The sequence below is a fragment of the Littorina saxatilis genome, linkage group LG9 (genome assembly GCF_037325665.1).
Source record: "Littorina saxatilis isolate snail1 linkage group LG9, US_GU_Lsax_2.0, whole genome shotgun sequence".
Taxonomy (NCBI): domain Eukaryota; kingdom Metazoa; phylum Mollusca; class Gastropoda; order Littorinimorpha; family Littorinidae; genus Littorina; species Littorina saxatilis.
In genome coordinates this window covers 11,775,574-11,919,752 of record NC_090253.1, presented here as the reverse complement: position 1 = coordinate 11,919,752, position 144,179 = coordinate 11,775,574, and the positions used below count along the sequence as shown (strand labels likewise).

The window sequence follows — 144,179 nt, the reverse complement described above, 5'->3', positions numbered from 1 at the left end:
GTCTACTCTTAGCGCTTTACAATACATACATCGACCAAGCATACTATACACGCACAGGCAAAGAAACCGACCAAACATAACCAACAAACTATACATGCACAGGCAAAGAAAGCGACCAAACATACAATACACGCACAGGCAAGATAACGACCAAACACAAACAAACATACTATGACCAAACATAACCAACATACTATACGCGCGCAGGCAAAGAGAACAATCAGCACATGTAATAATTACTGACAACTAATAATGCAGGCATACAGTGACAGTCCAATACACAGCCTAAGCACAAGAACCACAGTAGGCTTCTATATAAAAACGTGTCAACGGTACTATTTACACACACACAAACAGTGCTGACACAAAGCGCAGAAAATATATATACACGTTATTTTAGGCGCTAGGTAGGGGGTGAGGTGGGGCGGGATGGGGTGGGTGGGGAGATGCTGGGGGGGAAATCACTTGCGCTGAAAAGAAAACAAACAGGAAATGTTTTCAATGTACATATATATCCTTATGAGCCCAAATGATACCAATTTTGCTTGACTTTCAGTCATATATCTCACATAGTCTCTGGAAAACGAAGGAAGAATATAAAATGAACTTCTATACTCATCAGTCCTGTAGACACATGTATAGAGAGTGCACACTGTATCTGTGCTGTGGAAAACAAAGTCTGCAAGGTGTGATCGTGTTTCAGCTCCAAACTAAAGCCAGGAAGAAGAACAAGCGGAGGAACAAACAGAGCAGTGTGTTTGCCGTGGGTGAGTGGACATAGTAACATCAACACCTGTCTTCATTTCAGTTTCGGCTCTTGTCAGTAGGATTAGCTCCACTGTCACTGTCGGATGCACTGGGGCAGTAGTGCTTTCATGAGTGTTTCTTTTCTTTGGAACTTTTTTTTTTTAACCTCACCTGTTCGCTGCCATTCAATATTTTGTTGTTGTTTATTGAACGGTTTGTTGCCGGTTAAAGCATGTTACCCAGGACGTCAGCTAACATCCTATGGGCAGCAAGAAGGTTAAAGAAAGATTAATTTGTTCATTTGAGGAGCTGGAGTCAAAAAGAACTACCTTTTTATTTTCCAATAGGTTTCTGAATTATGAATAAAAGCTTCTGTCAAAGAACAACATATAATACATTGAGTTTTTTAGGCAAGGATAACCCAAACTGATTGAAACCCAAGTGAGACGTGTGTGAATGTTGTGTGCAGACAACTCTGAGTGGGTGTCGGACACGCCAAAAACTCTGTGGAAGAAGATTGTGGATGAGGTGGCCGACTACTATGGATACACTCTGGAATGGTAGGGCTGCTGCCGCTATTGTTTCTCTCTCTCTCGCTGTCTCTGGGCATGAGCCTTTAGCACAAACTTCACTCCAATTTTGCTATGCTTTGGTGACAGAGTTTGCTCTTGAAGAGATGTATGTAAATCAGACACCCACCCTTTCTGACTTGTATCACTGAATGCCAAGTTCTTTGACATTGGTGTGTTTGACACATGATTGCAGTCACTCCGTAGAAAGTGCCATGTGAACTTGCGGGCACTAAATCCTAAGTTCTTGCAAAGAATGTTCCCCCTACTGTTGTTACATTGAAGTATTTTTGATACTTGTGTTTGCAGTGACTCCATGGAGAGTGCGACAGAGCGTTACGGCTTGCAGCGAGTGTCGTTGCTGCGAGCGTTTTGCCGTGCAGCGGGCGTGCAGTTACTGCTGCGCGAGGTCAACCTTGAGGTGCGCAACAAACAGCTGTTCTACGAAGACGACATCATCAACACCACGCCCATCGTCAAACACATCAGTCCCAGGGTAGGTAGCCGTGTTGTCTTCTCTCTGAAAAAATAAATCCCTGCGCTTAGAACTGTACCCACGGAATACGCGCGATATAGGCCTAATATTGATTGATTTCATGTTTCTGTCTGTCACTCGTCACTGTTACCACGCCCATCGTCAAACACACCAGTCACAGGGTGGGTGTCAGACAGTGTTGGGTTTAAGACTTCCCTTTGATTTTCTGTTTCTTCTCTAAATTCGACAGGTGATGATGGATTAACAAAATGTTTGTGTTATAGAGAGCTGTTCGAGTAGCATGTAAGCAGTAGTGTTGTGATGTGGAAAGTACAGGGAAAGAAAAAAGAGAAGAGTTAGAGAGAGAGAGATCAGGCAGAGAGAGAGAGGCACAGAAGAAACAAGTCGCGTAAGGCGAAATTACAACATTTAGTCAAGCTGTGGAACTCACAGAATGAAACTGAACGCACGACGGGCGCTATGGCGGGGTGGTAAGACGTCGGCCTCTTAATCGGAAGGTCGAGGGTTCGAATCCCGGCCTCGGCCGCCTGGTGGGTTAAGTGTGGAGATTTTTCCGATCTCCCAGGTACACTTATGTGCAGACCTGCTAGTGGCTTATCCCCCTTCGTGTGTACACGCAAGCACAAGAACAAGTGCGCACGGAAAAGATCCTGCAATCCATGTCAGAGTTCGGTGGGTTATAGAAACACGAAAATACCCAGCATGCTTCCTCCGAAAGCGGCGCATGGCTGCCTTAATGGCGGGGTAAAAACGGTCATACACGTAAAACTCCACTCGTGCAAAAAACACGAGTGTACGTGGGAGTTTCAGCCGACGAACGCAGAAGAAGAAGAAAAACTGAACGCACTGCATTTTTTCACAATGACCGTAGTCCGCCGCTTGTGCAAAACGGAGTGAAACTGACGAGCCTGTTCAGCGCGGAAGTGGTTTCGCTGTGCTACATAGCACGCTTTTCTGTACCTCTATTCGTTTTTACTTTCTGAGCGTGTTTTTAATCCAAACATATCATATCAATATGTTTTTGGAATCAGGAACCGACACGGAATAAGATGAAATTGTTTTTAAATCGATTTCGGAAATTTAATTTTGATCATAATTTTTATATTTTTAATTTTCAGAGCTTGTTTTTAATCCAAATAAAACATATTTATATGTTTTTGGAATCAGGAAATGATGTAGAATAAGATGAACGTACATTTGGATTGTTTTATATAATTATAATTATATAAAAAAAATAATGTTATTACAATTTTCAGATTTTTAATGAGCAAAGTCATTAATTAGTTTTTAAGCCACCAAGCTGAAATGCAATACCGAAGTCCGGCCTTCGTCGAAGATTGCTTTACAAAAATTTCAATCAATTTGATTGAAAAATGAGGGTGTGACAGTGCCGCCTCAACTTTTACAAAAAGGCGGATATGACGTCATCAAAGGTATTTATCGAAAAAATGAAAAAAACGTCCGGGGATATCATTCCCAGGAACTCTCATGTCAAATTTCATAAAGATCGGTCCAGTAGTTTGGTCTGAATCGCTCTACACACACACACGCACAGACAGACAGACACACATACACCACGACCCTCGTCTCGATTCCCCCTCTATGTTAAAACATTTAGTCAAAACTTGACTAAATGTAAAAAGAGAAGAGTTAGAGAGAGAGAGAAGAGTTAGAGAGAGATCAGACACAGAAGAAAAAGAAAATGGAGACCATCAGGCGTGGGCTATAGTCTAGTGGTAAAAACATAATCCGTCCATGTGGAAGGTTTGGGGTTTGAAACCAGGCTGTGCCCGATGGGTTAAGGGTGGAGATTTTCCTGATCTCCCAGGTCAACTTATGAGCAGACCTGCTAGTGCCTTATCCCCCTTTGTGCGTACACTCGATCGATTAAGACCAAATAATACAAAAATTGCAACCTGCGAATGCAAAAGAAGTGACTGTAAGAGAACTCTCAGTAATTGGGGTGGACCTTAACTTGGTGCATGTCTTGTTCCCCAGGCGACGGACGCGTTCCACTTTTTCTCTAGCGGCCAGAGCAAGATCCAGGCTGGGTCGCTGCGGGAGGGTTACGAGCTGATCAGTGAGGCCCTCAACCTGCTCAACAACGTGTACGGTGCCATGCACTCCGAGATCGCCGCCTGTCTGAGACTCCTCGCCAGGCTCAACTACATCATGGGAGACTACCCAGAGGTACAGTGTGTGTGGTTATACTGGGGTGTGTATAGGTGTTACTGTCTCCTGGCTAGACTCAACTACATCATATAATAATATGGTGATCTTAAAAAATGTACCGTGTTGATTCTGAGGTAGTGAACAATGGGTATTAGACTCTCGGGCATAGGTGTATGTTTTGAAACTTTAAGCAATGCATGTTATGAGGTGTAGAAATGGTCAGTTTGAGGTTTGGACATAATGTAGCCCTGGCTCCCCTATATTCACCCTCAAGTCTCACATAATGTACTACCCAGTTTTATGAAGCAAGCTTTTCGTTTGATGCAAGTTAATGTATGTTGTGTGTTATTGTGTGCAGGCCATGTCTTTCCAGCAGCGTGCAGTGTTGATGAGCGAGAGAGTGCTGGGAGTGGACCACCCAAACACCATCACTGAATATGTGAGTCCATCACTACTGTAGGATTCAGTCTTGTGTAGTGTTAGTCTAGTATAGGTGTGGATAAGACCAGCCCAACACCATCACAGAATATGTGCGTCTTGTCTTACCATTTAGGAAGAGCCCCTTTCATTGGGAACAGAATTTTTATTCCTTTTCGTGCATGTGCAACATGCTTGACAAGAAATGTGTGTCCCCGTTCAGTTATTTAGAGAACAGATGAATTTCAGTTGAAAAGTCTGGTGTCAGTGTAATAATGACATGATTACATATTTTGGATGCCACCTCAACATTATTATGCTCTATTTCAGGCCCACCTAGCCCTGTACTGCTTTGCCAACAACCAGGTGCCCAACGCTCTGCGTCTGATGTACCGCGCTCGCTACCTGGCGCTGCTGTGTCACGGGGAGAACCACCCCGAGATCGGCCTCATCGATGTGAGTCCTCCATCACACTGGCACACACTCACAGATGCATGCATGCACTCACACAGATGCACACACTCACAGATGCATGCATGCACTCACACAGATGCACACACTCACAGATGCATGCATGCACTCACACAGATGCACACACTCACAGATGCATGCATGCACTCACACTGGCACACACTCACAGATGCATGCATGCACTCACACAGATGCACACACTCACAGATGCATGCATGCACTCACACAGATGTGAGTCCTCCATCACACTGGCACACACTCACACAGTTGTGAGTCCTCCATCACACTGGCACACACTCATAGATGCATGCATGCACTCACACAGATGTGAGTCCTCCATCACACTGGCACACACTCACACAGATGCACACAGGTTAACCCCCCCAAAAATAGGTTTAATTTTCTTTTGTGTAATTTCAGCTGCATTTAGTCACCACTTTTGTCTTCATTGTAACTGTTGTCTTTAGAACGTAGAGTGTCGTTTTAGAATATATTTTCTCTGTCACTTTCATGTGTGTGTCTCGTTTGTAATAAGGTTAAACCCTCCATTGAAGCGTTCAGTGTTATCAAACGTGAGAAGTTTTAAAGTCACCAATGATTTTTTTTTTGCCCCCTCAAAACATGGTGTTACATGTGTTGTGTTGTGTGTTGCAGTCCAACATCGGTCTGATCCTGCATGCGGTGGAGGAGTACGAGCTGTCTCTGCGCTTCTTGGAACACGCCCTCACTCTCAACATCAGGTGAGATTTCAGTCCAAATGTATCAAGGTTTGTTGACACGCAGAAATACATATGTTGGAAGAGTTGATTTTCACAGTCATGGGTCTTGCATGTTGTACTGGTTTAAACATTGTACTCTTGAAAAGAAACAAATACCTCATTAATCGTACATGTACTTTTAAAATGGAAAGACATCTGTTGCTGTCATTACTTTACCAGGAGATTAGAAACTGCTATGGAGTTGAGCTTGATAACTATGGGCTGTGTGTGTGTTCTGTGCTGACAATGGGCTGTGTGTGTGTTCTGTGCTGACAATGGGCTGTGTGTGTGTTCTGTGCTGACAATGGGCTGTGTGTGTGTTCTGTGCTGACAATGGGCTGTGTGTGTGTTCTGTGCTGACAATGGGCTGTGTGTGTGTTCTGTGCTGACAATGGGCTGTGTGTGTGTTCTGTGCTGACAATGGGCTGTGTGTGTGTATTCTGTGCTGACAATGGGCTGTGTGTGTGTTCTGTGCTGACAATGGGCTGTGTGTGTGTTCTGTGCTGACAATGGGCTGTGTGTGTATTCTGTGCTGACAATGGGCTGTGTGTGTGTGTTCTGTGCTGACAATGGGCTGTGTGTGTGTTCTGTGCTGACAATGGGCTGTGTGTGTGTTCTGTGCTGACAATGGGCTGTGTGTGTGTTCTGTGCTGACAATGGGCTGTGTGTGTGTTCTGTGCTGACAATGGGCTGTGTGTGTGTGTTCTGTGCTGACAATGGGCTGTGTGTGTGTTCTGTGCTGACAATGGGCTGTGTGTGTGTTCTGTGCTGACTATGGGCTGTGTGTGTGTTCTGTGCTGACAATAGGCTGTGTGTGTGTTCTGTGCTGACAATGGGCTGTGTGTGTGTTCTGTGCTGACAATGGGCTGTGTGTGTGTTCTGTGCTGACAATGGGCTGTGTGCTTGACAGGTACTTTGGGCCGGGCAGCTTGAAGGTAGCCATGAACTATCACCTGGTGGCCAGGACTCACTCGTGTCGCGGTGACTTCAGGGCCGCCCTGCACAGCGAGAAGGAGGCTTTCACCATCTACAAACGCACAGTCAGTACCCCCGGCTGTTTTTTCCTCACTTCAGTACCGTCGTACTTCATGACGGCTACTTAAACAAACACCTTAACTCGTGCAGACCCACGTTATTGTAGTTACTTCCCCTGCTACACAAGTATTGCACTGCCATTCTTCCTGCTAGCTCAATGTCTTATCTCCGGCCATCATATGTACAGTTTTAGATGATATATTGATATGTTATTCCCATTTAGACACAAATATCCCACTTGAAATAGATTGGGACCCTCATGGTCCTACCAGGCCACGCTAGATCTGTGTCAAAAAAAGAAGTCGTAATTTGGTCATAAATGCAAATGACATTGGTATTTTCCATGTAGCTTGGCGAGGCTCACGAGCGCACCAAAGAGAGCTCGGAGTGTCTGAAGCACCTGACGCAGCAAGCCGTGGTGCTGCAGAAGAAGATGAACGAGATCTACAAGGGAGACAAGAGCATCAGCTTCCCCCCCATCCAGATCCAGACCCCGTCCCTGCAGAGCGTGCTGGAGACTCTCAACATCATCAATGGCATCGTCTTCGTGCAGATCAGGTAAGATACACCACCCCCTCGCACCTTCCCCTGCCACTCCATCATGCAAAGTAATCATGTAGAACATGCCATCCTGCCTCCATCAACCATTGTAGAAGTGTGGACTACACCACCCCTCCGTGCTTGACAGTCACTGTACCACCCCTCCGTGCTTGACAGTCAACAATTTGTGCTAAATTAGTTTTCATATTTTGCGCCAGTAAAGGTAAAGCACATTGGACACATTTATGTGCAGTGCAATCCCCCTTTTACCAGCTCACTTCCTCCTTTTTAAGGCTCTCCTTTATAAGATGTTCTGTTCAAAGCCTTTATAACATGTACCTACATTTTAAAACTCCCTCCCATTTAAGACCTGATTTTCTCAGATTTTGGAAGGTTGTAAAATGGGTGGTTCCACTGTACCACCACTCAAATACCGTACTTTCCGGGTCATAAGGCGCGACTTTTTTCCTCGAGTTCCTTGACATTGTACGCTAAGTTTTGCTTAGTGCTTGGGTTCTTGGTGTTATGTCTCAGTTAAATGTATGCTTTGTATGCTTGTTGATTTGTGCTAGTTTATTCTATAATGAATTTGTAAAGCGCCTGGAGCCAATTGATGGGACTCGCGCTATAGAAAAGTTATTTATTATTATTATTATTATTACCAGTCAAACAACTTGTGATAATGCATGTTTCAGCTACTAGGTACTGCCCTGCCTTTGATCTGGCCGCACACACAGATTTCCACTCTGTTAAACTCGGTCACTGACCGGTCACTGACCCCGATGCAGGAAGTGTTTCCTCTCTCAGATATGACAGGGGAACCACCTCTCATGGCAAAAACTGGGTCATTGACCCCTGGGAAGAAGGTCGTGTCTTTTAACAAGGCCACCCAGCTATCACAATGCCTTTGGTCACTGACCCCGATGCAGGAAGTGTTTCCTCTCTCAGATATGACAGGGGAACCACCTCTCATGGCAAAAACTGGGTCATTTTGGTGCGCCCTATTGGCCCCCTGCGTCCAATGGGTGACTGGATTACAATTTTTTTTTAAAAAGAAGGGGGTGCGTCTTAGATAACAAAGCGCCTTGTCACCCGGAAAGTACGGTAGATTGAAAAAGAATAGATGCAAATAAGTGGGTATAGCAATAAGAAGGCAGCACATGAAATGTTGCTTTGCTATTGTGCTCACTCATGCATTTTATCTTGCAGCCAAGAGGAGCTGGATAAATTCCGCAATGAGATGGCCAGACGGCAGCCTACAGACAAGGAGGACGACTCCAAGGCGGGCGAGGCGAACGACCTCAAGGAACTGACTGACGGGAGTGAGGAGGGTGTGGTGGTCGAGCGAAAAGAAATGGAGTTTGACGTGGACGATACCGTTCCCACCGTAACCAACGGCAACGTCAAGCTTGAGCAGACACAGGAACTATTGGTGGGAGAGGGACGCTAGTCTGGCTGTCATGGCAACGCAACGTTAGCTGAGTGGATTGTCAGGTTGTGTGGGCATGATGTCTGCTGTCATGGCAACGAAACTGTCTCTGAATGGATTGTCAGGTTGTGTTTGCGTGATGTCTATTGGCGTCGGTAATGTCGGCTTGACATTTTGTTGCATTTTTCTGACTGGTTGGTTCAGATTTGAGAGAAATTGGGAAAGAGGGGGAGAAAGTGTAAGATTGTGTGTGTGTTTGTTCATGCCTGTGTGTGTGTGCACATGTGCGTTGTGCAAGTTGTCCAGTCACCCTGAATAATGCTGCCTGGGCAGCAAATGATGTGATGCCTTAAATATCTGACCATTTTCATTTGGCACGTTGAATGCAAGATGTAGCTGAGGGGTTGATTGATTGACGTGACTGAAATGTCAACCCTGTGTCCCACTGTCCCTTGCCATCTGACAGCAGTCGGTGACAGACGATCAAACGTGTGGGATGACTGATGGAGTTTGAATGAAACACAATGTGTGTGTAAGATGAGTCGTGGAATAGATTTGAATGTCATGATGCATTTTGCATGTGTTGTAACGGAATGTGTATGTTTGAGCGGTCAACGGGCATTATTTGTCTGCACACTCTGGGCACGGTCAGCATTCATTCTCTAAGAAAAAAAAGTAAGGAACTTTAGTGACAGCGATTGGCTGGACTGCACTTTGGTCAGTGACATGCTGTGGTCAGTTATATGCTGTGGTCAGTTATGTGGTCAGGTCAGTTATATGCTGCACAAGAATTCAGCCCAGGAGAGCAATAGTGCCCTTTTCAACACCTTGTGTTAGCTGTGAATAGAATGACATTTCCAGTCTTTCTCCCTGAAAATTAAAGTTGACGGTGCTCAAAGGTTGCTGGCCAGCCAAAGATTCCCAGAACTGGTTGCAAGGAACGCGTGAAAGATGTCTTGATGCTAAACAGATGATAGCTTTCAGTAGAATATTGTATGTATCTGTGATGTTTCCCACCATTGCCAATGAGATGAACACCAAGTATATCTTATAAATCGTATAGCTGTAGTTAGCTGAATGTTGCAGCTAGATAACATTGTATGCATGCTGTTGTTGTTTTGATTTTTTCATTCCACATAGTTGTACTACGTTGCAAGCCCCTGGAGCAATTTTTTGATTAGTGCTTTTGTGAACAAGAAACGATTAACAAGTGGCTCTAGCCCATCTCCCCCCTTTCCCCGTCGCAATATAACCTTGAACGGTTGAAAACGACGTTAAACACCAAATAAAGAAAAATTCCACATAGGTTTTGTTTTTTCATGCACAAATGTTTAGGTTTTTTTCTCATCTTTTTCTTTAATTCTCTTGATTGCTAAAAACTTGTCTGTTTCTCTTTAATTCAGAATGATACTGTTTGTAGTAACAGTCGTGTATTGGGGGTGGGGGGGGGGGGGGGGGTGTACCTGTTGTACTGATCGTCAGGAAGGCATGGTAAACAAGGCTGATATAGCAGTGTTTTGTTAAGCCACTACAGTGGTTTGTGTGATGAAAAAACAGCCTGGGGACCAGCTTTGAGACTGATAGTAGTCTGAGGGGGCAGCAGATATCTCACAAAATGGTTGCACCAAGACTGTGAAGTTTGTCAGGGATTTACCTTCTCTCTCAGTGCTTCTTTATGGACTGTTTCTACTTTCTCTTGTGTAAACAGGATGCATAATGTTTGTGTCGCGTGTACAAAGCTGTGCAGGCCAGTTGAAGTTTACCCGCTAGTACTTCTGATATCTAGTCAAACAAGATCTGATCAAAATATAAATATTTAGCATTTCCAAACTTAACAATTATTTCTTCTTTTAAAAAAATCTAAACACAGTTTTAAAATAGGGAGGTGAACAAGTCCTGGGAATTGTCTGCCTCAATGCTGTTTGTGTTAGTAGATGCCTGCCGTTTATTCCTCGGGTCAGTTGTAATGCCAGAGGTTTTCTGCACTTCCCCCTATAAACTCATTGTGAACATTGGGGTTATGTGCTGACAGTTCTGTGAGGAGATAAAAGGTAAACAGAAACTTGAAGAAAAACACCAGCAACAGGCTAGTTGAACTAGGGTGAACTTGCTAACGAAGAAAAACACCAGCAACAGGCTAGTTGAACAAAGGTGAACTTGCTAACCAAGAAAAACACCAGCAACAGGCTAGTCGAACAAGGGTGAACTTGCTAACGAAATGCACTTTGCAAAGCTTGCCAAGTTGTATGTCAGGGGATTGTATTCTTCCAGCAACAATTGTGTGAAGCCAGAAAATGGGAGATGTGGTGTGATACTGTCATAGTCGGTGGATTTTTGTTTGTTTTGTTTTTGCATGCAGTTGTGATAATGCAGAGCATGCTTTACTGCTGAGTGATAGACTACAGGTATAGACTATAGGTAGACGCTGCCTTAGCTAGGACACATTCCATACCCACTGGTTTTACGTGTGAGTCTTGTTGTTGCTTAGTTATACTCAGAACTGAGTTGTGTGTCCAGAATGTGCATGCAATTGTATTTGGCGTGTGTGTGTGTTGGAAAGCCTCTTTATATTTGCTGATACAGAGAAAAGTAATGTGTAGATGGTGCAAGGATATTTTTTTTATCATCAACCTCATCAAAAACAATACTGCGTTGTTTTAGTATCTAGCCTGAAATAATGTGGAACATGCAGGTGAAAATACTTATCACTTTGATCATAAATTGACTTGCATTCTGACATGTACAATTATCATGATTGCACATTGGTCAGAATTCAAGTATCAGCTGTCTTCCGTTGGAATATTTGTGCTGAACTTGCTTATCAGTTGTTCTTCACTAGAGAAACCAAACCGACTGCATTTTACGGAGAAACCATTGCTGTTGCACTGAATGCCTGTGAGGTGGTGTTTGTATTGCCAAGAAATACAGTGTGTGACTTTTTTGGACTGTCTGTGGTTCAGTCAGGTGTGACAGATGGAAAAAGAGTGTGATGAAATGCTGAATTTTCAATATTTTATTTTCAGGACAAGTGTGCAGAAGCTCATAATACATTGTAGGCCTATGGCTCTTTTTCTTGCCAATGTTGTGTTTGAATATTGACTTGTATGTGTGTGTGATGGACTATTTGTCAGTTTGCTGTGTTACTCTCTGTTTGCTTTCATGTATACGTATGTGATAAAAAGTAGTCACGCTGCAATTCTGCTTCTATGTCTTCACAGTTTAGACTGCGCAGTATTCAATAAGAACTTAATATTCAAAGTTTCAATATTTGTACACAATATTTTTTCTTCACTTTCTCAGACAATTTTCAGATGTTTGCATCTGCAAATCATTTGTTTTCAAACAAGACAGTGAAGTCCCTTTTGAGCAGTCTGTTTCATGCAGTGTATGTGAACGGAGTTTGCTCTGTGTGTATGCATTCTGGACGATGGATCGCTCAAAACTTGCAAGCTTAAGTTGCAAAGGTTTCATTTTTCCAGATCTTGTCCATGCATCATCACAGGATGTGAATGGGTACTGTGGACCTCTGCTCTTAGTGGAACAAATCTAGACTGTATGGTATCTTCTGGTATACAGATGTGGCTGCTATAGACGAGGCCTGGATTTACTACTAGAAAGCTGAAGCTCTATTTGTATCAAGAACATTTTAACAACGGTGGGTCTTGTAAATCTGTTAAGCTTCATGATGCTCTCACGATATTTTTGTCAACATTTATTTTAGTCTCTGGTATAACCAATACCATACACTTGATTTCATACATGGAATGTAAACCCATATCATCAATATTCTCTAACAACAAAAAGACTGTGATGTAAATATCAATGAAATTTGACAATTTCTATGCGAGGTGTGTGATTTGATGTGTAGTCGCGGTGTGTAGATTCCTGTGTAAATGCAGTCAGGCGTGTAATTCGCCGTGACGCGAGTGGTGTGTAGCTGTAGTAAAACCATGTTGACCCCGCCCACAGGTACAGTGGAACCCCCTGTTTAAGACCAACACAAATCTGAGAAAATAAGATCTTACAACCCCCCCGCGGGTTAGGGGGAAGAATTTACCCGATGCTCCCCAGCATGTTGTAAGAGGCGACCGACGGATTAATCTGTTTCTCCTTTTACCCTTGTTAAGTGTTTCTTGTATAGAATATAGTCAATGTTTGTAAAGATTTTAGTCAAGCAGTATGTAAGAAATGTTAAGTCCTTTGTACTGGAAACTTGCATTCTCCCAGTAAGGTCATATATTGTACTACGTTGCAAGCCCCTGAATCAATTTTTTGATTAGTGCTTTTGTGAACAAGAAACAATTAACAAGTGGCTCTATCCCATCTCCCCCCTTTCCCTGTCGCGATATAACCTTGAACGGTTGAAAACGACGTTAAACACCAAATAAAGATCTTACAAAGGGAGTCTTGAAAAGGAGGTAAATTTACAGAGGTTAGGAACAGAACATCTGAAAAAGTAAGGCCTCAGGAGAGGGGAATTCTTAGTTTGGAGGATGGGGGGGCTGCCTGATTGGCAGGGTAGAAAAAAGTCGAACACGAGTGTACATGGGAGTTTCAGCCAATGAGCGCAGAAGAAGAAAATTGGAAGGTGTTAAAAGGGAGGTTCCCCTGTCCAGTTTGACAGGTGTGCCTCTTCAACAAGGTTAGGCATGGCGCAGTGACGGTCAACTGTAGGAGTTTGTGTTGGAGTGAGAATGTTTCGTCTCTTACACACTGTATTCAAGAGGTTTGATATGCAAATAAAACCATGTGGTGATAATACAGGGTTTACCGTGCAGCTCTGTGTTTGTGTGCATGTGTTTGTGTGCGTTTGTGTATGTTTGTGTGCGTGTATGTTTGTGTGTATGAGAGAGGGAAAGAGAGCCCACTCGTTGAGGAGTCAGTCTCCTTGAAAGTAACTCCTGGACTCGGGGCACGAAGACAAAACTGGGTCCCACCTAAGTAGTCACGGGGTCGGATTGGTTGAACCTGAGATTTGTTGTGAATTCAACTGATGAGAACCCGCCGCTGGCTCACACCCAGTCAGGTGTAACCCAGTTTCAGCTTCGTGCATCTCAATCCTGTGGTGCATTAGAAACAAATCCGACCCAGCGCTTTGTTCTCTCAGTTGAGCACTTACTCCTGCATACCAACCCAGGACTCTCTCTCTCTCTCTCTCGGGCACACATACACACACACATAAATATTGTCCAGCATTAAGAGCAGTGCCTCTCTCTTTGTGTGTGTGTACGCGATACAGAGAGACGTCGAGAGACGGAAGGAGTTTTTATATAATTATTCAATTTGTTTTAGTGATTGACATGATGTGTATTGTATACACCTTTTGCTTGATGCGCGTAATTTCGTACGCATTCGTTTCGTGTACGTTTGTATTTGTTCATGGCGTAGCGTCTGGATACTCGTGGTAAACACTCACTCTTCACACAGTAATAGAAAACAAACTCAAAGTTTTAAAAATAGAAACGGGCATATTCCGCCACCCGTCTGGCAATGCCACTGGCAGACAACCCAACATAATACTGTTGCTTTTTGTTTTTGTTGGGGCAGGGTGGGTGGAGAGGGGAGGAGCCTACAAAGAAACAGATCACAGAAGGCTGTTAAACTGAAACAAAAACTAAACAGGTTGTTTTTGTCAGAGCAGGGACTAGTAGCAAAGAAAAGTTAAAGATCTACCAAAGAAGCCATTTTGCAGTAGTTTTTTTTGTGTGAAAGCTTAAGAATACAAACAACAATAATGGTAAGGCACTGGAACGTTTTAAATGTTAACAACAGATGTTCCCGAGTACTTCGACCGAATGGACTCAAGTGCCGGAGGCGTTGCTGTCCAGAGCCGGCCGGACTGGCCTGAGGCAAACGCCCAATGCCCGGCACGCCTTGTCATCCATCACCAATGAGAGGGTGGGGTAATGGGAGGGTGCAGGGGCCCTGCTAAACCCTCCAGCACGATGAATATCTGAAGAGGAAAGTCGAGATGAATGTTAAAAATACCTCTCTCTCTCTCTCTCTCTCTCTCTCTCTCTCTCTCTCTCTCTCTCTCTCTCTCTCTCTCTCTCTCTCTCTCTCTCTCTCTCTCTCTCTCTCTCTCTCTCTCTCTCTCTCTCTCTCTCTCTCTCTCTCTCTCTCTCTCTCTCTCTCTCTCTCTCTCTCTCTCTCTCTCTCTCTCTCTCTCTCTCTCTCTCTCTCTCTCTCTCTCTCTGTCTCTCTCTCTCTCTCTCTCTCTCTCTCTCTCTCTCTCTCTCTCTCTCTCTCTCTCTCTCTCTCTCTCTCTCTCTCTCTCTCATGTCTGTAGAGAATGATCTTATTCTTATATTACTATTATTGCGTGTGTCTGCGTTTCATCATAAAAAGTTTGTTCCTATGTATTCCCATTTCGTTTATAACCATTTTGTTTGCTTAGATATCTTTCCTGTAATAAAGTTCAAAGATCTCTCTCTCTCTCTCGCTCTCTCCCTCTTTCGGATGAAGGGACTTAAAAACCAACCACTATTTAGATGTGTGATGATCTTAGCAATGTCTTGCTTGTTTGATTGATTTTCTTTAAAATGTAATGTATGGGTTAGAGCATGATGTTGAGAAAGTGCAAGCTGCACTATACCACTTAATTCACATCAATTTAATTCGCAATTTACCTCAATGCAATGCATTTTGTGTACATATGTATAATGTGTTTTTACTTTAGTTATCTGTTAAAATGTAGAATTTTAGTTTTCTATTTTCTATTTTTGATCTTTGTAGTTAGTCCCTCTTTAGGGCGAGGGCTGGATGTAAAAAAGCAGACCACTGCTTAATCTACTACCCTCGTTAAATAAAGAATTGTCATTGTCTGTCTGTCTGTCTGTCTGTCTGTCTGTCTGTCTGTCTGTCTGTCTGTCTGTCTGTCTGTCTGTCTGTCTGTCTGTCTCTCTCTCTCTCTCTCTCTCTCTCTCTCTCTCTCTCTCTCTCTCTCTCTCTCTCTCAGAACTTTTTAATTTTTAATTTTTCCATTTTATCATTGTGTGTCTGTGCGTCCCAAGGACAGATTGTAAGAAAAGGCGTAGCCTTAAATCTTAATCCTTGTTGAATAAAGTTCAATTCAATTCTCTCTCTCTCTCTCTCTCTCTCTCTCTCTCTCTCTCTCTCTCTCTCTCTCTCTCTCTGTCTCTCTCTCTCTCACAGGACTTTTTTCTCTCTCTGTCTCTCCCTCTGCCGTGTGTGTGACAGTGTGTGTGTGTGTGTGTGACAGTGTGTGTGTGTGTGTGTGTGTGCGGGCGTGTGTGTGTGTGTGTGGTGCGCTTTGCTTACCAAAATCATCCATATTGTGGTCACTTGGGTTTGCAGGCTGCGCAACTGCATTATCCGTTTGGGGAGGCACCGAGGTATTGTTAGCCATTATCTGAAATAAAATCACAGGGGTCAGCTAGGTTGCCAGCAGAAGTCATTTCTGTGTCATCACCATCACAGCATGTTTGTCAACAGGGGTCAGAGTGATACCACTGCTGGGGCTGGAGCTAGTGTATGAGAGGGAGGGGTACAGTTGCCGGCCAGGTGAGGGGGGGGGGGGGGGAGGGGGGGGGATTCGGCCCCCAGATGGCGAGATGCTGTTGAAATATAGCAACTGGAAGAGTATTTTCGGTCTTTGCTTGGTCAGGGGGGAGGGGGGGGGGGGACTTCCGGAACCCATGGCCTCCTCTAGATCCAACCATGACTGCTTTCACTTTCATTTGCAATCAGAAAGATGCCGAGAAATGTCTCAGTTCCTTCTATGGTTGCCACATTAAATATAAATGTCTTTTACGCGTTCCACCCTATCCTATGGCACTCCAAGGCTGCGCATAATAATATTCACATAAGGACGACAGGTAAAAGCATCATTCCTCACGGTTAGACTGAAACTGAGAAAAACAGTTTAAATGTCTTGCTGGTAGCCAAAACATTGATATAACAAAGTATCATATATTGAATAGCATTGTATTTTAAAACAGATTCATTACTAGAATAACAAGTGCCATTCACTCATGTGAGTGTACTTTGAATCACTATTAGTATTGTCTGTGTTCGGTAATATAATTATTTCCTTTTGTGAGTTTCACGTAAGATAACAGACACAATGTATTTTTTGCTTGTAAAAGTTATAATCTGTCTCATCCACCCACACTGATTAAAGCGAACAAACTTGGATGAAATTCGTTTTATGCTTGTAAATATGTGCATGTTCTTTCTCTTCACAACCATTAGTTGAGGCACTTCTGTTTTCTATTTCTCTCTCTCACCATAAGTAATCGTTTTACCTCTCACCCTCTCGATCTATCTATGTATATGTCGCGGTAGAACCAGCGATCTGGCAGAATCGCCGATTCTACCAGTACTAAAGCCTGATCGGAGTTTCTACCGGTAGAAAGTCCGATCAAAGTTTCTACCAGTAGAATCGCCGATTCTCCTCGTAAAAAGATTGATCGGACTTTCTACCGGTAGAAACTCCGATCGGACTTTCTACTGGTAGAATCGGCGATTCCACCAGTAGAATTGACGATCGGCGATTCTACCGGTTGGCAATGTTTGATGTTTGTTGATTTTTGAGTCACTTGAGAAAAAGTGACTCTATGTAATCGGTCAGTGTTAGTCTGTCCGGCCGGCCGTCCGGCCGGCCGTCCGTAGACACCACCTTAACGTTGGACTTTTCTCGGAAACTATCAAAGCGATCGGGCTCATATTTTGTTTAGTCGTGACCTCCAATGACCTCTACACTTTAACGATGGTTTCGTTGACCTTTGACCTTTTTCAAGGTCACAGGTCAGCGTCAAAGGAAAAATTAGACATTTTATATCTTTGACAAAGTTCATCGGATGTGATTGAAACTTTGTAGGATTATTCTTTACATCAAAGTATTTACATCTGTAGCCTTTTACGAACGTTATCAGAAAAACAAGGGAGATAACTAGCCTTTTCTGTTCGGCAACACACAACTTAACGTTGGGCTTTTCTCGGAAACTATAAAAGTGACCGGGCTCAAATTTTATGTGAACGTGACTCATTGTGTTGTGAATAGCAATTTCTTCCTGTCCATCTGATGCCTCATATAATATTCAGAACTGCGAAAGTGACTCGATCGAGCGTTTGCTCTTCTTGTTTTATTGGTATTGCTGTACTGTTGAGGCACATTCTTGCCATAATCCAAGCATAGTTAGGCCGCACCTCCGTTTACGGTTTGCTTCTTCAAAACAACAAAGATGAGAGAGAAAGAGAAAGAGAGAGAGAGAAAGAGAGAGAGAGAGAGAGATGGAAGATTTTTTGTAGTTTGAAATTTGTGATGCACCATGATTTAAAATGATGGCCAAACTTGCAACGTTCGCCTTTCTCCAAACTGAGAGCGGAGAGGATTTTCTCGTATCTCTCTTGGTGGATGCTGTAGGCATCGCGGTTCTTCTCTGCTAGCCCTGCGACAAGTTTGTCGTAGAGTTCGTAAAATTTGTCCCTCTGCTCTTGACCGTCCATTTTCTTTGCTCGAATTACAAAGAGATCCAAGTTTCAACTGTTTGACAAATTGTATCCCACACGGACAGAAGGTCGATGTTAATTTCAATTCTTGTGAACATTGTGAGCAATTGATAATGCACCACTAACACGAGATTTTCACCAGTGATTTATTACTTTTTAAATCTCGTGAACAGTGTTGACATCTGTAGAAAGTCCGATTCATCTCGTGAAAACATTGATCGGACTTTCTACCGGTAGAAAGTCTGATCAATGTTTTTACGAGAAAAATCAGACTTTCTACCAGTAGAACGACCGATCGTAGTTTCTACTGGTAGAAAGTCCGATCTGAGTTTCTACCGGTAGAATCGCTGATTCTTCTCGTAAAAACATCGATCGGACTTTCTACCGGTAGAAACTCCGATCAGGCTTTCTACTGGTAGAATCGGCGATTCTACCAGATCGCTGGTTCTACTGTGACATATATACGTCTCTCTACTAAATGCTCTCTCCCTCTCTCTCTCTCTCTCGTTTGCTTTTTTGCTCCCTTTCTCTATCCTGCTATCTCTGTCTTTCTCACTCCCTCTCTCTCAAACACACACACACACACGCACGAACGCACACACACACACACACACACACACACACACACACACACATACACACACACACACTCTCTCTCTCTCTAAATGTATCTTTCCTTCAATATTTTGGCCCTACCTATCTAACTATCAATCAATCAATCAATCAATCAATCAATCAATCTATCAATCTATCTATGTATTTATCTATATATCTATCTGTCTGTCTATCTATCGTTCTAACCGGCACGGTTGGCCTAGTGGTAAGGCGTCCGCCCCGTGATCGGGAGGTCGTGGGTTCGAACCCCCGGCCGGGTCATACCTAAGACTTTAAAATTGGCAATCTAGTGGCTGCTCCGCCTGGCGTCTGGCATTATGGGGTTAGTGCTAGGTCCGGTGTCAGAATAGTGTGATTGGGTGAGACATGAAGCCTGTGCTGCGACTTCTGTCTTGTGTGTGGCGCACGTTATAGGCTATGTCAAAGCAGCACCGCCCTGATATGGCCCTTCGTGGTCGGCTGGGCGTTAAACAAACAAACAAATCTATCTTTCTATCTATCTAACTTGTTTTCCTTCCTATGTAATTTGTTCTTAACATTAATTTTGAGTTCATACACTGATTGGGCAAGTTGAATATAAGACAACACACCTCGATGAAATGTGTTTTATACCTTGAACGTTTACTTTCTCTTCACGACCATTAATCAAAGCACTTCTGTTTTCTATTTCTCCCTCTTACAATAAATAACCTAATTATCTCTAACCCTCTATTTATCTATGTTCATATCTACCTCTCTCTCTCTCTCCCTGTTTCTCACCCTCTCTATTGTTTTATCTCATTTTCTCTGTTCTGCTATCTCTCTCTCTCTCACCGTCTCTCTTGTTTTCTCTCCCTTTCTCTGTTCTGTTTTTTCACTCTCCCTTTCTCTCTCTCACCGTCTCTCTTGTTTTCTTTGTTTTTCTCTGTTCTGCTCTCTCTCTCTCTCTCTCTCTCTCTCCCTCCCTCCCCCCCCTCTCTCTTTCTCTCTCTCTCTCTCTCTCTCTCTCTCTCTCTCTCTCTCTCTCTCTCTCTCTCTCTCGCAGCTGATGCATGATGCACGGTCTGCCTTAGATTCTAGTGTTGATACGTCTGTTGAAATATTTTTGAAGGCACTCCATTGTGCGGCTGCGTGTATGTTTAGGACGATTGGCAAGGGAAAAAAAGAGATATAAACGAATGGTTTGACAAAGACTGTCTGCGCAAGAAAGCCGTCGTAAAACGGTTTCTGAAACGGGCTCAGAGAGCTAACGAGCAAAATTATGAGGTATGCATGGAAGAATATTTACAGGAACGCAAAGAGTACAAGGAATTGTTGTATAGAAAGAGACTTGATTTTTATTTAGAAAGACTTGCCAAGTTGAAAAATTCCATAAAAGATCCAAAAGTTTTTTGACAAACTATTCGGTCATTGAACACAAAGGAAGCAATCTTCCATGGCATTTCAAGAGAACAGTGGTACGAAACAGTTGAAAAGGATACCGATGAAGTTGAGGAGGAAGTAGTTGATGAATTATTTAGCGAAAACATCAGTTTCAAAGCAAGAAGTGATTGACATTATCCGTAATTTAAAAGTAGGAAAGAGTGCTGGGCCAGATATGATTGTGAGCCAAATGTTAAAGCATGCCAATGAAACAGTATTGGACTTTCTCGTTGATCTGTTCAGCATGTTGTTTGAGACGGGAACATTTCATGAAGAGTGGTCAAGATCAATTATCATACCAATTCATAAGAAAGGAGACGTGGATGTACCGGATAATTACCGTGGCGTAGCCTTGACCAGTGTTGTAAGCAAGGTTTATACACACGTTCTCAACAAGAGATTGACGAAGTGGGCGAGAACTTGAGTGGCAACAATAATTGAAGAACAAGCCGGCTTATTTCTCACTCGTTCTGTCGCCTGCTATTTCTCTTTTTATTGATGTCTCTGTCTCTCTTGTTTTCCTCTCTCTATTTTCCTCTCTTTATCTCAAATGTCAGCTTCCCTCCCAAAGCAAGTGTGCTTGATAATTCAAAGTGTATATCTTGAAATTCAGAACTAACAGCAAGCAGAACAAGACAGAACTATCTACTCTGCATTCTGAAGGTGGCTTTTTAAGTTGCAGGCGGAGGATAAAATTAATGTGTTGTGCTAAGCGCGAACAGCTAAAGAATGATTGTTGAGATTGGTGCATTAATTTGGCCACACACACACACACACTCACACACACACACACACACACACACACACACACACACACACACACACACACACACACACACACATACACAAACAAACCACAACAACAACACTTTCACTCAGCAAAGGACGCCCCTTCGCGCATGTGGAAGCCTTGCTAAATACCCGATGGTTCTAATGATGTTTGACACGGGAAGGAAAGTACCAAACCGTTTTCCTCCGTCCTGGTGATAATTATCAGCATCATACGGGTCTACATACACTCAGATATTCGTGAATATTTCAATTCTCTTTGCTTGTTAATGAATGTAGTAAGAATCTGACATGTACAGAACTTAACGAGTTGCCTACAGCACAAAGAGAGTATGAAACAATGTCAGACAGATCCAGCCAATAACAGTTCACTTCAACTGAACATGAATATCAAAAGTTGTTGAAGAGAACTTCAGCATGGGACTGCCTTTCTCAGCACCATGACCTATCAAGTATGTCGAGACAGAGTTCGGCACGTTCAAGTAGAATAATAAACAAATGTGTGCGCATCTGAGTGAGAGTGTGACTAGCTTTGATGAGTGAAGAAGATCATCGGAGCACCAAAGAGATATGTATATATGCGATACGTCCCCCACAAAGGGACTGTGCTCTGTAAATCTCGGTCCCCCTTGAGGAGGGTCTGATGCTCCCATGTCTGTGAAGGGATACTTATTTCTCTCTCTATCTCTGCTAAGAGATTTTAACAAATCTCGGAAGAAAGTCTCTGCTGACTTTCAATTGTTTCTTTCACAATTTCTGATGTTTTATATATATATATGTCACAGTGGAAATGAGAATCCAGTGAGATTCCGAATCGCACTAGTGGAGATTGGAATTCCAGTTTGCACTAGGGCAAACTAGAATTCTCATCTCCACTAGATATTTGTTAGTGAAGATTGGAATTCCAGTTTGCCCTAGTGCAAACGGGAATCCAGTTTCAGTGGAGATGGGAATTCCAGTTTTCACTAGGGGAAATAGGAATTGGGGGAAATAATGTGTTCAAAGGTTTATAATTGTTGTTAAAACCATTTCATCTTGAGTCATTTATTTGATTTCTGCCCATGTTTTATCACGTCCGGAATGTCCTACATGTCCATGACATTGGAAAACGATGTCGAAAAGTCTGTCCTGTGTGATGACTGGCTTGTTGGATTTTTTTTTTGCAGTACACAATGTTCCTTGCACCAATTTCTTCCAATTTGAACTGTTTTTGGCTCCAGTGTTTGAATTTTGCTCCATGTTGGGATTTTTGTCCGGGGCTAGAATGCAGACACGCTTCAATCTTGTTGTACTTTTCTTGAGTTATACAAAATGCATCTTTTTTGTTTGTATCCAAAGATTCAAGATGCTGCTCTAAAAGAATATAAAATTTCTCCTTTTGCTCCATGATCCACTCTCTGAGTCAGTTTAGCAGAAATCAAACTGCAGCAAGTCAAAATTTCTAACTGAGTGGAGAAGACCAGTGTTCACTCTTTCTTTAGGACTAAGAGTTCACAAAAGAAGTGAGAAGGCCAGACAGATAGACGACTGAGTGAACGTTCAGTCGTGGTGGTTTTACAATACAATACAATAATACTGTCGGCTCTGATGTTCGAGGCCATCTCTCTCTCTCTCCCTCTCTCTCTCCCCCTCTCTCTCTCTCTCTCTCTCTCTCTCTCTCTCTCTCTCTCTCTCTCTCTCTCTCTCTCTCTCTCTCTCTCTTTATCTCATGCTTCATCTTATATAAACTTTTAACTTTGTGATATGATTTAATGATATTGATAAATAAAACTTAGTGTGCGCAATTACTCTGTGTTGTTCGATTATATCAATTCAATAATATTTATTTTTATTTCTGCATTTCAATACCTGCAATGAGTATAAGCCTTAAAGTCATGAATGACTCAAGATAAAATGGTTTTAACAACAATGATAAACCTTTGAACACATTATTTCCCCCAATTCCTATTTCCCCTAGTGAAAACAGGAATTCCCATCTCCACTGAAACTGGATTCCCGTTTGCACTAGGGCATACTGGAATTCCAATCTTCACTAACAAATATCCAGTGGAGATGAGAATGCTAGTTTGCCCTAGTGCAAACTAGAATTCCAATCTCCACTAGTGCGATTCGGAATCTCACTGGATTCTCATTTCCACTGTGACATATATATATAGACGGTATCCTGGATTTCTGTCATGATCGATCATTGATTATTAGTTTGCCAAGTTTAAACCTCCAGTTTTGACCAGTCTTGACATTAGCAACAGTCCATCACAATTTTTTTGTGTCTAGGATGCAACGTAGTGTTTGTACGAAAACAACAATAATATGCAAAGAAATAAACCCTCTTTGCATTCAATCTATCGTCTGCAGAGACAGCACAACAGAGTAAAAAAAACAACTTTGAAACAAGTTTTCTTTCGCAACTGCCCAATACAAGCCGCATTAGACCTCTCACTTTAGTCTTTCTATTAATTACATATAAAAATACACTCACGCACGAACGTATGAACAAAATTGCGTACCCACTCATCGGTCTAAATCAACAGAAGTGTCCAAATCGACGGAAGTCGAAAGCTCCCGATCCCATAATTCATTGCAATGACATATACGGTATTAATATTTATGATATCATCAGTATTTTTGCAATGACTTATGGGGCACACAAAATGGCGTTTGAAATATTTATGCAAACTGTATTAGGAATGCGTCTCATGTTGCCGGTCCTGATCAAAACGGACCTACACTCATTTACACTGAAATCAAACCCTGATTCCTTTTTGTCGCCCACTGGTTACCCTAAGCTCTACTAAATATTCTTGCCAAATCAAGCCTACATAAAATGACTACTGCTTTTCGTGGTCGTCTCCGCCATAATGTAATGTTGAACTGACTGTGACACCATTATTTCTGCATGGCCTCTTCAACCAGTGTGTTTGCTGCGGTCTTAATATATAATATTTGTGTCCAAATGGGTGAAATGAAATATGTGCTATGCCCATGGAATATATTCACAGTTGCAACATCTCGAAATAGTTGTTGGTGTATCTACTCGATTGAGTTAGACACAACAGCAGCAGTAGGTTGTCTGGGTTTAATTTGTTCATAGGCAATGGTTTATAAAACCAAGCATTTGGGGATATAATAAAAAAAAGGGGGTATGAAAGAACGATAATACAAATATTTGGAAAATAAACTATTACATTATCCATTCTTCCGAGGGCGATTGAAAGGGCTGTTTCAACAAAATGATAGATACGGAAATATGTGCCACTTAGTTTCCCTATCTGTCGTAGTAATTGCTGTCTGCATTACTCACAACTGGGAAATTAAGAAGAATTTCCTTTTACATTAAAATATATGTATAATTAAACAAATAAAAGATAAACAATTAAGCAAATACTCACCATTAATCAAGAGCTGCAGACACGAGTACTCGATGTCCAGCAGTAAGGTAAAGACGACCGAGCAACAAAACAATTCCAAATGAGGAACATTCATACGACGGAACGCCATATTGAAATGTATACGATTCAATCCTGGACTGAAAATGCGGAAAACTAGAGGGTGGAGTTTACGTCCTCTCAGAAACTATTTCTATCTGTCAGCCTGTGCAATATATAAGAGCGTCTCTCCTTGAAATTTGGCTCAGAGCCAATCAGCAAACACCACTTGTGGTATCATATGACAAGCTTTTTTTTATATACCGTAACGTACCTTGTAAACACCCACCCCTCTTACGCACAAATTTTGCCACAACTTGAAGTAAGGGATTGGCGTTTACTTAACTTGGTATCATCCACTGTGCAGGAGTGTTGTTTTTCTCATAGATTTTGTGGAAAGGCGGTATTTGGTCTCTTGGTATTAATCACGACATGGATGTGAGTCTGTAATAAAGGAGATGTTTTGGATATTTATACTGGTGATAAATGTCCATGTCTGATGTTGAGTCACGTACCTCTACATACAGTCCACCCACCCACACGCTTTTACATACTAAAAGCAAACATTGCTCTTCAAGGAATGATATTTAATGAAGCAGTACCAGAGACTATAGAGTAGTCTCTGGCAGTACCGTACCACAAAACTCACGAAAGAGTTTTCCAAACTGGTCGATGCTAAGGATATTACAATTGATATAACCCTTAGGTTCTTTTTCCTTCACATTTTTTTGATACTGCGATTAACACAGACCAAAACGATTTTCTCTGGGAAAAACAGTTAAAGAGATACAAATGTTGCTTTGTGGGTAACATTTTTATAAAACTGAAAAATGTGTATCTTTTTAACTGGTTTAAATCGTTTCGAACAAAACATCAATCAGAATGTCCAAAAACATTCTGCAAAAGTTCAAATCATTCTGATGAATTGTTTTAAAATGATCTTGTCATCCGTGAACTAACATGTTTTGATTCATCGCTTTGCTTTTTTTTCATTTAATATTTTTTACTAAGTCAATCTAAAAGCACAGTTTGTTTTTGATCACATACTACATGTATTACTCTACATACATGGAAGCAAAAGCACACCGAATTTTAACACAAACAGTTCTGTTTCATGAATGCTGTAGTCAAATGACTTGAAGAGAAAAACGGTGTATTTGAAGGTAGCTCCTGCCCTTAATCACATTAAAAATAAACTAATTTTCCATGCTCCAGTGATTCAATGTAGGGGATGGGCGTTTACCAGTTATTGTACCTTATGCACAGTTTTTGACCCAAATAGACGCAAAGACTCAAAGATTTGAATGTCTTTGTAACAACAAGGAAAAGTGTCTCGCAGTGTCTGTTGGTTTAAAACACAGAAAACATCTCATTCACTAACAATTCAAAATGTAGGGACAAATGTTGGCAATGGGCGTAGGTACTGGGCGCTTACAACGTCCTTTACGGTACTTGTCAGCTTGTGTATGTCGATCTTTTATAAATAGCACTGCGCGCACAAAGGCCGCACAATCAATGCTGCACTGCATGCGCCAGGCGGTTCTGTCACGTGATGCATGTCATGTGACAGCCTCGTTTGGTGACAGTTGGCTACTTTACACGGCAGCCTACAGCTCAAGATTCGTTCTACGACGACCCAACATTCTGTCGGCCTTTTCCATGTAAACGATTCAATTCTCCATGGAAACATTCCAAACAGCAACATCTTGCTCACTGTAGTTGTCGTATGTAGCATCACTTCATCCAGTCATCCACCGTGCACACGAAAGGGTCAGGGTGATGGTGTTTTGTTCCGGTCCAAGTTGAGGGACGGTATTATCACATACAGAATATACAGAATACAGAATCTTTAATTGCCCAAGGTTGGGAATTTGTGATGACATTGCGGTTAAGAAACATTTCAATCCAGCCATTTACACCAACACACGCATCATTTATACACACTGATCAACAACATTAATTTAAAAACAACACTAAAACTAGCAGTATACACTCAAAGATTCCTCGCCTCAAGTCACACACACACACACACACACACACACACACACACACACACACACACACACACACACTCACTGACACACACACACACCGTCACACACACACACACACACACGCACGCACGCGGCACACACGCACGCACACACACACAACACTGGCTCATGCAATGTTATAACGTGACTGAAATCGCAGTCGCTGGTAAAAATAAAAGATAACAAGTTAAAACATGAAATGCAATAAACATAGATCTGATGGTCAGCGATTTATATCACACACACACACACACACACACACACACACACACACACACACACACACACACACCTTTTTATAGATAACATTTGGCAGATCTGACTACAAGTTACGGGAAGGACTGTGCCTTTAAAAGCATGATCTTCTCAGGAGGAACAAACACGATCTGACACGATTGCTGTCTCCGTAACCAAGAAGCGGTGTTGGACATGTTTCATACTGATCCATCTTTTGTTTTTCAGCGGGCACTTTTGGAAACCAAAATTAATAAGGAATCAAAATCGAAACTCAATCGAAGGACTAACGAAAGAAAGGCATAAGCTTCGAGTCAAGCACACCTAAGTTGAACATCATTTTTCCCGCACAACACCGCAATCGTCCAGCTTTTACTGCGACATGGTATTGTTCACGAATAGATCCGTGTTATGCTTTCCACAAAGAGCCTTTCTAAATTATGCGCGTCTGTACTAGCTCAAACAGCCCGGCCTATCTTTCATGCATTTCACTTCCTGAAGAAAGTCGTCCATTTGGTTTCGCTCTCTCATAATATTTGCAGGCACATGCTCTTTTCTATTGTGGGTCACGTGACCAAGTACACGTATCACTTCGTGCTAAAGCATTAAAGGCAGGTTTACATTCTCTGGCTGACTCGCTTTTCGAGTACGACAGCGATCAGGCCAAAAATAAAATAAATATTCGATAAGGCCAAAATCAAGTTGCGTAAAACAAACCTACAATACATGATTAGGAATGGAACTGCATGCGCTTATTGTTTTCACCAAGACTACCGTAGTTAATGATAGGCTAGCCGAGACGGCGATGTCGATGATGTATTGTTTTGGTGATAAAATGTCAGCTTTACGCCCTCACGGTAAAACCATTATAAGGGGCATGTTCACAGAGATATAGAATATTCTATATCTCTGTGGGCATGTTACATGGGAAAACCCGGCTTTGTATAAAAGAAATAAAAATAAAAATGCAAGGAGGGGGGGGGGGGGGGGTGTAGACAGCTGGCTGCCGGCTGCTAGAGGAGACCTGAAATGGGATAGGGACCGGGTTGGGTCGTCTTGGGTCAGTGCTGAAATGGTTACTTTATGGGCTGTTGGCATAACGGACACCGGGCTTCATATTTTGGCATGCTTGTATTCGTGTTTCCAAGGGCAAGGCCTGAGACTTTCGCTGTGACCCTGGGATCTTTATCGTGCGCATGCGTGCACACGGGGGTGTTCGGACACCGAGGAGAGTCTGCACAAAGTTGACTCTGGGACACACATCCCGCGCTGAACTTGGGGGTTGAACCCACGCTGATAGTAACAACCAGTTGTACAGCCAGCGCCTCTACCAACTGGGCAAACTCCCCACCCACTATGTTTGGGTCAAGAAGTTCCATGGAGGGCGGGGGGGGGGGGGGGGGTATGGAGTAACCAGGGCTCCCCTTAGTGCGCGTCCCTGCGCCCTATAAGCCGAAACCACGTACTAGAAATGTATGGAGGGGGTCCCGGTGTAACACGAGAAAATTACTCCCACGAGATTTTTACTCGGGAGTAAACATTTCGTACGAAAAAGTTACTCCCTTTACGAAAAAAGCACTCCCCCATTGCACGAGAAAATTACTCCCCAAGGCAGGTGAGTTCCGAGTAAATATTTTGTACAAAAATGTTACTCCCCTGACGAATAAATAACGAATAAATTACTTCACCCCAACACGAGCAATTTAACTTCCCATGCCAGGTGTACGAAATTTTTACTCCCTTGTCCCCTGTTAGTCTTGGTGGTGGAAGGGGTGGAAGGAGGTTAGCGCGACATTCGTGTGCGCGAGATCACTTATTGGCATTATCCCTTCGCCCGCATCCCATTTTTGCGTACGAGATTTTTTGTGGAAGTAAAAAAAATGGGGAGTAAAAATTTCGTGGAGGGAGTAATTTTTTCGTGCCTTGGGGAGTTCTTTTCTCGTACAAAAAGTGTACTCGGAGTAAGAATTTCGTACGAAATATTTACTCCGGAGTAAATTTGTCGTGGAGTAAAAATTTCGTGTTACACCGAGGCGCACTAAACTTTAAAAGAGCGGGTCCTAGGACGGACTCGATTTCTTTTATTGTGCATACCGTAAGATACCATTTTCAGACTGCAATCGTCAGCTATTGCGAACCTGAGGTACATAACGGTTTTTATACTGTATACGTCTCTTGCAAGCACCACTCATACAGGTTGACCCCCCCAAAAATGCTAATAACTTTTACATCTGTTGACCGAATCACTTTAAGTTTGGATGACATACATTTCAGCCGATGCATGACCCTTCCACAAAGTGGCGATTTGGTACTTTAAATGTACCGACTTTTGTGCAAATTTTAAAAAAAAGTTGCCAAATTCAGCGATAGCCTTAACAGAACGAGACTTGACATTGAGCCGCGGTAGCAAGTGATTTTTACCTGATTTAAACCCTCCATGCAGACTTTTTACCTTTTGGATTATCAGGATTTCTGAGTATACACAAGCACCCCCATCACACCCTAGATCATCGGTGACCTGCAAAGAGAAGTTACGGCTAGGTTCAGGGCAATCCCTAGACAGGAAAGCTTTCGTGCCAAGGACAAGTTCGGAGGTGTAATTTGGAACACATTTTGGAGAAAAGGTAAATGTCGGACCATTTTACCTACAGACTCGAAACTTTGTAGAATGGTCGTGGACGAACTGAAGTTCATGCACAACAACTATGAAAATATTTGCTAAACTCAAATGACTGGAAAAATTAACCCCTTCGTTGTAAAGTTATACTTGCGCAATGTCGCGCAAAATTAATCAATGACAAAAACGCATTCATCCATGGGAAATGCCCTCATCATGCCTGTAATTGCTGTATTCAAGCTACTGATTATCTAATGTTGATTAAGGCATACTATGTCATTCGAAATACTCCAAACGTAACAATTTGGAGGGCTTAACTCGGGTTAGTTTGGCTACCGCTCAATTTCAAACCTCGTACTGTTGAGTCGATCCCTAAATCTGGCAACTGTTTTTGAAATTGCACAAAATTCAGACCCTTTGTAATATTTGTTTGTTTGTTTATTTGGTGTTTAACGTCGTTTTCAACCACGAAGGTTATATCGCGACAGGCCTTTGTAATATAAAACTGTCACTTTGTGGAAGGGTCATGCATTGGCTGAGTTTATGTCCCCAAAATATGAAGTGATTCGGTTAACAGATGTAGAAATAATAAGCATTTTTGAGGGTTGCATTTGTTTTGGGTCACCCTGTATTTCAACATTAACATCGTTTATTCCCCCCTCTGCTTCTTTACCTCTGTAAACTTGTAGAGCTAGTTATTTTTCGATAATGACCCAGCAACCAAACAAATAACGAGCCAGCAACAGCCTGAATCCTCGATAGTGCAATGGGTTGAGAAGCTGTTCTGTTTCGGTACTACTTTTGCGACTGAAAAGTTCCGAACGCTCTATACGTACGAAGTATACATCTCTGGAGCAAACAATACAAACATACCGCATTTAAATTAACAACTACAGGCCTGAACACATGAATCTCCATATAAAATCCAAGTTTTAGTCCAAAACAGGGAAACTGACAAGAAGTGTTAACAGAATGGAATGATTTGCACGGAACTATACAACCGCGCATTAATCGATCGCCTGCGCAGGTTGACTGGTTGAGTGATTCGGATTCGATCAAACTTTCGCACAAAAACTCCTGTTTTCTTTGAATAACTGAAGAAAGGAGGAATAAAGAGGTTACACACCTCGTCTCAGTGATTATTAAAAATAATGGTCTCAGTTCGCGGTCATGAAAAAGCTCGCTGAAGCTCGCATTTTTCATGATCCGCTAACTTCGACCATTATTTTTAATAATCACTGAGACTCGGCATGTAACCTCTACGTATTTGGATTTTGAAATCTTATTCTGACGGTGGTGACTTAATGTGGGTCTATGTAAGCAGATGCCAGCGCAAGCCATCTGATGCAGAGTCAGGAGGCGGTTTGGCTCTTTGGGTGGAGGACCCCCTCAAAAATGGCTGCAAAACGTGCCTTTTTGGGCCTCTGAAACGGTTGACACCTACCGCCTTTGACAAAAGGCTACACGAAGACTAGAGAAGTCAGGTGCATAAAACAAAATGTTCTGAACAGGAAATTGAATGGCCTTTCCAATGGTTGTCCGAAATGTTTGGTTTGTGCATATTCTGATTTTTTGCAGATTTTAAAATACGGGGCTATGGTTTTTGTCAGGTAGATTTTAGGGGTGACCTTGTTTGACAGGCTGTCACGGGATGCCTATACAAAGTACCATCAATCGGACAAATGATATGTAAAGCTGACATAATTACCTTTTGGGGCATATAACGTTTAACTCAAATAAATTGCGTTTTAATGCTTTTCGTAGCGTGCGAAAATTGTTGCAATAAGTTTTTGGCCAAGTTTATGTATGCATAGGTCATTGTAAATATCATGAGGCATTGCCAGGAGATTGGAGTCAAAGCACTTTCAGAACGCCCCTCGCACACACACACACACACACACACACGTACTTTGCACTATAAAGAAGAAGGATTAATTTGTTATTCTTCACGACACAACAAATGTAAACAGAATTTTAAGAAAATGAAAATCGTTTGAACTTTTTAAATATTTTATTTCAAATGTAAACTGGACGGAATTGTTGAAGAAAATCAAACACAAAACTGCTGACAGTTTGCACAACAATGAGTGCGATAAATAAATAAGACACAACATGACATTGAAAATATGACATTTAATGTCATTCTTATGCATATCACAGCCAACGATGCATTTTTGAGTCACTTGAGAAAAAGTGACTCTATGTAATCGGTCAGTGTTAGTCTGTCCGGCCGGCCGTCCGGCCGGCCGGCCGTCCGTCCGGCCGGCCGTCCGGCCGTCCGTCCGTCCGTCCGGCCGGCCGTCCGGCCGGCCGTCCGTAGACACCACCTTAACGTTGGACTTTTCTCGGAAACTATCAAAGCGATCCGGCTCATATTTTGTTTAGTCGTGACCTCCAATGACCTCTACACTTTAACGATGGTTTCGTTGACCTTTGACCTTTTTCAAGGTCACAGGTCAGCGTCAAAGGAAAAATTAGACATTTTATATCTTTGACAAAGTTCATCGGATGTGATTGAAACTTTGTAGGATTATTCTTTACATCAAAGTATTTACATCTGTAGCCTTTTACGAACGTTATCAGAAAAACAAGGGAGATAACTAGCCTTTTCTGTTCGGCAACACACAACTTAACGTTGGGCTTTTCTCGGAAACTATAAAAGTGACCGGGCTCAAATTTTATGTGAACGTGACTCCCAGTGACCTCTACACTTTGACGTCTGCTTTGGTGACCTTTGACCTTTTTCAAGGTCACAGGTATGTCTTGAAGGAAAAAAATTGAAATATCATATCTCTGAAACTATTCATCGGATTTGATTCAAACTTTATAGGATTATTCTTTACATCAAATTATTTACATCTGTATTGTGTTGTGAATAGCAATTTCTTCCTGTCCATCTGATGCCTCATATAATATTCAGAACTGCGAAAGTGACTCGATCGAGCGTTTGCTCTTCTTGTTAAAAATGAAGTTCCTGCCTCTCTTAACACACCCAACTGCAAGTCTACCACCTTTAACACACACACACACGAGACATACATACACAAACACACATTCTATCTATGTCTGCACACACACACACACACACACGCACACACACACACACACACACACACGAGACATACATACACACATTCTATCTATGTCTGCACACACACACACACACACACACTCAATCTCTCTCTCACTCACACACAAACCAGAAACCTAAAACGAATGAAAATACTGGATGCATTCAGTAAAAATCCAAATGTATTCACATATCAGCTTCCTGACCAGCGCCCCCCCCCCCCCCCCCCCCCACCTTGTTCTCACTTGCACATAGTGGTTACTGACATAATTATGCTATAATACCCTGTTTGTGACCATACGAACAATACTACATGTTAATTTGAAAATTGGAAAAATGAGATACAGTATGTCATATGGTGGGTGACATTTAAAAAAAAAGTCACAAAATGTGTATTCAAATGAAACTTGGGTCTTATTTTTAGCTTTTGTTTAAACCGATCTTTACATTTTCTGCATTTTTCATCTTGTGCAGGCAAACACACACACACACACTCTTTCTCTCCCCCTGACCTCTGGTCTTCGTACACTAAATGTAACGCTGCTGCTCTCATCTGTCATTTAAATACAAGTCATGGATAACATCAGACTGGAGTACACACCCACACCTGACCCAGCGACCAAACAAAACTCACATCACAAACATGGACTAAACAACAACATCCAGTCATAAAGACCATCAAACAATTATTTGGCAATATAGGTACATGTATGGACATCATAGACATGATCGGAAATAGCTCTGTCACGTTTTCATGGGTTGTGAAGAGTTGCTTTCCCTTGCTTTTCAATGAAAACACCGAGTCAAGCTACACGTGAAATTATATGCCAATCACTAGCGAACCGTGTCTCTACACCCGCGATAATCTGTGCAAGTGAAATCACGCGAACAACTGTCATCCCAGTGAGGATTAGCTTCGATCTGTGCTCACTGCAATTCCTGCCTAATATAACGCTATTTTTGTTCGCAAGTACGCACATCAGAGCTGACAATGGCCATTGCGGATGTGATCGCGTCCCCCGGTGCACAGATCACGCGACCACGTGTGGAGATGCTAATGTTACGCAAAGCTAAATTGGCTCACTGTTTGCAAGGAAAAGCAACTCCACCACAGCCCATGGTTATTTCCGAATTCGTCTATTCTATCGACACATTATACAAAGCTATACAATGTACTTTTCTCTGACTACACAAAACATCTTTGGCAAATTCTAAATTTCCCAGGAACACTATATAAAACAAATATGACCCTCCACCACGGGATGAGTCGCATGTCACCTTTGCATGATTTTCATATTTTTACATTTTCCTAAAGAGTTTTTTATGCTCTATCCAGTGGTGAAAACCGTTTTAGAAAAGAGCGACAAATGTTTGAGTTATAAGCCTGTGACTAAGGTGACCCTCACACTGTTACCAGACACTCTCCGGACTTCTACCAAGCCTAGCGCAGAACCGCGCGAGGTGACATGCGACTCATTTCGTGGTGGAGGGTCACAAATTGACTGCTAGCTGTTGAGACAAACAAATGTTGAACACTAAATAAAATCCAAACTCATAATAACCAAAACAAGACAGCTATCAAATGTTTGTCTTTGAAACGCTTTGACTTCTCAACGACAACAACGATGTGACAACTGTGTTGTTTTTGTCGTGCTGATGAGGATCTTGTTTGTTTTTACAGTGAAAGCCTCTGATTAAGACTCCCTCCCTTTTAAGGCCCTGTTTTCTCACATTTTGCTGTTGATAACCTCTGTAAATTTACCCCCATTTTAAGACTCCTTCCGTTTTAAAACGCGATTTTCACAGATTGTTTGAGGTCTAAATAAGGGGGTTCCACTGTAACCTACCCAGCACTATTTGAAACCTCCACCAACAACCAACATAGTCTTTCTTTCTTTCTTTATTTGGTGTTTAACGTCGTTTTCAACCACGAAGGGTTATATCGCGACAGGGGAAGGGGGGAGATGGGATAGAGCCACTTGTCAATTGTTTCTTGTTCACAAAAGCACCAATCAAAAATTTGCTCCAGGGGCTTGCAACGTAGTACAATGTATTACCTTACTGGGAGAATGCAAGTTTCCAGTACAAAGGAAACCAACATAGTGGAACATTGACTACAGTACATGTTTTTGAAGCCTCTACTAACATCCAACATAGCGCTACATGGACTCAAGCTGAAGCCTGTGCTTGTTACCTGTCAAACAGATCATTTACCTTGTTTTACAAATGAGTCTGTGAAGTTTTAAGTCATCCTTGTCCATAATATGACAAGACTGCATAAGTTACATACCACTGGAATGCAAAATATTTATTTGTTTATTTATTGTGTGTGATAAGGAAAAAGAATTGTTTTGTTTTTTTGTGTGCTCACAATCAGACAATAAAGTATTGTGTATTGTGATGTATGGTTTGTTGTGTATTGTGATGTATGGTTTGTTGTGTATTGTTCTGCGGTGTTTTGTTTGCAGAAAAAAACCTGTTCAGAAAGTAATCCAAAACACAGCTTAATTCCAAACGTATATGACTGCCTTTTTGTTGTTGTTGTTGTTGTTGTATTACATACTTACTGACAAAAAATGGGCTAAATATTTAAGAAATCGGCTATATTACTAGCTTAAAGATTAGAACAAACCACAACTGATGTGCTAATACTCAGAACATTAACTTCTGACACTTCAATTATTTAAAGGACTCAATGCATGTGTATAGCATAGCAGCTTTAACAAATTACTTCAAAAATAAAATTTCAAACAGCTTTAATGAGACAGCATTTCCCTGAAAAAAGTCAACAGGATATGTATCAGATCAACAAACATGGACCATATCATTGTGATATGTGTATGTACTACAGGTGTACAAATAATAACCAGAGAGCAACATCCTGAGACAGTAGCCAACCATACAAGTTGGCACGTAAAGACTTTTGGAAAATAACATGTTTATCATCATCACAGTGAGCGCCAGCCATGGCTGAAAGGCAAACCGATGAAACTATGCGAAAATGTATCCGCAAAACTATCCACATTCTCATGCGTATAATGAAAATCATTTTACTCTCTTACAAATATTGCATCAGCATCTTTCACACAGTGGCGGATTGGAGTAATTGTTTTTACCCGATGTCCTCGCCACAGAGGACAGAATTTAGCACAGACATTTTTCACGCAGTAGCACTGCCATTAGTAACTTCAGTACAATAACAGACGCTTTTGGGAAATAACTCTGTCAGGATTTTCTAGTGTTGTGGAAGAGTTGTGCCCCTGACAGTTAGGCAAACAACAACACGCTGTTGAAAAACGTCTATTCTCCAAGACATTGTCAGAATTGTTTTCCTACCCCTGGCAATCTGCACACAAAACATTCCTGACACTAAGCCAAAGTCTATGGAACCTTCATCTGGCAGTCAGCACACAAAATATTCCTTACACCAAGCCACGCCAAAGTCTATGGAACCTTCATCTGGCAGTCAGCACACAAAATGTTCCTTACACCAAGCCACGCCAAAGTCTATGGAACCTTCATCTGGCAGTCAGCACACAAAATGTTCCTTACACCAAGCCACGCCAAAAAGTCTATGGAACCTTCATCAGGGAAACAGATTGTGTCTCTGCTATCTTGTGCACCTTTTTTACCTAAACCTTTGGCACACCATCAGTTACCAGGCCAACCCTGACTGGTTGGACGGTTATGTCTGAATCAGAGGGACAGAAAACACACAAAGGTACAGTCACGGTACCTCTGTTCAACGACTTTAACTTGTGTTTATTGTACAAAATAAAAATTGTGACTCCAACTTTTATAAAATGTGAATACTTTGCATTCTTGTTCTCAACAACTTTTATTTTTTAAAGAACAAAACAACTGAAACACCTTTACAAAACAAAAAAAAGTTAACAGCACATGCAACCAAAAATTAAAGTCATATTTACTAATATAGTTGCAAAAAAATAAACGTAACTTTTGATCTGCATGTGCACTGAAGCAGATCTAAAACCGATCCAACCACAAGGCAACTGCAGCAGTTCATAAAGCCCTCTAGGAAAAGGACACCTGTGAAAAAGGACACTTTCATCAGTGCCATTGTCTTGTTAAGTAACCCAAGTTTCCTTCTCACACAGGCCACCTGCTATGAAGGGACACTGTTGGCTGCTCTCCAGGGTGTCCTCTCTCCCATGCAGAGCAAAACAAAAGAAACCAGTCGCTCTAAAGAATCCCGTTGTTTCTCTCTACACGGAGTAGTGCCATCATTCACACAGTCACCACTCATTCCTTTCTCGCAACCCCCATCACAGCAGATCTGGATCGTCCCACAGAATAACCGATTCCCCCGAAACCCTGTCACAGCAGATCCGGGTCGACCCACAGAGGTTGTGGCTCTCTCTGTGAATACCTCCGAGCGATGGGCCTGATATTGGTCGTCAGTGACCTCTGGCGACTGGGTGACCTGCTCCTACGTGACCTGCTGCGTCTTCGTGACGACGATCGGCGCGGCGGTGGCCATGGGCCGGACTGTCGCTTGGCGATGACGCGCCCCGCAGAGTGCACGCCCGGTCGGATGAACAGCTGGCTCTGGCCCTGGTGGAAGCGGGGGGTGGAGGAGGGGATGAAGTCACCCGACGTCTCCGAGCGGTTGGTGGTGAGGGGGTGCGTGGAGATGGGGAAGGGGGCAGAGTGGAAGTAGCCCAGGTCTAGCTGCAGGTCGGGGTGGGGGTCCCTCCCCTTCCGCCCCCCGGCCTGGTCCGGCAAGGCTGGGATGGTGCGGAAGTTGTGGCTGTGCTCGCTCCAAGCGTTCCTGGCCGCCTTGCCACCCGGGGTGGGAGCGGGAAGCTTTAGGTCGCCAGGGTCCTTGTCTCGAGGCGAGCGCATGCGGATCTCCAGACATAGACAGTTACAGACTGTGTCATCCTGACTGCCTTTACAGCACTGCCACACAGAAAGGGAGGTAAGTTTAACACCAGACACTTACAGACAACACATAGATTCGAGAGAATTATACGTATAGGGCTTTGAACAAAAGAATCAAACACAATAGACAATGTTTGATCATAACTCTGGCTGAATAGAATAATAATAGCGGTTTAACACACACACACACACACACACACACACACACACACACACACACACACACACACACACACACACACACACACACACAATCACACACAGAGAATAGTAAAACTTGAATTCACACACTAAATCTCTGATAGTCTTAAATCTAAATTAACCAGGCAATAAGGCTGCAATCTTTCGCAAATGATTTAATTACTGTATTTATTATAACTACATTGTAATACTAATCATTATGTGGAATTAATCACCTGAAATTTTCATAACATCAAAATTTGGATCCACCGCATATGCAATAAATAAACTCTCCTTTTTACATTTAGTCAAGATTTGTTTTATATCACTGACCATTGGTCACTCAGACATCATTTAACTCGAGCGAGATGAACTCAAGACAAACGTTTCTTGGCTGTGTCACAAATCACTGGACCATTGACTGACCCTGCCACTTAGTTTCAATGCACACACTAGCAATTCTTTATGTAGTATGTACTGTGATTTTCTAACCCTATTCTATATCAATCACTTATATGTACAGTATTTGAATCCCATTTTTCCAACTCTTACTATGGACAATGAATGACTTATTCACTTCAATGTACACTTTTATGTGAGTGCAATATTCAGACCATAATTATACTGTGTAAATAAAAACATAAATATAATACAAAGATATTGAAATAATACTAATCACTGTACATGACCCAATCACCACACCTCCACCTAAAATGAGATTGAAAAAGAAAAAAAAGAAATGTCTTCTTTGACACTGTCAATAAACCAATTGAATGATATGATAAATAGGATTTAATGACTGAGATCTGAAAACCCCCATGCCTTCTGACTTGATTAATCAGCAGACATTGATTCTGAGTTACTTGCATACAATGCTTTTTTTCTTCTAATGAACATGAAACTTTCTTTTTAGAACAAAAATCACAGAATCATTGAGCCCACAATGAAACGAGAGGCTATCCCCCCCCCCCCCCCCCCCCCCCATCTGCCAGTTGTGCATTGTGGCCCCTGTGAGTCTTCAATACAGTACGTATTACTATAAAGCAATTGTAAGTTTAATGCACCACAAAACTGTTACACCGGTGTATGTGAAGGTAATGAGGTTAGTTAGTGGTTAGTTAAAAAATACGAACATTCAACCAAAGAAGAGGGCAAGAAAAAATTCTGTTTAGAAAATAAAGAAAAAAAACACAAGAGTTGAAAACTTGCTTCTATCTTCCCCACCATAATATTATTGGGTCTATTAACTAAAACTAATAAGGAACAATTGAATTTGAAATGCACTAGCCTAAAACTGCGTAACTACAATCAAAAGAAATAATAAATCTCTATCCATATCCTGTAAACAATGTTAACAGTTAAGCCCTATCATTAATTCTACAATAGATGTGCCAGTGTTTATTAATGTCAACAAAATCTTATGGGGGCTAAATCCACTCGAACTCTTCTAATCTTTACGTGCGTAGTAGACGAATTCCGGGAATACCTCGGCCAGGTTTGTATGTGTTGTGAGAGAGGAAATATTCTTGAAAACTATGAGGCATACTTTTTCGTGTGACGTTATCGGCAAATCACAGACACAGTCTGCTGTCGCGAGTAATTGGCCTATACCGTATAATCCCTAGCAAACGCCCACCCTCCCTCCGCACAGATTTTGGGTACAAGTTGGGGGTGGGCGTTTGCTGGGTATACACCCCTTTGCAAGATAAAGTGTCATCACATTTTCAAGAGAGAGAAAAAGTGATACAACATGTGATTTATGCAATTTTAATGAAAAATAAACACACCCGTTTACCCAAAGAAAGATCAACGTTCTGTGATAGAAAAAAAAGAAGAAGAAAAAACCGGCGAACCATCGAACAGTGTGCACAAATCGTAGATAAAGGAGGCCGACTGTCTTAAAACAAATGTTTTTAAAAGCAAAATAAGGGGTGGACGTTTGCTAGGTAGTAACCCCTCTGCACAACTTTTGGCCAAAAGTGGGGGGTGGGCGTTTGCTAGATACTGGGCGTTTGCTAGGGATTTTACGGTAATGTAACACAGGACAGCCTCTTATTTTCCAAGAGTATTCACTCTTTCACAACACATACAAACCTAGCAGAGCTATTTCCAAGCATCGTTTATTATCTATGGATGAAACCTAAAAATATATACAGTACAAGTGTAATTGAAGATAAAAGTGAGAGTAAAGGAGAATAAGATGAGATAAAAAGTGCGACGTACACCCAGACGGCTCTGACATGTACACTTGGCCCACAGTCGGCCCGGACTGCCGCAGCAACTCCCACAGCACCCCTGAACCAATCAAAACGTTGCACACACAATGCTCAAATTGATGATATCATGAACATAATAAAATAGTTCTTGTCTTCGCCGCTCAATGTCAATTTTCCTTATACCTGTAGTTGGGTTAAATAAACTATTTGCTGCAATCTTTAAACTCATGGTGCCCATTGTATTTTCAAGTACGTATTCCTTGAAACATTCAACTAGAACTAGCTCAACTAACTGACTCAGCTCTAACAGAACGTTGAAAAGCATGAATAAAAAAATACTACAATTAGTGCAAATTAAATAAAAGTTGAAAAAACCCAGAAGACAATGAATGGTGCAAGATATTCCAGAGCTGAGAAGAAGAAGAAGTTTGATGATGTTCGGAATAAATGTCTGCAGGTTTTCATTGGCTGTGGAACATGTGCCGCAATGCCAAACAATGAGACAACCATCGCCGCTGATATGTGGACTCAAGCAATGGTGCCCTGGTCTCTTCAAAGGACAGTGAACCAAACACTATCGTTACAACAAACGCATGGAAGCATTGAATAGTTGGCTGATGTACATGTTGTCGACGTGCCATCCTTGTCTGACATGACGCCATTTTCTTTCCAAAATACAGAATGCTCATCGGAGCTCAATATCAGCAGTGGATTGAGGCGTGATCACTAATGTGTCCACGAGTTTGCTGTAACGGCTTGACTCACTGCTTAGAAGGGGCACAACTCTTGTACAGCTAGTAAAGACTGGACAGAGTTAATTCCAATTACACACACTTTGACTCACACATCTTACCACATGGTGTGTCTCACAACGCTTTGGGCTTCAATCAAAATTAATTAAGAATGTGATTGCCATCTAAGAAAAGAAACATTTAAGAGACACAATGAACTCGAACTTATAACTTAAATGAAGGGCAGAAAGTGGTTTTGGTAAACATTAAGAATGACATGAAATGTGAACCTCAAATGGCCATTTCCTAATTAATATTTACAGGAAACACTACAGACAAGCATTCATTGGGTAAAACCTTTGCTTCCTCAGTCTCATTTACATCAAATGTAAAGATCCATACAATATACCATACAGATTATGAATCAACATGTCATCCACCCTGAACACAAATCTGAATTATATATCTGAGCTCCCATAAATACAATAATGTACAGGAACAAATGTTTTGATTAGGGTCAAAATACATTGTTATACCATGCTGTTATTGGTCACTGCAAACAGTATTGGTTTGGTCAGTCGATTACACGCAGCTGTAGAAAACGGGGACCGGGAAGGATAGGATTTACAGTGATCCTGTTGTCGTAGGAGGCTGCTATCTTGTTAGAGGGAAAACATGCAACAATACACTGCCCCCCCTCCCATGTCAGACCCCCCCCCCCCCCCCTGAGCAATTTCAGACCTCCCCCCTTTCAATACCTTGCTTTCCCCCGACTGTTAGATTGTTTGTTTGTTCATGGGCTGAAACTCCCACGGCTTTTACGTGTATGACCGTTTTTACCCCGCCATTTAGGCAGCCATATGCCGCTTTCGGAGGAAGCATGCTGGGTATTTTCGTGTTTCTATAACCCACCGAACTCTGACAATTGGATTACAGGATCTTTTTCGTGCGCACTTGGTCTTGTGCTTGCGTGTACACACGGGGGTGTTCGGACACCGAGGAGAGTCTGCACACAAAGTTGACTCTGAGAAATAAATCTCTCGCCGAACGTGGGGACGAACTCACGCTGACAGCGGCCAACTGGATACAAATCCAGCGCGCTACTGACTGAGCTACATCTCCGCCCTACTGTTAGATTAATACCTCCATTTTGGCATTTCAAAAGCCACATTTTGAGACTTGATTTGTGTAGACTGTAGGGTGTTCAAAACGTTTTGAGACTTGATTTGTGTAGACTGTAGGGTGTTCAAAACGTTTTGAGACTTGATTTGTGTAGACTGTAGGGTGTTCAAAACGTTTTGAGACTTGATTTGTGTAGACTGTAGGGTGTTCAAAACGTTTTGAGACTTGATTTGTGTAGACTGTTGGGTGTTCAAAACGTTTTGAGACTTGATTTGTGTAGACTGTAGGGTGTTCAAAACGTTTTGAGACTTGATTTGTGTAGACTGTAGGGTGTTCAAAACGTTTTGAGACTTGATTTGTGTAGACTGTAGGGTGTTCAAAACGTTTTGAGACTAGATTTGTGTAGACTGTAGGGTGTTCAAAACGTTTTGAGACTAGATTTGTGTAGACTGTGGGGTGTTGAAAACGTTTTGAGACTAGATTTGTGTAGACTGTAGGGTGTTCAAAACGTTTTGAGACTTGATTTGTGTAGACTGTAGGGTGTTCAAAACGTTTTGAGACTTGATTTGTGTAGACTGTAGGGTGTTCAAAACGTTTTGAGACTTGATTAGTGTAGACTGTAGGGTGTTCAAAACGTTTTGAGACTTGATTTGTGTAGACTGTAGGGTGTTCAAAACGTTTTGAGACTTGATTTGTGTAGACTGTAGGGTGTTCAAAACGTTTTGAGACTTGATTTGTGTAGACTGTAGGGTGTTCAAAACGTTTTGAGACTTGATTTGTGTAGACTGTAGGGTGTTCAAAACGGGGCTCCACTGTCTGTCTTTCACAGAATTAACCAAACCTGCTAATACGGTGGAACTCCCTTTTTAAGGCCTAAACCAATCTAAGAAAATCAGGTCTTCAAGAGGAAGGAGTCTTTACATATGGGGGTAAATCTACACAACAGAAAGTCTAAGAAAACCAGGTCTTAAAAGGGTGGGAGTCTTAAATTGGGCGGCCTTAAGACAGGGGTTCCACTGTACTTGAAGTCAGTTGATGGGCAATCATGATTTGTTTGTTTGTTTGTTTGCTTAACGCCCAGCCGACCACGAAGGGCCATATCAGGGCGGTGCTGCTTTGACATTTAACGTGCGCCACACACAAGACAGAAGTCGCAGCACAGGCTTCATGTCTCACCCAGTCACATTATTCTGACACCGGACCAACCAGTCCTAGCACTAACCCCATAATGCCAGACGCCAGGCGGAGCAGCCACTAGATTGCCAATTTTAAAGTCTTAGGTATGACCCGGCCGGGGTTCGAACCCACGACCTCCCGATCACGGGGCGGACGCATGGGCAATCATGAACCGTGGAGCAAATACTGCAGGGTAATTTAGCAAAGTGACGGGAGGGGGGAGGTAAGATATGGCCGACACAGTGGGATGGGCATGGAAGAACCGGGGAGTTAACTGGAAGCACTGTCAGAGACAAAGGGAGATAACTTAATTAACACAAGAAGAGCAAACGCTCGATCGAGTCACTTTCGCAGTTCTGAATATTATATGAGGCATCAGATGGACAGGAAGAAATTGCTATTCACAACACAATACAGATGTAAATAATTTGATGTAAAGAATAATCCTATAAAGTTTGAATCAAATCCGATGAATAGTTTCAGAGATATGATATTTCAATTTTTTTCCTTCAAGACATACCTGTGACCTTGAAAAAGGTCAAAGGTCACCAAAGCAGACGTCAAAGTGTAGAGGTCACTGGGAGTCACGTTCACATAAAATTTGAGCCCGGTCACTTTTATAGTTTCCGAGAAAAGCCCAACGTTAAGTTGTGTGTTGCCGAACAGAAAAGGCTAGTTATCTCCCTTGTTTTTCTGATAACGTTCGTAAAAGGCTACAGATGTAAATACTTTGATGTAAAGAATAATCCTACAAAGTTTCAATCACATCCGATGAACTTTGTCAAAGATATAAAATGTCTAATTTTTCCTTTGACGCTGACCTGTGACCTTCTTCTTCTTCTGCGTTCGACGGTTGTGTCTAGGGTCGTAGTTCCGCTGCTGTCGTGAACTGGAACGTCGCTTTCAGGTCTTCTGACGTTCCCCAGAGCTTGGTCTCCAGTGTAGCTCCTTCTGGCCAGATCTGGTTCCGCAGCAGAGTGAAGTTTGTGCATGTATTCAATACATGTTCTACTGTCTGGTCGGCCGCCCCACAATCGCACAATGCCGACTCTGCTACGCCGATCCTTTTCAGGTGCGCTTTAAAGCCCTGTACGCAGCCGGAAGATGGCAGTCTGCTCTGCACGGCTGAGGCGGTGGATGGGGTCTTGGTCTGGCTTGTAGCCTCCGTTTCTTTCTTTGAATGCTGTCTTCCAGCGATGCTTGATGAGGGTTTTGGTCTCTCGGAAGGACAGGCTGGTTTCTGGTTGTTCCTGTCTTCCTGCATCTTTGGCCAGACCATCCGCCTTCTCATTTCCAGCGATGCCGCAGTGCGCTGGAATCCACTGCAGAACTACGGAGGCTTTCTGGGACAAGTCGTTCAGGGACTTCTTCAGCTCTTCCACGAGGTGTTCTGCAGGGGCTGTGAGGACTTGTAGTGCGGACAGGCAGTCAGAGAGGAAGACAACCTTGGGTGGGGTTTCCTCAAGAGAGGTGAGGAAGTCTGCAGCTGTATGGAGGGCAACAACTTCTGCTTTGAAGTTGGAGCAGAGAACACCGCATGGTGTGGTCAGTGTCTCTGGGGGTCTTCCTGGAATTTGAATGAAGGGAACCTGTGACCTTGAAAAAGGTCAAAGGTCAACGAAACCATCGTTAAAGTGTAGAGGTCATTGGAGGTCACGACTAAACAAAATATGAGCCCGATCGCTTTGATAGTTTCCGAGAAAAGTCCAACGTTAAGGTGGTGTCTACGGACGGCCGGCCGGACGGCCGGCCGGACAGACTAACACTGACCGATTACATAGTCACATTTTCTCAAGTGACTCAAAAAACCCACGAAAAGCCAGGCCTGTGGGTCTTCTATTATCTATACTTTTCAAAGGATTGCAAAGACTGTGACGGCAAGAGGACCTAACTTCCAGGCAACATGCATACTGTGATCATGCTCATCAGCGGAAGATATGTATACGGGCGGGGAGTCAGGGAGGGGAAAGTAGGGGAATCATTCGCACATTTGTGACCCTCCACCACGAAATGAGTCGCATGTCACCTCGCGGGGTTCTGCGCTAGGCATAATATAAGTCCGGGGAGTGTCTGGTAACAGTGTGAGTGTCACCTTAATCACAGGCTTATAACTCAAACAGTTTTCGCTCTTTTCTAAAACGGTTTTCACCACTGGATAGAGCATACAAAACTCTTTAAGAAAAAGTAAAAATATGAAAATCATGCAAAGGTGACATGCGACTCATTCCGTGGTGGAGGGTCACATATTAAGAATCAAGCAGTATTTAAATATATGTACACAAATGAACATAAACAGTCATCTTAGTATTAGAAAGAAGAAGCGTTTACATAGAGAGTAAGCAAAAAAAAAGAGCACATAAGCAAGTGTAAAGGCAAGCAATAAAGCTTAGATGCCATCAGGTCTGTTCAACAAGCAAAAGTTGAAAGCAGCGCAACACACCAGCACAGCAGAAATATTATCAGTTATATCAAAGCATTTTGCACACCGCAGCTTGGATTGAAAATGACTGTGTCAGAAAAGCCGGCAAAGCAAGCATTGAATGCGCAGAAAGAGCAGAATTAAAACACCCACACAAAGATGTACAAATAATGAGCTATTAAAAACCACCCACTAGCAAAAGCAGAGACTAACATTAAAATATCAAAAAAACTGTTGAGAAAGTGCGACTAAGAGCATTTGGTTGTATATACTTACTTCTCATACTTATTACGAATCAAGGATCGGTAGCTAGAGTGGAGTTTGTGTTTGATTTCCAAACTCATAGCATTTCTGAGAAGACAGAGAGAGTACAACGATCGATCAGACAACATACGACATAAATGAATGTAGCGCTCAACCTGGACTGACGTTACCTCCCTTTTCACATTTATATTTATATAAAAAAAACTCTTTGTTTATGGACATATGCTAACCAGAAAATAAATCATCAAATCCTTAAAATTCACAGGGCAGGTTGATTTTTTTTTAGATGAAACATAAATAAATCAATAATAGCAAGCATGCTGATCCTTCCCAAACTCTACCTGCAAACAAAGCTAGGCCCTGGGACAACAGCTGGTGTCCTTATTAGACAGGTGTAACTCACGAGAGGTGTCCTAGCTTGAAGGTAACACAGTGATTCATGTGTGTACATGCTGGTTTCCTAGTATGGGCTTTCCACTTGGAGAAAGTGACCCGAATTTCCGAACAATGAGATATTTAATAAAGTCATGGAAGTGGAAATGTGAGTTTATGGCCATGGACGGTGCAAGCCTGTTATACATCCCTGTTCTCTTCATGGCGATATAACTGACATGATTGCAACATTTGATATTACAGTTGAAAAATCAACTTGGCTCCACTTCCCAAAATGAATTCATTTAAAACACTCAAATCACTGAAGTATTTAGGGATCTCCCAACATAAAGGCCAAAAAGGAGGTAACACGTCGAGCGATTTGCACAGAAATAGCAGCAGCCAAACAGTGTACGTGTTGTATTAACCACAGGAATCCCAGCTGGCAGACCCAGCAAGCACACCCAATAAAAACCAGCCGTGTGGTCATGTGACCAAGCCCAGAGTAGCCTAAATAGCGCCCTCTACTGGTCAGAGGTATACATGTACAATGATGAACCGAGATGCCAGATTACATTCTGAAGTCTCTGTAATTCACGACACCTTCTTGCAATCAGAATATGCCATGCATAGGTGCAAGAGTATGTGACTCAAAAGGAGAAAAGACACATTTGCAAAGAATTATTGTAAAATAAAAAAATAAAACTCCTCCACTATTTACATACTTACAAAAACTTCAAATGTCTAGCCTTGTGAAATATCTACAGTGCATTTCATACAAAACTGCACGTAGACCCCGTACTGCACCAGAAGGGCAAGAAATCAACACATGATCATGTCAATCAATTGTGATGCAGAGCCCTTCAAGTCAAATCAGCCAACACACAGATGTAACATTCACATCACAGAAACAAAACAAAACAAACACACACACACACAAAGTTGTTCTTGCTGTTTATATTAGCAGGTCAGTTGCTTGTGCTTTGAACAATAATTTCAATGCAAAGCATGCAGGTGAATTTCTATTCCCTCAGTGAACCCAGCATTTCTGGAAAAAAACCTAGCTCTCCCACCCTTCCAAATCCTATCTTCTTCTGAAAGCAGTAAATACAACATGGGTACAATTGGAGAATTATTTATCTTTTGAATTTGTTTTGTTTAAACAAGAGTTTATTCAGAACAATAGTTAGCAACACCACATTATTTTTCTTAGGTCCAGTAGAACGCAACACGTAGTATACCCATAAGTGACCCGCTGAATTTGAAAGCTACAACATAACAGAATAAAAGACAGTACTGTAGGCACTAACATACCAAGAACCACAGCATAAAATGTCTACACAATACCAAATACTTTACCAAAAGCAAAACAGTGCTCTTTACTACATAAGCAGCTGAGAAAATCCACTCTTCGTTCTTCTAACAAAGAGAAATCTATTTTGAAAACATAATGAAAAATGCTTGAGTTTTATAAACCGCAAATGACAACAAAGTCATCACTTCTCATTCAATGAATCCCGCAACCTGTCACTACCCCACACTTCAGTCGATGATCTCATCCCAAACCAAAGATACAATAACCTGTTTCTATGTGCATAAAATCTAAAACAAACAAATGCAAAAACACAATCAAAAACATAGTTGAAAAATAAAACCAGTCCTCAAATAACGCTCTTTTTTTTAATGTAAATTCATTTTTACACTCTGTGGCATTTCGAAAAAATAAGACAAATCGTCTTTCGTAGAATACTTTCAAAATGACAAATCGTCTTTCGTAGAATACTGTCTCCTTTCTTCGATTCAGCTCTTAGATCCCACTTCACCCATCCCTGGACCTCCCCCCACCCCTCTTTTTTTTCTCTACACTCTCTCCCTCAACCCTCACCAGTGTAAAGTCAATTCAGTGAATCGCACCAAACGTGAAAGTTTGAACAGATGTTATACACAGGCAAGCACACAGGGGTATGTTCAGCAAAGGAAGGCAGAGAATTAACTGTGACTCCAAGTGTTGGCATCAATCCTTCACAGCTCATTCTTCAAACAGCATCAACAAAACATAGCGGTAATACATGTGGGTAATACCTAATGGCAGATATTTTAGGGAGATAGCTTTGTGGGTTTTGTTTGCAGAAAGTTCTACCATATATATATCTGTGTGGCTTAGAACAGGGTAATCGGGGATCACATTCACCTTTTCATCATGTTGAATCGTTCAACACAGGGATCGTTCTTTTCATATGTAAGCATAGTATGGGTATTATGCATGTCTAAGCTGTCACAAAAACAAAAAATGTTTCGAACAGTAAGCATAATAGACCAAGTGAAATTTTCAATGAGTCAATGTTTGAGGGAAATGACAGTACTACCAGACTAAGGCCCCCCAAAAAAGTTGTATGTTTCTGGTCACTCGACCCTACCTAGTTTTTTCCCGCCGACCCTATACTTTTTTTTATTGCATTTAATAAAAAAAAAAAAGCAAAAAAAAGGCGTCAAAACGACAGTAACAGAGGGCAGACGACACAAGGGGGATAACCCCGCATCCCTTTTGTCTCATTTGTTTTGTAATGTGTTGTCTTTCTCTTTGTATAGTAAGTCCAGTCTCTTTGCGTCACTGTATAGTTATTTTCTACCCTGACCAACAACAAAAAAACAAAAAAAACAAAAAAATCCCTACCTACCTACCTTATTTTTTGTAGCCATGTTACCAGAAACATACAACTTTTTTTTGGGGGGCCTAATCTATCCCGTCTATGCCACAGACGTGAGGACTGAAGATAATCAAGTGAAAAGTTGCAGTATGATCCGTGTTACAAGGCCATAGAGGGAAGAAATGTGTTTTGCGAGTCAATTTGAGCTACGATACACTTCTAAGAGAATCAAAGCCGATAGCCTTTACAATTGGGAAGGGTAAAGGGCACATTAATCTTGCGAGTTTCAGTGAACATACACAGCCAACATAGCTGATGACAAACTTGTCATACATACAATGCGCAAAAAGAAAGATAAATGTATGTAAGAAGAGGAAAAAAGGGAAGCAACTTACGTCACACATGGTCCCTCCCTCGGACGCGCAGCACTGACACATGATGATGTCCACGCAGGTGATGCGCTGCGGAGGAACAGAAATACAAACACAAGTAAACACACAAATAAACTGACAGGTAAACATTGAGACGAGCAGCACTGACACATGATGATGTCCACGCAGGTGATGCGCTGGGGAGAGACAGTAATACAAACACAGGTAAAAATTGAGAGAAGAAATAGTCTCTGGTTAATAAAAAGTGTGTGTGTGTGTGTGTGTGTGTGTGTGTGTGTGTGTGTGTGTGTGTGTGTGTGTGTGAGTGTGTATCACTGTTTGTCAATGTGTGTGTGTATATATATTTACAGGGTGGGCCATAAAAAGTGTCCACATTTAATTTGTTAATAGTTTTCCTGTAAAGTGATATTTTCTTTTCTGTTTCAGATAGAATTTGAGACAAGCATCTTAGAATTCTTTTAAAGCCTGAATGGATCGCATTCCAGTACAGGAAAGGACCAAAATCGTTGAACTTTACTTTGCTACCAATTCTGTGGTTCTCGCCCAGCGCTCTTTTCGGAGAGAGTTCCCTGGCACACACTGTCCATGTGCGAGAACTGTGAAGCGCCTCGTGGATAAATTCAGGAACACTGGTAGTCTCGCAGATAACAATACAGGACATAGTGGTCGACCATTTTCTGCCAAAACAGAACTCTATAATCCACAGGTGTTGCTTACACACACACACAAACACACACACACACACACAGAAGCCGTATATATATATATATGTATATCTATAAATATATAGAGATAGGTGACAGTGTATTTTTCGCGTGGCTATAAATTGATTCGACCTTTTCACTTTGACAGTAAGAACAACTTACGGGTGCAAGGGAAGCGTTCTGGACAGCGCAGTGACATTCTAAAAATAGTAACGTAGAAATGGGAATATGGATTGAAGCCACACGAAGGAAGGGAGATAAACGCAAAACACTGGAGAAGATAAGGAAGAGTTACTGGGAATGGTGAAATGAACAGAAAAACCAAAATCGGAGCACGTGTTGAAATATCGACCAGGTTGTGTCCTGTCCCGGGTGTACCTGAATATGCCCACCAAATTTGAAGCAGATCCATCGAGAACTTTGGCCGTGCATCGCGCACACACACACACACACAGACAGACACAAGTCGTATATATATATAGATAGAGATAGATGACAGTGGATTTTTCGATAAATAGATTCGCCCTTTGCACTTTTACAGTGAGGACAACTTACGGGTACATGCAAGGTAAGCGTTCTGGACAGTGCAGTGACCTTCTAAAAATAGTAACGGGAATATGGATTGACGCCACACGAAGGAAGGGAGATAAACGCAAAACACTGGAGAAGATAAGGAAGAGTTACTGGGAATGGATCTGGGAAGATGAGAAGAAAAACCAAAATCGGTTCAGCGCTGCGCGCTGAGAGCACGTGTTGAAAATTCTCATCGACCAGGTTGTGTCCGGGGTCTACCTGAATATGGCCACCAAATTTGAAGCAGATCCATGGAGAACTTTGGCTGTGCATCACGAACACACACACACACACACACACAGACAGAAGTCGTATCTATATATAGATACACACACACACACACACAGACAGAAGTCGTATATATAAATATATAGATATATGTGTATGTGTGTGGGCGTATGCACCACGTGAAATCTCTTCTATGTACACAGGTAACATTGGCTAGACAAGCCTCCTTCCCCTGGCTGTAGACTAGGCTAGGCAAGACGTGAATGAAAGATCTCTGATCTCCCCCGCCCCCCAAAAACCTCTTCTATGTAGAGCTCCTCTCCAAATTTAAACCAATGTAAGTATAACTGGAGAAAAAAAAGGTACGTCGGGGAATCAGAAACATTGAATTTGTACTTGACCTAACATATTTATTGTGTGGGTACAGCACTCTGAAGTCAGTGCCAGACCTAACGCGACATCGGCTACAGAGGATTCCGTCAAGCCAGCACGCTATCGTACACTGACCACTTTTTTTTCTCTTTCACCGACCTTTCTGTTAGGACAGCAGGCGTCGAGGCACGACGTGATTGACGGACTCTTGCAGCAGTTGCACGCCTCCGCCATCGCCAGGCAACACTCGCACGACTGAGCGTCCTCGTCCTTCGCACAGCAATGGGACTCCCCGCAACTCCCTCGACCCTGAAACACGCCAAGGTCAACGTCAAACGTTCTTTGTGCTGAAAATCCACACCTACTTCAAAATAGACGATTTTGAGAAATAACTGGGAAATGAGATGAATACCGGAAATAACTCAGTTGCAGGGTTTGTATGGGCCCTTCTGAGAGTGAATACTCTTGCTTTCAGTGAGGCAAACTTTCCCACGTGACATGATAGGTCAGTCACTAGTGAGGGGTGTTTCTGAAACATGTGGACAAGGAGCATGTGTACAAAGCTTGACTCACTAAAAGCTACAGTATTCACTCTTTCACAACCCTAACAAATATGGCAGAGTAATTTTCGAAGTTTATTTATTGAGTGTAAATCAAACTGCCAAGGATGTTTGTTGGAAAGAAACCAAGAAAATCCCCTCATGTGACCGGCAAATCGTACGGTTTGACGGCGCCATGACTGCATTCTATGTCAGCATTGTGTTACACCTTACCTTGAGCACATAACAGAGCACAATAATGCCGACCAGGACCAGGACGTAGCAGCCGACAGCGATGCAGACTATGGCCGCGATGGGAAGGTCAGCCATCCCTTCAGCACACAGCACTCAAACATCTGAAGTGAAAGTCAAAGCAATTATTTTACCTTTGGCAAACCAAGATGTATCTTCTTGCCCCCCTCTTCAGATTGAAATCTTGAATGTTACAAGCACAACAAAGTTGGAAAGTGAAGACGTCAAAATGCAAATAATCATTAATGGTGTCACATAATAATATTTCTGTCACTTCTTTGCGAGGACTCCTGTATTCTGTCATTTCTTATAGAGGACTCCTGAAGCAACAAAAAAGTGTTTAGAGAATAAAGTTGGTCTCCGTGACTTCTTCATTCAAGCAGTAGAACATTATAATTACTTGTAAGGTCACCGGCAGGCAGGCTGTGCATGCATATGTATCGGTATCGCATGTTTTGTCTTCTTCACAATTAAAGTATACTAACAATAAAAGAAGAAAGAAACCGCAGCTTTGGGGTGACCAGTAAAAATAGTGTAGTGCTTAAAAATCATGAAAGCTAGCTGCTTGCACTTGCAGTGTAAGCACCCGGCAGGGTCTCCAATCTTAAACTGCCTCGTTTTGAGAACACTTTTATCCAAACTCCAGGGTTCCTGGCATAAAACAATAGTACTGCCAGAAAGGGTAATGTTTCAGAATTACTTTTAACTTTAGCGCCAAGCCCCGCAATTTTGTTACGCGTACAGTCAGAACAATGATCAAAGATAAGTAAAACGTGTCAAAGCCTGCACATTCACGGGGGGAGCGATGTTCGTTTTCCTACAAACGCAGACATTGCCTTGCAAATTTGTGTCAGGAGACAACGTGCAAGCAAACAAATTACCTGTTCATAAACACAGTGTAATAACGTGATTTAAGGTCCATTCGGGCAGTGTACGCTCTTCTGCACAGATGAACATCTCTTCTTTTCACAGGATTCCTGCCGCTGGGGAAGTCACGTGATGACAACAAATTCAAAGAGGGACCAAATGCAAATTTTCCAAATAAGAATATTTTAACTTGCCAAAAAATACATGTAACAATTAGAAGACCGAGTAATATTGAGTCTGGGGATTCAGACACTTTGGAACTTGCATGCAGATCACCCTAACAATTCGGCAATTGGATTATAATAAAATCACGGGAGAGAAAAAAGAAGAAACGCATATTGAAAAATTTGCCGGTAACTACTTCCGGTCGTCTGGTATCTCAAAATGGCGTCTGTGAAGCTGTTTTGTGCTCGTGCGAGTGGTAAGAAACTAAAAGAAATACATACTCGTGCATTTTTAATGTAAAATCAAAATGAGGGGATGCGTTCATCGTTAATTCTGTATTTACAATATATTCATAGATAGATTTGTGTTATCTGGTTGTTGCGATTTTGTTAGTTTGTAAGATGAATGTCATATTGCAAGGGTGAAGGTTACAAAACACAGCACTATAATGTGTTGAGTAATTATTTGTCCAATGCCGAACGGATGTAGCTGCGTAATTCAGATAACTGCTCGACAAAGTAAAAAATTAGAAGATATATTGCAACTGTAGGACAATAGCACGAAAGTATTACACACACAGTGACTTGCACACACATCTAATAGCTGTGCCAGATTTTGTTCTGGGTGTAGTTCAATTAGTTGTACTGTTGTTGAGATTACTGACATTTTATGCAACACCATGTTAGATGACTTGATTGCTGGAGGCTCAACAAAGCAATGGTGAAGTGTCTGCCCTGAGATGAAAGTTATTGGGAAATGTATAATAAAATATATATAATATTACGATGTTACATATACTGTATGTAGATCTGATGTAGTGCATTATTATTATTTTGTTGTTGTTGAAATTTGTACTTTTACTTTTAGACAACAAAAATGTGTTATTCTGTTTCAGCTCAGTGTGTTTTGAGGAATGCGGTACGCCCGACCTATGTTGCACAGGAGAGGTCTTGTTACAGTAAGTGTTGAGCTCTGTACATAGAAAAAGTGTTAGGCCAAAAAAAAAATAGGTGTGGGTAAGGTAACATAGCCAAAAAAAATAGGGTAGGAAGGTAGGCAATCACTTTTTTTTTTTAACTTTTTTTTCTAATGCGTACAAATTAAACCTACTTGACAGGGAAATAAGTGTGCGACTCGAGCGCTTTCGTTTTCATTGCGTTTTCTGCACTCGTTTTTTCATATTTTTTTTTTATTTTACAAATTGTAATAAAAAGTTATAGGGTCGGCCCTTAAAAATAGGGTAGGTCGGGTTACCGTAACCACACCTATTTTTTTTTTAGGCCTTATGAACCAAGATATATACATGGAACTGGAAGAGCATATTTCACACTCTAAAATCATGTTGACATTCATAACGACATAAGTGTTCTCTTTGAAATGCAAAACTGTTGTTATTGATATTAGAAATAGTAGTAAGGCCAAAAAAAAAAAAGTCTGTTTACGGTAACATAGGCCCAAAAAATAGGGTCGGTAGGTCGGGATTTCTTTTTTTTTTTTTCCATAAAACCATATTTTTACGTTATTTTGCACAAAAAAAAAACCAAAAGATTTTTTTTTTTCTCCCCCAAATGCCCCAAAAAAGTCTAGGGTTGCGCGAAAAAAATAGGGTCGGTCGGGTTACCGTAAACAGACATATTTTTTTTTGGGGCCTAATACTAATAGTACAGTGGAACCTATTTTCTAAGACCTCAAAATTTGATAGTCTGTGAAGATTAGATCAGTGGGAGTCTCAGAAGAATATCAAATCAGAGGGAGTATTACTATTAGAAATATAATTTAGTTACATTTACAGATTATGAATACAGAAAAGAAGGCCAGAGAAAGCAGGGTCATTAAAGGTATGCGTCTTAAATTGGGATGGGGCGAGTCTTTAATAGGAGGTTCCACTGTATTAGTATAGTCTACCTCTCTGTTTATATATATATATATCTCACTTTATTTAAAAACAAACAAAATCTTCTCAGGTAAAACCTCAGACCTAGCAAGTATGAATTGATTAATTTTGCTGTACATCATTTAATTTTATGAACTGCATAAGTTCCCATGCCCCTCTCCTTTTGTGTGGATCTGTTTGTGTCTTGGTACAGGAAGAAATGTTTACAGTGGAACCCCCTTTTTAAGACCCCCCAATTTAAGACTCCCTCCTTGTTAAGACTCTCCTTTTTAAGACCTTGTTTTCTCAGACTTTTTGAGTCACTTGAGAAAAAGTGACTCTATGTAATCGGTCAGTGTTAGTCTGTCCGGCCGGCCGGCCGGCCGGCCGGCCGTCCGTAGACACCACCTTAACGTTGGACTTTTCTCGGAAACTATCAAAGCGATCCGGCTCATATTTTGTTTAGTCGTGACCTCCAATGACCTCTACACTTTAACGATGGTTTCGTTGACCTTTGACCTTTTTCAAGGTCACAGGTCAGCGTCAAAGGAAAAATTAGACATTTTATATCTTTGACAAAGTTCATCGGATGTGATTGAAACTTTGTAGGATTATTCTTTACATCAAAGTATTTACATCTGTAGCCTTTTACGAACGTTATCAGAAAAACAAGGGAGATAACTAGCCTTTTCTGTTCGGCAACACACAACTTAACGTTGGGCTTTTCTCGGAAACTATAAAAGTGACCGGGCTCAAATTTTATGTGAACGTGACTCCCAGTGACCTCTACACTTTGACGTCTGCTTTGGTGACCTTTGACCTTTTTCAAGGTCACAGGTATGTCTTGAAGGAAAAAAATTGAAATATCATATCTCTGAAACTATTCATCGGATTTGATTCAAACTTTATAGGATTATTCTTTACATCAAATTATTTACATCTGTATTGTGTTGTGAATAGCAATTTCTTCCTGTCCATCTGATGCCTCATATAATATTCAGAACTGCGAAAGTGACTCGATCGAGCGTTTGCTCTTCTTGTTGTTCATAGCCTCTGTAAAATTACCCCCATTTTAAGACTCACTCTTTTTTAAGACCTGATTTTCTCAGATTTTTGGAGGTCTTAAAAGGGGGGTTCCACTGTAATTACAAACCAAAGATATTATGCCGAAGAAGGTGTTGATGTATGGGTGTTGATGTTGTGTGCAGAGCAAGTGGGGAAGCCTGAGCCAGACATGCGATGGAAACCCATCATGGACAGAGCGTCACAGACTGTCTTCTGGACAGAGCTCTTCAGCGGTAACACTTCTCTCCCTTCTCCCCCTGTCTCTGTCTTCTGTGTTTGTTCTTTGAAGATTGGTTGTTTATTCTTTTCCATTTATCTTTTGTACTATGAATTTTGCACACACAAAAAGGAATAGAAGTGCAGTTCTCCCTAGATGTTGAATTTTATCGATGGCTCATGTTTTGAAGATTGCTTTTTACATTTAGTCAAGTTTTGCCTAAATGTTTTAACATAGAGGGGGGAATCGAGACGAGGGTCGTGGTGTGTGTGTGTGTGTGTGTCTGTGTGTGTAGAGCGATTCAGACCAAACTACTGGACCGATCTTTATGAAATTTGACATGAGAGTTCCTGGGTATGATATCCCTGGACGTTTTTTTCATTTTTTCGATAAATACCTTTGATGACGTCATATCTGGCTTTTTGTAAAAGTTGAGGCGGCACTGTCACACCCTCATTTTTCAATTAAATTGATTGAAATTTTGACAAAGCAATCTTCGACGAAGGCCGGGGTTTGGTATTGCATTTCAGCTTGGTGGCTTAAAAACTAATGAGTGAGTTTGGTCATTAAAAATCGGAAACTTGTAATTAAAATTATTTTTTTATTAAACGATCCAAAAACAATTTCATCTTATTCTTCGTCATTTTCTGATTCCAAAAACATATACATATGTTATATTTGGAATAAAAACAATCTCTGAAAATTAAAAATATAAAAATTATGATCAAAATTAAATTTCCGAAATCAATTTAAAAACAATTTCATCTTATTCCTTGTCGGTTCCTGATTCCAAAAACATATAGATATGATATGTTTGGATTAAAAACACGCTCAGAAAGTTAAAACGAAGAGAGGTACAGAAAAGCGTGCCATGCAGCACAGCGAAACCACTACCGCGCTGAACAGGCTCGTCAGTTTCACTCCGTTTTGCACAAGCGGTGGACTATGGTCATTGTAAAAAAATGCAGTGCGTTCAGTTTCATTCTGTGAGTTCCACAGCTTGACTAAATGTAGTAATTTCGCCTTACACGACTTGTTGATTTATCCTTTGAAGATTGTCTCCCATAAATTGATCTTCTGAGGATGATTTTTTCATTTATCTTTTTACAGCAGTACCTGCGATGTATGGACCCTCCGATGAGAGGACACCTCCTCTTGTCCCTTTTTATATTATTTCTACCAAAGTATACCTGTCATCGCAGGCAACACTGTTTCCTAGCAACCCGCACATGGAGAGGTTACGTTGCAAGCTAATGATAACAGCTGATCAACATTTTGAGTGGTTTCTTTTGTGACACACTTAAATGAATGGTATATATATTGTGTTGTGACAGGCCTGGGCATCACCCTTGGTCACATCTTCAAGGAGCCGGCCACCATCAACTACCCCTTTGAGAAAGGCCCGCTGTCCCCCCGCTTCCGTGGCGAGCACGCTCTGCGGCGCTACCCGTCAGGCGAGGAACGATGCATCGCCTGCAAGCTGTGTGAAGCCATCTGCCCCGCTCAGGTGGGTTAGGTCCCCTGTTTCTCAGCCCATTGTTTTTAGTGGGGGGGTAATGTTACTTGGGGAATTCTTGTCGTTAGGATTTGGCGAGGGTAGCCTGCTGTTATTTTCATTTTTTTTCATTTTCATTACTTTATTGTCCCATCGTTGGGAAATTTGGGTCGCTTCCTCCCAGGGAAAGCTAGCAGCAACTGTGTCGCGCTACCCAGGTTTGAGCGTGTTTAGGTGTTATCAGCCACCTGCATGCACTTATGGCAGAATGACCGGGGTCTTTTACGTGCCACTGTGGTGACACGGGGATAGGGCATGGATACTGTCTCTGAGTCTGCACATAAAGTTGACCCGTGCCAGGCCCGGATTCGAACCCGTCGCCCTAGGATCACAAGTCCAGTGCTCTACCAACTGAGCTACCAGGCTATGTCTTGCATAGCGAGAGGCTAGTCGCAAGGAATTCTTAGCCTCCACAAAACCGGCGTGTGTTGTGTTATTGGATCTTTTGATCAGCTTGGTTTGTTGCAGGTTGATGGAAGCAAAATGTCAATGTATTTGTGAATTGATTTATTTTCAAGACTTGTTTAGGTTGTTGCAGTTTATTGTACATGTAGTGTGTGTGTGTTTTTATGATTGAAATTTTGACAAAGCAATCTTCGACGAAGGCCGGGGTTTGGTGTCTGTGATATCAAGACTTTACCACTTTGTTACAGTTTATCAACGTGGTTGATTAATCAATTCTTTTTTGTCATGGTTGTTCCTGTCTGCAGATGGTAAATACCGTTTTGTAGCTTCAGGTAAGTTGTTAGTGGTTGTCAAGATGTGTTGTTCTACTATCAACAGGCAAGAACTTAGCCTTCAGTTTTTAGATGTGTATGTATGCAGCGTGTTTGCAAAACAGTCAGCTATGCATGAATGTTTGTATGGTGTTCCCTGAATAAGCAACACTCGGCCTTGTGATGAAATGACAGCATTGTTTGAAGGAATAATACCAAAGAAATAGCCCTTCGATCACTTCCAAAGTTATATCATAACATTCTGCCATGCATGCTACTGCGCAGGACTGCCTTCACTTTGCCAATGGATATGTAATCAAAGGTTTATGAAATGTCATAGAATAGGCAAAGAAAGTGCACTCATGTGAGGGTTGCGTTGAGTTACTTCCCTTGTGTGTGTATGTGATGTTTGTTTCCAGGCGGACGCGTCAGAAAGGGCGCAGGTCATCTTGCCGCCAGGCGGCGCTTCATAGCTACTTTTTGTTTTTAACACCGGAGACAGGCAGCACTCTGAAACGCAATCACACACTTCGATTTGGATTAATTACCATACTTGCTTACATGGTGTGTTTTTGAGCAAATGGTGCTGTGTGCGTCTAGATTAAGGGACAGTGTATTCCCCACATTCTTCAAATTGGCCAGTAACTCTCCCCACATTCTTCAAATTGGCCAGCAACTCTCCCCACATTCTTCAAATTGGCCAGTAACTCTCTCACATTCTTCAAATTGGCCAGTAACTCTCCCCACATTCTTCAAATTGGCCAGCAACTCTCCCCAAACGGTCAGATGAATTGTCTCCCTTTACTGTGCAGGCCATCACCATAGAAGCTGAGGCTAGAGCTGACGGCAGTCGGCGCACCACTCGCTATGACATCGACATGACCAAGTGCATCTACTGCGGCTTCTGTCAGGAGGCGTGCCCTGTCGACGCCATTGTGGAGGTCAGTAGTACCGGTACTCTTCACCTTGTTTCAGCGGTGGTCTGTCTTTGGGTCCTCTTTTCACTTTGATTGCATCTCTTTGGGTCTAGTTCTTTTTGTCTGTTTGGGTCTAGTTTTCATTTTGTCTCTTAGGGTCTAGTTTTTGAGTCACTTGAGAAAAAGTGACTCTATGTAATCGGTCAGTGTTAGTCTGTCCGGCCGGCCGTCCGGCCGGCCGTCCGTAGACACCACCTTAACGTTGGACTTTTCTCGGAAACTATCAAAGCGATCGGGCTCATATTTTGTTTAGTCGTGACCTCCAATGACCTCTACACTTTAACGATGGTTTCGTTGACCTTTGACCTTTTTCAAGGTCACAGGTCAGCGTCAAAGGAAAAATTAGACATTTTATATCTTTCTCGGAAACTATCAAAGCGATCGGGCTCATATTTTGTTTAGTCGTGACCTCCAATGACCTCTACACTTTAACGATGGTTTCGTTGACCTTTGACCTTTTTCAAGGTCACAGGTCAGCGTCAAAGGAAAAATTAGACATTTTATATCTTTGACAAAGTTCATCGGATGTGATTGAAACTTTGTAGGATTATTCTTTACATCAAAGTATTTACATCTGTAGCCTTTTACGAACGTTATCAGAAAAACAAGGGAGATAACTAGCCTTTTCTGTTCGGCAACACACAACTTAACGTTGGGCTTTTCTCGGAAACTATAAAAGTGACCGGGCTCAAATTTTATGTGAACGTGACTCATTGTGTTGTGAATAGCAATTTCTTCCTGTCCATCTGATGCCTCATATAATATTCAGAACTGCGAAAGTGACTCGATCGAGCGTTTGCTCTTCTTGTCTTCATGTTTGTTTTGGTCAAGTTTTTTACATTTAGTCAAGTTTTGACTAAATGTTTTAACGTAGAGGGGGGAATCGAGACGAAGGTCGTGGTGTATGTGTGTGTGTGTGTGTGTGTGTCTGTCTGTCTGTGTGTGTGTGTGTGTGTGTGTGTGTGTGTGTGTGTGTGTAGAGCGATTCAGACCAAACTACTGGACCGATCTTTATGAAATTTGACATGAGAGTTCCTGGGAATGATATCCCCGGACGTTTTTTTCTTTTTTTTGATAAATACCTTTTATGACGTCATATCCGGCTTTTTGTAAAAGTTGAGGCGGCACTGTCACACCTTCATTTTTCAATCAAATTGATTGAAATTTTGGCCCAGCAATCTTCGACGAAGGCCGGACTTCGGTATTGCATTTCAGCTTGGTGGCTTAAAAATTAATTAATGACTTTGGTCATTAAAAATCTGAAAATTGTAAAAAAAAAAAAAATTGTTTTTAAGACAATCCAAATTTACGTTTATCTTATTCGTTATCCTTTTCTGATTCCAAAAACATATAAATATGTTATATTTGGATTAAAAACAAGCTCTGAAAATTAAAAAATATAAAAATTATTATTAAAATAAAATTTCCGAAATCAATTTAAAACAATTTCATCTTATTTCTTGTGGGTTCCTGATTCCAAAAACTAAACATATAGATGTGATATGTTTGGATTAAAAACACGCTCAGAAAGTTAAAAAGAATAGAGATAAAGAAAAGCGTGCTATCCTTCTCAGCGGAACTACTACCCCGCTCTTCTTGTCAATGTCACTGCCTGTGCATCGAGCGGTGGACTGACGATGCTACGAGTATACGCTCTTGCTGTCTTCTTCTTCTTGGCGTTCGCAGAGGTTACACAATCAGTCCAGCACTGGTGATAAATGTTGTCGTTTTCTCCAACTCCTGTCGACTGCCGTATAGTTTGGTCTGCAAGGGAGTTGGTGACGGCCACACTTCTTTTCGTTCCTCATCTAGTAAGGGACATCGCTGTAAGATGTGTTCCGCTGTTTGGTCCTCTTGACTGCAGGCACAGGTTGGTGATGGCGCCAGCTTGAACTTTCGGTTCATGTGAGCATTGAGCCTGTTGTGGCCAGTACGCAGCCTGATGAGGTTGACTTGCTGCTCTCTGGACATTGTGTGGTAGTCATCTCTGTTTGTCCTTGGCCTCATCAATGCCTTGATGATTGTTTTCTGCTCACTAAAGCTGACACTGTTTTCAGGTTGGTCTTCCACGGCTCCTTCTTTTGCCAGCTCATCTGCCCTTTCATTTCCTGGTATCCCACAGTGTGCTGGTATCCACTGGAGGACAACTCTTCTGGTTTGTCTGACCATCTGTAATGCTTTGGCCAGCTGTGGGAGTTTGTCGTTCTCTAGGGCCTGAAGGACTGAAAGGGCGTCCGAGAGGAAGACAACTTGGTAGCAAGGGTCTGCGGAGTCCTGAACGAAGGAGGCGGCCTGCATGAGAGCTTCTGCTTCTGCTTTATAGTTTGTGCAGTGTTTGCCAGTGGCAACGCTGGATGTAGCTGTATGTCCCCCAGGGAACTGGATGAGAATGCCTGCACCTCCATTGAGCACGGCGTTAGTTGCTGATCCATCGGTGTATACATGGATCCACGCCTCTTTTGGGTACTGTTCGTCGATCAGGGCTAAGGTGAGTGCCTGTCGAGCTGTGTCATTCTGATCTTCTCCTGAGGTAACATGTGGAACACTGGTGCAGATCTGGATGCCTGGTTTCTCTGTTGCCTTGGGGGTTTCCTCTTCTTCTTGAGTCAGAGGTAGAGTGTTCTGTGGAAGGACTTCCCTGTACTGTCGAGAAAGTCTCTTGCTCTCGTGTACAAAACTGCTCCGTTTAAGCCGGTTCTTGGTGAGGTTGCTCAGTCTGTGCTTCATGGGGTGGTCGGGTAGGCACTTGAGCTTCTCGGCCTGTACCATAGTCTTGGCTTCTCTTCTCTGACAGAGGGGTTGGATGGTGGTAAGCTTCTCCATTTCCTTGATGGGCGTGGATTTCATTGCACCGGTGATGAGTCGGAGGGCCTGGTTTTGCACACGGTCAAGGGTCTGCAGGTTTGTCTTGGCTGAGGTTGACCACGCTGTGGAGCCGTACTCGAGGTGGGGTCTGATTGTTCCCTGGTATACTGTCTTCAGTATCTTCTCGTTCGCTCCCCAGGTGGTACCTGCCAGCTTCCTGAGTATGGCTAGCTTGCGCCGGGCCTTCGTCTCTGCCTGTGCAATGTGTGGTTTCCAGGTCTGCCGTCTATCAAAGGTGACACCAAGGTACGTTGCTTCTTCATCCTCTCTCAGAGGAGTTCCACCAAGTCTAATGGTTCTGGCTTTCTGCTTTGGCGACAGTGTGAATAGGGTGGTGGAGGATTTCTCCTTGTTGATGGAGACGCACCAATCTTCTGCCCATGCGTTCAGCCTATCTGCCGCTTGCTGCATTCTGTAGGTGGCAGTACTTGCGTGCTCCTCCTTGCACCAGATCACAAGGTCGTCTGCGTAGAGAGCAGCTTTGATCCCCTTGGGCATCTCAGACACCAGATCGTCGATGAAGAGAAGGAAGAGTGTGGGGGAGAGGACTCCGCCCTGAGGGACGCCATGACGAAGGAGGAACTTCTTGCTTTTGGTCTGGTCGACGTTAACTCTTGCCCTGCGGTTATAGAGGTAAGAGCGAATCCACTGGTACATGTTGCTGGACACGCCTTTCCTCAGCAGTTTTACAAGGAGTCCATCTTTCCAGACCTTGTCAAAGGCCTTCTGAAGATCTATCCAGGTGACGAAGACCAGCTTCTGTTCCTGAAAGGCATCTTCAACTTCTTGCGCCAGGTAAGTGACCTGATCTTCAGTGCTGCGGAACTGTCGGAATCCAGCTTGTTCAGGGGCGAGGAGGTTCCTGGATTCCAGGTACCACCTGAGGCGCTCGTTCACAATTCTCTCCAGGGTCTTCACAACACAGCTGGTGAGGCTGATTGGGCGATAGCTGGTGGCCTTCTTTGGATCCTTCCCTTTTTTTAAGATGGGGATCATGATCGCTTCTCGCCAGAGTTGTGGTAGCGATCCTTCTTGCCAGCTGCTGTTGAAGACCTCGAGTAGCTTGTTCTCTGCTGCACTACCAAGGTGGGTTAGCATCTCGTTGGTGATGCCGTCTGGGCCAGGGGACTTCTTCGCCTTTGACTTTTTCAGAGCTGAGTGCAGCTCGTGGAGTGTGAGTGGTTGACTCATGGCGTCCACTGTCGACTGTCTGGCAGGTCTCTCTCTTTTCTCTCTTCTTGCTTCTCTCTGTTTCTCGGGGCTAACATGGAGGTTGCTCTCAGCTGCATAGCTTTCAGCAAATTGGTTGGCAGCATGCTTTCCAGTTAGCACTTTCCCGTTCTCTTCTAATGTGATCTTTCCTCTGCTGGTGTTCTCATCATTCAACTGCTTGGTGAGCCTCCAGAGCTTTCTGCCATCCTTCTCAAGGTTCAGAGAGCTTGTTTTCTCTTGCCAGCTTCTCCGTCTTGCCTGTAGCTTCTTTTTGAGAAATTTGGCTTTGGCTTCCTGGAGGCGGATGTTGTTGTTTTGTGACGGGTTGACTTCTGCTTCCCTTCTGGCGTCTGCCAGATCATCATCCAGTTCCTGCAATTCATTGCTCCAGTAGGGCTTATAGTCTCTCCTGGCACCCCTGGGAATGGACTCACGCGCTGCTCTGAGGATGCTCATGTTGAAGTCCTTCGCCACCATGTTGATGTCTCGACCCTCGACTCTGATGTCTTTGGTGAGTTCGCTGGTGCGGTGTCTAAAGAGGAACCAGTTCGCTCTTTTGTAGTTCCACCGTGGGAAGGACGCTTCAGTGCAGGACTCCATGCCCAGGGTCAAAAAGACTGGCCGATGGTCACTTCCACCTAGCTGTTCTCCGACCTCTCTGCTGGTTAGCTGGTGCATGTCTTCCGTGCAGAAAGCTAGGTCAGGAGTTGATGTAGTGTGCCATCTTCTGGAGTAGAATGTAGGGCAGTCAAAGGGACTGTTCAAAAGGATGAGACCTTTGTCGTCCTGCCAGTTCTCCACCTCTTCTCCTCTCCGATCCAGGTGGTCATATCCCCAACTCTGTGAATGACTGTTGAAGTCACCCACCACGATGAAGTTGGAGGCCTTTGCGGGGATCGTGTCAAGGGCGAGGTGTCTATCATTGGGGCAGTAGAAGTTGACAAGATGGAATTCTGATGTCTTCGTCTGGATTCGAATCACCTGATATTTGGAGTCCTCCATGTGCGTTTCTATCAAACAGGCATTGATGTTGTTCCTGATGAGGGTCAGGATTCCTCCTTTGCTTCGGTCTGTTCTGTCGGACCTAAGGCATTGGTAGCCTCTCACTTTGAAGGACTTTTGGGGTGTCAGGTGCGTCTCTTGAATACAGCAGATGTTGATGTTCTTCTCATGCAGGATATGCTCCAACTCTGTCTTCTTGTTCAGGATACTTTCTGCGTTCCAGTGCATGACCTGAAAAGGTCGCCGCTGACTGGGTTTCTTCCTGGTTGTGGTGGTGCCAGTCACTTTCCTCCCGCGTCTCCTGGCGTGACAAGACGGATGGGAGGGACCTCCAGTAGTTGGGGCTGGGTCCCTTTGAGGCATGGGACCCGACGCTGCTCCACCCTGGGGGGTCCTCAATGGGCGAGCGCCATTTCCATCTGTGCTGGTTGATTGTGTCATCATTTGCGTAAGTGCGTGTACCCGTGGTTTGTTAGAATGCGCCGTGCGGCCCGGGTCCTCCGTCTTCAGCATTCGGGGTTTTCTGTCGGGGTTACCTCACCCTTAGCTCATGGCCCGTACGTCCTACCCTGAGAGCACAGGGGGGAGGATTTTCCGGGATCCCACCCGGAACCAGTTTGGTCCGCGGCCGCAAGCGGCTGATCTCCATATCTGAAGACCGTTCCCCTATCCGCCACCCGGGGACGCGCTGGGTTGGGGGTGGTCGCCCCACTGAAAATCTCACATTGGGTTAAGAAAGATCAGCCTGTCCCAGACTCTTGCTGTAAAAATGCAGTGAGTTCAGTTTCATTTTGTTAGTTCGACAGCTTGACTAAATGTTGTAATTTCGCCTTACGCGACTTGTTTTTTTCTTCTTGTCTCTTTGGGTCTAGTTTTCTGCTTGTCGCTTAGGGTCTAGTTTTTTTCTTGTCTCTGTGGGTCTAGTTTTCTGCTTGTCGCTTAGGGTCTAGTTTTTTTCTTGTCTCTTTGGGTCTAGTTTTCTGCTTGTCGCTTAGGGTCTAGTTTTTTTCTTGTCTCTTTGGGTCTAGTTTTCTGCTTGTCGCTTAGGGTCTAGTTTTCTTTTTGTTTCTTTGGGTCTAGTTTTCTTCTGCAGTCTCTTTGGGTCTAGTTTTCTGCTTGTCACTTAGGGTTTGCGTAAAGGTAACAGTCTTTCTGTTATTGTGCTTCACCTACTGACTTGTACATCAACATGTGTGTGTGCAGGGCCCCAACTTTGAGTTTTCCACAGAGACGCGTGAAGAGCTGCTGTACAACAAGGAGAAGCTGCTGAATAACGGCGACAAGTGGGAGGCCGAGATCGCCGCCAACCTGCAGGCAGACTACCTCTACAGGTAGAACAAGACATCACCGCCAAGCTGCAGGCAGACTACCTCTGCAGGTAGAACAAGACATCACCGCCAACCTGCAGGCAGACTACCTCTACAGGTAGAACAAGACAAAGGCCGTATACCTAGTGGTAAAGATAGAATGACACAGAGACATTGTCCTAGTGTGGTGTGTAGGACGTCTCAAGACTTTCACTCATACCTATTGAAAGACTGTCACAAAAGATGAAGAGTTGAGTAGGGTGTATGCAGATGCGTAGTGAGTTCTGAGTGAGAAAAGAAAAAGAAAAACAGAACCATACTTAAAGATTTTTGTTAAGGGCAAGTTGTTATTAAAAGGTGTGCCTGGTTGGACCCACTATATTTTCGAAGACAAAATCCAGGGGACTGTTAGCATGGAGTTCATTTTGATATTGGCTTCAGGTGGCTGAATGATTATGTTACGACGTGTTTGTAAATAAAGTGTGTTAAGCGTTGTAACTTTGTCACAAACTTCATAATACGTACAAATGTTTATGGCTGCTTGATGTGTGTGTGTGTGTGTGTGTGTGACATGATAACGAAACTCAAACATACAGATCCACTCACCCTTCACAACTTCTCTTAAAAATCGCAGACACACCAGTTGACTATATTGGTGTTTTATTCAACTCTGAAATGTGAAGAGCAAAAAAAATAAAAAGCCATCAAAAAACCCTAAAAATTGCGTATGAACAAAGTCTACATATATGTAAATCCAATATATCTAATAATTATAAGGGTAAAGATCACAAAAACTCCCTTTACTTGAACTGGGAAAGAAGAAAAAAGTTTCTCAAACAATAAATAGATGGAAGCACACAACTTAACTGCAAATGTCACTGAAACATGTTCAAAGAATAATGCACCCACACTTCTAACAAATCTAGCAACATTACATCTACAACTCAACCACCACCCTCAACCACACATGTATCCTTTCTTTCTTTCTTTCTTTGGTGTTTAACGTCGTTTTCAACCACGAAGGTTATATCGCGACGAGGGAAAGGGGGAGATGGGATAGGGGAAAGGGGGGGGAGATGGGATAGAGCCACTTGTTAAGTGTTTCTTGTTCACAAAAGCACTAATCAAAAAATTGCTCCAGGGGCTTGCAACGTAGTACAATATATGACCTTACTGGGAGAATGCAAGTTTCCAGTACAAAGGACTAAACATTTCTTACATACTGCTTGACTAAAATCTTTACAAACATTGACTATATTCTACAAATGTATCCAAGGAGTAAATGTCACAGACTACATAAAAACAATTAAGTGTAAAGCTATGATGATGCTGATTAAATAAGTCTGAAGCATAATTATAAGCAGTTTCTTCGACCTTAAACAATGATAACACAAATTCATGTACTTGCCTCTTAACAACAAGAGCGCCATCATACCCTAAACAATACACAGTTCATTTCAAAATCTCGAGCGTAAAAATCTTTTTAAATAAAATAAAACAATAAAAAAAGCTGATTACAAAATATAGAGACATTGGACAAGCTGGGAGCAATCATTAAAAAAAATGTGCTTGGCAGTTGGCCTCACAATCCCAACTCAAGTCACATTAATTTTTAGCTTCAATTACCATGATCAGGGATGGCCAAATCTCAATTTTTAACTCGCCAGCCGGGCAAGTAATTTCAAAAAAGTCACCAGCCCGCCAGAAATTTCGCTGGCCCGAAACGTACCACAGTTGCTGTAACTGCAGTGTTTATAAAGCTTTGAAACTCGATATTACAATCAAAAGAAAAGTGTTGCATTTGACCAGAATTTTCACTGACCAGCCGGGCGGTTTCTAATAGCCCGGCGGATTTTTTACTCGCCCCTGGCGATCAGGTGGATGATTTGGCCATCCACAATGATAGATATTTACTGAAAAAGACAGCCCCCAAAAGCAAACAGGAATGCATCTCAAGTTTGTCCCAGCAAACGGGTCAGAATAAAATTGGTACATTGCGCACAGTTAAAATATAAATCAGAAACTTACCATTCTCAAAGAAAAAGCATGTAACTGAAATATTGAATTTATATCGCACGCACGTCATGATTATGTTTCTAAAACTGAACCAAAGCAAATAACTGAATTTCATGTGTAATGTTCTTCAACTGTTTACGACTACACTAACTATTGCCTTATGTAGTAGTAGTACTACTACTACATAAGCTTCAGTTAGTGTAGTCATTATAGTATTTCTACTACTACATAGTGTAGTCATTATAGTATTTCTACTACTACGACTACTTCTACTACATAATCAGTAGTTATAGTAGTCATTGTAGTATTTCTACTACTACTACAACTTCTGCAGTTCAGAAGGAAATAACTGCATGCGTCGGTACTGAACCAACAGATGATTAAACAAGGGGGACAACTCAGCAGATCCCAGTGGAACCTGTTTGAGAGGCCGCCACAGCGGAACAAGCATCCAACTCTCTTACATCGGAGCCAAGCAAACTGTGCGCTGGATTGATTCCAACGTAAGAGAGTTGGATGATTGCTCCGCTGGGGCGGCCTCTCAAACAGGTTCCACTGCATGTGACTGGCCGTTTCCGGGCAGTCATCTGCTGATCACAAGACAGCTTCAAGTCCGGTCATCTTTTTGGTTCGCTCTTCAGTTCTGCAGCCATGACTGGAAAGGGAATGAAGCAATGCCTTGGCCTTCTGAACATAATGCTTTACATGTAAGCATAACCAAACAGGCAGCCCTTTTTTAGTTTGGAGTGAAACATGTTCAACAAAAACTTTTTTTTTATCAATATTTCATAATTTGTTTAGAAGGTGGCATTTCTTCACTCCCCTTCCACGTCCAGACAACAGAACTGCACAGCAAGCGCACAACACAATCTGACTCCTGCTTTTGTCTCGTGAAAGTTACTCCCCCTTGCACCGTGGCTGCTATGCTTTCCAGCATGTCAGCCATGGCGAATCATCCGTCAGACTTACAAGTTACAGTTCACAGGTCTTGCTGCCAGCGCATCGGCAACAATGCAGAGTCACTGGCAACAGCAAGAAAAAAACTCAACAGGTAAAAAGACAAAGTCTGGCTGCTGTAACAAACAGCGCAGTCAAATCAATCACCAGGAAGTGCGTACATGTAAAAATGTCTTCAAGATGCAAAATCCCAAATCACCAAATAAAAGCACACACAAAAAAGCAACAAACAAGCAGAAAACGCACAAACAATCCCGTTGCATGGTTACACATGAATAGGTAGGTACAAGGATTTATATGACAGCAGATCAGTTCTGTCACCTTACTATCAGTTTCTATCAGTTTCAGGACTGAACCATGAATGTCATGTTCACACAAGAGACATCAACTGATCAAGGGCAGATGAATTGTCTTGCAACAAGATAGATTTGTCATCACTCAGCTCCCTTGTTTGTCGGGTGAAAGCAGACTGTCCCACTGAAAAATTTGTCCATGAGTCTGCGACAAAAACGCCAGGATTTCAGACGTGCTTTAAGCTAGTGCTGTTCCCATGCCTGTGCAGCGCAGAGCCTGCGTCCCTGTTGGTTAGAACGAACAGCGCCGCTGCATCCTGGTCTGGCACCGTACCGCCGGCTCCAAGACCCGCTCAGCCGGGGGAGGCAACACAAACTCACCCCCCTCAAACTGCTCAACGCCTTCTTCAAACGCTTCGTCTTCCAGCACTGGGTCTTGAAAGCCGAGAAACCTCAGCTCTCTCTCTTGGGCCGGGAAATGCCCGTCAGATGAAAATCTTCGACGTCTTTGGAATGGCAGCCTATGTGGTTGACCGGCTTCCCCCAATGTCTGTGGTGAAAGTGGCTGCACAACCGATGTCTGTGGTGAAAGTGGCTGCACAACCGATGTCTGTGGTGAAAGTGGCTGCACAACCGATGTCTGTGGTGAAAGTGGCTGCACAACCGATGTCTGTGGTGAAAGTGGCTGCACAACCGATGCAACAACCATGGTTGGTGGTGTCTGTTGTACAAAGCGGGCGGTGCCGAGGAGAAAAGTCTCCTGAGAAGAGAGCTCCTTTGTCTGCACACTTAAGTTGCCTCCCTTGGTGAAAGCAGTATAAGAGCTTCTGGAAGAGGAATATTTCTCTTGCAGAGGGTTGATGGTGTAGGCCTGTTGTGGTTGGCCCAGAATCCCCTCTGCACTGCCAGGAACCAGACTGCTGTCCATGTCAGCCTCTTCTTCTCTACTTCCCCTGGCACCCAGTGAGTCCATGTATTGCGACACGTTCGTCACAATCTCAAAAGTCTCTAGTCCAGGCAAGAACTGGAAAGGCAACGCATCGAGGCCGTACACCTCATCAAAATGTCCGGATCCGTTGAGCATGTCAGCGCTGTCGCTCTGCGGGTCGGTCTCCTCTCCGTGCAACGTGCGCAGGGGTGCGTCTCGGAATCGCACCCTCTGTCGCTCACCGATCAGTTCACACAGTGGAAAATATGACAGCTGTTCCATTCTGTCGTTTGTCATTGTGTCCCCTCCCTGGTTGGAGGGGGTTTCTAGCTTAGGCATTGGACAGCCCCATGCCATGGGTAGCACTTTGGACTTCTGTGGAAACACTGGCCTGTGGAGCTGGGGTCTGGAGTGAAAATGGCACTTGAGTCTGTAGGACCTGAAAAGACAATGAAAAGTCTCATAAGTACACTGGTCCAAATAGAATCTTATACAAGTAGTTATGTATTGTTTTACCAGCAAGGAGAGTTGACCCTTTACACAAGCAAAACATGTCCCTTTACAGCAGGTGCCCTTTCACAACATAACAGGTAATACTGGTTCGCCCACCAAAGAAGAAGTAAAAGTTGATCGGCGCAATGACCTAGTGGATACGACTATGCGCGACCTCCTATGCGGACTGTGAAGTGTTGAAATCCTGGTGGGGTAAGGGTGGAGATTTTTCTGATCTCCAATGTCAAGTTATGTGCAGATCTGTTAGTGCCAAACCCCCCCTTCATTTGTCTGTGCTAGTACCAAGTACGCTGAAGCTCCTGTAAATATAATCCATGTCAAAGTTCCAGGAGCAATACAAACACAACAATATCCATTTGGCATTGTCCAAAAATGGAGGATGACTGCCCAAATGGGGCTGGGCCGCTATTGCGCGGGGCCGCTATTGCGCGAATCTAACCCTAACCCTAAAGATTCGCGCAATAGCGGCCCCGCGCAATAGCGGGCCGACCCCGCCCAAATGGCAAGGAAAAAAAAGAAAAAAATGGTCAAATGCATTTGTGCAAAACCTAAGTGTATGTGACCTGGAGCCTGTGAAACCAGAAGAAGAAATAACATGTACAAGTCTCTTGTTGAATTTTTTTTTAAATTGACTAAGACCATTTATAAATTTATCAGAGGTTGGGTACACATGGGTTATTTTGGGGGGCTGGTAGGGTAAGGATCATAGTGTTCTTCATTCAGGAAGTTGTGCTTGTTAGTTTTTAAAAGCTATTCAAAAGTATGTTTTCTCGTGTTTTGACTGAAATAAATGATTAAATAAATGATGAATGAAACTAGTAACGAGAGAGAGGGAGAAAGATAGATAGATAGAGAGAGAGACACACACACACACACACTCTCTCTCTCTCTCTCTCTCTCTCTCTCTCTCTCTCTCTCTCTCAGGGACAGGTTGTAAGATTAGGCTTTGCCTAAAACCTCTATCCTTTGGTAAGGCCAAAAAAAAAAAATTGTCTGTTTAGGGTAACCCGACCGACCCTATCGATTTGGCGCCGAAAAAAAAAAAAAAAAAAGAGATAAAAATGCTAAACAGAGACATTTGGCGTTTCTTTCTCTCCCTTTCTCTCTGTTTTATTTATACGTTAGTTTTGAAACATGTATTCATCAAATATAAGAAGTGAATGTTCAGCCAACATAGCATTTACACACACACACAAAAAAAAAAAAAAAAAAAAAAAAAAACCTACCTACCTGCCGACCCTACTTTTTTTGGTCATGTTACCCTAAACAGACAATTTTTTTTTTTGGCCTAATAAAGTTCAGTTTCAGTTTCAGTTTCTCTCTCTCACGTACTATAAATAGAACCTTAGTCAAGTGACAAGTCGCGCGATCGCAGGGGAATCCCCTTTTGCCATTTTTTCATAATTCTATTTTTAGACATGGTTGACCAAGCAAGAATTCTGTGGGCAATTGTTGTCGCAATCACAAACAAACTGTGTATAAAAGCACTGCTTGATCGAAGTTTGTTCGTGTGTACAATGTAGAATGATTCTAAGAGCCCTTTGAAGCTTAAAATCGTTCGTAAGAAGTAAAGAGGAAGTCACGGACGGTGTTGGAATGGGTCCACATTTCTGAGAAAAACAGGCCTGAAAACACGTTTTCAGTAAAGTTACAGCCTGTGTTTAGTCAAAATAAGCACAGAATAATCCGTTCGTCGCATATTTTTAACCGAACGACAGACAGTGTGTTATTCATGTTTTCTCAGGCGAAGATTGCGGGACTAAACGGAGAGAGGAAGTAAATTCAGTGACTCAAGTCCCGATCAAAGATCGTCAAAAACACAGAAAATCCAACTCAGACATGTAGATCTACCAAAAGGCAATCAAAACAAACCCAAATCTTACGAAATGCATGAAAAATCGAAAAAAGTCGTGACGTACCTGTGGTTTTAACGTTGGAGCGATATCCAAAGCCAAGATTTGCTGAGCTGCGCGACGTTGCCAGCACTGGTGTTTGCGTCGGAATAACTTACGACTGCTTGTGCAATAGCGGGCACGTGACATGACATGTACGCGACGTCATCGTAAATGTCCAGTATGGAAGGCTTCGTCGCGACAAAGCTGTTCGGAATGCGTCCGTGTTCTTGTTTAACGTAAAACTGTATTGTATTTCGTCCGTGCAGCAGTACCTTGAAGTACAAGTATTAATTAGTTCCTCAGCTAAAGGCTGTGGGTTTCTTTGGGCAATATTCCGAGTTAGCCCCGTACCGGGTGAGGTGATTCGCCGAGCTGTCACTGGTATCCCGGTCTGAATAACTGTCTCATATAATTATTTACCCCAACGTTCTTTCAGTATTGTAATGAGGTCACTTCCACGGGTCGACCTGGGGACTGAATATGTCCACACCTCAGTCAAAGCCGAGTACCAGCTGTACACTCAAGGTAGAACCCAAGATCTCTGGCCTTCCCTGAGAATGTGACAGATGCTGAGCCTAACTGAATGGCAGATGGAAGACTGTGACGAGAAGAAGAGGCTGAAGAGGCAAACAGAACTGCTTCAGTTTTTTCTTCGTCAGTTAAGTTTAAGTTTGTCTTCATTCATCCAGTCTTTAATATCAGAAACGCAGTCTTGTAGGAAAGACACAAGGTCATTGACCTTTTCAGATATTAGTCTCTGAGGGCATCCACGCAGAATCATTATGGGATATAGCTTTGCCGGTGGATGTAGTGTACTTTGACAGTAATGACAAAACTCCATACTGTAGAAACACTTGAAGACTGTCAGTGCATCATGATGAGAAGAGCTCGCATACAATTTCCCTTGGCTGATGACTCGGAGTAAACGTAGTACAGTGTAGTACAGTAGTAGGCCTAGTTGTTGTGGGACTGGCGTTGTTGCCTATAAGCCTCGCGGCCTATAAGGTGCCCGATCAGTAAAAGATATGCTCAGTTTCACTGTCTGACACTGATCCCACTGTCAGTGTGGATCCTTTGATCCCGGTTATTGGTTCCATCACACGGCCACTCAGTGTGACGTCATCATGTACAGGACTGGGTGTCCCATGTTTGCGGCATGTGACTCAATTCATTTTTTCCTGGCACGTGAAGCTGGCACAGCCGATATGATCAAGGCTAATAAAGAAATGGTATACGACAGTGGAGCGAGTTCAGCTGATCGCAGGGTGGCGACTCAGTGACTACCATTATAGGTGTCCACCTGGCAAGACTGAGCCGGTTTACTGTGTACAGCATATCTTTTACTGATCGGGCACCTTATAGGCCGTGAGGCTTATAGGCAGGTCTTCCTTGTGTCTTTTTCCACCTTGACTCTGACCTTTCTATGAGACATCATGTCAGGTAGCCTACCTTGAAATTAGGCGCATCAGCTCCATCCGCCACTTTCTAACTGAAGAAGCCACAAAAACCCTTGTCACTTCCTGCATATTGTCTCGTTTTGACTATTGTAACTTGATGCCCTGTTGATTGGATGTCCTTCGTTAGTTATCCAACCTCTCCAAACTGTTCAAAATGCTGCAGCCCGCATCATCTTTAGGTCAAACTCGGAAAACACAGCATGTCACTCCTCTGCTATACACACTCCACTGGTTGCCGGTCACTGGAACAGCGTATCAAGTACAAAGTCGCTTGTCTGTGTTTCAAGGAAAGTTTTCAACTGTTGTTGGAAAGAGCTGAGAGAGGTGCAGTGTCTGACCATAGATCTATACAGACGTCAAGGGATATCTATGGTCAGACACTGCACCTCTCTCAGCTCTTTCCAACAACAGTTGAAAACTTTCCTTTTCACACAGGGCTACACCAACCCGGCCTAATGTCTTTTCCATTCCGGCATTTCTGCACGTACTCCTCTCCCTTAAAGTTGGTATGATTGTCGAAAGTGTTCGCTGGGTATGTGTGTATATATAGTGTGTATAGCATATATGAAAATGTGTGAACAGTACATGTGGTGATTTTTGTCCGTATGACTAACTTGTTTGTTTTATGTAGGTTGTACATTTAATTGTTCTATTTTGTAATATGTTCTTTTGTATGGAGTCTAGAGCTAAGGTTAGGCACTTAAAAATGTCCAGTTATTATTATTATTATATCTTTCTATGCATGTGGGATGCACTTAGGCGGCCGCCGTGGCCGGGATCGCCGATCGAACCACCCGAGCTGCGGTACGACCGTGACCAGAGCCCTGGAGCCGCGGCGAGAATTATATACGGAAACAGCCCCCGGATGATCATCAGGACAACATTGATTTCAAGGCGGCGCTGTTGAAGGAAAAATACCGTCTGAAAAGATTGTTTTGCTTTGTCAGAGAGTTTGTGACTTCAGATCCTTGCACTCTACCCTACATTTCAGAAACTTTTCCAAAAACTCTCTCCACTATTCCCGGTAAACGGCCCTCGTGATGCCCACATTAAAGTTCCCATTCCCCCCGCCTCCAGGAACGCAGTTTTCGCAAAACGTGTTATGATTTCAAATATAAACAGATAGACATGAACAAAATCAGTTGATTGTGAAAAACACAAGCAAGAAGATTTTGATAGCTATTCTTCAAAGGGAGGCAATGCTACTGTTGAAGTGTATCTCGGCGACATGTAATAGCCTCCCTTGGTCGTGAAGTGAAACTCTTTGCTCAAAGCGGCTTCTCCGTGTTTTTGTTTTGACTGGTTTATCACAATATATTTTGGAGGGATTAAATAAGTGTTGGTGTTTATAAATCTTTTACATCTTTAACGGCATAATTATAGCTCCGATGTGGTAGTTTGTGATTTTTAAACGGAATTGAACAGCTTTTTTTGTGTGTGACTCTTTTACATATCTGTTTTAAATCTTAACAGCGACAGATTTGTATGCAGACAGGTGTTTTAGTTGCGAACAATGTTACTATTAGTACATATATTCAAATATAATATTAATGTTGTAGTCCTTCGTTTGTCTGTATGTTACATGCATCACCGCTGACATTTCTTCATGTGAGATAATAAAGTTAATTTGATCTGATTTGATTTGATTTGCCTTATACATTTTGAGCACACACAAACACACACACACACACACACTGACACACACACACACCGACACACACACCGCACACACACTGTGACACGCACGGACGCACACGCACACACATCTACCACACACGTATATCATTCATCATACAGATCATATTGTTTGTTATGTTTACTAGTATTATTGTAAGCAAAAGTGTTTGACAATTCTTGGGTGCGACTTTTGAGTTCCTACCTATCCAACAGTCCAAAGATGTTTTATTTATCACAAATTAGATAACATAAAACGCCTTAATAATTAAACTGTACATATATTAAAGGCACAGTAAGCCTCCCGTAAACCATCACAGAGCTCCCCGAGCGTCTAAATACAGTACAAGCATACTTCCATTTGAACGCTCACCGAACGGGAACATCCTGGCTGCTTTCTGTCGAGCGTGAGACATTTTCCAAGAATTTATTTTCGTGGACTTGGTCCTCTACAACAATGGCGCCTCGTTTTGGTGCTAGACCTAACTTTTAAAATCTAAATAATACATTGACAGCTTGTTACACAAACATTCTTTAATCATAAAAGAATTCGTTTTTCATCAAGACAAGATCAGAACAATTCGAAGTTGTGAAAGTTTAAAAAAAGAAAAGCCCGGAAGCAGGGTCACGCAAGGGTCGTGGCAGACGACGGTCTTTATCAGTGCAAAACAGTCAAAAGCCATCGCTAGAGTTCTTGTGAACCACAGCCGTTGTTTCGTGCATAAAAAACGTGCTTTTGTAGATAAGCTCACGTCGAGTCGCATTCAAATGACTAACTATGACGACTGCATTGTGAAAAGGGAAAACTGGATCACACGGGTTCACGATGGCTCAGGGGTAAGATAAACCACGCAAAAATAAATTCTTTGAAAATTGTTCGCTCTTTACGGAGGGCACCTAGGATGTTCTCAATTGGTGAGTGTTTAAATGAAAGGGTGTTTGTACTGTGTGTAAAAGCCTGACCGTATCTGTGATGGTTTACGGGAGGCTTACTCTGCCTTTAATATCCTTTTTATTGCTTTTTTCGCTTGATATACCCTTAGCAATACGCTAAGTGAACACAAATTGTGAACACTGAAAAAGTGTGTGTTCAAGAAAGATAATTTGAAGCGATTTTTGGAGTAAAATTGAAAAGTGATATCGTCATTTATGTGATGAAAAAGAAGGAAACTGCAAATAGCCTATACTGACTCCACTTTTTGTTCCATGCTGACAACTTAATTGTTTTGTTTTTTTACCGAAAAGATTAATTGATTTCTGCTTGGTAATTGTTCTCTCCTCAAGTAATCGCGGTAAGAACAAATAACACCCCCACCCTCCCCCACCGGTCAGATCAATAGCATCTCTTAACACCATAAACAAGATACGTTCGAGCTTTTTCAGCGTTTATCCGGCGTGATAATTTGTCTCCCGATATTCGGGAATTTCAGTCTTTCCGCGAGAATTACCTTTTCATACCACCAAATTCCCTCTAGAGAGTCCAAAGACGCATCGATAATTATGCGTAACTCTGCGTCACCACATACACAGTTTACATCTGTGTACAGTTTGAAAACACACTACAGGGACACATTCAAAGCTCAGGTGACACCAAATTGCAACACCCACCTTCTTTGGACATCACACCGACCCCCCACCCCCTAGGTCCACTGGGTAGTCAGCTTGGCGCTTCACTTGCGCATTCGACAATGTCCCGTCAGCAATGAGTTGAGGGGATAAAATGCAACGTAGATTCTTTTACCATCGTTGCTGTTTCAAGTGTTAAAAAGCTCGCTATTCAGCTCGCATTTCAGTATTTAAAGAAGCAACTCAGCGCATAAATCAGATTCGACACAGCAAGCCATGCAGTATTCTGTATATACGGTATGTGTAGCTGAATAATCATGACAAGCGACTAGAAATAGCTTGCCAATTTTCTCCTTGAAGACTGTGGGTGAAAGGCGTAGATACGGTATACGGTGAATTCAAACACAAAATGTTATGTATGACATATCCTGGGCTGAGGTGCACGACAAAGCTACCATCCAAACGAAAGCCACCCGCAGTGTTTGATTGATTGAAAATTAGATGTGTTGTAATTTCAACGAATCAGAACCCGCGGTTTGTTCTCTCCCGTTTGGGTGGCACCCACTTTCGGTTCGTCCACATCAGCCCTATAACTGATTTAATCCCTGTAGTGTGTTTTCAGTCGATGCGTCTTTGAACTCTCCAGAGGGAATTTGGTGGTATGAACAGTTGTGAAAAGGTAATTCTCGCGGAAAGACTGAAATTCCCGAATATCGGGAGACAAATTATACTAACCTCTTGCACCTGAAAAAAACCTACAACTGACCAGCCTAAAAACCTGCCAGTGTCGTCGATCACTACCGAAAAACCAACGCGCAGTGCATTGACTTGCTTGTGCGGGACAACAAGCAAAATGGCGACCGAGTCAAGGTAAGCGCTCGACTTACTTAAGTATAATATGTTCCGATGTCTGTGTACATACGTTTCTTTCTTTCACAACTTGTGTCTTTACTGTACAAGGTTGGTACACACACACACATACACACACACACACACACACACACACACACACACACACACACACTCACATACATCCTGCACGGTATACAAGCAACTTCACACAAAAAAAACCAACCTGTAGAATATTCAGGAACTTTGAAGGAGGTAACTCTTGCTTGCTATCATGACCAACTGGCGAATGCTTGTGTGATTAACCATTCTGACTTGTCAACATTACGTGAGCACTTTTTGTCTTGTATGAGTCATTCTTTCATGAATTTACATTACTCCCATATGATAGTTACTTGAGCAAATGTTGGCTCTTCTAACAACTGGGCGTGGCCGGGTCCTGACTCATAGACAGACAGACAGACAGACAGACAAACACAGGCAGACAAAGACAGACGCAAGGTTGCAAGACACAGACAACAACCCGCGTCAAGATTATTCAGGTCTATGTGCACCTTTGAAAACTGTCTGAAATGAGATACAACAGCCATGTCTCTGACTCTGGTATTACGATTTGTTTCTTCTACACAACTCGTGCGTAACACCTGGGATCCCAAATCACAGCGCGTGCAGTCTCAGCCCCCCCCCCCACCCCCCACCCCCTTTCCTACAGGTAGGCCTAATACGAGACATCTGGGTGGCGTTGTCACTTACCTTTAATCCGACAGCTACTGGCACGCAACGAAAGGTAGTTATAAGTGTATTTTTTTGCAGTAGACAGCTGTTCAATACATGCATAACTCTGTCCATAAGTTGTGGTTAGGAAATATTTCCTTTGGCTAGTAACAAGCAGCATATTTGTGACTTTCAGGGCTGCCTTGGTTTTTTTTTTAAATATAGCACAACTTTACGGTGTGGACAAAAAAAAAAAATATTGTGACAAACACTATACATTTAACAACATGTTGTGAGACAATTAAAAAACTTAGAATCAACATACAGTCAAACCCGTTTATAAGGACCTCGCTTAGTAGAAATTCTCCTATAAGGACACCATAATGCTTGTCCCTGCCAAAGTTGTTCTTTGTGATTACTTAGAAAACCTCTCATATAAGAACCTCTTTTATAAGAAACCTACCTTTTAGGAACAACATTTGTTTGCTCCCCACACGTCTTTCCCTCGGATATAAGAACCGAAAGTAGAAATCATCATTTCCAGGAAGGGTGTTGTAAGAACCTTCGCTTATAGGAACACCACTTGCTGCTCCCACACGACCTTCCCTCTGATATAAGAACAGAAAGTAGAAGTTATCATTTCCAGGAAGTGGGCTTTTTCGTTTCCGTTTGGGTTTTTAATTTTGATGTCATTTTTGTGCATTGGAAATGAATGTTTTGGAGTTGTGTACTCACGTTTTGTCGCACAGCACGGAATTTGGGTCAATCTTGTTGTGTCTCAATGTTATCTCCCCCACTTTTGTGTGTGTGTGTGTGTGTGTGTGTGTGTGTGTGTGTGTGTCATTCAACGAGCCAACGTTCACGCAAAACACAGACCCAGGTTGAAGGATTAAGGCAAGCTGCCATTTTTCCATTCTTGCCCATGCTACCTCCTTGAAAAACCGTATTCATACATAAAGAAAGACGAAATCATAGGCCTTTTTCTTCAAGAAAAAGTCTAGATTTTCTAAGCATTTTGAGCAGTGATACATGTACATGTACATGTACAGACAAAAGACGGGGTCAGGTCGTAAGCAGTCAATCTGCCGTGATTTTTTTCTCGACCCTGGTGCGGGATGGGGCCGCAATTCGGCATGAGATATCCTGACAGACAAGAGTTTTCTGAAAACCAAATATCTCTGAATGCATCCAACAGCTCTACAAAAACAAGCAAGAAATCGCTGCAGAAAGACACACACACACACACACACACACACACACACACACACACACGTGACACAAACACACACACACAAACACACACACACACACACACACACACACACACACACACACACACACACACACACACTCTGACACCATCAGATGCTGATATACAGCCTCTAAAATTATACTGTAGAATACAAATGTATTGAGCTGAGACACCTTTTCCTCGGTTATAAGAACACACACTTCCACAAATGACCTTATAACCGAGTTTTCCCTTACAGTGACCCTCGCTTACAAGGACACAAAAATGCTTGCCCCTGCGATGTTCTTATAAACGAGTTCGACTGTAATTTGATCTTTTAACACCGGAAGAAAACTTCAAATTTGGTTCATATGCCATGAGTTACCTCCCATCCATGAGAAAGTTCTAGATAATTGAGTAGCAAGTTCAACTTCATAATTTTACACCCTTTGAGGATGAGCTTCTCTTTGAAAACAACAGCATTAAAAAAAAACATCAAATACATATCTTCAGCCTCGTTCTGCTTGCAGCTGATTTTAAATATAAATGAGGCACAGCTATGCAACAGTAGCAAGGGGGGAACTTTTAATTTTATGAACTGAAGTTGTCTACCAACTTTTTTCATCTACCACACATTCAGAAAAGTGAGCTTGCCCAGAGTGGCTACTTTTAATTCTTTTTATTTTAAAAACGCACACAAACAGAAAAGCAAATTTGTCATGACAAACAGCAATAAGAAAGTAAGCTCTGAAGTCAGCAATGGTACGTAGCTGTTTTAATAATTATGACTGTAAAACACTTGTATATGTTACAGTAAATTCATCAAACCAGTAAATTTGTAAATTTACTGAAATTTTCAGTAAATTTGTAAATTTCCTGGGTGTCAAACTCAGTAAATTTGTAAATTTCCTGAATTTTTCAGTAAATTGGTAAATTTACGGAGTGAATTTACAAATTGACTGGTTTGATGAATTTACAGTAACATATATATCATTATGTTTAAGCTGCAACTCTCCTTAGAGTTGGCCTGTAGCAGCATTCGTTTTAGAAGGGATTGTAACTGGATGGCACTTTGGGCAACTACTTTGCCAGAAAAGGCAGTCTAGCCAGGAGGCCATATTACATTATCAATGGGCATCATCTTGACCACAGCGATAAACGGTAGTGACGGGAGGGGAGGGGGTGGAGGTGGTCTAGGTAAATTAGAAAGAGGAGGGTGTAGTATGTTGGTATCATCTTAAAGGCCCGGCAGGAGTATATAAGGAGCCTGACCTTCTTCGTTGGCAATAATTTCAAACCGCTTGCAGGCAACGAACAAACACTGCTCCTACATTTTTTTCATTTTTTTATGACATATGTTATATTCTCAAAACCAGGAAATTTGCGAAATCCCTGAAATTTTCAGTAAATTTGTAAATTTCCTGTTCCACTCAGGGATTTCACCAATTTCCTAAAAATTCTAGGAAATTTGCACATTTTCTGATTTCAAGGGGCAGGAAATTTGCAAATTTACTTAAGCACATTTGAAAGGAAACAAGTGCTTTGTTGGTTGCTTGTGAACCATTTAATGACTCTGGTTTCCTTATATGCAAGTTAGACACTCATATTTCTCTCTCTTTTTTTTCTCTCTCTCTCTTATACTGTCATGTTTCATAACATTGTTAACATAAAATCTAAACGAGTTCATTAAAAGGTACATTGTGACAATCATATCTCTCTTATTCTGTCATGTTTCATAGAATTGTTAAACGATGTTCCAGATGTCAGGAAACACCTTTCAAAAGGCTTAGATGAGTAGATTGTACTGCTTTATCTTTGGTTTAAACAGTGTTTTATTTTCAAATACAAATTTACAAAGCCATGAAAAAACTATGTTTTAACGAAGGAGCACAAGAAGATAAACTTATACATGTGCTCTTAGAGACAAAATAATGAATTGGCGGACGATATTGTAAATTCTTAATTCAAACCAATCAAAAAAACAATAACAAGAATAACGAGAACAAGTTTTAATTTGTTGGTTGAAAAATAAGGACATGATTCAGAGAGCAGTAGGCGGAGAAATGTTATTAAGTGATACGTGTTTATGGAACAGCAGTGATATAATCTATTGCGGCCAAACCCTGTTTTTTAGCGACTGGATTAAAGCAGGCGTTTGTCGAGTAAAGGATGTATATGTTGGTAATGAGTTTTTGCCCTTTAATATTATGCAGCAGAAGGTTGGATGTAAGCCCACAAGATTCTTTGAATATAGGGTGATTTGTACAGCAGTTAAAGCAGCAACACTACGCTCTGCAAATGGAAATGTATGTGGATTCAACGATTTAAAGAACCTGAGTAAGCCTTGTCAATTTCGCAAATTAATTATAAAGGAAAAAAAATATGTGGAGCCGATTGTAGTTAAAATTTGGGAACATAAATTTGATTTCAGGCCGGGAAAAGAGCAATGGTTAATGGTAAACAAAGTAACTACTGAAACAAGATTGCGAATGTTGCAATGGAAAATATTGCACAATATTTACCCCACAAATATTTTATTGTACAAAATAGGCATTTCCGCGAGTAATTGCTGTACTTACTGTGAGAACGAAATTGATTATATTGAACATTTTTTTTACTTTTGCCCGAAAATTATGTCTATTTGGAAATGCGTTGAGGATAAAGTGAATTGTAAATATAATATGATTATTAAAATTACCGTAAAGGAAGTTTTTTTGGGCGTATTTGAAAACTCACAAAGTTCCAAGGCACTAATAAGTTATGTGACTTATTTGATTGTGATAGCCAAAATGTGTGTCGGCATTTATAGATATGGTTATATCTAGTCTAGTTTTGACCAAATCTTTTAACATTGACGGGAAATCGAGATGAGTGTGTGGTGTTTGTTTGTGTGCAAGTCTTTTTAAAATCTCTGTACACAGGAAAATGTGTACTTTTCAGCTATTCTAAGAAAAATGATGTTCCACCTACCTTGATTCATCCTGAACTCAGGTCAAAAATGAGTTACTTCCCTTCGGGTCTCATTCTGTCCCTGACAGGATGCCTTGGTTTTCCTTGTCTGGAGAGGAAATCGACTTTTTACATAATTTGTATTTAGATCTTTTCGAAATGTGTTATGGATATAAGCAGATTCGCGATCGTCGATAATGATTTTTCATGGTGTTGTGTAATTTTTAAATTACAAAGGAATTGATATGAAAGACAGTTTCAAGCGAGCTATCTTTCGCGGATGTATATACTGTGCAAACAACTCTAAAGTGTCACGTGATAATCAACTTTGGCTCCGGTGCGCGCCGGTGCAGACGATTTTTTCTGTAACCAGTTGAGAGTGATGCAACCGTATATCACGGTCTCCTTCCGACAGCAGTCTCAAAATTTCGACTTGTTTTGACCTTACAACGATGTTTATCATAACTGTGAAGAACAGAATGGAGATCACTGTCGAAGTCGGCCAATCTGCAATCATTTTCGTCTCGCGAACACTGATCTCAAATTTAGATCAGTGCTCGCGAAAAACATATGGGAGATAACTCTGTATTCTTGTTTTGATAGATTCGCGCAATAATTTAGTATGCTGTCAGAGAGAAACTGGCGATAGCCGTGGAGCGATGATTATCAGAATGACCTTGATCATGCTTCTACTTCATCTTTCGACAAGAATTGGTAAAAACTACACATTTAAAAAAAATAGTCACTTTATTCTGTCTTAGTTTTCTCGAATGTCCCGTGTTGCGCACGGGTTACTGCTGGTCTTGTTATATTCTGACTCTGGGATTAAACTATATGTTTTAATTTTCTCACGTTGTCTGAAAAGTTCTGTGGTGAACTTCAATTCAACATTGGCATTGGCTGCCATCCTGTTGGGCTGCCTATCAGCAAAATGAACTAAATGCGGGCTGAACTGCAAAGGCGTAGTATGGTCTTTCAGCCTTTCATGTGTGAGCTGTTTTCACATGAGTTTTCATGATCCCAACACCATAAACTGTTCTTATGATTTCTCTTCACTTTCCATTCATGTGGCTGGCGTGACGGTTTGGTAGTGTGTCGGACCAAAGAATTGAAGGTGTTCGGTTCAAATCATGCTTAAATCAACTTTTTTCTTGTCATAGTCAATCTATCAAAATCACATTGTAAAATAAAGAAAACGGGCTAATTTTTTTTAATGTGAAGAATTTCACAAATTTACCGAAACGTTTTTTACTGTTCAGTAAATTTGTCAAAAAGTGGCATGCTCATTTCAGGAAATTTGCAAATTTCCTAGAATTTTTAGGAAATTGGTGAAATCTCTGAGTGAAACAGGAAATTTACAAATTTACTGAAATTTTCAGGGATTTCACAAATTTCCTGGTTTTGAGAATTTACTGTAACATATAATTTGAGAGATGATTGAAGAATGTGTTTCGTATGGCTGGTTGCCCCCCGCGGGTTAGGGGGGAGTCCCATATTGGTTGGGACGAGAAAGAATTTACTCGATGCTCCCCAGCATGTCGTAAGAGGCGACTAACGGATTCTGTTTCTCCTTTTACCCTTGTTAAGTGTTTCTTGTATAGAATATAGTCAATGTTTGTAAAGATTTTAGTCAATCAGTATGTAAGAAATGTTAAGTCCTTTGTACTGGAAACTTGCATTCTCCCAGTAAGGTAATATATTGTACTACGTTGCAAGCCCCTGGAGCAAATTTTTGATTAGTGCTTTTGTGAACAAGAAACAATTGACAAGTGGCTCTATCCCATCACCCCCCTTCCCTCCGTCGCGATATAACCTTGAACGGTTGAAAACGACGTTAAACACCAAATAAAGAAAAGAAAGTATGGCTGGTTTAAAACAATGTTTTATTCATGTATTACATATGTTCATGAAGTTTACATTGACATGAAGTGAAAACAACAACAAGCCTACGGCTTAAGGTGGTGTCTTCAACACAAACTTACAATTATAAACTGAGCACAAAAAAATATTGCACCCATTTTCGTACCCCAACTAAAACATTCGATCCCAGCCACTTCACACATCCTACAGAGGTATACAGGGCCGGACTAGGCTAAGAGGAGGGGGGGTTGCCAGTGGTGGTCCAGGGGGATGTTCCCCCTGGCGGGGTCAAGGGGCAGAGCCGATGGGTAGGTCATATTCTGAGATAGGAAAATGGTCGCTCCTTGCATGAAACGGCATAAAATAAACAATAATAAAAAATGTTTTAAATAAGTGAGGTACATGTTTAGGCTAGGGGGGGGGGGGGGGGTGCGCAACCCCCATAACCCCCCCGGTAGTCCGGCCCTGGTTTAAAGGGTGTGTGGTACAACCCGTGCGGGTTGTGTCTTTACTCGCATTTGGCGAGTAGATTTACGTTTTTACCCGCCAGTTAATTGTTTCTACTCGCCACTTTCAGGCCTGCAAGGTTGTGTCTCCATTTTGTGTAAAGCAGATCGTTTGGTAATTATCTAATATTGACGCTTTTGGAGAACATGACCAGGAACACAATAGATATATAACATTAGATCGGGCCTGCTCGTATACTTAGACTTTGCACTGTGGCTCATTGGATCTCCAAATTCGCACAAAGTTACACACTTGTTCCCTGAAGCAATAAACCGTGTTGCTGTCGCTTAACAGGCATTTAACTTGTTGCCTGGTCTGCTTTACACAAAATAGAGACACAACCTTTATGGAGGGCGCTTATATCTGTTTCGTTAGAAGATTACTAAACATTAAAACAACACAATCTTAATCGATTGTCTTTAGCCTTTTTGACGCGACAGCGCACCTGCTTATCTTCGATGACTAGAGAAGTCCTGTCTCTTTCTCTGTTGCCTTCCCAAGAACAAGATTCTTTAAACTTTGTTACAGCGGATACATGTTTTGTAACAAGTTTTAGAGTACCATATGTAAAAACATCTGTAAAAAGTATCAAACACGAAGACTGCCGGTTATTCACGCTGTTATTCTTTATATTGTTCAGGCTAAGCTCATTTGTGCTCTTCTCTCCTTCATACATCTACTTAGCTCTTGACCTAACGATCATACCATTCAACTTTTTCCTCTCAATGCTCCGAGGTCCTCTTTTTTTCTTTCCAAAATATGTACATAATCATCACACAAATTGTCCTCCAAAAACTTTACACTGGACGAAAGTTCTGCTTCCAATTATTTTTCTTCTTTTTTCTTCTCTTAACTTAAATGCTTTATACAAATACAAGGACACATTTCTGACGATAGTTTCTTGTGATGAGGCTAAGAGCAAACTAAGTCGAAAAAGGTTTGGGGTTTTATAATATTTAAATGACGGGCGCAGTGGCCTAGTGGATATAATGGAATCAAACGCCGTCTCAAAATCTATTAAAGCCCCAGTATGCCTCAAATGGTTTACAGAACGATTTAAATCTTCTCACGAAAAAAGCAATTCTTACCTTATGGAACACACTTGCAATAGCATTTAATAGTATTAACTGACAGAGTTCGTTTGAATGGCTATTTAGCTTGCGTAAACCACACACCAGATTTCGTGATTTATTTTATCCATGAGCCATCGTGAACCCGTGTCACACACTTTCCTTTTATTTTTTTTTTAACAATTTCGTGGTCAGTTTGTGATTTGAATGCGACTCGCAGTATCTGCAATAGCACGTAATTGTGTACCTCTGAATCTAAAATGTAACGAACGACTGCGAGTCACACGAAATTATCAGCCGCGGTAGACTTCAAAGAAAGAAGCGACATGCAGAAAGTTCGTCTGCTTGAGAAACACGACCTTGCGTGACCTGCACCGGGCTCCCTTTTTTATATTTAGTCAAGTTTTGACTAAATATTTTAACATCGAGGGGGAATCGAAACGAGGGTCGTGGTGTATGTGTGTGTGTATATGTGTGTGTGTGTGTGTGTGTGTGTGTGCGTGCGTGCGTGTAGAGCGATTCAGACTAAACTACTGGACCGATCTTTATGAAATTTGACATGAGAGTTCCTGGGATTGATATCCCCATACGTTTTTTTCATTTGTTTGATAAATGTCTTTGATGACGTCATATCCGGCTTTTCGTGAAAGTTGAGGCGGCACTGTTACGCCCTCATTTCAACCAAATTGGTTGAAATTTTGGTCAAGTAATCTTCGACGAAGCCCGGACTTCGGTATTGCATTTCAGCTTGGTGGCTTAAAAATTAATTAATGACTTTGGTCATTAAAAATCTGAAAATTGTAAAAAAAAATAAAAATTTATAAAACGATCCAAATTTACGTTTATCTTATTCTCCATCATTTGCTGATTCCAAAAACATATAGATATGTTATATTCGGATTAAAAACAAGCTCTGAAAATTAAATATATAAAAATTATTATCAAAATTAAATTGTCCAAATCAATTTAAAAACACTTTCATCTTATTCCTTGTCGGTTCCTGATTCCACAAACATATAGATATGATATGTTTGGATTAAAAACACGCTCAGAAAGTTAAAACAAAGAGAGGTACAGAAACGCGTGCTATCCTTCTTAGCGCAACTACTACCCCGCTCTTCTTGTCAATTTCACTGCCTTTGCCATGAGCGGTGGACTGACGATGCTACGAGTATACGGTCTTGCTGAAAAATGGCATTGTGTTCAGTTTCATTCTGTGAGTTCGACAGCTACTTGACTAAATATTGTATTTTTGCCTTACGCGACTTGTTAAAACTTTCAAAACTTCGAGTTGTACTGATCTTGTCTTACTGCGGACTTCCTGGCAGCCACTGGTCTGAGGATCTAGCACGGCCACCAACATCGAACGCAGAAGAAGAAGAAGAAGAAACTGATCTTGTCTTGATGAATTTTTTTTTTTTTTAATGATTTAAGAATGTTTGTGTTACAAGCTGTGAATGTATTATTTAGATTTTAAAAGTTAGTTCTAGCGCCAAAACGAGGCGTCCGATTGTGGTATCAGAAAGTCCGTTCTGACTGCACAAAATAAATTCTTTGAAAATGTCGGAAAGTAGCTAGGATGTTCCCGTTCGGAGAGCGTTCAAATGGAATAGAAGTATGTTTGTACTGTATGTAGAGGCTCGGAGAACTCCGTGATCAGAAACGGATGGTTTACGGGGGGCTGCGTGTGCCTTTAAGGCGACATACAGTTTACGATTCAAAGAAAACATTTGTTTCTGTACAAAGGCCAACGGTGTAAATATATTATCAACTTTAAATATATTATCAACTTTGGAATAACTCTTTTTATACTTTCTGGTATGTTTTTTATATTCCCGTCTGCACGCCGTCGATCCAAATATTGTTAGTACGCACCCCGGCATTAAAGTCATAGTCAGCTTCCCATAAACCATCAGTTTTTGGTCACAGACACTGTCAGGCTTTTACACACAGTACAAACACCCTTTCGTTTAAACACTCACCGCTTGAGAACATCATAGGTGCCCTCCGTAAAGAGCGAGCAATTTTCAAAGAATTTATTTTTGCGTGGCCAGCCGGATTGTCTGATACCACAATCGGACGCCTCGTTTTGGTGCTGGACCTAACTTTTAAAATCTCAATAATGAATTGACAGCTTGTTACACAAACATTCTTAAATCATAAAAGAATTCTTTTTTCATCAAGACAAGATCAGTATAATTCGAAGTTTTGAAAGTTTGAAAAAAAGGGACCCTGGAAGCGTGTCACGCAAAACGTGTTTCCTGTAGCAGACGAATGTTCTGCATGGTGCTTGCTTGTTTGAATCCAACCGCTGCCGATAAGTTCGTGTGACTCGCAGCTGTTTATTGCGTTTTAGATTTAGAGGTACACAATAACGTGTTATTGCAGATACAGCGAGTCGCATTGAAATCACAAACTGACGACTAAATTGTGGAAAAAAGGAAAGTGGATCACACGGGTTCACGATGGCTCAGGGGTTAGATAAACCACGCAAAAATAAATTCTTTGAAAACTGCTCGCTCTATACGGAGGGCACCTAAGATGTTCTCAAGTGGTGAGTGTTTAAATGAAAGGATGTTTTTACTGTATGTAAAAGCCTGACAGTGTCTGTGATGGTTTACGGGAAGCTGACTGTGCCTTTAACTTCCAGTTCGACACTGCGATGCCTGTCACAGGTGGTATGTCTATAACAAATTAAATGAAAGGTATCTTAACAAAGTAAGGATGTTTACTTTTTAGTCGCATCTACTGAACAAAGGTTATATTTAAGCCCTGCGTGTTTTCTCATGTCAAAATCACGTTCTATTGAAGTGCAAGTAAACAGTATGTGCATCAAAGTTGTGTTTCCGACGAATATTCCACTTAAAACATAAAATATGGACAAACGAAGCTTCATGTGTGTTCAATTGTGTTTCGACAGGCTAAACTTGTTTACCAACCATTACAGCACTGAAGAGTTGTTCGTGAAGTAAATCACTGTTTTGACTTGCATTTGATACGCTCCCGCGATATTCTGTGTCTGTGCTTAGAACGCTCCCTTCAAAAGCTTTAGTACACTCCCCCGAAGATAAATAAATTAGAATTTGGGAAATTAAGGCGTTATTGAGCAAGCTGCAATTCTGTGAACCTATGCCGTACGTTTATCAAACAACAGACATCTGGTTAGATAGTTAACTTAGCTTTTCTGTGCCTGAATGTGACTGCATCATCATTCAATCATCAAACTGTGTTTGCACTCTAGTACACTTAACCTAGGAGGGGTCACAGAAGTGTTTCACCCCTTTGTTTCTACTTCGAGTCATTCACCCATAATTTGGTATTTGTAATTTGTTTGCGCTTAAACACATTATGTTTAAGGGTTCTGGACGACATTATCATGGTTAATATCGTTTTTCGGACAATGAATCTTTTAAAGACGTTGATATAGACGTTGGTGTGTCACAACACAGAAATCTTAATGAAAAATGCATCACTTTGTTTCTGTTCAAATGTGTGGACTTTACCCGTGTAATGAATGTCCTTTTCAAACACAAATGGAAACAGCGTCAGATCGGCAAGACGGAAAGTTTGCTTCAGTTAAAATACTGCAAGCTCGCATTTTTCATGATCTGCTAACTTCGACCAATATCGTTACTATCGACTGAGACTCGTTGTGTAACCTCGACATACTTATAAATATGTGTGTTTATGTTGAAGTTCGACACGAAATACCCTTCTTTTATGTAGTTAACCAAGCCGACAACTGTACGGAAAGCAAAGGTAAACTGTCGGGGGAACGTACTAAAGACAGAAATCACTTGTAAGGGGAGCGTATCAGAGGAGGTCGAGGGAGTGTATCAATAACATCTACTTAGCGTCGTAATTAATCGTCCAAATATAGGAAGATGGAAAGCTTTGAAATGATCATATTTATTAATTGGGGGTAAAAAGCAAGTGTTTTAGATTAAAGAATATCCCTGGATAAACAAATTGAAGCACAATAATAACTGCTACCTTACCTTCAGTTAAACGTGGTAGGAAAGGTAAAAATAGACTTCCAAAAATACTTGTTTCAGCACAAATAGTGCCAGTGCTCTTCGAAATGCCATCCAAAGTAGACATCTGAAAGCACGTGTTATGTTTAGTATATCAGCAAGCAGCTCTATCAAATTCAAGGGACACAATTGACGAAAAGTATCCTTTTTACATTTAGTCAAGTTTTGACTAAATGTTTTAACGCAGAGGGGGGAATCGAGACGAGGGTCGTGGTGTATGTGTGTGTGTGTGTGCGTGTATGTGTGTGTGTGTGTGTGTGTGTGTGTGTGTAGAGCGATTCAGAGTAAACTACTGGACCGATCTTTATGAAATTTTACATGAGAGCTCCTGGGAATGATATCCCCAGACTTTTTTTCATTTTTTTGATAAATGTCTTTGATGATGTCATATCCGGCTTTTCGTGAAAGTTGAGGCGGCACTGCCACGCTCTCATTTTTCAACCAAATTGGTTGAAATTTTGGTCAAGTAATCTTCGACGAAGCCCAGACTTTGGTATTGCATTTCAGCTTGGAGGCTTAACATTTAATTAATGAGTTTGCTGATTAAAAGTTGTCATTAAAATCGGTTTTTCGCAAACAGATTTAAAATTGATTGCATCGTATTCTTCATCACATTCTGAATCTAAAAATATATACATATGTCATGTTTACTCTTAAAATGTGATCACAATTAACGAAAATAGAATAATTAGTCTTACGATTAAAATGTAAGAAATCGATCCAAATAAGATGTCATCTTTTTTGTGATCATTTCATGATTCCAAAAACATACAGATATGATAGGTTGTATTCAAAACAAGCTCAGAAAGTTAACAAGAATACAGAAAAGCGCGCTTTCCTGCTTAGCACAATACGCTACCGCGCTAATCTGGCGTGTCAATATCACTACGTTTTGCACGTGGAAGGTGAGCGATTTCCTTCACGCGGGGATTGACGAAGCTGTACTGTCTTAATGAATAAATACAGTGCGTTCAGTTTCATCCCGTGAGTTCGACAGCTTGAATAATGTAGTAATTTCGCCTTACGCGACTTGTTTATATTTAGTCAAGTTTTGACTAAATGTTTTAACGTAGAGGGGGGTATCGAGACGAGGGTCGTGGTGTATGTGTGTGTGTGTGTCTCTGTGTGTCTGTGTGTGTGTGTGTGTGTGTGTGTGTAGAGCGATTCAGAGAAAACTACTAGACCGATCTTCATGAAACTTGACATGAGAGATCCTGAGTATAGTATCTCCAGACGTTTTTTCCATTTTTTTGATAAATGTCTTTGATGACGTCATATTCGTCTTTTCGTGAAAGTTGAGGCGGCACTGTCACGCTCTCATGTTTCAACCAAATTGGTTAAAAGTTTGGTCAAGTAATCTTCGACGAAGCCCAGACTTTGGTATTGCATTTCAGCTTGGAGGCTTAAAAATTGATTAATGATTTTGCTCATTAAAGTTGTCATTAAAATCGATTTTTCGCAAACAGATTTTAAATTGATTGCATCGTATTCTTCATCACATTCTGAATCTAAAAATATATACATATGTTATGTTTACTCTTAAAATGTGATCACAATTAACGAAAATAGAATAATTAGTCTTACGATTAAAATTCAAGAAAACGATCCAAAAAGGATTTCATCTTATTCTTTATCATTTCCTGATTCCAAAAACATATAGATATGATAGGTTGTATTCAAAACAAGCTCAGAAAGTTAACAAGAATACAGAAAAGCTCGCTTTCCTGCTTAGGCCAAAAAAAAAAATAGGTCTGTTTACGGTAACCCGACCGACCCTAGTTTTTTCGCGCGACCCTAGACTTTTTTTGGCATTTGGGGGAAAAAAAAAAAAAATCTTGTTTTTTTGGCAAAATAACGTAAAAATATGGTTTTTGGGAAAAAAAAAAAAAAAAAAAAAAAAAAAACAATCCCGACCTACCGACCCTATTTTTTTGGCCTATGTTACCGTAAACAGACCTATTTTTTTTTTTGGCCTTAGCACAATACGCTACCGCGCTTATCTGGCGTGTCAATATCACTACGTTTTGCACGTGGGAGGTGAGCGATTTCCTTCACGCGGGGATTGACGAAGCTGTACTGTCTTGGTGAAAGAATACAGTGCGTTCAGTTGGAGTTGGACAGCTTGACTAAATGCAGTAATTTCGCCTTACGCGACTTGTTTTTAATGTGTTTTAGAATGAGACTCACCATTGTTTCGACAAACAGGAAGTTAAGGGGTGCGTACTAACAATATTTGGATCGACGGCGTGGTCTGGCTAAAAAAAAACAAGTCGCGTAAGGCGAAAATACAACATTTAGTCAAGTAGCTGTCGAACTCACAGAATGAAACTGAACGCAATGCAACGCAGCAAGACCGTATACTCGTAGCATCGTCAGTCCACCGCTCACGGCAAAGGCAGTGAAATTGACAAGAAGAGCGGGGTAGTACTTGCGCTGAGAAGGATAGCACGCTTTTCTGTACCTCTCTTCGTTTTAACTTTCTGAGCGTGTTTTTAATCCAAACATATCATATCTATATGTTTTTGGAATCAGGAACCGACAAGGAATAAGATGAAAGTGTTTTTAAATTGATTTCGAAAATTTAATTTTCATATTTATTTTTATATATTTAATTTTCAGAGCTTGTTTTTAATCCAAATATAACATATTTATATGTTTTTGGAATCAGCAAATGATGGAGAATAAGAGGAATGTAAATTTGGATCGTTTTACAAAAAAAAAATTTTTTTTACAATTCAGTTTTTTAATGACCAAAGTCATTAATTGATTTTTAAGCCACCACGCTGAAATGCAATACCGAAGTCCGGGCTTCGTCGAACATTACTTGACAAAAATTTTAACCAATTTGGTTGAAAAATGAGGGCGTGACAGTGCCGCCTCAACTTTCACGAAAAGCCGGATATGACGTCATCAAAGACATTTATCAAAAAAATTAAAAAAACGTATGGGGATATCATACCCAGGAACTCTCATGTCAAATTTCATAAAGATCGGTCCAGTAGTTTAGTCCGAATCGCTCTACACACACACACAGACAGACACAGACACACAGACACACACACACACAAATACACACACAAACACACACACACACACACACACACACACACACACACACACGCACATACAACACGACCCTCGTCTCGATTCCCCCCTTTACGTTAAAACATTTAGTCAAAACTTGACTAAATGTAAAAACACATTGCGGGCGTTTATGCCCTCAGGCTGATGACATCGACTTAACAATCTCCAAGTGGTTGTTTTTTCTGGCTATTCTACACTCTTTATCGAACCAATTACCCGATTGCTTACTTGACTTCAAATTAAAAAGTATTCTTCATACATTCAGCATTTTCATTAACACAAGTAATTCATGATTCCAAAGCTCCATTCATATCAGATTCAATCATTGTTTGGGCAGACACTAACCCGGCACACGTATTATCTGCACAAATTAAATTCACATACATTTCTTTCTTTCTTTCTTTATTTGGTGTTTAATGGCCCTGTCACACGACCGTTTTAAAGCCTGCGTATGCCGACGTATGGGACATTTGAATAAGTACGCTGGCGTACGTCGAATACGTTATGGGTACGTTTTGTATACGTTAAAAGGACGCTGAAGCACGCTGGCATACGTCGTAGTACGCTGAGCACGCAGCAAAGTTTTGTGCATGCACAAAAATTCTCGACGTATGGTTCATACGCACTGCATACGTTGGCACACGTTCACACACGTTACTTGTACGTTACTCATACGTCGATAAATATCTGTATCTGTAGATAGTGCTGAGACATTCCGAACGCAAGTAACACTTCTGCCGTATAAACAGTTCTTCGTGGACACGACATTCTGCACAGAGAGTACAGAACTTACCACTTGATTTACCGTTACATAACAAGGAAGAACTACTACAGTTTCTACTCACCAAATTTGCAGAATTACTTGCCGATTTCCCGCGATTTATAGAACAAATGACGTGATCGCATGGCGTCATGTCTAATAAAACAAAACTTCCGAAATATATCTAATAAAACAAAACTTCCGAAATACGTTCTATCCATTAGCAGCGGCGACGACATGTGATCGTCAGCGATAAGCTGTTGCGCGCAAGACTATCGTTAGGCATACGTTGTGAACGCCGGCAACACGCTAAGCATTCGTTGGGCATAAGTTGTGAACGCTGGCAACACGCCAAGCATACGTTGGTGTACGCTATCTGTAAGTTATTGAAACGTTCTGCATACGTTACTAATACGTTATGTATACGTCCAACTCGTTATGAATACGCTATGTATACGCCAAAGATTGAAAAAAACATCGATAGTTCAGCGTACGCCAGCGTATGTTCATACGTCGGCATACGCTGGCTTTAAAACGGTCGTGTGACAGGGCCATAACGTCGTTTTCAACCACGAAGGTTATATCGCGACGAGGGAAAGGGGGGAGATGGGATAGGGGAAAGGGGGGAGATGGGATAGAGCCACTTGTTAAGTGTTTCTTGTTCACAAAAGCACTAATCAAAAAATTGCTCCAGGGGCTTGCAACGTTGTACAATATATGACCTTATGGCCCTGTCACACGACCGTTTTAACGCCTGCGTATGCCGACGTATGGGACAGTTGAATAAGTATTTGAATAAGTACGCTGGCGTACGTCGAATACGTTATGGGTACGTTTTGTATACGTTAAATGCACAAAACTTTGCTGCGTGCTCAGCGTACTGCGACGTATGCCAGCGTGCTTCAGCGTCCTCTTAACGTATACAAAACGTACCCATAACGTATTCGACGTACGCCAGCGTACTTATTCAAATACTTATTCAAATGTCCCATACGTCGGCATACGCAGGCGTTAAAACGGTCGTGTGACAGGGCCATGACTGGGAGAATGCAAGTTTCCAGTACAAAGGACTAAACATTTCTTACATACTGCTTGACTAAAATCTTTACAAACATTGACTATATTCTATACAAGAACCACTTAACAAGGGTAATAAGTGAAGAATTGTATGGGTGAGAAAAGGAAAGTAAAAGGACTTTGGGGAGGCAGAAATAGAGAAGAAACAAGAAAAAGATCCTAATTAGGTTCACAGCATCGAGAGTGATGCGACCTTCTCTCAGAAGTTAGTAGAGAAGGCTCCCCCATCCACCACCCGGGGGACGCGCCTCTACGCCAATTAGGGGGCGCGAGGACATACATTTCTGCCTTCCAGCTATCACATACATACTTTTCAATGAAGCAGTCTGCATCCTCACGCACATCACGATAAACATTGTTAGGCCAAAAAAAAGTCTGTTTACGGTAACATAGGCCAAAAAAATAGGGTCGGTAGGTCGGGATTTTTTTTTCTTCCCAAAAACCATTTTTGTACGAATTATTTTGCCAAAAAACAAAGACTTTTTTTTCCTTTTTTTTCTTTCTCCCAAATGCCAAAAAAAAGTCTAGGGTCGCGCGAAAAAAAAGGGTCGGTCGGGAAACCGTAAATAGACTTTTTTTGTGTGTGCCTTACATGGAAACGTAACATGTAATTCAACTTGCAGCGGGTTTAACCAAAAGTGAATAACCATCAAAAACATGTGTCGTGAATCCATCCATAATCGTTTCTACAAGGCAAACAAAATCAAAACTCCGAGGTAATTTACGAATTCTGTGTCAGCTAACTTTGGCAAAGAAACCCGAGAGAGAGTGAGAGAGCGAGAGAGAGAGAGAGAGAGAGAGAGAGAGAACGTGTCAATACTTAAATGTGTTATCAAGTACGTTCTTCGAGGAGATCCATTTATCTTGATTCATGCAGTTACCGTGTTATTTTTCAGCCAGCTGTCCGAGATCGACTATCTGCGTAAGAATTATTTGCTACTCCAAAAAGTGTGTCGGGAGTTTGATGTGGCTGCGCGGCAACTGGACAGCACGAAGGATAAGATTCGTGTGGCTCGCGTTGCTGGCGTGGGCGCCGCTACTGTCGGTGCTGTCACTGCGTTTGCCACAGGAGGAGGTAATTCTACATATGTCAAATGCGAGTTCTTTGCGGACGATTCGTCTATTCATACAAGTAATACTTTTATCCCTTTATTTTTCCCCTCCATCTCTCTTGAAAATAAAGTATGCTCAGCTACGAGAGAGCAAACCGGAAGTTATTCCAGCAAAATCCAAGCGTTGAATGAAGCTGTCAAGGTCATACACGCAGTATTATAGGTGGGGTTTCATGCCAAGTTTGCTGTACAGAATTCTGTATAAGATCCTCAGCCCTATCCATTTAAACTCGTAGCCCCAGATGAATAGACAACAGCTTTTACAGAAAGTTTGAACACAATGATACAAGAATGAATGTTTTGTCCGGATAGAAATTTGTCGGAATAATTGTTTTGCCTTTTTACTTTTAGTCAAGTTTTGACTAAATGTTTTAACATAGAGGGGGAATCGAAACGAGGGTCGTGGTGTATGTGTGTGTGTGTATGTGTGTGTGTGTGTGTGTGTGTGAGTGTGTGTGTGTGTGTGTGTGTGTGTGTGTGTGTGTGCGTGCGTGCGTGTGTGCGTGCGTTTAGAGCGATTCAGACCAAACTACTGGACCGATCTTTATGAAATTTTACATGAGAGTTCCTGGGATTGATACCCCGAATATATTTTTCTTTTTTTTGATAAATGTCTTTGATGACGTCATATCCGGCTTTTCGTGAAAGTTGAGGCGGCACTGTCACGCTCTCATTTTTCAACCAAATTGGTTGAAATTTTGGTCAAGTAATCTTCGACGAAGCCCGGACTTCGGTATTGCATTTCAGCTTGGTGGCTTAAAAATTAATTAATGACTTTGGTCATTAAAAATCTGAAAATTGTAAAAAAAAAAAATTTATAAAACGATTCAAATTTACGTTCATCTTATTCTCCATCATTTTCTGATTCCAAAAACATATAAATATGTTATATTTGGATTAAAAACAAGCTCTGAAAATTAAAAATATAAAAATTATTATCAAAATTAAATTTTCCAAATCAATTTAAAAACACTTTCATTTTATTCCTTGTCGGTTCCTGATTCCAAAAACATATAGATATGATATGTTTGGATTAAACACACGCTCAGAAAGTTAAAACGAAGAGACGTACAGAAAAGCGTGCTATCCTTCTCAGCGCAACTACTACCCCGCTCTTCTTGTCAATTTCACTGCCTTTGCCATGAGCGGTGAACTGACGATGCTACGAGTTTTCGGTCTTGCTGAAAAATTGCATTGCGTTCCGTTTCATTCTGTGAGTTCGACAGCTACTTGACTAAATGTTGTATTTTCGCCTTACGCGAATTGTTTTTGTTGTGTTGCAGCGGGTGCGGTTGCTACTGTGGGTGATGTAGCATCAATGGTGTACGCGCTCTCAGGAATTGTCGAAGATATCCTCAACAGCCAGGAACTTAAGGGCCTGGAACGGAATTGGTCTCAAGTGAAGAAGATGTATACTTCAGAGTTTGACATCCCGCGAAGAAACAAAGATGCCATTGCTGACTGGGCAAGAGGAAATCTGCCACGCGACCAGGCAAGAGCGGTCATACGAGCTATTGAAAAATGCACTTCAGATCTGAGATCACCAGAGCGTCTGAAGCACCTGGATTCCAGGAACCTAAAAGCACTGCTAGAGTCACCGCTTTTGCTGGTTGCTGCCGACTTCAGTGTTTTTGAGATCCTTCTCGCAGCGGCGAAAGAGAAAGATGAACCCGTTGATGTCCAACGTTTTCTGCAACGCTTAAGAAAGTACCAACAGATATTAAAACAAAGGTTTGGTAAGTTCGAAGTGTGAAAGGGTGTACAATATTGTGTGGTTATGCGTGTACTACTCACTTTATAATGATGATGATGATGATGATGATTGTTATTATTTAAGTTATTGAGACATCACAGTGCGCTAAGAGATTTATAGAGCAAATCTAGAAAATGAATTATTGAACGAAGCGCATAGCGGTGAGGTCAATAATTATTTTCGAGATTTGCTCTTTAAAATCTCCGAGCGCACTGTGATTGTTTCAATAACGGGGTTGGCATTAACTACAAGAGATTAGAACGTTTGACAAGGCACATTTTTCTGCAGGCGAATGTATAACTGTGTGGACAGGTCGAGTTAGATCTACTTTTGTGTGTGTGCCGGTGTCACAAACTGAAAACTCTGCCTGTCACCAATCCTTCTCATTGCGGTCAATGCGCATGCGCTAACATGGGGAGATTAATCAGATCGTGAACAACCTAACCCTAACCCTAACCCATGGTTCGTTCGGTCAAAGGTTCGCATTTTGTAAGTCCACGATTGGCGCATGTGCATTGACCGCAATGAGAAGGATTGTTCAGCAGAAGTTTCAGTTCGTGACACCGGTGTTACACGAAATTTTTACTCCACGAAAAATTTACTCCGGAGTAAAAATTTCGTACGAAATTCTTACTCCGAGTACACCTTTCGTACAAGAAAAGAACTCCCCAAGGCACGAAAAAATTACTCCCTCCACGAAATTTTTACTTCCAGTAAAAATCTCGTACGCGAAAATGGGATGCGGGCGAAGGGATAACCGTGCCAATATGTGATCTCGCGCAAACGAATGTCGCGCTTCTCTCCCTCCACCCTGGACTAACAGGGAACAAGGGAGTAAAAATATCGTACACCTGGCATGGGAAGTTAAATTGCTCGTGTTAGGGTGAAGTAATTTATTCGTTATTTATTCGTCAGGGGAGTAACATTTTTGTACGAAATGTTTACTCGGAACTCACCTGTCGTGGCGAGTAATTTTCTCGTGTAATGGGGGAGTACTTTTTTCGTAAAGGGAGTAACATTTTCGTACGAAATTTTTACTCCGGAGTAAAAATCTCGTGGGAGTAATTTTCTCGTGTTACACCGGCTTTCCTATGCGTTGAAAGCCTCTTGCCAGAGTTGCACATTTCGGGGGTATTGCCGACGATGATTTTACGATTTGATGACTCTTTGCACCGATTTATCGATTAGTAGTGCATCGCTCAGCTACCATAGTCAAGGGTCAACCCGACGGGGTTGGGTTACAGATGATGTTTTTCAGAAAGCTTATTCAATTTACAGCCGATGTTCGGCAAACGAAAAATGGCTCCGTTGTACCGTTTTTGAGTGAGGAGCGTCTTTGTAACCTAACCCCCTATTCTGCCAAAAAAGCAGTTTTGGCGCAGGGGGTATGTTACAAATAAATGTCGTATACTTCGTTTCGGCAAACAGACATTTGTAAATTATACACTAAACAAAAGCTAAGGCTTTGTTCTATCAGGCAATATAGGCCTACAAACAACATTCTTCCTTCGCCGCAGTGAGGAGGACGTGGTAACGGTTTGGAATTGTGTGTGGCAGCAGAGAGGACCGCTGGTCGGGGCTCCATTACAGGCGCTCAGGACATCCGTGGCTTATGGCGGATATACCCGACTACGCAAGCAGCCAGAAATGAGTTGCTCATCAAAGGTATGAATGTTCGCAACTGTACATTGCAAGTGTCTCACACTAACCCCTTCATTCTGCGTGATGATTCTGGAACCGAAGAGCCGTCAACAAAACTGTGGGTATCAGATATTCCCATTTCAGTGGCAAACAGTGAAATTGAACACTCTATCGTGAAGACTGGCTGTGAGCTAAGATCGGCCATAAAACTTGAGTGTTACAGGGACAAAGACAACAAGCTAACAAGGTTTCAGACAGGGAGGAGGTTCGTTTTCATAACCGTCCCCAAAACACCCCTTGAGAAAACACTCGCAGAGAAAGGGGGAATGTACGTTCTGGCTCACCGATTCCGACAGACCCTAAATATTAACGCAAAATAGGCTTCTGGACTAAACTTTTACTAAAATGAAACATGCGACAAAATCAGAAAAATACTGCATAAATCCATACAAAAAAAATACAGTAAAGTAAGGTTGTTTTGAACCAATGCCGGGTCTGTCGGAATCAGTAACCCAGAACGTACATTCCCCCTTTCTCTTATACAACATTCTTAAGCTCAATACGCTCTCTCATTTACAAACTTTACTTCATATGTTCTTTCACTGTTAGAATTATATCTGATACATGCAATGTGACTGTCTAAACGAATAGTTAACTCTTTACAAGTGATTCTATTTTTACTTTTTCTTCCCGTCCTATTTGAATCCCCTTTTTTAAAAACTGCTTTTTCAGATCTTCTATATCGATTGGCTTGTTATATTCAGCTCGTGTTTTTGTTTGAATACTTGCTTTCTTACTTTTGTAGTCATCAAAGTCTGTTTGTATCTGTTTGAATTCTTCGTCAGAAACTTTTGAATCTTCAAGTGCTTTACTGATAGACAGTTTTAGGCTAGACAATTTTGATGATGCAAGAGTGGAAATGGATTCGTGTTTTTCAAGCTTTTTCACAATTTTTTTCATTATAGCTGATGCTATAAATGATAAACCACCAACTGCTGCTGCGACACCACCTAGGATTAGAGAAACTGGAGTCCCTACTCCGGTAGCTAACAGAATTGTTCCCGTTACACCTGCAGCTGATGCAAGGATAGTAGAACCAGTGCTGGCATTAGAAAGGCTGTTGTAAGTTGTTGAGTACTTACGTCTAGCGCGAGAATATTTTTCTAATTCATCTTCTAGTTGTTTTTGTATATTACTAATGTGTGCCAGTCTGAATTGTTGACTTTCTGCTGCACTTTCATCAATATTAGGATAAAGCTTCACACTGCTAGTCATCTTTTTAATGCAAAATATAAAATATTTATCTTAATTCTCACTGGCCAGTGTTTCTGCTAAGCTTTGAAGCTGTTCATTGCTTAACACCTTATCTGTATAGTAGAAAGCAATCAAATCAAGATAAGTAAGATTAATACTTCTTATTTCTGTTAAATTATTTATATCTGCGTTAACAACAACATTTTGGTTTGACGTCTGTTTTTTTATTGTGTTAGAATCCTTTTCAACAGCAATAAATACTCTGACTTCTTCAACATTTAATGGTCTCCAGTTGAGATTTATTCCTCTCATTAGAACAGTGTTTGTGGTTTCTTCCCTTTTCCTGACAACTATATCAAATATCATAGTTGCATTCTGCCATATTGGAAGCTTGGGTATAAAATCGACAATGGTGTCAGCGTCCTTTTCAACACTTTGTTTTCTGTGAATGAGATAGTTGTTCTTATGGAAAGGTTTAACTGCAACTTCTCCCCTGCTGTTAATCGCAGGAACAAGGCTAACAATTAGTGGTCCAGCATTGATTGACTTACGGAATGTGTCGTCTTTTCCAACAAGAGTGTATGGACTCACAAGTTCAAACTTCATTTCCCAGTCAATCTTTTTCATAACAGGACTAAGTACCCATTTTTTATTCTGATGTTTCCACATGTAGAATGTGTCATCGACAATTGGATCAGGTACATTAACATCACGGATTTGACCTAGTTTGAGGAATCTTGGTTTCTTTTCATCGTCGATTTCCTTTCTCTTGTAATGACCAGTGTCTGTAAACTCGAATGCATACACTGCACCAACTTCAGCATTGCTCTCAAAGTCGATAGCGTCTGCTAAATCTTTCAACTCTATAGTTGAACATGCAACAGGATAAGCTATTGTAGGTCCACTCGACATTTTAATACTCAATATTTTATGGAACTATTTCCAATGTAATGTTAAACAAACAATCAACTGGTTGTCCACTTTGATTTTTCAGATCAATGTGTAGGAATTCATGACACCCTTCCTCCAAGTCCTTGAACTGAAGTGTCTTAAATGTTGGCACGTGCATTTTACAAAAAGAGGCATCACTCGGTGGAAGAATTCTAAGCAGATCAGAACGCTGATCATTAAACAGATTATAGGATGTGTTAAGCTCTCTCATGTGAACAAACAGTACACTGTTAACATCCATGTCAATGGGACGTGTTCCCTTGTATATTTTTGTAATTCCAAGCATATCAAGGAGTTTGGTTGGAAACTCAATGTTTACTTCTCTAGTTTTGGGCATAGTAAGAGTAGCAATGAGACTTGCATGATTTAAACTCGCTGTAATACCTACTGGAGCAAACAATTCTTTCTCTAAAGTGCAGAAGTCATAGTAACCATCTTCTACAGAATGTGTTTTACCATTAATTCTAACCCAGTTGTTAGCCTTTTTTTTACTGATATTATACCAAGTAACCTTGTACATAATTTCATGCAGTGCAACTTTCATTCCTCCATTTTGATTGTTGATAGGGTTTGCAAGTTTAACTGGCACACTAGTCTTCACATTTGTTAGTGTGATAAACATTTTTTATTCAACAACAAAAATGATTCAGTATAAATTCAACAAAGACATTAAATACAAAACTGGACCATATTACAATCCAAAGACTATTTCTTTCCATGAGTTGGACTTTGCTGTAACAGAAACACAATCCATTCGCGTTAAAGCGCCTGACCCATTCCATTCTTACCTAAATCCCCCAATCAAAAATGATAGTGTTCCAAAGATGTGGAACTCTCACCCAATTCAGTTCTATCAGAATCAGTTAAACTTTGCAATATTCTGTGCAACCACAGGATGTGGAGTGTCCTATGCAGACCACATGAATAATTCAAACTTACTGACAAAGTGTGTGTACACATTTCACGTTTACTATCAGTGCAGGAGAATCTTGTCTGAACTTCAGGCACCAATGCCGCATGAAAAGAGCTGGAACCCATTCAACAATAGGATAAACATGAAAGTGTATGAGCGTCTCTGCAATGAATTCAATATAGATTTTAAGACCGACTTTAGGCAAAAGCAAGACAAAAACCATGGCATGGGAACACTATATTTATGGGGTGTCCACAGGAGGTATAATTTTGATTACTGGCCAGGTCATACATCTTTTTCTTCAAATGTGCAGGTACAGTTAGGATCAATAGAACAAGAGCACCACAATGCATGGACTACTTTTATATTAGACACCGGCAAAGGTTTCACTGGATCAGGTGTTGAAAGGATCAATGAATCTATCCGAACATATACGTGGTGCTTGCTAGGCTCGCAGGCACAGACACGATCAAACATAATGAGAACAAGCACAGGGTTTGATGCACAGAAACAGTTGTTATCAAATTTAGAAGATGTCATAAACTCTGCAGTTGATCTGCCTTCCAGCATCAAAAGGTATCAAGACTCTCTCCGTTATGCAAGATCAAAAGTTGACTTTGCTGTTGGTAACTGCCTTTACATGTTACCTTCTGATCTCCAGCTGCAGATTGGAACAATAACAAATTATAACAATGAAATCATTATTGCTAGCGACACCCAGCCGCTTGGAAAGGGTGAAGAACTGAATTCAGAAATCAGAACGATGTTACAGCCATATCACAATGAACAGAAACAAAGCGTGACAAGTGAAGATCACGCTGCAGGTGAAGATCATTCTGTCACTAGTGATGATCAAGCTGTTAGTATTAGTGATGATCATGAATCGCAGAAGACTGCTCTAGTAATTGGTGGAGTGGGTGTCGGCTTACTTTTGCTTTATTCTCGTTAGCAGAACACCTGCAATTAAAACTATTAGAGTCCAGAGATGTTCAGCCATGAAACCAACAACTTTACCTGCAAAAGATAACAGCCAGCTAACAATTGAACCAATGATTCCTGGAAGTGCATCCAAAGCTTTTGCTGCTAGTTTCTTTAATAGTTCTGCAATGTGTTTGAGTTGTTTCTTTACCCATCCCGGATCAGATGGAGATGAAGGTGGAGGTGGAGGTGGAGGTGTGACAGTGCCACCTGTGAGTGTTAACACTAATGTGCTTATTGCAAATCCTAACGCAGTTAGTATACTAGCTATTGTGATTCCCTGCTCTCTGAAAAGCGTTCTAATTCTTTCAGCAAGAGTTGTGTCTTCGTAAAGGATTCTTTGAATTGTATTTTTTATTCTGCTGACCTGTGTTCTCAGTTGTTCTCTATTATTACTTAGAACTTCTAACCTTATGGCTTTCTCCTCCTGCAAATCTTTTAAACGCTTAGAAATTCTGTTTTTTACTTCTTGTTCTAGGTTCAAATCATCAGCATCAGCAAGTTTTTGTTTCTCTTTGTTTATATCTTCATCCAGCTGACCTAGTTTTGACAGATTATTTGCTATTTCACCTCTGATGGTTTGTAGTGATTGATTAAGGGCTTCTATTTCTCTCATAGGTAATAGTTCATGTGGAGTCTTCAGTGAAGTTTCCTCAGAAAAAGAAGTCTCTATCTCTTGTATAAGTTGATCAGCCTCATCTGCAAGTTTATTAAGATCTTGCAATGGAACAGATTCTATTTGAGTAGCAGTTGGTAGTCCTAGTTCTGCTTTTTGAAGTAAGGAAACAACATGGGAAGGTGATGACCGTGTGCTAGGCACAATATCTAATTGCCTAAGTCGATTAGCAGTAAGTTTTTGTTTTAGTGAAACTTTTGATAGAAACTTAGCAGGATTAGATTTATATGTAAGTTGGACTTTTTCTCCTTTATCGCTAGTTGTATATAAATGATTTGCTTCCATTTTGAACTGGTTTGGATCTAAAACATCAGGTTCTTCTCCTAAACTTTTGTAGAAATCTCTAACTTTACCTTCCAGAAGTTCATGTCGTGCCACCTCATAATGCAGTGAATGATGGTAGGGAACCAAAGGGATTGCTTCGCTCATGTCGTCCGCTGGCTCAAATAAATCTTCAAATCCACCTTCTGCCATTTGCAACTTATTTTTTATTTTGAAAATAAAAAAAGATGGCACAATCGTTCGGTTCTGTTCTTGATCCTTACAGAAGGCTGAAAGAACCTCTCGGGGTAAAAGGAATAAGGCAAACAGTTATAGTTACAAATAATCCTTCTACTATTGATCAGAATGAAATACTTACTGTTAGGTTTCCTAATCTAGGTAAGAACGATGTTATTGTACCAGGCACTGTAAGACTATCATTCAAATTAGAATTAGAATCTGGCTCAGATGCAAATAGGACTTTGGCTTATAATGTAGGAAGAGCAATTGTGAGGAAGATTACTGTCAAACTGGAAGGGCGGGAAGTGATGTCATTGAATAATGCAGATGTTTTTTTAGTTTATGCAGATAACTGGTTGACTGACAATGAAAAGAAAAACAGAGTGTTTCAAGGGATTCAGTCAGACAATGGGATAACAGTTAGAATAGGAGCAGGAGATAAAGCTGACAATAACAAAAAAGATAACGCTGTCAATGTTGCTTTTAGAAACAAATTTTGTATTCCACTTGACTTTGAACTCATAAATTCACATCCTCCCTTCTATCAAGGAGCATTGCGTGACAGGCTGTCATACGACCTGACTTTCAATAGTTATGATCGTGTTATGCTTTCACAAGACCCGGAAGCAAAGTATAAGGTGTCTGGAATTTCTTTAGAGTTTGATGTTGTAAACCATCCTGAACTGGCTAGACTTATAGAAAATCAGTACAGTTCTAAGCTGCCTATCTATTATGAAAGAGTGTTGAATCACAGTACACTTTCAAAAAGCCAGGCTGATCCAATCTGGAACATTAACTTGAATACACCAGCTAGGTCAATGAAGGGAATACTTATGTTGTTTGAGGAACCAAAAGATTCATATGAAAGGCAAATAGAAAAGTTTTACAATCCACTAATCAATAGAGTATATTGCACAATTGAAGGGCAGCCAAACCAAATATTTGCATCTGGAATGCTGCCATACCAACACTATGATGAAGCAAGAAAGTACTTTACTGGAGGAAGATTGAAAGACCCAACATCTGATCTTGTGGCTAAAGATCTACATTTACACGGTGTTGGCGTAGAAGATTTCTTGACAAATAAATATGCGTTATGGCTGGATCTCAGAACAACTGACGACAACAAACTGCATGGAAGTGGAAGGCGAATTGAAAACGGATCAGAAGGAATCACAATACAAATTGAAAAGGAAGTAGGGAGTAGTAGTAAATCAGTTAAGATCTACGTGTTTGTTGTGTCAGATGCGCAGTTAAACATCTCTGAAAGCAGATTACAGGATATTGTTTATTGAACGTGTTAAAATGAAGTATCTAGATTTTCTTCCAAAAGATCCACACTGTTCTTTGATTTGTGGGGCAACAGGTTGCGGCAAAACAAGATATGTTTTGGATTTATTACAGACTGTTTACATAAATCACTTTGAACACATAGTCATATTCTGCCCAACCATAAAGCATAACAGAACATACAAGGAGAGAAAATTCATATGGTCTGATCAAAATATATTTATTGTAAATCCTTCTGATCGTCTAAATGTTTGCTTGGAGCATTATTTCGATCTTTTTCAGAACACGCCAACACTGTTTATTATTGATGACTGTGCAGCAGAACGTGACATTGTTAGAAAGAAAAGTGCACTAGCAAAGCTTGCATTCAGTGGACGACATGCATTAATATCAGTTTGGATATTAACACAAAAATACAATGCAGTTCTGAAAGACTTTAGAGAGCAACTCAAAACAATAACATTGTTCTATTCAAAGGACCGTGACAGTTTTGAAGAGTGTCTTCGAGAAAATGATGTCATTGAAAACAAACAGGAGAGAGAAAGAATAAAGAATAATCTGAAATCTTCTAAGCACTCGAAACTGGTTTTAAAAACTGATCAACCAGTTCAGTATGTATGTTTGTAGAAATCCTTGCTAAGTTCTTGTCAAGTTTTTACTCAAGTTCTTGTCAAGTTCTTGTCAAGTTCTTACTCAAGTTCTTGACAAGTTCTTGTCAAGTTCTTACTAAGTTCTTGTCAAGTTCTTACTCAAGTTCTTGTTAAGTTCCTACCTAAGTTCTTGTTAAGTTCTTACTAAGTTCTTACCCAAGTTCTTGTTAAGTTCCTACCTAAGTTCTTACTCAAGTTTAATTACTAGATTTTAATTTTATTCTGCATCAAAATAAAATGAACTGTGATGAATTGCTGATGCAGACTGCTACAGATATTGAAATCTGTGACAGTAGGACTATACCTGATAAAAAAGAAAGATTGTATTCACTTGCTGTTTGTGGAAAAACAAAACACTACCTTGGGCAGCAGTTAACTGTGGAAGAAGTACAACATCTTTCCTCAGAAGATATAGAAAAGTATCATGGACGGTATGAATCAGTGCTTGGTTCTAAGATGGTTAGAAGTATTGGACAGACTGTTATAGGTTTGTACACAAAGATTTTTGGACATTTTACACCTCTCGACTCGGAGGAAGACTTAACACATGATCTAACTCATGACCCTGTTGTTTCCAAGTCCCTCGAATCTCTTGCCTGTGGCCTGTATTATCGATTTGGTGCTTTATTAGTACCATTTGTTGCTGGATTAATTACTTTCAAACACATTAATTTTCAGAATAAAAAAGATGACAGATCAGTTGAAGCAGACAGTGGAGCAGACGAAAATACCAGAAGTGAACACAGTGACAAAGAAACCTGGTAGAGTAGAAGCAGGAAAAAAACTAGCCGAATGGAACAGACAAAAAAAGTTAAATCAAAAGGCAAAGCAGAACATTATGTCTGAAGTTGAGCAGACACCAAACATTCCTGAAGTGACTAAGGTCACACAAACTGATCAAGAATTAAAATCTTCATTTCTATCATACAGAAAAGTAGCTGTAGCAGCTGTTGTTGGAGGAGGTGGATACTTGCTTTACAAACTTTGGCAAGGCAAATATAAAGTGTCAGAAAGACCAAAATCAGAAACACCAAAATCAGAAACACCAAAACCAACAAACAAAGCAGTACAAACAATAAAAAAGCCCACAGTAGTACCTGCAGTGGATTCATTTCATATGGAATAATTTTAATATTTTAATTTTGATAACATAAAAATGAGTTCTGAAAAGACAATAGTTAATCTAGTTTATCACGCTGCAGTGATTGGAGGCTTGAGTGTAGGTTACACAATGCTGGGTAAAAGTCTCCTCAGAATGAAACCAGCCGACTTGGGAAAGTTAGACTTCGAAGACGGTGCTAAACTAATTGGTGTTGTGACAGCTTCCTTTGCAACAAAAGACTTTTTGGTGAAGCAAGGAATTATTCCAGAAAATATAAACATGTAAGACAATAAAATGGCTAGCTTGGTTATGATGGTGGGAGGTGCGATTGTAAATGCGCTTGCATTTTCTGGCAGCAACTATTTGTTTTCTAAACTGCAAAATGGTGAAGAGAGGGAAAGGCACAACAAAGCCATGGAACAACTGGCGAAAGCACAGGATGAATACGAGAAGAAACGAATTGCGCAGTTAGACTTTATGAATGATAAACTCAGGCAGCAAGGACATGCAAACAAAACCTTTGCCAATGTTGATGCAGCCATTCAAGAATACTATCTTGTAACTGGAAAGAAAATGAAGACAAGTGCTCCTCCAAAACTGGGTGACTTTTATCAGCCTTCAGAAGAGCAGAAGGTGGGCGAGATTGTTTTCATTGTTATTGGTATGGCTGTTGTTTACTTTATTGCGCGTGCTGTCAAATCTTAATATTCTGTCATTTAAAAAACCATGAGTGATGCTTTGTTATCTAAAATATATTATTCCCCAAAAGGATACTGGAAAGGAAGAACTGCTATTGACAAGCTCAGTGACGCAGCAGGTGTTTCTCAAGATATAGCAAAGAAATGGTTGTCAAAGCAGGCAGTTTGGCAGATCTATTTACCTGCACCAAGAAAAATTACACGACCACACTTTGTTAACATTAAACCGAATGACACTCATCAAATAGACCTGCTGTATTTACCGCATGACACAGTCAGAAGGAAGAAATATAAGTATGCACTGACTGTAGTTGATGTTGCAACAAGATACAAAGATGCTGAACCGTTGACAGAGAAAAGTGCTATAGCTACAGCTGTTGCCCTGCAAGAAATTTACAGACGTGGACCACTAAAGTATCCCAGAATGATTCAGTGCGATGATGGTAAGGAGTTTAAAGGAGCTGTCAACCAGCTTCTGTTAAAACATCATGTTACAGTGAAGAGAGGTATTCCAGGAAACCACAGGTCACAGGCTATTGTTGAGAGCTTTAACAAACAGTTGGCAGAAAAACTGTTTTCATATCAGTACCATCAGGAATTTTTGGACACAGAAAGTAAATTGCGTAACACTGAATGGGTCAAAAGATTACCATCAGTACTTAGAGCAATGAATCTGGAGGTATTTAAAGCTACAGGGTTAAGACCAGTTGATGCAATCAAACAGAAAACAATACCTGTTGCTCCAAAGTCAACAACACCAGTGGCATTACTACCTTTCAATCAGAAAGTCAGATATTTATATGCACCCGGTGAAGCTGAGGGTGACAGCAGGAAGCGTGCAACGGATCCAATCTGGAGTATTGACATTCATGAAATCAAGAGAGTAGTAGAGACAAATCCACCTATATATTACTTGAGAGAACCAGCACCGCAAAGAGCCTTTGTAAAAGAGGAATTACAATTAGTTCCACGTGGTACAAATGTTAAATGATTTTTTATTTCAGATTTTATAGTGTTAACAAAAATGGAAGCAACTTCATTTTTTTAATTTATATTTTTATTTTGAGTTATAAAATCAAACTCACAGCGATGGAAGACTCTGTATTAGAATCTTTATCGACAGTATTTGACACCGTTGAATTACAAGTAACGGATCCTCAAAATGTGCAGTCCAGTGTGCAAGACGCCATTGAACAAATTCCAAACAATTTGTTGATTGAACCTCCAGTAAAAGTGCAGATAGTCAGTTTAATAAAATACAAAACAGTCAGTGATGAGGTGCTAGAAGTTCATGTTTCAACCAGACAACTAGCACTTAATTCTATGGCAGAATTGAATGGAAACTGGGCAGATGAAATGATGAAACGGTTTGAGCAAGCTGCAGAGGATGCAAAGATGAAAGGATCCGGATGGTCAGAAGGTGAAATTCTAAAAATAGAATTGAAGCTAAGTAAATTTGCCCCCATCAGAGGTAGAAGTTACATACCTTTACCTCCTGCTCTTGTCAAAAAACGTGCTGTGCTGAACATAAAGAATGATGATGACAAATGTTTTATGTGGTGTGTTCTGGCAAGACTGTACAGTGTAAAGAAAAATGCAGAAAGAGTGTCTAACTATCATGCATACAGAAATAAACTAAACTTTACTGGTATTGAATTTCCTGTCAGCATTACAAGCATTGACAAATTTGAACAGCAAAACAAACCCATCACCGTAAATGTTTACACGTGGGATGAGGAAGATGAACTGAAACCAGTCAGAATATCAAAGAACTCACCAACGATTGGTGATTGTGATACTAACCATGTTGACATGTTACTAATGACTGATGGTGTAAAATATCATTACACTTTGATTCGTACAATGAGTAGACTGATGGCGAGCACAAGCAATCACAATAGTAAACAAGACTTTTGTAGGCGATGTCTCTTGCGTATTCCATCAATTCATGCAGCACTTATACACAAGCAACATTGTAAGAGCGTTGATGATGCGGTTGTGAAGTTAACAACACCGCCGCCAGACAGCAAAGTGTATTTTAAGAATGTATGCAAACTACAGAAAAGTCCTTATGTTGTTTATGCTGACTTTGAATCTATCATTGTGCCATATGAAGGACCTTTACCAAAAGACCTACCTAAAACAGTAACTCTAAGTAATCATCAAGTCTGTTCATATGCATTTATTGTTGTTAGTTCAGATGGTAAACATTCTAAACCGCAATTGTACAGAGGACCTAATGCAGCAAAGAACTTCTTACAGCAAATGAACCAAGTGCGAAATGACTGCTCCAAACAACTGAATCTTTCAGACATTGTTATGAAACCTGAAGACCAAGAACAGTTTAACTCTACCACACAGTGTTGGATATGCGAACAAAGTCTAACACCAAACACAGACAATCCAATAGTAAGAGATCATGATCATGTAAGTGGGCAGTTCCGAGGAGCAGCACACAGCAAATGTAATCTACAATTAAAGTTTGATCCTAAGACTTGGAAGCTTCCAATCTTCTTCCATAACTTGCGCGGTTATGATTCACATCTGATCATGCAGGCAGTAACTGATGAATACAAAGCAAGATGCATTGCGCAGTCTTCAGAAAAGTACATGGCCTTTACTCTGAATAGTTTATACTTCTACGATTCTGCTCAACATCTGATGGGAACACTTGAGTCTTTATCTTCATCACTAACTGCTTTTCCAATCACATGTAAGTACTTTGACAGTGACTTAGTTAGAAAGGGAGTCTATCCATATGAATACATGGATTCGTGGGAGAGGTTTGATGAAGATGAGTTACCACCAAAGGATGCTTACTTCTCACGGCTGAAGGGTAAAGGTATAAGTGACGAAGACTATGAACACGCTAAGACTGCATGGAATAAATTAGGATGTAATACAATGGGTGATTATCATGATCAATATTTGTTGGCTGATGTTTGTTTACTTGCAGATATATTTGAGAATTACAGAAGAACATGTATGAAGCACTACAATCTAGATCCTTCACATTACATATCTGCACCAGGCATGAGCTGGGATGCATTTCTTAGATTTACAGGAGTAAAGATTGACTTGCTATCAGATCTACCTACACTTCAGATGATTGAAAATGGACTACGTGGAGGAATCAGTATGGCTTCACACAATTACTGCAAAGCCAACAACAAATACTTGGACGACTTTGATCCTATGAAACCTTCTAATTACATCATGTATCTAGATGCAAACAATTTGTATGGTTGGGCAATGTGTCAGACGCTTCCACTTCGGAACTTTAAGATCTATTCAGGACCATTTTCACAATGTGTTGTGCTGACAATATTAAAAGCAGGCCCAGACAGTCGAAAGGGATGGATACTAGAAGTTGACTTAGACTATCCACTATCACTTCATGATCTACATAATGATTATCCTTTAGCGGCTGAGAGGTTAAAAGTAAACCCAAGAGAACCTCCAAAGCTGGTGCCCAATCTGTTTCACAAAAAGAAGTATGTGTGTCACTACAGACTGTTACAGTTTTACATTAGACATGGATTAATTTTGAAGGCTGTTCATCGTATAATTTTATTTGATCAAGAACAGTTTATGAAACCTTACATCATGAAAAACACAGAACTGAGAACCAAAGCCGCTGATGCATCAGAGAAAGACTTTTTTAAACTGATGAACAACAGTTGCTTTGGTAAAACAATGGAAAACCCACACAAGAGAAAGGATGTTAGACTTGTTACAAGAGAAAATGAGGCCATCAAGCTGACATCCAAACCACAGTATCAAGACTTTAAATACTTTCATGAACAGCTGTATGGTATCTTAATGAAAAAACTTGTAGTCAAGCTTGACAAACCAGTATTCATAGGCTTTACTGTGCTAGAGTTGTCAAAACTGTTGATGCTTGAGTTTTTGTATGATTATTTGAAACCAAGATATCCCAAATCGAGAGTACTTTACACAGACACAGATTCATTCTTACTTGACATTCCAGCGGATGACATTTACAAAGATCTAGAAGCTGAAAGTCCTGCAGTAAAAGGAAAAGATTCTTTTTATGACACTTGCGACTACCCTAAAGAATCACCATTGCACTCAAATGTTAACAAGAAGGTTATTGGAAAGATGAAAGATGAAATGAATGGGAAGATAATTAAGGAGTATGTTGGATTGCGTGCAAAGATGTACAGTGTTGCAAGTGAGAAAGGGGTGGTTAAAAAAGCAAAGGGTGTAAGCAAACAGGTTGTAAAGTCGAGCATATCGCATGATAACTACAAGGAAGCACTGTTTCAGAAGCGAGTGTTTCACCATGACAACCCTAAGATCAGTTCCGCGCTTCATCAGATCAACACAACTATTGTAAACAAGAAATCTTTAGATGCTAATGACACAAAGCGCGTTTATTCATCACCAGAATATTCTTATGCAATTGGGCACTGGAGGACAAACGCGGCTCCAAATAGTCTGAGTGTGTAATAAGAATTTTTGTCAATCGGGAAAACCCGCTATGACAGCTTTGTTTTGACTGCAGCGGGAAAAAGGACGTTGCTTGCGTTGGGGAAGTGTTTGTGAAAGGGGAGTATGCTTTGTTGAGTTTCAAAGTAGCCACCAAGTGCATTTATCAAAAGCTTGAATCAAATACCCAAGTCAATTGAATAAGTTAACACTCGGCGGCCGCCCGAAGGCGGCCTTTGAAGCGAAGCGAAGCGAAGCAGGGTGTTGACCTATTTTGGCGCAACTGCCAGTTGCGTGACCTGATTGCAGTGTTAGCTCTAACTCTTTTTTCCTACTCTTGTGATTGCTGTTGATGTATATTTGGAACCATTGACGTCACTTTCTCAGCCCAATCGCGAAGCAGGGTGTTGACCTATTTTGGCGCAACTGCCAGTTGCGTGACCTGATTGCAGTGTTAGCTCTAACTCTTTTTTCCTACTCTTGTGATTGCTGTTGATGTATATTTGGAACCATTGACGTCACTTTCTCAGCCCAATAAAGCCTGATATCCTCATTCTTTTCAAACATGGTTTTGAGTTCTTTTCTCATGTTGAAGACTTCATAAAAAGACATCCCAACTGTGCTGAATTTGGCTCTGTATGGAAATAGTAAACGGGCAATCTCCCTCAATCTCCGTGCATACGTAGAAGAAATTTTAACGTTTCTTTCCAACCAGCCATCCCAGGTCTCATTATGAATGCCTTTCCCTTGTTCTGCTTCATAAAACTTAAATGCGATTTCTAGAACCATTCCATATTGCAAATTGAAGCCCATTGAAGTTGCCTCCTGTCTTTGTATGTGTCTATATCCCTCAACTAACTTTTCAATGGCACTTGCTGATGATGTGATATCTTCCGGATTAAAAAAGAACACTTCCTTCCTAACTTTCATGCTTACATCAACAATTTTTGACTTTAAATATTCGTGGAGTTCATTTAACGTCATTGTTGTTTTGGTTTTCTTTGGTTTTCCTCCATACAAATCTGAAAGTTTCCGTTTTGGGCGTGAAGGAAATTTAGGTAGTTTTCCACTCTGAGATGGCCCTTCATTTTTCATTTGCGATAATACTTCAACAAAATTGTTGAGGTAACTGAGGTGCTCTTCAATAGTTAAAAACTGCTCAGAATTCCATTCACTCAATGATTCCGGTATATCCATAGTTGGTGAATGTAAAATTAAAGTTAATGACTGTGTTGAAAAATCTAATAGTTTTTGATGAGCAACTTGTGATTCAAGAATTTCTCTCTCTAATTCTTCAGAAATGCTATCTTGAGACATAAATATTTAGCAAATATAGTGACAGTAAAAACACTTCTCTCACAGAAAACACAACTGCACGGTAGGCGACTCCGGAATGAAATGACAAAATCACTAGGCTATGTTACTATCAACACCAAGTGTTGGGCGGACGTGACGTAACTGTTGCTATCACATGATTTAATCTTGTCTTGCCATTGGAGGAATATAGAAGACAAGCTTGCAGGCCTGGCAAAACACACGCTGGCTGTTTGGGTTTACAAGATCAATACGGTAGTGTTGGCTTGACGACGACGGGCAGATTGGATCAAAACACACGCTGGCTGTTTGGAGAGCGTGTAAAGCTAAAGTGGCTCAACCAGTTAATATTTCAATGGAAACTAAATTTAGCGTTGTATAAGAGAAAGGGGGAATGTACGTTCTGGGTTACTGATTCCGACAGACCCGGCATTGGTTCAAAACAACCTTACTTTACTGTATTTTTTTTGTATGGATTTATGCAGTATTTTTCTGATTTTGTCGCATGTTTCATTTTAGTAAAAGTTTAGTCCAGAAGCCTATTTTGCGTTAATATTTAGGGTCTGTCGGAATCGGTGAGCCAGAACGTACATTCCCCCTTTCTCTCTCGCTGTTGCCGGGTTTCAGGCAAAGATCTACCATAGGGAACAGAAGACAGTGAGAAAAGATATTGTATGTTCAAAATGCCTGCAAACCAACCACCATGTCTCTGTGTGTGAAAATGATGTGGTGTGCCTTGCTTGCAAGTTGGCGGGGCATAAGCGTGGGGACAGTGTCTGTGCTTTCTCCGGAAACAACACAGTGCAGAACATGACAGGACAAGACAGAGACAAACAGACGAACGCACAGACGAACGCACTGATGGTAGTGGAGGCTCAGTCTTCCATTGACACTAGTGCAGCCACACATGACAGCGCGCTGCACGTGCCAAGCGTTAGCAAAACTGACAAAGACGAACATGGTACAGACAAAACAAAGGGGAAGGGAGGTGGAGGTAAACAGGCGTTGTCAAGAGGGAGAAAAGAGCAGAAAACACCAGTCGACAGAAGACAGCTCACCCTATCCATGAGTATGCAACGCGTGGAGCACGGAAGACACCGATCAACAACACCTAAGCGTCGCCTTTCTGGAGAGAAGGACCGCTCACCCGTGGACAAGTTTCCAAGGCGTGATAAAACAGACAGTGACAACGGAGAAGAACAGGGGGAGGGAGAGGGATGGGTAGAAGGTGAAGGAGAGGTACCTGATGAAAGAGAGAGGTGGGGATAACGGGTTGTCAGTGTCAGGACTTGGATTTCGATTTTGGACTGGATTACGGACGAGCCCTTTGATCACGATTTTGGTATTTGGTCTGTGTAGACTTGATATGACTACGTTCACTACCAACGTATCATGCCCTAATGGCGAGTAAACTGCGTATATGTTCGTTGAATTGTAGAGGACTGAGAAACAAATGGAAAAGAACAACGTTGTTTAAATTTTTGAGAGAAAAAAAGTTTGATATTATTTGTTTGCAAGAAACACACATAAGTTGTAAAGATGTAATATTGTGGGAAAAACAATGGGGAGGGGAAGTATTTGCACAAGCTGGAACATGTTACAGTAAGGGTGAGGTCATTTTGACGTCAAAACATTTTGATGGAAAAATTGAATTAGTAAAAAAACAAGAACGGGTTGTTGTTATCTCTGTAGAATACAGAAAACAGTGCATTAATATTATAAATGTGTATGCTCCAAATGAATCAAATGAGAAAATGGCATTTTTTCATTCTATTAGAAATATTGTGGATGAACTTGAAACCGACCAGTTTATCTTATGTGGTGATTTTAACTGTGTGGTCAACAATGAACTTGACATTATATCTGGCCGGCCTCATAGTAACAGAGAAATTGAAGTTTTCACAGATTTAACCAATACCTTAACTGACATATGGAGATACTTTCATGATGATGAAAAAGATTATACCTGGAACAGATTTAACCCCTTTGTTGCCAGGCGACTTGATTATTGTTTTGTATCTAGAGGAGTGTTGTTATCGTGTGTATCAGCAGATCATATTTGTGTCCCAAGTTCAGATCACAAAGCTGTTGTTGTCGAAATGAATGACAAGGATTTTATTAGAGGTCCAGGTTACTGGCGGTTCAACAACAGTTATTTGAAAAATCAACATTTTCTTGAACAAATGAATTCACTTCTGGATGTTTTGGTTGAAGAAGCCGAGAATGATGCCTCATCAATAAACAGATGGGAATTGGCAAAAGTACAGATAAGAAATTTCTGCATTGAATTTGGTAAAAAACAGTCGTGTAATAGGAAAAATGAAGAAATCAGGTTACAAACCCGCCTAAGAGAACTGGAAAGATTATTGATTGATAAGATTGAAAATAATGGGTTGCAAACAGAATTAATAAAATTGAAACAAAAGTTAGAATTATTAGAACTAGAAAAAGCAAGGGGTGCACAGGTTAGAGCTAGGGTGAAGTGGATAGAAGAGGGGGAAAAAAACACAAAATTTTTTTGTAACTTAGAAAAAAGACAAAAGAAGAAAAACATTATGTCACGCCTCAGCACTTTAGCGGGTGAAACAATAACCGACCAGAAATTGATTTTACAAGAACAAAAAGAATATTATACACTTTTGTATAGTCTGAAAACTGATTCTGAAAATACGGTAAAAGATAGTTTGGAATTTTTGTCGCAAGAATTTGTTCCACGCCTTAGTGAAGAACAGTCACGTTTATGTGAGTGGTTAGTAAATCCCGCAGAAGCAGCCGACGCTCTGTGTAGCATGAAAAATGGCTCGGCCCCCGGGGCTGATGGAATTTCTATTGATTTCATGAAAGTATTTTGGAGCAAGATAAGCAGATTGCTTGTTGATTCATTTAATGAATCATTTGAAAGAGAAGAGTTATCATATACGCAAAATCAAGGGGTGATAATATTGTTGCATAAAGGAAAAGATTTGGATAGAGAACGATTAAGTAATTGGAGACCAATTACTTTAACTAATACTGATTATAAGATTCTAGCTAAAGTTTTGGCAAGAAGAATGGGTTTAGTAATTAATGAACTAATCAGTGTAGATCAGGTTGGTTACCTAAAAGACAGAAATATATCAACAGTGATTAGAACGATTGACGATGCGGTTAATTACTTTAATGTTAGTGGAAAGGCGGGTTATCTGCTTGCCCTGGATTTTAAAAAAGCTTTCGACAGTGTATCAAAGTCACTACTTCTTAATGTTTTTGACAGATTTGGATTTGGATCTAGTTTTAAAAAGTGGGTGGAGATTTTGATAAAAGGTACTACAAGCTGTATAAATCATGGAGGTTGGTTATCGGAGAGTTTTAACGTATTTAGTGGGATTCGACAAGGTTGCCCGTTTTCGCCGTTGGCTTTCGTCTTGGCGGTAGAATTGTTGGCGATTAAGATAAGAAACAGCCCTATAGTTGGAATAATTACACCGAACATGATTAATCAGGATGGTACGGTCATAAAGATAAAACAAATGGCAGATGATACAACCCTGTTTTTAAAAAATCGAGATGATGCTAACATGGCAATGAACATATTGAACCAATTTAGCAAAGTCTCAGGGCTACAATTAAACTTAGATAAAACGAAAGCTTTAAGAATGGGGAGAGAACCAACGGAACCTAATCTGCCTTTCCACGTTGTTAAGGAGATTAAAATTTTAGGGATTAAATTTAGTAGTTGTAAAATGGCAAAAGACATCGAGGAAAACTGGAAATTCAAAATGGAGAGTCTTGATGCCATGATTAAACAGTGGAGTAAAAGAGATCTCAGCATACAGGGAAAAATAACAGTTATTAAAACGTTTATGACTTCCCCATTTGTGTATATTATGCAGTCTGTTGGTCTTCCAAAGCAAGTTCTCACACAGCTAAACACGAAACTATACAAATTTGTATGGCAAAAACAATATAGTAATAAAAAAGCTTTTGAAAAGATAAAAAGGAAAATTATGGAGTCTGAATATGAGCATGGTGGATTGAAAATGATCAATATGTTTGATATACAGAAAGTGTTTTATTTAAATTGGATTGGACGGTTGCATGAAGCAGGTCGAGAAAATTGGAGTGCAATCCCAAAATGGCACATTCAACAATTAACAGATTTTAATCACTTGGCAAAAATTAATTGCACACAAAAGGAATTACAAGGAATCGAAAAAGTTCAAAATGATTTTTGGAAAGAGGTATTTTTGACATATCTTGATAATAAAAATAAAGTAGGTTTAGAGGAAGTTGACAGAAATGATGTTGGTAATCAACTGTTATTTAATAATAGACTGATTCAGTTTAAAGGTAAAGTGTTGGATTTTGTAAAATGGCGCCAGAAAGGTTTTAATGTTATAAATGATTTGTTGAATGTTGAAAGAAATCAGTTCCTGTTATGTGAAGATGTTCAGATCACTGTGCAGCAAAACCCTGCAATAACCTTTTTTGAATACAACGCTGTGATGAATGCAATTCCAAAACAATGGAAAGATTGGATTGTAGACAACCCAGCACATATAGTTAATGTAGATATAATTGATGATGAATTGAATGTGTTTAAAAGCAAACCCAAGTTAATTAAGTTATATTTAAAGAAAAAACGGAATTATAGCATTGAAAAATCTCATGCAATCGATTTTTGGAAAAGAAAACTAGATTTTGTTTTTGTCGAACAGACGTGGTTGTTGCCACGACAGGTGACAAAAGAAGTGCGCCTGCGTGTGTTGCAATGGAAAATTTGTCACAATTTATATCCCACCAATATTTTATTACATAAAATGAAAGTAAGTCAAACAAAAAACTGTAACGAGTGCCCACATATTTTGGATGTCATGGAACACTTTTTCTATGAGTGTCCCCGAATTAGAAGGTTTTGGACTTATATTGAAAAAATGTTGAACAGTCTGACAGGTCGGGCTTTCTTATTGTCTATTACAGATGTATTATTCGGAATCGAAAAATGTCAGGAATCAGCGTTAATTAACCATGTTTTATTGATAGCAAAAATGTGCATTAGCAAAGTTAAGAAAACTAAATCGCCTATTCCATTGGAAATTGTATTTCAACAAGAACTTGCGCTACGAAAGGTGTATCCCCATTGTCCTTAGCTAGATTGCTGTTGAATTAAAAAGTAATTTAATGGAAATGTAACCTGTAATGCAAAAGAAAACAAAATTAAAATTTCATTGAAGAAAAAAAAAAGAAAAGACCAATGAAGAAGGATATGCTCACCGCCCAAAAAGAAAGAAAAAAAAGAAAAAAAAGAAAAAAAGACAAAAGAGGCAAAAAAGATGGGTTGAAGCAACCTTGCATGCAACTGAGGTCAACAACAAAAAAAAAACAACAAAAAAACAAAAAAACAAAAAAAACATTCTTCCTATGGATAATTTTAGACATTAACCTGCGAGTACAACGTGTTGAGAAAATCAAAATATGTCATTCTTCCAAACGATAAGTGAAGATAATTCAGTCCCAGGTTAATATTGCAATCATACATACACACACAAGTCGATTTTTCTTATAGATGGACTGACTTGGCATCCATATTGATTAGTTCCATTTGGTAGACACCAGCCATATGAAACAAAATTGAGTTAAAGGCACAGTAAGCCTCCCGTAAACCATCACAGATACGGTCAGGCTTTTACACACAGTACAAACACCCTTTCATTTAAACACTCACCGATTGAGAACATCCCAGGTGCCCTCCGTAAAGAGCGAACAATTTTCAAAGAATTTATTTTTGCGTGGTTTATCTTACCCCTGAGCCATCGTGAACCCGTGTGATCCAGTTTCCCTTTTTTACAATGTAGTCGTCAGTTAGTCATTTGAATGCGACTCGATGTGAGCTTATCTACAATAGCACGTTTTTATGCACAAAACAAACGGCTGTGGTTCACAAGAACTCGAGCGATGGCTTTTGACTGTTGAGAGGAACGGCGATATGCATAAACCGTCGTCTGCTACGACCCTTGCGTGACCCTGCTTCCGGGCTTTTCTTTTTTCAAACTTTCACAACTTCGAATTGTACTGATCTTGTCTTGATGAAAAAAGAATTCTTTTATGATTAAAGAATGTTTGTGTAACAAGCTGTCAATTTATTATTTAGATTTTAAAAGTTAGGTCTAGCGCAAAAACGCACCACGGTCCAAAAACATAATCATCGATCCACGGCTATGGCCAGTTTACATCGATAGAATGAGACCCGAAGGGAAGTAACTCATTTTTGACCTGAGTTCAGGATGGGTCCAAAAAGTGTTCGAGACAATCTGCAAAATTAATTCTTTAAAAATTGCTCGCTCTTTACGTAGGGCACCTAGGATGTTCCCGTTTGGTGAGCGTTCAAATGGAAGGGTGTTTGTACTGTGTGTAAAAGCCTGACAGTATCTGTGATGGTTTACGGGAGGCTTACTGTCCGGGCGTGATTTCCGGTATCATATTCATAACAGCCGTCCAGCACCAAAACGAGGCGCCATTGTTGTAGAGGACCAAGTCCACGAAAATAAATTCTTTGAAAATTTCTCACGCTCGACAGAAAGCAGCCAGGATGTTCCCGTTCGGTGAGCGTTCAAATGGAAGTATGCTTGTACTGTATGTAGACGCTCGGGGAGCTATGTGATGGTTTACGGGAGGCTTACTGTGCCTTTTATGTGCATTAGCTCCAAAAAAGAGAAAAAGATTGAATGGGGATAAAAGCTGACATAAACACAGCCCTGGAAGAAGATAGTTTTGTTCTGCCAGATGTCATTTGATGCAGCATACGAAAGATGAAACTGTTATAAGGAAATACGAGTTTGTTTAAACGGATATTGTCGTTTTCTAATTTTTCACTTCCCGTTTTGCCTCATAATGTCGAATTCTTTGTCTAAAGTAAGTATTTTGCATTTCATAAAACTCGCATTAATATATGTTGAATTTTGTTAAAACAAAAGTAATCTTTTATGAAGCTTTATGCATCTGATCATTAAAGGTAACCGTTTTAGACTTTTGACATGCAGTTTCGTTATGTACAAAATGTCTTTTTGCTCCCTACTCGCCTTGAAAACATGACCGAAAAAGACTTATATATCATTAGAAAGAGACTCATTCACTGCTATGACGACCATTGACATTGTATGTGCAATTCTATGCTCAAAATATAATTAGAGTAAATGATAAGTGATTGTAGCATTGGTTATATTTGGCATACCTGTTGTTCATTGCGTCAGCTTCAAATTTCAGAAAACGTTCATTCACATGTCTCAATGTCTTCATTTACTTAGACAAAACAAGCTAAACTCCCCACAGCATGCCCCCAAAGGGTATGCAAGCAAATTACATTACACTAAAGTAAGCTAGGATCTTTCTTACTTCTTAATTTGCCTATTGGAAATATGGTAGAAATGGACTTCTTATAAAGTGCAGCCCTCAGTCTGGGGGCACCGGTTGCTAAAAACATTATTTCTTTTAAATTAATCCTAGACGTATCCCGGTTTCTTCAAACAGTGCAAGTCTTCTGTTCGTAGTAGGCACTGCCATTGTTAAGTTAGTTACATTGTACGTTGACGTGTATGCATTTGAAATTGTCGAAAACGCTGGATAAAAGTTATGTTCGATTAAATCGAAACCTACCCTTTACTGTAAATTACGTCTTATGATTAAACCTAAAAGACATCATTGTACGCTCAAAAGTAAATGTTTTACTGATGACAAAAAAGTTTGAGAATGTTTTAACAGCAATAAGCTACCGTATAATTATATATGATTGCAAACAATGATTGAGTTATACTTCCGGTTTCTTGAGTCTTCCTATCTTTTTTCGATTTTTTTCTAAGACAGGCACTTAGTAAAGGCGTGTTTTCAAGTATTGGAAGAAGTGTCTCACCATAAAGTCCTTGGTGTAAAGATTGATAATAATTTATCATGGCATGATCACATTGATTACATCTGTAAGATTGCTTCCCAAAAAATATATCAGTTATCAAAAATAAAACATTTCTTGAATCTCCACTCGCGAAAGATTTTTTTTTACAATCACATCTTGTTAAATATTGATTATGCATCCACTGTATGGGATTGTGCAAGTGCTAATGTTTTGAAACCTTTAGCCAGTCTTCACAGAAGAGCAGTTAAGCTTTATGCTAAAAAATCACACTCCTTCAGAATCTGATTATAAAAAATTTGCAAGTATTACCATTTCAAAAAAGGTTAATGTATAATAAAGGTGTTATAATGCATAAAGTGATGTCAGGATATGCACCGGAGACATTACGTGATAATTTTATTTTGACCTATAACAGACTAAAAATCATAACACCGACTCCACGTATTGACCTTTTCAAATCAAGCCTTCTATTTTCAGGTGCGGTCCTATGGAACTCACTGCCTATTTTTCTTAAGCATAAAACAAACACAGACAGCTTAAAAAAAATTACATGTCGAACATAATGCAACTAAACATGTGCTGAATGGTTCATCAATTCATTTAAAATGCATGTGCATGTTAAAAAAAAGTATAATAATATGCAGATCTAAATTAAGATATGTTGACAATTGACACTTTTTATCATTGGAAATTGTACTTAGAATGCAGCATGACAATTTATATTTTAAATTTGTATCTGTATATATATAATGTATTAAGTTTGATGTGATAGTTATTTGATTATATTGTTTTCTGTTCTTGTTGACCCTATATTAGGGCGAGGGCTGGATGTAAAACAGCAATATTCTTGCTTATCTATTACCCTCGATAATAAAGATTTTGTCTTGTCTTGTGTCTCTCTCTCTCTCTCTCTCTCTCTCTCTCTCTCTCTCTCTCTCTCTCTCTCTCTCTCTCTCTCTCGCTGTCAGTCAGTGTCTTTGTAGTCATCTGACATTTAATAATCTTTCAGAAAGAATAAGGAAAGAGACCAGACAGCGAGAAGAGGAAAAACGTCGTGAAGAGGAGGATGAAGAGGAAGAGGATGAGGATGAGGATAGACGTCGAGAAGAGGAAGAGGAAATACAAAGAGAAGAGGATAGACGTCGAGAAGAGGAAGAGGATAGACGTCGAGAAGAGGAAGAGGATAGACGTCGAGAAGAGGAAGAGGAAGATGATAGACGTCGAGAAGAGGAAGAGGAAGAGGATCGACAAAGAGAAGAGGATGGAGAAGAAGAAACATGCGTAACACAATGACCTTTCTCGAATGTGCGTTATAACCTTTCTTGCATATGTGTTGTATATCCGTGGTCACTCAGTGTGACCCGCCACATTAATCTAAAATTGTCTCCCCTCAAGTATGTGAGCTCCGCACCTGGATTCACAAGTGTTGGTCAGTTTTAGATCTGAAGTATGCTTCCCGGATTATGGAGTTTGTGTCTGTGACCTAGAAACTGCAGCTGAGTTGTTTATTGTGCATGGTCAACGTGAAGATTGGTCTCTCACCTCGTGCGAGCGCGCAGATGGACGGACTCGTTTCCTGGGAACATGACACGGCTGTTGGACTATGACGCAGGCTATTCTTTACGTCATATAACTCGTCATAAGTTCCATTTTACCGCAAGTATGACATATGTATGGAGAGGTCAGGAGTTCGTTTTGTAATTGAGTGAATTGTATTTGGTGCAGGAAGTGGTTTAGATTAGCAATCACTATTTTGCTAGTTATCGATCGTTAATCGGTCATTAATTCTGACTAATTAATCCTAATTACCTTTTGATCTGGACTTCAAAAGTTATATTTTATAACATGATTTAAACATATTTTTCACACTGGTTTTGTAGCAACAAACCGATTTCAAATGTAGGCCTATGCATTTTTCGTAAAGTTATCAGCTGTCAGAGATGGTCAAGAAACACACATTTGGTTGGCAGACGATGCTGAGAGCCGTTTTGCTGAAGTCTATGGCCTGCTTTCAGAGCAGTTCGCGCTAACAGTATATATGTTACAGTTAATCTGTGAAACCAGGGAATACGTGTATTAACTAAACTATTTTATTAACTGTTTTTTCCGTCAGTTAATTCATGTATTACCTAGTTAATACACGTATTCCCTGGTTTCACAGATTAACTGTAACATATATAGCATCCCGGGCACCAGTCTTAGGTATTCAGTCCATAGTTCTACTCCGCTGACAGCTGACTTCTCGCGACTCTCGACTAGCCTTGATTTCGAATAGTATTGTCCCAGCAAAAATTATGCATGCGTATCGCATGCGTGAAACCGTGCGTATCGCAGGCGTGAAACCGTGCGTATCGCATGCGTTTCACGCATACGATTTTGCAAATTGTTTAGCGTGCGATAAGCATGCGTTTTTTGCTCGGATATCGAGCATGTCTACTGCAGGTGTACCGCATGCGTATGGATATTGTTTATGCACTTTATCAAGCAGATTTAATGCCACTCATATTTTCAGGCACTCTGTAAACAACACTCACTCAAACATACAACCATGCAAGCACAAAGACAAAAACAAATTGTTTCATCAAAATATTATGTTATTCAACATTTTTCAATTTTGAAAAACATTCACCATCTCAGCGAAACTACGTAATTTTGTTTAGATACACTTAAAACTAAAATTATGAATCATATTCCACCTAGGCTTTAAATTTAGAATTTCATGGCATTTTGACACATTAACATTTTTGATTAGGACAAATATAATTCGAAATTCTTGCGAACCAAATAAAGAAATTGTCACATTTGTTTGAAAATACAAAACCATGTAATGCTGATCAATTAGTGACAATTATCAATACTCAAAATATAATTTGTATTCACATTGCTGCGACTTTTCGGCTGTCTCTGAATATAGATATGCAGCGAAAGGCAATGTGTTTTGTAAGGACCCCCAGTGTCGTGCTGACATCCTCTGTGATCCATCACCAGGCATAAACAGGTGATGCGCCTTCCCTTTCTTCAAAAGATGATACTCTGCTTGGCTGCATTTGCTACCTCTCCTCTGTAGCCCAGGTCCAACAGATTTTCCCTGAAACTAACAACAATTTATCAAATCATTAGTTAGTGTATAATAGTCTGAAACCACCTGAACACACAACAGCCATTTCCCGTCAGTTCTCCACTTATTTATAGGTACATGTTTTTTTTTATTTATTACACTCATCCTCATGGTACTGAAAAAGTGCCATGAAAGGCAGAAAATAAGAAATAAAAAATAAGGAGCTCAATATTAGCTGATTCTTCAAAGCTTCATTCACATACACAGTAACACACACATGAATACAAACACAAAGCCTGTATTACAACATAAGATAAATATCAGGGACACAGAAATCAGAAACCTTCCATTAAACAAAAATCTAAACCAGGAACGATGACACAAAGTGCCTTCCACGAGTGTTTTTTGTAACTGATCATGCCAAAACATCTTGACAGTACAGGCAAATACTGTGACACTTATCTTACAGGCAGCTAATTGTACAGTGGAACCTTGTATTGAAGAAACTAGCTTTCCGAGTTTTCAGTTCACAATGTAATTATGTCTGAAAACAATTCCATTTAAAGATGGTTGCTCTCATAGGACGTGATTTGCTTTCAGTATATTTTATTTTTATGTTAATTTTCAAGATCTTTTGAAAGGTAGGTTCCATTGTACCCACAAACGAAGAAAGTATAAAGCACAAACACTCACAAGTAATATTATTTGAGGTTAATTTGTGAAACTCTACAGCAAGAACACATGGAACGTATGTGGCTTCCAGGGCTCCGAGTCTGACTTTCCTTGTTTCAGTGTCTCTCGTTTGTGTTGATAGCATTGATTAGCAGCACCTTGATAGCTACACAAAAGAAAAGAACATTATCAATAAATAAAATCCTTTTACATCAGTTGGCCTTTTTACATGTAAGTTCATGAATAAATCTAAAGTGCATTTCAGAGCCATGTTCATCCCAGACACAGAGGACAATCAGCCAGTTGGACCTGAATTCAAAATATATGTGGGTCAATATGTTTTGGCCAGAAAACAATGTTGTATCAAAAGAAATTCCATGGGGTCAAAACTATGAACATTCAACAGGCCTGGGGTCTGCATACCTGACCTATTATGACGGAGGCTGAAAACACTGTCAGACTCAGAGCACATCGGTTCATAAAACCAAAACAAGTCGCGTAAGGCGAAATTACTACATTTAGTCAAGCTGTGGAACTCACAGAATGAAACTGAACCTAGTCCGCCGCTAGTGCAAAAGGCAGTGAAAGTGACGAGCCTGTTTGGTGCGGTAGCGGTTGCGCTGTGCTTCATAGCACACTTTAATTACTGTACCTCTCTTCGTTTTAACTTTCTGAGCGTGTTTTTAATCCAAACATATCATTTCGGAAATTTAATTTTAATCATAATTTTTATATTTTTAATTTTCAGAGCTTGTTTTTAATCCAAATATAACATATTTATATGTTTTTGGAATCAGAAAATGATGAAGAATAAGATGAACGTAAATTTGGATCGTTTTATAAAAAGATTATTTTTTTTACAATTTTCAGATTTTTAATGACCAAAATCATTAATTAATTTTTAAGCCACCAAACTGAAATGCAATACCGAAGTCCGGCCTTCGTCGAAGATTGCTTGGCCAAAATTTCAATCAATTTGATTGAAAAATGAGGGTGTGACAGTGCCACCTCAACTTTTACAAAAAGCCGGATATGACGTCATCAAAGACATTTATCGAAAAAAATTAAAAAAACGTCCGGGGATATCATTCCCAGGAACTCTCATGTCGAATTTCATAAAGATCGGTCCAGTAATTTAGTATGAATCGCTCTACACATACACACAGACAGACACACACACACACATACACCACGACCCTCGTCTCGATTCCCCCTCTATGTTAAAACATTTAGTCAAAACTTGACTAAATGTAAAAAGGCATCTAATATTTGAAATGCCAAAGCTTTTTGTCGAATAGCTTTGGTGCACAACCACAACACTATCCAGGAATCAAGATAATAATTGCAGTCAAGATTGAAAATCTTCATCAGGCCTGTAACTCTCAAGTCTGGCTACCCCGCTGAAAGCCTGAATAGCTGAGAAAAACAAAACAAAATCAAACATACCATTACTGAAATCCGCAGTCAATCCTTTTGCAGAACAGAAACCGCAAAGATCTCTACACAGGGAAACATCATCAGGATGGTTGGCCATAACGTGTGTACTGCAATCATAAGCACACACACTGTTACTCATTTAGAATCATAACTACTCACTTAGATACATTTATAACCTACAGACATCACCATTAAACACACTCACATGCGCGCGCAAGTTAAAGGATTACCCTGTGGTTTAAGCATGACATAGAGACTTCTGAGCTCTACACGTTCAGTCCAAAACACATATAAATTCATAAATGTTAACAAGAACGCATATTCATTATTGGTATCACCAGGTTAGCAGATAAATACACCACTGGACCATTGACATATTGTCAATGCAGGACTTGGAAGTTCAATGGGTCCACTGAAAAAGAGATTGTGCACTTTGAAAACTCTTAAACCTGGTATACTGAAAACCTTTGTGAAAACAATCCTCCCCCTGTATGAATTCAGTTAAATTGAGTTTAAATAATACATGTTCTAACTAACATTTCTGATTTGGAGTTTATCAATCACAGTCATTTTGAGTCAGAACTACAACCCTGAAAATTACTGACTACAAAGACATTCATTGATTTTCAACAAAATATTTTGGCTTGTGTGTCATGTAACTCTGAAATATGACTACCCCACTTAAAGCATAAATTACTGAAGTTTCATTCACACACACACACACACACACACACACACACACACACACACACACACACACACACACACACACACACACACACACACACACAGTGACACATGCACAGAAACACACACAAAAACATTCATCATCAAAGGAAGCCTCAGTCATACCTTTTGCAGAACAGAAACAGCCAAGATCAATTCCCACACGGAAACATGGTCCGGATGGTCAGCCGCTGTGTACTGCAAACAGAAGTGGCCACACTGTTACTCATTTTAATTTAACTCAGAATTACTCAGATAATTCCATAACTTACTAACATCACTATGATTAAAACACACACACACAAGCCATGTATGGTTAAAGCATAGCATAGAGACAACAAAAAACATAGGTACACAGATTATAAGATGTTTGATGGGTTGTTGACAGACCAGCTTTTCTGTCGGTCCGAGGGGGAGCATATCGTCTTTTGTTTCATATTTATTGACCAAGCTTCGGCCTTGGTCAATAAATATGAAACAAAAGTCGATATGCCCTATATCAGCTATTCTGATTTACCGCAGTCTTTATCACGCGAATCCCCAACAGAAGTCAGACTTTCGAACATTAATATACGTAAGCAAGCATGATACGTCTTGACGTCATATGATTCCTAGCATATTTACGTAATGCTAAACATCCGGTTATCTCGAGTCTTCTCCGTAATACATGTCCATGGGTTTTTCAATGTTCGGTGATTTCCGTGGATACTGACTTGCGCAAAGGGATATGCGCACTAAACTGTCGCCTGCAATCAACGACATGGACCATTCTGGTAGTTGTTGCTGACAAAAACATGACTTTGAAACAGAATATAATGTCAGAATAGCAATATAAACGCTATTGTGTTTTCAACGTAGCAATAGGGTCCGATATATAGACTCGAACAAGTATTATGCGACTCGTCATACTTGTCTCGTCTAAATATCGGACCCTGTTGCAACGCTGAAAACACAATAGCTGTTAATATTCACACATTTACAGCCATTTTCTGGACTGGTATGGATGGTAAAGACGTGTATTCAATAAATAAACGGACTTGCGTGATTGTTTTTCTGATTAAATTCGTTGTAGTATTGAGGGTTGTTTTATTTTATTTTCCAGGTTATTCACTTTCACTGATTAATTAAGGTAATGTGTGTGTGTGTGTGTGTGTGTGTGTGTGTGTGTGTGTGTGTGTGTGTGTGTGTGTGTGTGTGTGTGTGTGTGTGTGTGTGTGTTGTAAACCGATTGTGCATGACTGGTTGCTACGACTAAATATCCTGACCGTGCCATATTTTGTCACCAAACACGTAAACTGAATGATCACACATAACATTAAATAAGAGAGCATACACACGCCCGCCCGCCCGCGCGCACGGACACACACACACACACACACACACACACACACACACACACACACACACACACACAATCTCTTTCAAACACACACACACAGTGACACGTACGATCTCTCTCACACACACATTCAACAGAAGAACAAAAGTCTCTTTTTTTATTATGAGTCAAACAAATCAAGCTCCATTACCTCATCAGATTTACTTTTTACCATTTGTAGACAATAACATTATGTGGATGTATAAAGGTAAAACATCACTTCAAATATGCTATAATCTCAAGTCTTGTCATATTAATTCCTATTTCTTACTTAAAATCGTTTGAAGCGAACACATCTCAACAGTAAAAAAAATTGGCACAACTAGCCTACACCAGAAGAACAAAATTGAAGGAACTAATACCGACAATAAACAAACTGAGTAACTAAATAAGCACAGACTTGTCAATATGAAATTGACGCATCACATTATATTGTACAAGAAAACCTCCAAGCATATATATAACAGTCAAAGTCCTGCCAGACGAAAGCATACTGACCAATTCTTTCTGGTGCAGAGGGACACTTCAAACGAGATATTAGACGTTGAATACGGTCAAATAATGATCATACTTCAGTAATTATGGCACTCGTTCATGGCGTGAAATATAATTACAGACCATGGCATTATGCTCGCCTTATCTTAAAAGTCCTCAGTACTTCTCACACACACACACACACACACACACACACAGTGACACACACACACACACACACACACTGACACACGTGCACACACACACACACACACACACACACACACACACACACACACACACACACAGAAAGACACACGGATTACCCCAAATGAAGCAGCTAGACAAAACAAAACAAAAGTACAAATTTAAATATTCAACTACAAGACAATATTGGCACATAAAGTAAACAAGAAGCATTCGAGATGCGAGGGGTGTGTCAAAAACACGTGGACAAGGAGCACGTGTGTGTCCCCCTTAAAGCAAGGACATTCACTCTTTCACAAGCCATACAAACCCGACAGAGTTATCTCCGCACATCGTCTATTGCACATAGGTTTTATTAAATCACTTGTTGACACTCTTTGATATCTTTTCTTTTAACTTCCTCACTTCGGTAGCGAATGTTCACAGCTGTAATTTGTAATACAAGGTGACTATTTCCGTGGATTTTGTACGTTGAGATTTTGTTCTGTAGGGAACTACAGGGAAACAACCTTTGTCACTGATGTCAATCGTGGGTGTTTCTCCACATTATGGGAGCATTTTATATGTTATTGTTTGACGCGTTATTTTGCGTTTTTTGCTTGCTGTGATTGTGCTCATACTAGTGTGCTCATAGTGTACTTCACTTTATCTAATTACATTTAACACACAACAGGGAAACAACCTTTGTCACTGACGTCAATCGTGGGTGTTTCTCCACCTTATGGGAGCATTGTATATGTTATTGTACTGTTTGACGCGTTATTTTTCGTATTTTGCTTGCTGTGATTGTGCTCATAGTGTGCTCATAGTGTACTTCACTTTATCCAATTACATTTAACACACAACAGGGAAACAACCTTTGTCACTGACGTCAATCGTGGGTGTTTCTCCACCTTATGGGAGCATTGTATATGTTATTGTACTGTTTGACGCGTTATTTTTCGTATTTTGCTTGCTGTGATTGTGCTCATAGTGTGCTCATAGTGTGCTCATAGTGTACTTCACTTTATCCAATTACATTTAACACACAACAGGGAAACAACCTTTGTCACTGACGTCAATCGTGGGTGTTTCTCCACCTTATGGGAGCATTTTATATTTTATTGTTTGACGCCTTACTCTGCCTTGTTTGCTTGCGGTAATTTTGCTCTTCTTGTACTTCACTTTATTTAATTATATAACACACTTACAAAAGATATTTTCCTACCTTCAGTTTCCTGTTTCAATTTTAAAACAACAGTTAGGGACAAAAATCCATGTTTTCACTGGAGCCAGGCAGGCTATTGATTCAGTCATGGTATGTGTTTAACATAAAGTAAGCTTTCCAGGAGTGTGAGAGTCTGATTAGATCTGTGATGGTAAGCTTGCTCGTTTTTACCAGAAGTAACAGTAGTCAAATACCCCGAGCAAATAAAAACTGCATTAAACGTATATTTCTATCATCACCACTGGACCTTGTGGGTTAAAATCCTAAAACATATCATGTATTGGCCTATATTCACACATATAAAGGCATTTTCTGGCTGGGTATGGGTGTAAAAGGTATATATATTTAATAAATAAGCGGACTTGCATGTTGGTTTTCCTGATTAAATCAGTTCGTTGTGCTGCTGGTTGTTCTATTTTATTTTCAAGGTTTTTCATTGTCACTGATTAATCAAGATAATGTGTGTGTGTGTGTGTGTGTGTGTGTGTGTGTGTGTGTGTGTGTGTGTGTGTGTGTGTGTGTGTGTGTGTTGTAAACCAATTGTGCATGACTTTGGTTGCTACGACTAAATATCCTGACCGTGACATAGTCACTGAACGCATAAACTGAATTATCACACATAACATTACATAAGAGAACACACACACACACACACACACACACATATATACACGCACACACAATCTCTCACACACACACACAATCTCTCACACACACACACACAAGCTCACACACACACAATCTCTATCACACACACAATCTCTCACACACACACAATCTGTCTCACACACACACACAATCTCTCTCACACACACACAATCTCTCTCACACACGCAATCACACACACACACTCTCTCTCACACACACACAATCTCTCTCTCTCTCTCACACACACACACAATCTCTCTCTCACACACACAATCTCTCTCACACACAAGCACACACACACACACACACACACAATCTCTCTCACACACACTGCCGTACATCATTGGTAAGGACTCATCCACGCATTCGACAAAAGAACAAAAGTCTCTTTTTCCATTACGAGTCAAACAAATCAAGCTCCATTTCCTTATCAGATTTACTGTTCACCATTTGTTGACAATAACATTATATGCAGGTGTAAAAGTAAAACATGACTTCAAATATTCTATAAACTCAAGTCTTTCCATATTAGATTTACTGTTCACCATTTGTTGACAATAACATTATATGCAGGTATAAAAGTAAAACATGACTTCAAATATTCTATAAACTCAAGTCTTCCCATATTAATTCCTACTTTTCTTACTTAAAATCGTTTGAAGAGAACACATCTGAACAGTAAACAAAATTGGCACAACGTACACCAGAAGATAAAAATTGAAGGAATTCATAACAACAATAAACAAAGAGTAACTAATTAAGCACAGACTTGTCAATATGAAATTGCCGCATCACATTCTATTGTACAAGAAAACCTCCAAGCATTCATATCACAATCAAGGTCCCGCCAGACAAAAGCATACTGACCAATTCTTTCTGGTGCAGAGGGACACTTCAAACGAGGTATTAGATGTTGAATACGGTCAAATAATGATAATAAGTAATTATGGCACTCGTTCATGGCGTGAAATATAATTACAGACCATGGCATTATGCTCGCCCAATCTTAAAAGTCCTACTTCTCTCTCTCACACACACACACACACACACACACACACACACACACACACACGGATTACCCCAAATGAAGCAGCTAGACAAAACAAAACAAAAGCACAAATTTAAATGTTCAGCAACAAGAAAATATTGGCACATAAAGTAAACAAGAAGCATCGAGAGTGTAAAACATCTCATTACTGTAATACTGAGTCAGCAATTAAGTAATGTTGGTTAGGTAGGGGGCAATGTTGAACACTCTCAACCAGTTCCCAACAGGCGTTGAATTTTCCTGTTCTTGCACAATGAAAAATGCGGATCCCCAATAACGGTTGTCCTCTCTATTTAAACTTTTTCAAAACTAACGTTAAAAAGTATTATACATCATGGCCAAAGGGCAACGTATTGAGATCTGAAACTATTCAAAAGGGTTTTAAAGCTCAAGTTGTAAACAAAACGCCAAAAACTAATTTGATGGTCAATTTGCAGCCATTCAGTATGATTTATTGGGTTCATACGATCCCCAGTTAAGTCGACCAAACAAAGATCCCATATTAAGTCAAATATAGATTTTATTGCTGAACGATCGAATGTATGAAAGGCCATGATCGAGTTAGTTATAACGAAACTCAAACGAATAAAGTTCCTTGGACAATTTTGCATGCCGCAAACATAGAGTCGAATTTCTGTTATTTGGCAAGAGTTTCCCAGTAAACACGACTTATCTAAGTTGGGTTTTTTTAAATTTCATTCAGAAATTCTAATTAATTGCAACGCAATCATTTTGGAAATTGTTTCTAAAATTCCAATTTCATTTGTTTGTTGTTTAATTTAAAAGAACAAATTAATAAATTTACGTTTCGGTTTCCAAGCTGCAATGTAATCCCATATGTCCAGACCGAGTAAAAAGATTGACCAAAATGTAATCCCATTTGATTGAAAAATAATGTTGTCATAGAGCCGACTCAACTTCTGTTAAATGCCGGATATGACGACATCAAAGGCATTTCTCGAAAAAGTGAGAACATATCTGAGATAGGGTCTGGAAAAACGTTCATGTACAGGGGTTTTTCCTAAAGATCTGCCCAGCAGTTTTCGGGAAATTGCTCCACGCCCACACACAAGTCAAACACACAGACCCTCGTCTCGAGTCCCGGTCTATCTGAATACAATTAGTCAAAACTTGACTAGATGTAAAATGAAAAAGAAATGCTTCATATTTTTTCATCAAAATACAAGATTCTACGAATGCCACGAATCACGTTTTTAACGCAGTTGACTAAAAAGCAGTATCATTAGATACCAACTGCGGGAAGAATAAAGCTAGAAATCAAACCTGTCCAAAGGAGCGGTTTCACCGCCAAAACTCAACCCCCTCCAGATTGAAAACTGGAAAATAAACAGCACGTGTGCTGACCTTTCATTTATATGTACAGAAGATCAAAACTGGACACGATTGAACAGCGATGGTGAAAAGGAAAACACAGAGTGAACCCTATACTCTCCCATTTAAAGAGGGGTTTGTTTGTTTGTTTGCTTAACGCCCAGCCGACCACGAAGGGCCATATCAGGGCGGTGCTGCTTTGACATATAACGTGCGCCACACACAAGACAGAAGTCGAAGGCTTCATGTCTCACCCAGTCACATTATTCTGACACCGGACCAACCAGTCCTAGCACTAACCCCATAATGCCAGACGCCAGGCGGAGCAGCCACTAGATTGCCAATTTTAAAGTCTTAGGTTCGAACCCACGACCTCCCGATCACGGGACGGACGCTTTACCACTAGGCCAACCGTGCCGGTTTTAAAGAGGGGTGTGAAAAGAAGTCATATTGAAACAATTACGACTGACCAGAATGTGGGCAGGTGTTAGATGAATCTATCACGTTCTGTAATACTGACACATGCCCCGCACGTGTCGCCCTGAAACAGGCATGGCATCTTAGAAATAGACTAGAAATGCCGCAAAATATCAACATTTTATTTAAATCATTATTTCTAAACGACCGCATGATGACAATATCAATGCCACATGTCTAGTTTGACAAAAACTTTTTACCTTGTAATACTTCTGATTAGGTTGGAAGATTTATTTCGTGAATTTCATGAGCTTTACAAGGGAGAGTCATCCTGGTATTCTCTGCATTAAAACAAGCCGACTAATTCATAGCACGCATGTCATCATCTGCTCCGACTTTACCAACCTACATAATGTCAGCAAACACTGCAAAACGAGATATCACAATTGCCGATATCAACCTCACAGCTCATATACAAAGCATCGCAGGTCCTTATCAGCAACATATAAAAGTAAACAAACACCGCATTTTAAATGAACAATAAAAAAAATTACGACAAAGTCTTTTTTTCTGCACTCAAACAAGCTAAAAACGAATGTACTTCAAGGTTTTGCTACTTACCCCTTTTCCCCAAGATAAACAGCGCATACATAAACATGGGACAAAAGCATACTGGTGTGAGCAAAAAGATTTACAAAATTAAATGTTAAAAACAATTGTGACACATTTTTAACAGCATTTACAACCGTTTTTTCTTTCTTCATTTAAACAGCAATTTATCATATATGTTGCCAAAAATAGGTGGGACCAAAAAATTAGCAATTACCCACAAATCATAAATCAATTTCCAATAAATTGTATAAAATCAGAAATCATCCACAAATATACATATCTATTTATCCAAATCAGCAATCTTCCACAAAACAGACATACTGGCAATTGATGTGGTTTAATACAAATAAAAATCCATCAGCAATCATCCACAATACAGATGAATGTGCCAGTGAAGGTGGTTTCATAAAAGTGGCGAACATCCATAAACCAGCAAAAGCCAGATAGTACAGAATAATCTGATGTAGTGTCCTCGACATAATATCAAACGCAATGGATTCTTACTATAACAAGAAATTCCTTTGAGGTAGGAAAAACACCCCCGTTGGTCAAAGGGAAATAACCATTCTCACTGCACCCATTCTCACTGCCACCAACTGAGAAGGTTATTTCCCTTTGACCATGAATATGTTTCTGTATAAGTCCTTGTAGAATCTTAATCCACCAATAACTCCCTAACCGTGTGTTTGACTGGTCCCAATTTTTGTATTGACCAAGTGCGCACGGAAAAGTTCCTGTAATCCATGTCAGAGTTCGGTGGGTTATACAAACACGAAAATACCCAGCATGCTTCCCACGAAATCGGCGTATGCTGCCTGAATGGCGGGGTAAAAACGTACACGTAAAAACCCACTCGTGAAAAAACATGAGTGAACGTGGGAGTTTCAGCCCATCAACGAAGAAGAAAAAGAAGAAAAAGAAGAAGACACCTTCTATGTTCTAACATCTTCCGGATCGACAAACAGTAACCGAGCATTCTTATCTTAATCAAATACGGTTTCAAAGGTTTCCTGTGATTATCTCTATTTCATGTTTTTTTTACATTCCCAAAAACGACTTGCGGCAATAGGAACACAGTGTACTATATTTTGCTCGAGAGAATATTATCAGGTAAGTGGTTTCATAATATTGGCAATCATTCACGAAGCAGACAATGTATTACCAATGAAGGTGGTTTTGTAAAATCAAAACAGCCACAAAACTGGCATCAAAATCTTGCTAAAGAAATATAAACGCAGGTGACTACATCTTGTTTTAAGAAAACATAAACATGTATCAAAATATGGTTACAAATACAAATATCCACAAAACACATATTCGAGTCTTGGTAAATGTAACAACATCGACAAATATAGCTATTCTGATAGACACATCCATATTGCGATCATCCAAGGATAACGCTACGGAAGTTGGTAAACGATATCGGCAATAACAAAGACGCATGGTTCCGGTTTTTTCCACGTGTATAAAGTACACGCATACCTCGCCAGGTTTGTTTCTGTGACTAGTCGACAGACGATGCCATTTGCTTTGTGCTTTTTGTTGCTTTCTGTAAATGACATACATTACGTGTAAAATCCAGTTCTTTAACAGGCAACAAACCTTGCAAAGTTCAAGAAGCTGCAATCTGAAGCGACCTATCTTTGATTCTAGCAGACGATCTTCCATTTCCAATGTTTAACACAAAATCAGCAAACTCTCCTGTCACATAGAACGTCCATTGTTTAGTGCAATGTTGAAATGAAGTTACCGGTTTGAAACATTTAGTCGTTTCTTCTGAGACAATCCTTGTTCTCTTATCATCTACAGATTTACCGAGGTCTTCATCACGCAAATCCCCAACTGAAGTCAGACTTTCGAACATAGAATAAACGTATAAGCAAGCATGATACGTCATGACGTCATTTGATTCCTAGCATATTGGCGTAATGTTAAACATCCGGTTATCTCGAGTTTTCTCCGTAATACTTGTCCGTCACCGTGGGTTTTTCAATGTTCGGTGATTACCGTGGCTTCATGCGCAAAGGGATATGCGCACTATAACCGTCGTCTGCAATCAACGACATGGACCATATTCTGGTAGTTGTTGCTGACAAAAACATGATTTTAACACAGAATATAATGTCAGAATAGCTATATAAACGCTATTGTGTTTTCAGCGTAGCAATAGGGTCCGATATTTAGACTCGAACAAGTATAATGCGACTCGTCTTCGACTCGTCGGCATTATAGGGGAAAGGCTCCTAATATGGACCGGCTCCTAATATGGACCACCTCCGGTTCTGACAAACTAACGGCGCTAGAGCGCTCAAAACAATTTCATTCGCTTTATTCACCCTCTCTGGATAAGTTGCACATGTCAAAACAGTTGCAGAAACACAAACCTCAAAACCGTTACGCGTTTTCGCTTTTTTTCACTTTTGGCAGCGTTCACTCTAAATTTGCCGCCTGAAACGGACTCGTTTCTGTCCACAGCCAAAGCTTTTATCACACACAAATGGCTATATATGACAGCTAAGGACGTATTTGTTACATTTTAGCAGTGTGTACCCCGAGTTTCTACTGCAAACAAAAAATAATAGCAAAACCTCAAAATATGTGTGAATCCCCTAATATGGACCACCTTCAACAAATCGAAGAAAATAAAAGCTAAAGGCAATTAACTAGCCCTCGAGATTTCAAAAAAATATAACAAATAGTATTTTTTTTTTGGAAGTTGATAATTTCACTTATTTTCACTCTGTTTTTGATAAGCTTCTTCAGTTTCCTGGTGTGCTTCAAATAATGCTCTCATCAACCCGAAACAGCTAAATCTAAAGCATATTTGAATTAGTCTGACTTGCACACTAAGTTGTATCATGTTATTTTGAAGTACAGGGGGCTTTTTACAGTGATTCGTGAAGGCCGCTTCACTGGTCCATATTGGGCGCCCAGGCTCCTAATGTGGACCATTCGTGATTTGTTTCTGTATTTAATTTTTACTGAATGTCTATCAAAGCTATTTCACTCTAATTAGGCCTAACGGTTGCACTAAGAGAGAAGGACTACCAACAATAAAATGAAACTTCTTCGTAAGAAAACAAGCTAGTTATCAGCAAAAAGTGGTCCATATTAGGGGCCCTTCCCCTACTTGTCTCGTCTAAATATCGGACCCTATTGCTACGCTGAAAACACAATAGCTGTTAATAAAGTAGTTTAATCTTGTACAAAGCAAAATCGTTGAAAAAAAATAAAAAAGGAACCTACACCAGATTCAAAATAAAAACATCCACAACCTGGCACCTACATCCTTATACAAATACACTTTTCTTTGACCATGTTCGGAGGGGAGGGGGGCAAGAATAAACACTTTAAAAGAATCTATAAACTTGAACAAAATATCCCATTGTAGAGGTCTCAGTACTTTAAAAAGTGTAACAAAAAAATTGTACAGAATCTGTAAACAACATACTATATATGAAACAAGGAAGGGACAAGCTCTGAGAGAAATATCCATGTCGTGTGAATTACGATCACGTCTGACAAAATCACAAAATGTCCGTTTTTAGCATGGGTTCTTGAAACCCGATGTAAAAGACAGGACTCAGAAGTCAGAAGTCAGAAGTCAGAAATTTATTACACAAGGATAAAGGTTTTAGGCTAAGCCTAATCTTTCAACCTGTCCTTCGATCATATGCAGAGAATACTTGAAAACGTTAAGCATAAGACTGCACGCGCACACACACACACACACACACGCACACGCACATGTTATCATATCATTCCTAAAATAAACAATATCTCATATCATCAACATATTGGACTAGTAAAAACATCAAAATATTGTCAATACTAAGAACATTTGATACACCTTTGACTATGACTCTACCCTAATGAGACTTCGTGTCATCATTACTAAGTACAGCAGTACCATATCCGTATCATCCCAAAACATACAGCAGAAATCACTCAATAATTTCAATGTAATTAGACAAGCCACACCACACAGTTAAAACAAAGAAACTTACCGCACAAAAAACATTAACGTCTTCTTCTGCACTCAATATGACTGGTAGTGCGTCAAGTTTCTGCTCGGTCGCCATGACGAATCACAGTCTTTGGTAGGTTGTGACTGACACCACAAAGATGCACCTGCAGTTGCTCCCCTTTGGACAGGTTTGACAAAACAAAGAGAGGATCTCCTTTCCCGTTTTATCGCAAGTCTCATTACTAGTTTCATCGCAAGTCTCATCACTTATTTCATCGCAAGTCTCATTACTAGTTTCATCGCAAGTCTCATCACTTATTTCATCGCAAGTCTCATCACTAGTCAGGACCCTGCAGCACTGACGTTCTCTTCTGCACCAGATCCTCGCGTTCCCTTTCCAGTTTCACCTTCTCCTTCTGCAAGCCCTCGCTTTTCATCTGCAACAAAACATCACATTCTTTGTGAGTTAAGTATTACATAACAAAAACAAGTTGCATCAAAACATTTGGTCAACCCGTCGACCTGAAAATAAAAAGATCGACTCTGAAATCCCATCAAAACAAGTATTGTTTTGTGTTTTTTGCGAAGGGCCATATCAGTGCGGTGCTGCTTTGACATTTAACGTGCGCCACACACAAGACAGAAGTCGCAGCACAGGCTTCATGTCTCACTCAGTCACATTATTCTGACACCGGACCAACCAGTCCTAGCACTAACCCCATACCAATGCCAGACGCCAGGCGGAGCAGCCACTAGATTGCCAATTTTAAAGTCTTAGGTATGACCCGGCCGGGGTTCGAACCCACGACCTCCCGATCACGGGGCGGACGCCTTACCACTAGGCCAACCGTGCCGGTCCAAAACAAGTAAATTGAGACAGATCGAGCTGCCTCGGCAAAGCATGCCAATACAAAACGATTGGATAACTTGACTAAATGTAAATAGAGAAACATTCCTCTTTCATTACAATACACAAACTACATGTAGTTGCCATTATCTCTCACATTCATGAAAACATATATTGCCACACTCACTGCAAATAAATTATATAAACAGGAACAGGAACTACATGTATCACTAAACATAATTTTATGTTCAAAACGTATACTTACGTTTCAAACGGACAAAGCTACTTTATTACATAAATATGTGATGGGCTAAAAATTACACTTTCCATAGCCTGTCAGACAATGCATGCACTCATTATAGATCAAAAACTGACTTTGTAGTCGTTTGTGATCTATGCAGAATTTTAACAAATCCAGCAACCTTGGCCAATAAAGATCACAGGGAGAGAGAGACACAGAGAGAGAGAGAGAGAGACAGAGACAGAGAGACACAGAGAGACAGAGAGAGAGAGAGAGAGAGAGAGAGAGAGAGAGAGAGAGAGAGAGAGAATTCTGTGTGGGTAAAGAGAATCGAAGCATCTCTTTTAAACCAATCAATTTGGTTTAATGAATGACGGCATTTGGAAGCAACACACAGGGATCGCGTTTACGCATGATTTTTGCGTATTTGACGCATTTTAAAAGTCGCTGACGCGTTTTTTTCGCCGCGCCGCGTTAGCCATACGCAAAAATATTGTAACTTTTTCTTGTCTTCACGCAGCGCTTTTGCTCTGACTTAATAATCACCCGATCCTGAAACTGACTATAGGGCTCAAGAAGTGACGACACACATGAAATCTGCACGTCAAAACTAAAGTCCGTTTCTTTTTGCATCGAAGTATCGCAAACGAACGTAACGAGGGTATTACCAGATAATGTCTTGTCGGATAATGAAACAGACATTAGCTGCTCTCCCATCTCGCGCTTCCAAAAGGCGGAAAGTGTGTCTAGTCGTATTAGAGCGGGAAACAAACTCGCAAGGCCCGAAGGTTGGAGACAGCAGGGGTGTTATTCGACAGGCGTGCGCGGAGTTCGACAGGAAAACTCGCCGTATTTAGGTAAGGAGTGTCTTTAAGCCTTTCGTGCGTGTTTTGTTTGTGTCTGTACGTGTTTTCGTAGTACGCAAAAATATTGGTCCGTGACGCGTTTTTTTCGTTTCGTTGCGTATGACTTACGCGTTTTTTAAAAAGCTAGCGCGATCCCTGAACACATGTTAAACAGTAACTTGCAAGTTCAAATAAGAGCAGTTTTACGAGAATGAAACTATAAGTGATGCACACACAACAAAAAGTGCAAGGTGCATGAAGAACAACATAACTATCTTCCTAATAAATTCAAACAAAAGGAACGTAACTCACCCGGTTTTTCTCATTCAGACGGATGTCTGTGTCCAGCTTACCCCGCTCAGTGCGGATGGCGTAGAAGCGAGTCCAGAACTCGTGGACAGCGACAATGGACATCATCTTCTGCTCTCTGCGGTCAAAGGGCTTGCGGGGCTCGGGGAAGTTGATGGGGGTGGAGGCCGCCTGAAGGTCTATAGTCTCATCATCACGGGTGACGGAGAAAGCCTTGGGGCCGGACCAGCAGAAGCCCAGCACGAAGCGGACACTCTTCTGCCACAGGGAGGCGTCCTTGATGGGGAAGGAGGTGGGAATGGTGAGGGGGGTGGCGCTGCCCTTGGGAGAGTGGATGGTCACCGACATCTCCCCTCCTCCGTACAGCAGCGTTCCTTTCAGCTTCATGAGGCGCTTCTTGGCTTCCGGTGTGTTCCAGATGCTGTCCACCATTTTGTGACCGCACTCAAAGCCTTGCAGCTCGCTGTAGAAAACGATTTCTCTGTAGCCTCCACCTTGGCCGAGGAAGAAGAGAGTTGTGCTCTTCCGCCTGTCAGCCACCTTCTTGCCCTCCTCCTCCCTCTGAGCGGGGTGGTTGTTCTGAAAAGCCACCTTCCATTCTTTGATCACTTCCTTGATCTTGTTGCAGGGGCACAGGTTGAGGTTCTGCTCGACACGCCACGCTGTGGGCCAGTGGAGCATGACGAGGTACAGGTAGGCCTCCAGGTAAGGGAGCGGTTCCAGCTTGGCCTTGTCGTACAACTGCAGCGCCCAGTCCAACACGCACTCCAGGGGAATCCTCCGAGCGCAGCTCTCGTCCTGAGAAATGCGGGCCATGGTGAGACTGAGGATGGTTTTCAGATCAAAGGCATTGCAGAAGTTGGACAGAACGTTTTTCTCGATCAAAGCATGCATGCCTGCATACTCTCTCTTCGCATTCTCCTCATCGCGGAGGCCATAAATTGACCGGAGCGAGTTGCCTCCCCTTCTTCTGACTCGTCTCCTTCTGAACTCACAAGCATCCTCCTCACTGAGATCCATTGGGACGAAGTCTGAGTCCTCCCCAAAGTAGGTGTCCAGGCACTCCTGCAGGTGCACGAACATCATGCGATCCTTGATACTGCTGGTGTAGCTGGGGCTGTACTGGTAGCACGAATCTTCTTTCAGCTGAATCTGCTCGTCTTCCAGGCGTCTCATGGGCTTCTGGTAAACAAAGTACAGCATTTTCAGTTGAGCAATGCGGTCATCTCCGATCTCAAGCAGCTCGTGTGGAATGTCTGCCTTCTTCACCAAGAACTTGTGCAGTTTGGCGCCCTGGTCAAACTTGAAAGCTGGGAAAAAGCGACAGCAGTCGAGCAAGGTCACCACCACTCGAAGCTCTGAGAAGAACCCACAGTTGTTGTACTCTGGGCTGGAGTCTTCATCGCTGAGCATTTGTTCACGTCGGAAGATTTTGATAGCTTCGAACGCCATGTCCAATACGTCTCTGGCTTCCTCGCCTTCCAGCATCTTCTCGCTCTCCAGCCTGTCTTTCAGCACGCCAATCAGTCTCTCCTTGTATACCTGGCCGTGCGTGTCGCACATGTAGGAGCTTTTGGGTTTCATGTCTTGGGCTATCTTTGTGTACTTCTCAGCCAGTTTCCAGTTCTGACAGTGAATGTAGATCCGTGCAATTTGCTGTGCAATCATGGGATCATCAAATTTCTCAAAACCAACCTTCAGCACTTGCGCTGCTTGATCGTAACCTTCTTTTTCTCCGATTTCCAGGATAATGGGGGAGAACTTTGCCTTCCCCTTTTTGTACTCAGCTCTCTTCTTCAGCATGTCCTTCATGATCTTGACCAGCAGACTCTGGACGGAGGATTCGTTGTAGGGCTTGAAGACGTCGGAATGAAGGAACTCCAGTATGACGTCACTGATTTTCTTGCCGTCCTGCTGACAGAGGTATTTGAGGACCTCCCGGGACAGGTAGCTGCTGATGATGCGGACACTCTTCACGTCGCCCCCGAGGCACAGTTCAGAGGTTCTGTTCAGGAGAACGTTGATGGACTGGCTGAGACGCGCCTCCCAGTGAATGTCACCTTTTGAGAAAGTCTTCTGCCCGAGTCGCGGTCGCTCTTTTCCCTTGGCCTGGCTGGGGCACATGATCGGGTTGAAGCAGCTCATGGGGATGCTTTTGAAATCCGGGTCAAAGCTGTTGATCAGGGCGATGTACTTAAGAAGCTGCTTCTCACGGAATTCAGTTATCTTGCTGACAAACTCTTCAACCGCATGTTTGATGTACCCTTGGTCAAAGTTTTCCTTCAGAATGTTGAAGGAAATGAGAAGCTTGGGATGCAGAGACAGCTGGTCTCTGTTGTATTCCTCCTCCAGTCTCTCGTACGTTGTGCGAAACCACTGAATCTCGTTCGCTAGGAGTGCATGCCCAAGGGTGACTTTGGACTTGTCCTTCTTTCTGGGAAAGTCTGCCATCCTGACGCAGATGACAAGGACGCAGAAGACCGGAAACCCCCTGTCTTTCGCCTCCTTCCCGGCCTTCTCGTTCAGGTGAGAGCAAAGCTGGAAGACCTTTTCCTGGTCCTCGTTGTCGATCAAGACCAGCGGGGGGCTGGGACACGCTTGTTCTTCAAAGTTCCTGAAGCGTGCAATCTGATCGCACGTTTGGTCGGTGATTTGCTTTATCACACAGCAGCGTACGTCTTTCCTCAGCTCCCAGAGAATTTCCCTTGCGGTCGTGCTGCCACCCGCACCTCGCTGGTGAAGCAGAGAGATGACCGCCACTTTTTCATCCTCTTGAATCTGCCCATCCAGTCTCTTGTTGACTTCCTTCAAGAGGTCGTGGAACTGAGCCCTTCTCAAAACCTGATCGCTAAAGTAGAAGTTCCACCAGCTTACTGTCTTCCCGCGGTAGAAGTCGATCTCAAACTTCTTTTTCTTCTTCTCGATTTGCTCTGGGGTGCCCCTC

General features: G+C 40.9%; 6 protein-coding genes and 2 long non-coding RNA genes across 10 annotated transcripts in view; 3 read left to right on the top strand and 5 right to left on the bottom strand.

Moving 5' to 3' along the window:
* LOC138975274 (clustered mitochondria protein homolog) overlaps window positions 1–13,409 on the top strand; it is a 60,604-nt gene extending 47,195 nt beyond the window's left edge. The window contains exons 26-36 of one of the 2 annotated variants that reach the window (XR_011458586.1): window positions 704–767; window positions 1,217–1,307; window positions 1,626–1,812; window positions 3,811–4,002; window positions 4,343–4,423; window positions 4,732–4,857; window positions 5,527–5,612; window positions 6,541–6,670; window positions 7,015–7,223; window positions 8,415–10,735; window positions 10,786–13,409. Coding sequence is in view for 1 of the 2 variants with exons in the window: in XM_070347930.1 (XP_070204031.1) it covers window positions 704–767; window positions 1,217–1,307; window positions 1,626–1,812; window positions 3,811–4,002; window positions 4,343–4,423; window positions 4,732–4,857; window positions 5,527–5,612; window positions 6,541–6,670; window positions 7,015–7,223; window positions 8,415–8,655 (1,407 nt within the window). In the remaining variant the exon portion in view is untranslated. Of the gene's footprint in view, window positions 1–703; window positions 768–1,216; window positions 1,308–1,625; window positions 1,813–3,810; window positions 4,003–4,342; window positions 4,424–4,731; window positions 4,858–5,526; window positions 5,613–6,540; window positions 6,671–7,014; window positions 7,224–8,414 lie in introns of both variants that reach the window. The other variant, XM_070347930.1, reaches the window with a different exon arrangement.
* A 150-nt stretch (window positions 13,410–13,559) lies between these two features.
* On the bottom strand, window positions 13,560–24,499 carry LOC138975277 (uncharacterized). Its single transcript, XR_011458587.1, has 3 exons — window positions 24,303–24,499; window positions 15,916–16,006; window positions 13,560–14,587 (listed from the first exon to the last, which is right to left on the bottom strand). It is a non-coding gene; the product is annotated as an uncharacterized lncRNA (long non-coding RNA).
* A 6,720-nt stretch (window positions 24,500–31,219) lies between these two features.
* Window positions 31,220–71,939, bottom strand: LOC138975269 (variable charge X-linked protein 3B-like). Of its 2 annotated transcripts, XR_011458585.1 has the most exons (3): window positions 71,833–71,939; window positions 66,376–69,839; window positions 31,220–34,349 (listed from the first exon to the last, which is right to left on the bottom strand). XR_011458585.1 is itself a non-coding variant. In XM_070347923.1 (2 exons), exon 2 carries the CDS (start codon window positions 69,755–69,757, stop codon window positions 68,765–68,767), a length of 993 nt encoding a protein of 330 aa, XP_070204024.1. In that variant the 5' UTR covers window positions 69,758–69,839; window positions 71,833–71,939; the 3' UTR covers window positions 65,850–68,764. The 2 variants fall into 2 exon arrangements, 1 of the variants encoding a protein (XP_070204024.1); XM_070347923.1 differs by lacking the exon at window positions 31,220–34,349 and having other exon boundaries at window positions 65,850–69,839.
* Window positions 35,032–52,384, bottom strand: LOC138975270 (uncharacterized). The gene is made up of 6 exons (XM_070347924.1): window positions 52,267–52,384; window positions 51,368–51,489; window positions 50,754–50,903; window positions 48,721–48,786; window positions 39,601–39,672; window positions 35,032–37,215 (listed from the first exon to the last, which is right to left on the bottom strand). Exons 2-6 carry the CDS (start codon window positions 51,461–51,463, stop codon window positions 36,631–36,633), a joined length of 969 nt encoding a protein of 322 aa, XP_070204025.1. The 5' UTR covers window positions 51,464–51,489; window positions 52,267–52,384; the 3' UTR covers window positions 35,032–36,630.
* Window positions 52,541–65,724, top strand: LOC138975272 (NADH-ubiquinone oxidoreductase subunit 8-like). The gene is made up of 6 exons (XM_070347925.1): window positions 52,541–52,673; window positions 53,313–53,375; window positions 55,499–55,588; window positions 56,907–57,079; window positions 58,656–58,784; window positions 65,103–65,724. The coding sequence occupies exons 1-6, from the start codon at window positions 52,637–52,639 to the stop codon at window positions 65,232–65,234; spliced, it is 624 nt and encodes a 207-aa protein (XP_070204026.1). The 5' UTR covers window positions 52,541–52,636; the 3' UTR covers window positions 65,235–65,724.
* A 5,083-nt stretch (window positions 71,940–77,022) lies between the features above and the next one.
* On the top strand, window positions 77,023–124,151 carry LOC138976734 (uncharacterized). The gene is made up of 6 exons (XM_070349616.1): window positions 77,023–77,375; window positions 95,537–95,715; window positions 97,036–97,488; window positions 99,063–99,268; window positions 114,673–115,153; window positions 122,820–124,151. Exons 1-6 carry the CDS (start codon window positions 77,359–77,361, stop codon window positions 123,101–123,103), a joined length of 1,620 nt encoding a protein of 539 aa, XP_070205717.1. The 5' UTR covers window positions 77,023–77,358; the 3' UTR covers window positions 123,104–124,151.
* Window positions 124,152–130,081: 5,930 nt separating this feature from the next.
* On the bottom strand, window positions 130,082–130,571 carry LOC138975268 (uncharacterized). The gene is made up of 2 exons (XR_011458584.1): window positions 130,445–130,571; window positions 130,082–130,271 (listed from the first exon to the last, which is right to left on the bottom strand). It is a non-coding gene; the product is annotated as an uncharacterized lncRNA (long non-coding RNA).
* A 1,366-nt stretch (window positions 130,572–131,937) lies between these two features.
* LOC138975267 (sterile alpha motif domain-containing protein 9-like) overlaps window positions 131,938–144,179 on the bottom strand; it is a 26,849-nt gene continuing 14,607 nt past the window's right edge. The window contains exons 6-7 of the mRNA XM_070347922.1: window positions 141,239–144,179; window positions 131,938–139,430 (exon numbers count right to left, since the gene is read on the bottom strand). The exon at window positions 141,239–144,179 is cut by the window's right edge and continues 1,843 nt beyond it. Coding sequence (XP_070204023.1) covers window positions 139,332–139,430; window positions 141,239–144,179 — 3,040 coding nt within the window. The 3' untranslated portion in view covers window positions 131,938–139,331. The remainder of the gene's footprint in view (window positions 139,431–141,238) is intronic.

What these genes read in the sequence shown, in the direction of transcription:
- LOC138975270 (XM_070347924.1), bottom strand. Translation starts at nt 51,463, where the DNA reads ATGGCTGACCTTCCCATCGCGGCCATAGTCTGCATCGCTGTCGGCTGC. An exon ending in TGCTCTGTTATGTGCTCAAG is followed by an intron (nt 50,904 to 51,367) that starts GTAAGGTGTAAC and finishes GGCGTGTTTCAG; the next exon opens with GGTCGAGGGAGTTGCGGGGA. An exon ending in CATGTCAGAGCCGTCTGGGT is followed by an intron (nt 37,216 to 39,600) that starts GTACGTCGCACT and finishes TCTGTGTGGCAG; the next exon opens with TGCTGTAAAGGCAGTCAGGA.
- LOC138975272 (XM_070347925.1), top strand. Translation starts at nt 52,637, where the DNA reads ATGGCGTCTGTGAAGCTGTTTTGTGCTCGTGCGAGTG. An exon ending in ACAGGAGAGGTCTTGTTACA is followed by an intron (nt 53,376 to 55,498) that starts GTAAGTGTTGAG and finishes TGTTGTGTGCAG; the next exon opens with AGCAAGTGGGGAAGCCTGAG. An exon ending in CTGGACAGAGCTCTTCAGCG is followed by an intron (nt 55,589 to 56,906) that starts GTAACACTTCTC and finishes GTGTTGTGACAG; the next exon opens with GCCTGGGCATCACCCTTGGT.
- LOC138975269 (XM_070347923.1), bottom strand. Translation starts at nt 69,757, where the DNA reads ATGGCATGGGGCTGTCCAATGCCTAAGCTAGAAACCCCCTCCAACCAG.
- LOC138976734 (XM_070349616.1), top strand. An exon ending in GATATTAAAACAAAGGTTTG is followed by an intron (nt 97,489 to 99,062) that starts GTAAGTTCGAAG and finishes TGTGTGTGGCAG; the next exon opens with CAGAGAGGACCGCTGGTCGG. An exon ending in GGGAGAGGGATGGGTAGAAG is followed by an intron (nt 115,154 to 122,819) that starts GTGAAGGAGAGG and finishes ATAATCTTTCAG; the next exon opens with AAAGAATAAGGAAAGAGACC.